Raw genomic sequence first — 144,179 nt, 5'->3', positions numbered from 1 at the left:
TTATTTTATACTGTTGCTGATAAAAGATACCAGTAAGAAATTTTTTTTAAAAAAGAAGAGAGTTATTTTTTTTAACTTATTCATACATATCCACTTTTTCAGTGATGTTAACAACAAAATTTCCTTAATAAAAGTAAAACAAAAATTTTAGAGATTCATCCCACTTACCAAAGTTACACTTTGTATACCTCCTTCATATCCCGGGTCCCTGTCATCATGTCTTAAACCTTAAAGAATGTGGTGTTATTCTTAAGATACAGATCAAATCTGTTGTTCAAGCTAACTTACACTAAGTTCAACTCGTCAGTCAACAAGGATATTTACTTAGGATATTTGATTTTTGGAAAATGTGAGATGAACTCTGGGTTCTTTCGTGACCTCCTGGATGAGTCACCAGCTTGTTGTAATGGATGTGGAGTAATTTTGGTTGGCTGGCCACTCCTGGGAAGGTTCACCACTTTTCCAAGTTTGCTTTATTTGTGGATAATGACTGTCACTGTGATTTGTTATAGTCCCAAAGCTTTAGAAATGGCCATAAAACTCTTCCCATACTGATAGATGTCAATGACTTTCTTAGCTGTTTTTTTTTTTATTGTGGTGTGCTGTTACTTTTTGAGATCTTTTAGATTTTAAATTCCATTAAATATAAAGTTTTGCATTAGACTTACGTAACAAAATTACATGAATATTTCACATTTAATTAGATTAAAGTTAACATTTTGGGCATAAATTTACTTTTAATGTATTTTTAGGTAAATAAGCAAGCTTGCTTTAAATTTATGTCAATCAAAAGAATTTCTGACAAAGTCAGACCGAGAAATATCCAGATATGGCCTTATTGTATTGGATATGTGTTTGGGGTTATTGTCATGCTGACAAATGAAGCTTTTGCCCATGAGACGGTTATTATATGGTGAATCAAAATCTGTTGGTACTTTCCTGTATTCATAACTCCATCACTTCTGACAGCATTGCTAACACCACTGGCTAATGTTGGCAATCTGGCACCAGTGGCTTAAAAACAGTCTCCAACCATGACACAGCCCTTACCGTGCTTTACAGGCTGCTGTAAACACTCTTTATTGAACCTCTCTCCTTTTAATACTGACACATTTTGGATTCATCTCTCCATTATGAGTCTGCTTCTAGTGTAATGTAGAATACCCCAGCCTTTTCTCCATGTTTACCTTCCTTAAAAATGGTTCCTTGACAGCCCATACTAACATATCAGGACATGCTGAGACTGAAAATGTTTTCATTTTTGCTTGTAGCACTACTGAAATCCTTTTTTTTTTCAAAGGTGACGTCCAAATTTGTGTTAGATTACTGTGAAGACTCATCATTCCTTCCCACTAATCATTGCAGCGCAGATCTATTACCTCAAAGCCTGCTGGGGAAAACATTCTGCTGAAGACGCACTGCTCATCTGCCAGCATATTTTACTCTCCCCCTCTAGAGATGTCTCATAAGGTGAAAATGAAATATGAGAGTAATCAATATCAAAGTGTTTTTTTCTGTCTCGTGAAGAGTAATTACCATAGCCACATCTAGATAAGAGTGTGATTTTTATTACTGGGGAAGCATGCTGTAGTTGTTAATGGCTCTATTCACTGTCACACTTACCTATAAAAATGGTTTTTATACCTCAGTAGTGAGGCTAATGAATCAGTACTCATATGAATATTTGATCTTAACTTGTTGTTGTTAACATGTCCGCATTAAGCAGACCCTTCAGGAGAATGTACAAAAATGCACATGCTGCCTGGATTTGTTGCATTATATAAAATTTTACATAAAATAGTGAATTTTCTTTGATCCCGAGTAACACAACAGAACTTGAACTTTAGTTGATTCTTATTTCTTCATCAAGTGAAGCAGAAACCATTTAAATTGCATTCTGCAGAACATCAGGGTTTCCTCAGATGTGTAAATATAAACACTTAAATGCTTATTAGCCAGCTGACAGCCATTTAACAATTTTAATTATTAAATGATCCTTTTAGAACTTATACTTAAAGCTGGATAGTTAATGAAAAGCTGATTTAAAATTAATCGTACAAGTTTGTTTTTTTAATATAATTATTTTATATCTATAATTTTTCTTAGACCCAGCATTTTACGTAATCATAAACTGAATTTGTTTAGGGTTTTTGGCTAGCTCTTTATGTATTGACTAAATGATTAATAGATTAATCAAGAGAATTTGTGGTCAATTTATGCATATTGAAAGGCTGTGAGCTGAAGCTCTAAATCATCAAGGAATAGTTTTACGTCTTGGGAAATTATCTGGTTTCAATTGAGTTTTGGACTGTTGCTCATATAAAACAAGCAATTTAGTGTCACACCATGCACAGTTTCTTGCACTGTGCTCTGGCATCGTTGGCCTTCCTCCCCACTCCACCACTGGGCTACACTGAACACTGTGCTTAACGATCTGTGAGCTTCATTTTATCTCAGCAACTCAACTTTTCTCTCTCCCTCTGTCTCTCGCTCACCGTTGCACACCCCCAACTTTTGCAAAGCAGTCATGCAGAGCACAATGAGAATCTTGAGTTTGTGCATTCTGTAGTTTAATTGGGTTTGTTTCTGGAAGCAGTGACACACTGTCCTCTAATATGCCCAATAGATTTATGAATTACTTAAGTTTCATGCTTGGAGCAGTTTTGTGTACCGTGACTGAAACTGATTTTTTCAAGTTGATCAGGGACTGGACACTTAACCCTTTTGTAACAACCCTTATTGGGATATAGCACCGCTAGGGGGTGTTGTCCTACTATTGTAGTAGTTGAGGAGACTCCTAGTGCGTGTGAGTGCAACGGAGGCCAATACATGCTGCTTATGTGTCTGGGGGGCGGGGGCAAACGTGCCTGGGTATAATATGTATAGTTAAGTGTGTGTGCATCTTAAATTTCAAGATCTGGGAAGTTGTGATGGAAATTCTTTTTAAATAACAAAGCTAGTAAGAAAGTTTAAAAAACAATAGAATGATAAATGATTAGTAGGGATGCACAATTCTGTGGAGACGTGAAAAAATATATATATATCTGGCTAAGTTGCAACACCAATAGCAATATTTTTGCTTTTGTTGTTATTTATAGTACTGTAAAAAAGTCTTTCCCCACCCCTCCTTTCTTTATCGTTTGCTAGGAAAATGGGAAATAGGTGCAGCGATCATTAAAACAAGAGAAAATATCAACCTAGTATCATGGCAAACGTGTCATAGACACCCCAATACACCATGTCCATTTCTTTGGAGTAGCAAAGCGTGAACTGGACACAGTGGCCCAGCATGTCTATTAGACGTTTTGCTGTGATATCAGGTTGAAAACTGGATTGGACGTCGGCTATGAAGATGATGCTTCTGTAATGTTGAGATCCAGGCTCTTGGGAGGTCAATCTATGACTCATAGTGTTCCACTTATATGCAGGTATGCTTTTATTTTTTTGTGTTCATAATTCCATCAGTTCTGACAAGATCTTTAACACCACTGGTTGAAATGCAAGCTCACACCATGACAGAGCCTCCACTGTGTTTTACAGATGACTGCAGACACTCACTGTTATCCGGTCTTTAAGCGATGACGTGATGAATCCTGCTTCCGGGTACAAAATACTATGCGTTTATCAAGGCTGTTGTGGTTTTAGCATATTTTAATGCTCTGTATCTTGTTCTATTTCATCTGTACAAGCCCCTAAAAAAGGAAGTGATCAATGCCAGCCTCTCTCGGTTTTTATTGCTGCTATTCATTTTAAAGCTCAGTTTTTAAAGCCTTACAATGTAAGGCTACAGCCCAGCCCATGCAGCAGTATATTAATGACTAACCTCATATTGTGTATAGATTATGTCAGTTGTTCTCCTGACTGAAGTTTGGTCCGTTTAGAGCATCCTGCCATGCGATTACATTTGTCCCTAACCATCAGGAACCCTCACGTTTTATCAAGTGGAAAACAGTTAGCGTTCATCCTCCATCTTCACTGTGCTAATGTGTTTATATTATGTGTTTATACCTGTGTAGCTGGCCACCATGTAGCACATCATAATGTACCAGCTAGCCAAACTTCACCAACCCTACAAACATCACTGCTGTTTAGTTTCCTGTCTTCACTTTTGTCAGAAGTGAAATCCCTCAGTCACAATATGGTATATTATGTGTAGGTGGAAACCAGCGAGCTAACTTTCTGCTAACTTCTAACTCTGTTAAATTTCATAAATCCTTTTTTCATGGATGCCTGGATGTTAAACTTAATTGTTACACCTGGTAGAGCAGCCACACTGGTAATTTTATTAAAGATGAAAGAATTTAGACATTTTTTAACTCTCAGTGATGCCGCAGTGTTCGTTTGACTTTGGGACCTGAAGCAGTGTTCGGACCTGGAAACGGCTGACTTGAAGACCGGATACCTCTCTCCTGACCTCCTCTGTACAGACTGACGATGATTTGAACCAAAAATTTTGAAATTTGGATTCATCAGTCCATTACACCTGGTGCCATTTATTTCCATTCAGTTTTTTCTGTAATTTCCAGACCTCAGCCTTTTCTCCTTGTTTCCGTTTCTCAAGAAAAGCTTCTTGACAGCCATCCTTCCACTGAGGCTATTTCTGACCATTTCATTTATGTGTAGACACAATAACAGACAACTGGTTCATCCCTTAGGTTACAGTAGTTGCCTGTTTCTTACTTAAATGATTCAGAGATCATTGTGAAGTACTACTGGAATGAAAATGAAGGGAAAAGCAGCCAATGTCCAAAGAACAGCTTTGAAAGGCATTCAGAAAGCCTGGGGAACTATTCCTCGAGACCCTTTTAAAAATGACAAGAAAGTCCAACTCCTTGGAAGCAAACTATAAAGAGTAATTTAAGACAGAACAGTATTACCCTTTTTATAGTAGGAAACTATTTTTTTTATTGTTTTCCAACATGTAAGTTAAAAGATAAATGTCATCTTATTTTAGATAATGCACCCCCCACCAACACACACACACACACACACACACACACACACACACACACACACACACACACACACACACACATATTCTTCCAAAAACAGGGTTGTGCAAATGGGTAAAAAAAAAAAAAAAAAAGATAAAAAAGAAATATGATAATAAGTATCCTCTTCAGTTTAACTGAATAAGAAGTAGCTATCTTCGAGGATATAAACCAATTTCTTTCTTGGATTTCTCTTCTTTCTGTGCAATAATACAATTCAAAAATCAAATAATAAAAACAAAACAATAATAAAATCTAGGGGTTTTTTTTGTTTTTTTTTTAACTTGAAATGCCAAGTTCAAATGTCTTCAGCAGTGCTTCAGTCTCACTCTCAGTCAGTACATTTCTGTCAGTGCTATGCCCAGAGCTTCATCGCAATAACATTGTTTTTGAGAATCTCTGAGAGTCCGTCTTTCATCTGGCCGTCTAGCCGTCTGGTGTCTACAGAAGCAATCCTTTTAAAAGCCTCTATAAGAACTACAGTACACACAGCCAATGTAGCAGAGATGATTAAACGCTGTCTGCCTGCCTGGGTTTGTGTGTTAATGTGTGTGTCCATGTTCCCCTTGTATCCCTCATCCTGAACATTAAACCCTTCCTCCTCACTCCTGCTTCTTACCCATTCTTTTTTCCCTTCATTTTCTCCACAGCGTGTAATAATATGAGCAATGTCAGATCCACCGAGAAATGCTTACCATTTGCAAAGTGATGAAGAGAAAGACAATGAGTGGTAGCAGAATAACGGGAGCGATGGTGAAAATAAACCAGGCTTCGGGCAACGTTAGGGGCGCTCAGTGTCATCAAAAGTGACGGAACAACAGCGGCATTGTGGATATTTAATCATGGCCGGAGATGCAATATGCAAGTATTCAAATCCACGCAGGCATTCATGCACGTCCACATTTCCACTGTTAACTTTTCTTCTGCGCACTTCAAAAAGTGTTGATTTACCATAAATTCTATTTCTGTGTATTCACCAGCAACCTCAAAAATATGAGATACAGAGAGAGAGAGGAAAAAAAGTGAGGGTTGGAAGGAAAACTCCAGGCACATTTTGAAAGATTTTGATTTGCATTTTTACACAGTGTCAGCAGTATTCCATCTCCCTCTAATCAAAATATGTCAAACTTAACTCCTCTCAATGCTCCGCTGTGGTGCAGAGAGCCTGTGTTTGTATTCTTCCTGCTGGAAAATAGCAACAAAAAAAAATCTTATGACATCTTCGCCTGCAAGCCATCAAGCCTTTGTTGCCCTAAAAATAACGCCTGGCTACGGAGAATTCACCGTCGGTAATGCACATTCCCACCCCACCCTTCGCCCTCCGTCTCGAGCACCAGGAAAAGAACCTGGAAACAAAATTCAATATGGTTGCTGGTGCTGGCGTCAAATCAGAGCAGGAGGTAATGCTGGCGATACATCATCATTACAGAATCTCTAGGGAAAAAAAAAAAGTTCAAATAATGAAACTTCTTTTTTGCACTTTGCACAGGAACACCTTATTATAAGTCACACCTAACTCATCATCGGATCATTCATTTCTCTCCCCCACTCTAATTCTCAGCTCCTCCCCGTGAGAGTGAGGGGAAGAGTAATATATATGGAATCCTGTAGATGCCAAAGGTGTTGTTTTGACAGCGCGGGGGGAACAAGAGCGAACAGGGCGGTGGGTGGGGGTACGGTGGATGTGGAGTGACGTGGAATGATAAATGCATGGCAGAGGTGGAAATGACTTCCACCTGATTTGATATGGAACACTCTGCCTGTCCCTCTTAATCTCACAGAGCAGGTAACATATTCATTGGTACTGTCAGACACACTGCGTTATAGGCTAAAGGTGGGGAGTGTTGCCACCTGCTCTTATCTGTATAAACCCACATGCAACTTTTGGCATCTCAATACAGCAAATGCAAACTGCAATATAGATCTTAGTGCAGGTGAATTTACCTTGTGCATAACCTGATATGTAAGTATTTTTTTAATTAAAAAGTTTTTTTATGTTTTTTTATTTAAGTAGACATTAAAGAGTATTAAAGCTGAGCCGCTCAGCTATCTATAAAGATAGCTATTCTCGTCAGAGAATCTCTATTTTTATACTTGTGTCTGTATCTCTCCCTGTGTCTATGTTTCTCTGAGACACACACATGCATGCTCAAATTCCCTGCCTCTGCATCGAGTAAGCTGCTGCCAGTGATATAGAGAGGCTGCAGAGGCCCCAGCTGACCCAGGCTCCGCTGCACTATGAATCTTTTATCACATCACCTCTGCAACAGTTGCTCTCTTCACTCCGCCCTCCCCGCCTTCTCTGCCTCTCTGCTTCCTCTTCATCATCAAACTGCAGAAACACCCATATAAACAGGTTGCGCACTTTTTAGAGAGCATTTTAAATAAATCATTACCATAGTAATCATCGGCCGTTTGTGTCATTTCCAGAAGATCGCCGCCCTCCATCAGCCTCGCGAGCACCTCCGTGTTACCTTGTTTCTGCCCGATTTATGATAGAATCTTAAAATGAAAATTCATTTTTGTAAATAGCTTCTTTTTTTCCCCCAGAAGATGGCAGCTATCAAGCTGCAGATGCTGCTTGTAGCAGGACTTCCTTTCATATTGTAAATGTAATCAGCTTGTGAAAGTATCAATGCCGGTGGTGCAAAGTGTGTGGAAAAGGTGCACAAAATGTAAGCACGAATTAAAAGTATAGAAACGATAGAAATCATTTGGTTTACTGTTTTGGTCTTTAAATGTGTAAAATCTGTTCTTAGTGTGTACCCAGTGTCTGCGTCTGTTCAGTCATTTCCTGTTTTATTTTGTCAGTCGCTTTCTTTGTGAGGTTCTGCTGGTTTTACTTCCTGTCTTTGTCTGTTTCCCTCCAATGAGACTGTCTGCCTTGGCCTAGTTACACCTACTGTTTGCTTCTTGTTGATATATAACCCTGTGCTCTCCTTGTTAGATGTCAGTCTAGCGGTTTACGAACTGCTAATCTGACCAGTTTGCCTCCCCCCATTCTTTTTTCTAATGAGTCACCGCACAATTCATACCTTTCTTTAGTTTTTTTTTTCCATATCATTCGGCTTTAATTTTGTTTGTCAGTCTTGGGTTTTTTTATTTGATCAACTTTCATTAGCATCAGCACATAGATTCCTTACTGTATACACTAAAATGACTACAGGTACTTCAGTTGTGCTAAACATGTAGCCCCCTATTTTGCAAGCATTACATTTTTCTTTCATCAATTTTAAATCTAACTTTGGTTTCTTTTGTTCTTAAGTCTAATTTTACAATATTAAGTAGATATAGGCAGATAAATCCAAACACTGATCGTATCTATCGTTGGTATCGGTCTATCAATACCAATCAATCAATCAATCAATCAATCAGTGCTGATATTGGTACTGGATCGATTCTATTGCAATAGGATTGATACTAGTTCAATATGTAGCCCATTTAATTGAGTTAATTTTTGGGAAAATGAAAACACACCTCAAACATACACTATAAAAAATGTCTGAACCTTTTTGGTGTTGACTGGCATGTCTATTTTCTTTATAGCCTATAGCACATTATAACAACACAAGTTAAGCCAAAGTGCTTTAGAGACAGGCACATTTATATTTCAGGTTTTCAAAATAACCCAGTTTCAAAATACACGAAAAGCTCAAAGGTGTATTTTGTTGTGTTAACTAATTACTGTGGAAAGTAAAAATCACAGTAATTTAGTGTTCATTAAAATGTGTTCAGAATCTGCAAACTGATGGTGATTCATTTCAGAAGTCATGACACGCTGCTCTGCCCTACATAAGCTGCCTTTATACGTTTAAAATATTGCTATCTGTATTGGTATCAACAAATACGGTCCCTTTATTTACTTAGTATTAGTTGATGCCAAAGTTTGCAGTATTACACAGCACTAGTATTTAGTTTGTATTTGTTACAGAACCTTAAATTCACAGGGGTAAAGACCCAGGCATGTTTTTGAGCTGCAGCTTTTTCAGTTCCTGTATTAATGCCTTTAATTCAAACTTTGATTTAACAGCAAGTGACAACCTCGAGAGCTGAAAAATGAAACAGGAATAGAAAAGCCAAAAACAAGTTCTCCTACAAGCCACTTGAGGCTTGTTCCAAGAGAAAGTCAAACCCTACAAATTCTACTGTTCCCACTCAGATTTTTAAGTCATCGGTGACAGCCCCAACCCTAAACCTGATTCTAACTCCAGGTGATCCGAATATGTAATTTTGTGTGTTTTACACTTGTTCTCCCGAGTCCTGGTTGTCAGGGAACAAAGACAATAATCACTGTAAGTGATAAACTTAAAAAAAACTGTTCCCATTTTGCCTTTCTTCAAAATATCGGTGTTAGGGTTAAAACCACAGAATAGCCAACTTTAGAGCAAAACAACAGCCTCGTACAAAAATAATAATTTCTGGTCTTTTATTGCCAATTTGTCCCTTAAAAAATGTACAAGGGGTAAATGTTTTTATGTCTCACCCTTTTAGACTGTATTAAGGCTTTGAGTTCTGCATTAATAGGGGTGTGGTACTTTGAATGGCTGCCAGCACAGGCAGGCTTAGCACCTTGCAGTTTGCTTAGTGTCACCTCAACTAACTCATGTCATTAAATTGGACCTCTCGATCACATTCATGGTGTTTGTGGATTTTCGGGCATTTTTAATGCAATTATCTGTCATGCAAATGCTAGCTGTGTGTTTAACTTTAAATGCCCATCAACGTAGTGTGTATTCCAGTTCTTTCAGAGTCACTGTCATGCTGAAAAATTAAGTACAACATCTCAGAAACCAAGATATACTATTGCTTAAAACCACTTTTAAAAAATATCAAGAAAGTCTGGCTATTGGAAGCAAAAATATAAAGAAATGAGTGTGGTTCTGGACCTTTGCACAGAACTGTAATATTTTAATACTAGCCAATAAGTTACTGTAGCACTCTGGTCACTTCTGGTTCCAAAAAACTCAAAATGTAGACAGCCACAGGCCTCAAACCAACAGGTGGCGTTACAGTGGCTATGTAAATCTTTTAAACACAACTTCTACCTAACAGCAGTATCACTGCAAAGTTGGAGCTGTTATGAGCATTGAACAAGTTCTGTTATGGGGGGGAACTTAATGATGACATTTTTCATGAGCACAGACTTTAATAAAACACATCTGCTTGAAACATCTATTAATGAATGGCTTGAAGGTATCATATATCAATGCAGGATATAAAATACACATATCCCTTAATGATTTCATTTTCATTCACTTAGTCTTGTAGCTGAAATAGGCACGTCGATCACATTTTGAATTACCGAGTAAAAAATTGCAGCTGTGAATTCACATACTGTGCACTGCATGCAATAACTGTTGGGCAAAACATCAAACCCCAACAATAGCTGCCTGTTATGAGCATTTTATGCTGCTTGGGCCAAGGCTTATCAAAAAAAAAAAAAAAATAGGCACTGCTTTAAAGAAGAAAAGGATGGCATTTCTCCTCTGTTTTCCTCCAGTGTTAGATGGTAGGAGGAGGAAGAGGAGGGACTGAGAACTAACGCTAGGGAAAATGACAAGCAGGATAAAGAGTCACCCTGAGCCCACGCACAACTATGTAAACACTCAAACACCACCAACACATCTTACATGCCGCATTCAAATTCAAATGCCTATCTTCTTAACCTCCACTCATTCTTGACTCTGCTGTCACTCCATCCCGTGGCAGTCCGGAGAGAAGGTGTGGTGTTCAATTATCCCTCTCTTTACAGGACAAGTGTGGCGACCTTGGCCACCCCGGCTTAACTTTAAATGAATAACAGAGACGACTTTTATGTGAAATGTGAAACAGTACGGCACATGACAGGCAATTACTCTTGGCGATGTAAGTCTGTCAAGAGGTCACTCCTGCCGCCATTGTTGTTGCGCGCGGCTCCACCCGTTTGCTTGACTTTTGATAGACATTTCTTTAGAGTTCGGGCCGAGCGTTGCTGGCAGTTTGTGGGTGTGTCTGGACAGAAACTCGATATGTGGCCAGTCCAAGTATGAATGAACTTGGAGATAAAGATGGAGGGAAGAGGAGAGAACGTGAGGAAGGTCGAGGGAGTGAGACACAGCTTTAGAAGTGGCAAAGAGGGAGAGATAGACTTAAAAAAAACATGACTCCCAAAGACTTGAATAGCCTTTGTTGTGGGGTTTTAGTGAAATAAAGCTGTAATTTATGCATGCCAGAGTCTTTTAATTTCTATTTACATGCATAACATATTATTCACAGTTGGCCACATCCAAGTCCTCGGAGACATCCTGGACTGTGTGATGAAATCTTGAGTGACAGCGAAACACCAACGGCTGATTACAAAAGCGCTGTGTCATTTTGGGAGAAACAGAAGACCCTGCAGTTTAAAAATATAAACACAAGCAGGCGTATTATGAAAGCACGTACTGTCCTTTTTTTTTTTTTAAGTCAGCGTAACTGCATCCCATTTCCCTATTGGGCATCAGATTGCTGCTCATCGCTTCCATAAAGAGCAGAGAGAATTTGCAAAAACGGGAGGAGCTCTTTTCCCATGGGCCCCAATTAAAACTTCCTTTGGCAAAGTGGCAGCTTTTTATCCCTCGCTTTCCCAATGTTTTTTTTTTCTTTCTTTCTTTCTTTTTTCGCCGCATTTCCGAACAAACTGCGGGAAAGAAGCTGTAAAATCAGGCTTTTAGAAACTGAGAGCCAAAGTGAGAGGGAAGATAGGCTATAAGACGGAAAGAGCAAGAAAGCTATTAGACACGCATTAGTCAGAAATTATTGAATAATTTCAAATGTTAAAACTCCATATCTGGTATTCAGAGGCATTATTATACAGTTTGCTTGAACCTTAGGGAATGAGTGGACTGCTTATGTAGAACAAGAACGGCAACTAGTGACTGGAGTGCAGTTTATAATGCCAAGAAGGGATTTTTCAAGTTAAACTACAATACAATTATGTGTTCCAGAGGCTGTGTGAAGCAAAAGGAAGTTTGCACATTGACAGTTTGTCATATTTCAAATGCCGTGAAGGATTTGGATCCAGTTGCGAGTTGCTGTGAGCTGTTCCTGACAGATAGCACATGCCCAGATGTTCGTATTCATAGCGAGATGATCCAGCTCAGGCAGAAAATTTTAGCTGATTGATTTTGTGCAGGTAAACGCAGCGATGGTCTATATTTGGGCACGCATACCGGTGCCTGTACGTCTCACACAGTTAAACTTCAAATACAGTGAAATCTTAAATTTAAAAAAAATCCCTCCGTGTTTCTGTTGCTTTGATAAAACGCAGTAAGCTTTGCAATGATTAGTCATGCTCGTGGGGTCTGGATGGCTAGATGGTTTTTTTTGTTTTTTTGTTTTTTTTTACTTCACTATCTCGGTAAGCCAACAGCTCAGCTTGCTGTTCCTCAGAACACAAAGTTTCCATCTGGACCCGAGCATCAGATTCAATTACTGAGCACAAAGCACACAACCACACAAAACCCACAGCTTTCATTGACTGATGGAAATTAACAATATGATTCAATATCTTAAAAAAAAGAATAGAGAATTCAAAGATAGTGGAATTGGTTCATGAGGTATTTTGATTAAAAATACCCACTGATTGTTTCCTGTCTATTATTTTTCCATCCCATTTCATTTTTCACATCATTTGCAGCAGTTTGAAAGGCCTGGAAAAACATCCCCCTTCTGACTAATCGGGTTTTATGTATATGGCTAGAGACTGGCCACATACATAGTACGCCAAATTGAAGGAGTAAAGAACTCGCAGTTGTCCGCTTGCCATGAAGGGACATTTAAATTCCTCTCTGCACCTTCAGACTGAAGATATGAAAGATCATACCCATGTTTCATCATCTGAGAAGGGGTCACCTTCACCAAAGAAGCGAAAACCCGAAGGAAAGAGACAACACCACCAGCATGTTAATAAAACGTTGTGCTCTTTCCGCTCACCTCAAACCTCCTAAACTGAAGTCAGGAGTCTAACACACAAAAATGTGCATAAATACTTATTTACTCATGATATTGGTGCAGTTGGAACTAACAGCAAGCCAGCTATTCGACAACAGCTAGGTTTAAGCTAACATCGTATCAGCTAACGTTAGGCTCAGTATCATAAAAATGCACTTTCCCTCTGATAAACAGATTGATAACATTCTCGCATTAAACAAGAGTTCACAGTCCAACTGTGTTAGGCTCACTTCAAAGAAAGTTTCACTAATGCCAGTGAACAGCGGCTAACCAGAAGCTAACAGCGGCAAAAACAGCCGTGCTTACCAACGGAAAAGTATCATTCAGTATCTTCAGTATCATTGTCATCAGACAGAGCTTCACTGACACATTGGCTTATGTCAGACTCCTTTCACAAAGTTTAAACAAACTCCTCCAAAGTAAATAGATGTGGATGATCCTCATCTGGCATATTGACAGCTGAGTTAAACAGTGGACTGAGAGCCTACCCAGGTATTGAAAGACTCTGGGTAAACTTGATGAGTACAGCTGAATATGAGGGTTTTGAGGTGGTTTGGGATAAAAAGATAAAAAAGCACAAAATATTTAATAGACACCCAATCGGTTTTTTTTCCTGATTTAAGTCACCATCCTTGTTTTCAGTTTAATGGAATAAGTATTAGAGCACCCATATCTGTGAAAACATTAAATGCATTCGGTGTGATTCAGAGCGTTCCTTTTATCACACTTCCAGTAACGTGCTTGACAAACTCATCAGTCAACACTGTAAAAAGGTCAAGTAGTAGATAGTGATAGAAGTAAATGGAACTCCACAAGTAATTATCCACAATTCATCTTCACATATGTGAAAATAATCACTCACAAAGCCCTTCCACAAATCTTGGCTTAAACACAAGAAAGTCACACCCAATAGTGGCAGCTTACTGGAGTGAAAATCAGATTCACGTCAGTGTAAAATGAAGGAATGCCTACATTTATGTGAACTTTCCTGAATTGCTATAGTTAACAAATGCTCCTCTGTAACTCCCTACAGCGTGTAAACACTCCATCAGTTCGAGACTGACATATTAACGGTACTGATCCACAGCTATTTCACTGCGGCACTGATAAGAGAGCCACCATTGCTCCACATAAATGAAATCAGGGACCATATCTCACACTGCTACATGACACATTATGAAATATAGAGGCAACCATGCAAACTGGGGTAGTTTTGTTGGCACCAAGATGTGTGTGTATATATATATGTGTGCGTATGTATGTGTGAGTGTGTGTAGGGAATGTGACAACATGGATCAGATAGCAGTGAATGCATCCCAGACTGGATTTAGAGTCTGACTGATATAAGGGTGAAAAAGGGGAGATTGTCTCAGATATTTATTGACTGCGGCGCTTGTGCAAGTAGTGTTTGGTGCTGCAAGCTGAAAAGGAAACTTCTGTGCTTTGTGTTTCCACGGTTCCAAACTTGGATTGGATTGGACTTCTTGCACACAATCTGATGGAACGACGATAACATGCATGAGATGCCCCGCAACACAATGGGCGCCGGTATCGAATTTCCTCGCAAAACATGTTGAGCCCATTTGAAGCTTGGATTGAACATTCCTGCTCAGAAGTCTGTTCCTTAAAGCCACTGATTTGCAACTTGTCAGCGGATAATTACAGTTGTCAGAGCCGCACTCGATCAAGTCAACATCCATGCGCCACCCGTTTGTGAGCGTTCGCCAAAGGATGTAAGGCCTCTGAATCCTGTCACTTGAGATTAACCCATGCCACTCTGGGTTCGCTGGTGATGGAGTAATGAATAAACTGCATGCCGTGGGGAGAACAACAGCTAAGGAGAATCGAGTCTTTTGCAGTGAGAATTCAGCATGCTATGAGGATAGGTAAGAAGAAAAATTTGCATGATTATGCTGTCGCCTTTCTCTGTGACTGAGTGTACTGCATGCAAGATATGCGCAAGCCCCCCTAGAGTAACAGCACAGTTTGTCACCAGGAGTTTACATCCTTAACAAGTCTTTGTCTGTAGTCTGACAGAGGCAAAGGCCTTGAATGGGCAAGCAGCCTGGAGAGAGACTTGATTAGATACAAGAGGCCAAAACCTTGGCAAACCTTTCTCAAGAATCTTCCTCCACGTGTCACTGAAGGAGAGAGCCTTAGGTGCGTGAATTGTAACCTACAAGTAAACACTGCACGACGGCATGAATTTATTTAGCAAAGACTTTGCATGATATTTTTCCATACATATATATTATGCAAACACACAGCCCTTCCTGCAATTCCTGATTTGCCCTCCCTCTTGAGTTTATTTCAACATCCTGCTGTTCATGAGCTAGGAAAATTGCCTCCAAGTCCCAGCATGGCCAGTTCATATTACCATCAAGTTGGTGCTCCACAAACACTTTCACAGAAGCACATACAGAATAGCGCACTGTTGCATTTGCATAAAGACAAGTTCATCAATTCCTCAACCTCTCCCGACCCCCTCTGATTTCCTGCCCAGCCACTCCTATTACCTGAAGAAACAGGAAAATGGTTATACATCCTCCATACATCTACAGTGGTGGGTGTTTGCCATGCAGTAAATGGCTGGAATATTAAATGAGTTTATTGGATGCTTCTATACAGGCGCCGCTGCAGAACTAGGACTGAATTATACATAGATTTAGAGATATGTGTGTGTGTGTGCGTGTGTGTGTGTGTGTGTGTGTGTGTGTGTGTGTGTGTGTGGAGTGGGAAAATAGGGGGAGAGAAAAACAAAGCGGCAAAGGTCTATGTAGAATCAGCTGTCAATTATGCTGGCCTCCTATTCAGCCACTCTTCTCCCTGTCTCTGGTGCCCTCTGGCAACAGCACTTGTTGAATTTGGATGTATTATTGTTTGTTCCCTCCCACCATCTCCCTCACTCAGACCCTCTGATTGCAATCGGAGTTCCAGCCTTCCGGCATTAAGTATGCAAGCCTTGCCTCATGCAGTGCGTTCACTATCAGCAATCAGCAAATGCCACCGTCTCTTACAAATTTTTTCCTATAGACAGAGTAAGAAAAAAAAGTAAAAGTAAAATGAACATGCGCAAACAGAGGAAAAAGTTCACACTGATGAGGGGGGGTAATGAAGGAATAAATACGTTAGGAACATTTAAGCCATCAGCAGCAGCTTCCTAAACCTTAAACTGTCACCTCTGAAGCTACAGGTTGTCTGAGTTTGATATTGCCAAAGGTGGCTTGCACATTTTAGCAACAGTGATTAATAATTTAACATTTAAGAGGCTTTTTGGACATTTCCTCAACATGCATCGCTTGACTACAAAGATGCACGTGTGGTACTTGACAGGTTCAGAAGGTTGATGTCTAAATCCCTTAAGGAGAAGGAAAGCAGCCTGAGAGCCTTTGGCAGTTTGCAAAGATTAAAGGCATTTTTTTTCCAGACTGATGCACAGTGTCTGTGACCTAATGAAAACATCAACGCCTGTACTTTCATCTGGAACACAGGCAGACATCACTTATGATCATAACTACAGGCTGAAAGAAGCCATGAGCTCCTACATGCAAAGTGATAAACTCAATGTGCACCTCCAACTGTGGTAGCTACAGTTGAGCCTTTTTTAAAAAAAAAAAAAAAAAACTTTGTTTCAAAGTTTCACAGTTTAGCAGATGAGAGCAGTTTGTTCTAACATGAATCATTCAGTCAATCATTCAGTGTTTCTCTAAAGCAGAACACACAGTATGAAAGGTCTCCAAGCAAAGGTGTGCCTTTAACTTCATGACTGATTACAAGTGAACATTGTAGATTTTTAAACTACTTTAAGAATAAAAGTATCTTGTTGTTGTCTTGTTCTCTTTGTTTGTGATGTAAAACAAAAAAAATTAAGCTTTCAAGTTAATTTCCAATTTACTTGGAAATTAGCTGGCTGCACTAGAGTTGCTTTTCATGAGTCACTCCTAAAAATAGCCCACATTTTTCTTATGCTGGGCTTTGGTGCAGCCCCTGATTTCATCCACTGGCTAAAATAAGCCCACTCCTAACACCCCAAAAGCCAGGTGTCATGTTTATAGCAGCCAAACTGGGAAACCTACCCAGCAAATCATGTTGTTACACTGGAGTAAGCCCATGTATAGTGGAATAAATAACTGCCTGAAATAACTGCCATAAGGGCATAGCCAAGATTACTGCTGGGCGGTGATGGGAAGTGCAGACCGAGCAGCATCTCCAACGACTGGACAAAACAAAGCAAATGTAAAAATGTTTTCAAAAAGTAACATTTTTAAAGTGCCAAATGTAGCAGTTCCTCTAGTGGCCTCTTGAAACTGGTTCCAACTGACTTTCATGTTAAATTGCTCATGGTTAAATCTTGGTACAAAATGTTTTCGTCCTCTGTAGATAGTTTCATAAAACCTATAAAACCTATACGTTGTCATCCATTAGGATATCTGCAAGGCTTTGATCAATATGCCAACAGAAGGAGCTGTAGCCCATAGTGGTCTAGTAGGCTTCACCTTAGCTAATTTAAGTCACCGAAGTGGAGCTCATGGCTGCGTTTGTGGTGTCGGTGCCCTTTTCTAAGCATTTTTAATCCAGATGTCTGACAAATAACGGACATTGCTGTGTGGTACAGCCCATTCAGTTTTGCTGAGTGAAATGTATTAGTCTGTTAGTTATGACTAATTATATTCATCCATCTGTGAATTGAATCTGTATAGTTTATGGATGGCACTCGCTACCATCAGCTTAGAACTCTTCGTCTTTTATGTGCAGTCTAAAGTGGAGACTCTGCACCCATAAATAGTAGTAGAAAATAGAAGATAGTAATAGAAATAGTAACAGACTGTGAGCTTAAGAGACCTGATTTTCTTAACTTTGGAAAGCCCCAAGCTAGCTGTTTTTCTAAGTTTCCAATCCTTTGTGCCCAGATAGCTGATAGATGCTATCAGGACCATCTAATCCTCAGCAAAAAAAAGAAAAAAAAAGTGAGTAATTTTATTTTTTGACTATTAAGAAAGGGGGCAGCCTTTTGCATGTTGCTGATGCTTTGGAATAGTAACACTGGATTGCTCGGGGCCTGATTAGCCCCAAGCAATCAAGCTTCCATCTGATGATTTAGGCCAACAACCTTTCATCCATTAATGGGGAGGCTTTCATATTGCATTTGAGTATCCTTCTGTACAGCAGTGTGGCATGCACATATCCAGAGGCCTAGCATAAATACCACTTTGATCTGCCCACAATAGAAGAGCATCTAGGGGATAATAGTGAGATCACCTCTCCAACCCCCTCTCATCTACTTTCTGGAATATCACTAGCAAGCGTCAATGAGCAAAGCGTTGTACCCAGAGTCAATAGTGGAAAAGGGCAGCACTGAAAAGAAAGCATTATTGAGTCAATGGTTTGACCATTACTGTGAGATTAGCATTGCTTGGATTGTGCGCTTCAATGCTGACTCTAAGCAAGGGTGTAAGACAGCAGGAAGAGCATTTTCTGTATGCTCCTAAAGAATAGCTAATGCCTTTGTTTTGATTAGCAGTTTGACCCCCGAGATGGACTTGGCTCACTTGTTGTAAGTGAGAGACTAGAGGGGAGCGTTGGCATTCAGACCAGATTCCTTGGCAGCCGCTTCACTCAGCAAGGATCAGCTGTCTGCCAGAACAGATTACACCGGGGATACTGACGCCGTCTCCAGAGAGTGTTTTGACAGCTGACTCTGAAAGGGTGATGTCTCATGGAAACACCAGTGTATCACAGGGAAGCAGAGTTAGTTCATATAAGTTTTAACACTGACTGAGGTATGAGGACTGCACATGGCTCTAAAGAGCATTCGCAAACAAGAACCACGACCTCCAACCATATGCACAGCTGTGTCTTGACAGGTGGGGGATAGATCAGGACCAATGTCATGGAGAAGAGGCAGGTATCTGTTCACTCAAAGGCTTGGGCAGTTCTTTTGGTGCCTACTAGGGTGGATGAGGATGGGGCATGGAAAACAAAACAAAGAGGCAGACAGGATGTTCATCCATCTTGCTCCACCTATCTAATTCAGGGTCACAGGAGGGCTGGAGCTTATTCCAGCTTTCCTAGGGTAAAAGATAGGCTACACCCTGGACAGGTCACTTCAGAGAGAAAGGATTCAAGCTTCTTGCATGTAAAGAAAAATTTGCATATAACCCAACTGATGCATTGGGGACAACTTGGGGTCCTGTGTCTTGCCAAAAGATACTTTGACATGCAGACTGGACCACTACCACTGGACCACCAACCTTCAAGGAGATATAGCCTACTGTATCACCTCATAAAACATGACTATATCAAAAAGCAATTTATGGCCATATAACACCAAGTGTATACTGCTTTAAAGACTTTTTGCCAATGGACTGACCCACACAACCATTGTGTATTTTACATTAACTAATCATATCGTTTTACCTCAGTATGATCTAAACTTCTTTAGTTTTAGAATATGAGTTGCAAGTTCTACAAATAAGGATGGATGGGTTGTGCTCACACTAGAACTCAATCCACTATGCATATGAAAGTTCTGATTGCTCAAGTAATCAAGCATTTGCTCGAAAGCCAATTGAACAGCAGTGATTCTCATAATCACCGAGTTATGTAAGTCATAACTTAAATACAGATGCCAAAGATTTGATGGTATTTGAGTAAATTTTGTATTTTCTACTGCTTGTACACACTGCATTTCAATGTATTACTTGTACAGTGTATGAAATCCTAAATTGCCTTTGACCTTCTTATATTTCTGAAAATCTGTCCAGTAGAGGGACAGCAGCTTTCCCAGTTCATGACCCCAAACTCTGAAACAGCCTACTCAAAATATTAAGGAAACAAACTCTACAGACAATTTCAAGAAAGTGACCCTTTGAATCTGGCTATTTAGCTTTTGCAGCCACTTTTTAACAATACTAATATAACTGCACAGTCATGCCTGCTGAGTTCAGCCACATTTGCTAATCTGGAAGATACAGACCATATGCATCATTGTCATATGGCCTTATACTTTAGTTACAGACAATTTTTGTATATGTCTGTGTGGATGTATGTGCTTTTATGCCTGTGAGGCCATTTGAAACGCCATATATGATACTGGGCTGTACAAATATAACAGAATTAAATTAAATTGTCAGGAAAACAAGAGATTTAAAAAGGTCTCCATGCACTCTATGACAGAGTCACTGATATTCTTTATCTTCTTCTCTTTTGTTTTTTGTTTTTTTACCAATAAAGAGGTTATTTGAGACATGTGATTTACATTAAAAAGACACATATTTAGTCTGTATACTACATGTGTGAATGTGACCATGTATCAATTTATTTATTTCATTTAAAAAGTTCAGGTGTAATTTCTCCATGTCTTCATGTCTTCCCGAGCTGTGAAGGAATGAAGGATGGCTGCTAATTAGAACGTGTAATGTGCAGCGTGCGCGTGCTGCATGACACTTTTTGCACACTGGTTTTTCAAAGCTAATCAGATCCGTGCTGAAGTGGAGGGCACGCTTACAAGACGCAGGACGCCTCCTGCGAATCACAGAGCACGGCAGAAATAAAGTTAGATAGGTAGAGAGAGAGAGAGAACGATACGACAAGGAGGTGGACACACCTGTCTGCTGGAATGGCGTGACCTCAACTACTAATGAATAGAGAGCTCAAACACAGCCAATTAGTTGCGGCGCTTGTTAAAACAGCCACTTTTACACTTGCTGTGTCAGGATAGATTGGCCTTTCATGGCTGCTTTGGGGATATTGATATGGCTGCTGACAAGTGCAATAAAAAGGGAAAATGCTTTGGGGCTAACCAGTCCCACTTCTTTTCTGTAGTACTTTTGTTTCAGGCGTCAAACGAACTAGGCTCCGCTGGTTAAACCGTAAGTAATCTAATGCTTCGGTGCTTCTTTTTTAGGTTTTTGGGGGGGGTTTTGTTTTGTTTTTTTGCTGTTGTCCCATTTTGTTTTGCTTTTTGTCTTTGACCAGCTTTTTTGAGAGAGGGTGAGAACAAAGAGGTGAAGGAGGGAGTGGCGATCATGCTTGAGAAAGAGAAATAAACCAGCGAATGAGAGATCAGCAGGGTTACAGGGTGTCGCTGTGAGGCACTGCAGAGCTGCAAATCCACAGGAATAGATGGGAAGATGGGAAGCAGCAGGTTGAGTTGATGAAGGATGGGCTGATAAGGAAACAGGAAGAGAAGAGAAGAGAGGTAGAATTGTGCAGACTAACATGCAGAAACAGAGTAAGCTGGAGAGGACTTGGCACAGTAAAGGGCGGATGGAGGCAGCGCCGTGGTGAGATGCCTCGTGGGAGAATGACACATATCTTATCCCCCAGAAAGTGAAGGAGAGGGGCCAGACAACCCTGCTGATTGACTGGCAGCGTCTCCGCCTGTCTTTCACCATCTTCTCATATTCATCAACACTGGCTTGGCTCCCTGCAATGGAGCCAAGGGCAGAAAGCTAGCAATGCACAATGAGATTCACCCACACGAAGCTTCTGTATGCCAAACCACTGCGCCACTTGAAAAAGAAGCCTTTTAAAACACAACATACCTGGCTCACAGTTCTGTTTCAATACGCATCTGCGTTCTTCTTGGCAAGACATCTGAGAGCTGCGTTAAGCACTTCTGATATAAAACAAACAGCATTAAAGTCACCGTCCCCTCAGTGAAGGGGTTAAAAAGCAACATAGTACATTTTTTATGTCATGGAGAAAAGAAGAAGAAAAAATGTTGCTGGTGCAGTCAGGGGGAAAAAAAAAGGTTTTCCTTGTTTCAGTTGCTGCTCACTGACGTAGCTGAGTCACAGAGGAGATAAACATGCTGCCCCCCACCCACCCCACATCTTGTTGTGTCCCAAATGTAAATATGCGGTTATTAATTACTGCATGGCCTCTGCTGCTGGATTCAAACATCCTGAATACAGTGGCAGAATGACTCACCAGATTGCCGCTGTCCAAGGTGCTGCCAGAGAGAATACATCACACTTCTCAACACTGCAGCCCAAAACTGGCAGATGAGAGGTTGGTGTGATGACATTGCACTCTCGTGGTCATTTCACGTATTACTGTGTCATTCATATAGGTCTACATCACCATCTGGTGGCCAAAGGACAGAATGCATTTACATTCTTTCACTTTTAGCCGTTCTGTACATTACTGTTAAAAAAAGAAGAGGTGGTGTGTATATGTGTGCCTTGAGATAATGCATTTAAGAAGACTTTGTTGATAAACACCTGGAGGAATGGATATCAGAGAGGTAGATTTATGCATATGCAGTTTTAGGCAAAGTCAAATCTACAGAGGACCAAAATTGTACCTTACTTTATTTATTTATATAGGACTCTTCACACAATAAGAACCACAAAGTGCTTCACAATAATATAAAACAGATATACATAAAACAGCACAATCGAACATACAGCACAAATCTAGTTAAAGGCCAGTCTAAATAAATGAGTCTTAAACTCCTTTAAAAGAATAAATGCAATCAAGACAACACAATGATGGAGGCAAGGCATTCCACCGCTCTACAAGATCTATCTCCTCTGGTCTTAAAATGTGTTCGTGGGACTACCAACAGCCTTCGATAAGATGATCTCAGGCCGCGAGAGGCAGCATGTCTGGTTGTACTGTATACTGGGTAGTACTGGGGGAGACCCCCTTTTGCTTTCAGAAGTGCCTTAATTCTACTTTGGTGTAGATTCAGCAAGGTGATGGAAATAATCCTCAGAGAATTTGGTCCATTTTGTGAGGATAGCATCACACAGTCACTGCACATTACAGAGGTGCTCTAATAGATTGAGATCTGGTGACTGTGGAGACTGTGGAGGAGGAGATTTGAGTACACTAAACTCATTTTATGCTCAGGAAACCAGTTTGAGGTGGTTGCACTGTGATCACAAAGGGGATGCACATGGTTAGCCACAATATTCAGGCAGGCTGTGGTGTATAAATGTACAAAGTCAGCATGGACCTCCACGTGTGTGAAGAAAATATCTCACACACCACTACACCGCCAGCAGCAGCCTGAACCATAGAAGCAAGGTGGGATGGATCTATGCTTTCTTGTTTTTTACACCAGATTCAACCCTACCATCTGTAGCTTCAGTTCTTAGCTGACAGGTGTGGCACTTGGTGTGGTCTTCTGACATAGAGGTGCTCTTCTGCATACCACTTGAATTTGAAAGCAAATTGTCATCTTGTGTCAGTAACACAAATTAGAATGGGTTATTTGTTTTACTGTTGCCTGACAATCAGCTGGAAGCCATCTAGCCATTCTCCTCTGACTTCTGTCATCAACAAGATGATTTTTCCCAGAAAACTGCTGCTCACTGGATATTTTCTCTCTTTCAGCTCTTTCTCTGTAAACCCTAGAGACGGCTCTGTGGGAAAATCCCAGAAGATCAGCAGTTTCTGAAATATTCAGACCAGCACATCTGGGACCAACAACTACGCCGCATTTAAAAGTCACTTAAATCACCTTTCTTCTCCACTGTGATTCTAACTTTGAATTTCAGCAGGTCGTATTGTCTATGTCTACGTGCTCATGTGCACTGAGCTGCTACTGTGCGATTGGCTAATTAGATATTTGAGCAAGCAGCACTACCTAACAAAGTGATGGGTGAGTGTGTGTGGTCACAGCCACAAGGCAGTATATTATAATATGGTGACATCATGAGTCCACGTCCCCTAAACACAGTCCCTGTTTGTTTTGAATGCTACTGTTTCATATTTTGATCCACCAGACGTTTATATTGTTATTTGTTGTTTGTAATTGTCGGCTTGGCCTAAAGTCCTCAAATGTATAAATATAGAGTTTCCAGTCATTAAAAAAATGTAACATATGAACTTGCCTTTGGCTGCCAAAACCTCAAATACAGGTTCAAACCTGATTGTAAGCCTTGAAGGCAAAATCAGTACACCATTATCATAGTCATTATCTGCGATGGCACATTAGTCATCTTTGTATTCCTGTTCTTTCATCCTTCAAAAAACACATTTCAAAGTGACAAACATCCATTTTGCAAACTGCCGAGTGAAAATGCATGACTTTTTTTTTTTTTTTTTTTTTTTTTGGATTGTGCATAGTCTTAAAAGATGCTAAATCCCACTTTGAAAATTAAATGGTTTCGCTCTGAAACACCAGAGAATGATATGCAGCCGAGTAGCCTGTGGGGAGTTACTGCGCGGAAACACACGTTCTGCATTCGACAGAGACAATTGATCAAAACAGACTAATTAATGTATGTGTTTTACATATATTCATTTCCGTATCAAATATTAATGAAAATAAACGTATTTGTTTTACAAATGAGCACAAGGCTATCAAATATTTCAGACACACTTCATTAAAGATACAGAGCCGAGAGCGAACATGCATTTTTAAAGGGCCGCGATTCACAATGGCGTACTCTCCAGAGCTGCCTGCTCAGTAGTGTGGCCTAGATTGGGCAGAGTGCTCCGAGACATCAAGGTCTTCTCATGGAAGGACCTAAACCTTTTGGCATTTTTCTCTTGCACTTTTTGAACCTATCATAAAAGTAGTGACTGGGCTTTTGATGTCCATTTTAAAGCAATTCAGTTCAGCTTCCATCAATGAGTTCGCTATAGGCTACTTTCTTCTACACGCGAGCATAGAGGATTGTGTATAATGTGGACTGTGAAGCAACAGTTGCTTCTTTATTAGATTCACTTTGGTCAAATTAATTGCAAAAGCCCTGCCTTTCGCCAAGGTTAGAATATTCTCCTTTTACTTTACGCCTTTACACACCTCTCAGATTAACCCGGCGCAATTCAGCAGCACAGCACTGAAATCCGCAATCCCCAAGATGACACTGACTTCACTCAGCACTCATTTAACAACTTCAACAAAAGTCCACTTACAAACTTCACGAAGGAACAGAAATGTTTGAAATATGGCAGCCAAGTATGAAACAGAGTGAATAAAGTAAACTTATACAGACAAGGCTGCTAGAGTTCCAACTCTCTCCCATTACTGTTCATAAAACAAGAAACAGATAACAAAAAAAAGAAAATATGGAGGCAATGGCAGATGATGTAGAAAAAACAGATGAATGTGCCTTATGCTTAACACAGACCTTAAAGTGACGGCCGTAACAACCCCCAGTCCAGATGTTGGCGCTCACACAAGCCCATTTGGCCAGCACATGATAAACAGAAGCAAACACAAGCAGAAATACAGATTTATTTATTTTTTAAATAAACCAAGACCAGACAACAGAAAGCTGCAAAGTTTTGTTTATTTAAATTTTCCTGAAAGACACGTCATTCATTGCAAGACATGAAACACTAAATGGACTCCTTACTCTGCTTTAAAAGCCCTTTAAACAGTGCTTTAAGAGCAATGCCCAAGGATACTTTGGCATGCACATTAGAGCAGCCAGGGATTGAACCTCCGATCCTACGTTGGTTGGAGGTTAAACCCCGAACGAAGTAGGGCACCCTACTTCGTTTGTGGTTTTCTGTGGTGGCTTTCAGACTATGTGTGTATGGGTTGGGGTCAACTGCCAATTCTAATGTGAATGTGAGTGCGAATGATTGTCTGTCTTTCTGTGTTAGTCCTACAACAGACTGGCGATCTATGACAGCCCTGCAAAAGCTATAGTAGGAAGTAGTAGTACAGTATTGTAGTTCAAGGGGGCAAAGAGGGAATTCACCTCTTCTGGTTCTATTTTCAGGCTTTGGACAGGCCAGGCTGTGATGGAGGACTTTGGTCAATAGCAGGTTTTTTTTTTTTTTGACCCGATCGGGTATGAGGTAGTATAAAAAGCACAAGAAGAAAAATAATCCATATGCGGCCTAAGACAGGGTGATGGAATGGAGGCTGTGAGACTGTGGTTTTAATCCCTCCCCTCAGTGTTTCAAGGATCTCATAGACACATGTAACATGCCCGATCTCCTTTGGTGGAAAGGGAACGCAGTAGAACAAAGAGGGGGGAAGGGGCTTTCTATTTTCAAATTCTGGCCTACTGCTTTAGCGTAACCAGTTCACATTTCCCCTGAATCATACAACAAGCAGAGAAATGTACATACCTGCTGGCGTGATTGTCGTTTTTTTTTTTAAAAAAAAAAGGTTAAAAATATTCCAAGTTGGAGAAATAATAAAATGAGGGGTTGGCAAAGGTGTTTTCCAACATCCTGCAGGGTTCATCAAAGTCATGCTGTTACAAACTAGTTGAAGGTAACAATCAACAAATTACATAAAACCAAGCAGCTAAATGAAATGCAATCGCTGCTGATAATTGCTATAACACCCGTTTTGTTTTGGCTTTTCTTTTCGCTCCTGAGCCATTTTCAAATGCGTGTGAAAATCAAGAGTGATTTTAATTTTAAGTCTCACATTTACCCAAACTAAATAATTTAATCAATCAATCGTCATCAGATTTACATAAAAACGCATCTCATTTGTTTGCCTCACAGCAGCTCGATCTTTGCCTCAGATCCAGAGGCACTGTGGGGTTTGGTATCTCTACGTGGCCACCTGTCAGCTTGATGCTTTTTAAAGCTTTCAGCGCTCCGTGTTATCCATAGCAACAAACACTGCGACGTCATTCGGTACTTCGTGTCAAAAGAGTGTGAAAGGGTGAGGTGTTTTTGAGCAGTGCTAAATAAAAAGTGAAGTGAGGGTGGCGTTTTGTATCTGTTACCTTCATACAGAGCGCACTTTGAGAAAATAACATCTGATCTAAACTTACCCAGATTTCAAGGAACAAGGCAAGTGGGTGTCACTCGAAGTATCATCATCTTCATTGGTGGATCTTTGGCTTTCTGATAATCATAATATTGATATCAGGCCTCTGGGTGGCCCATGCCAACTGTCCTCAGATTGTCTTTATGGCTGTTTGAGCACAAAGCGTTTGGGGCTTTATTGCACATTCTCACTGGTCCACTCCAGTTTCTGATCAGCCTGTGAAACTAACCTTTAGGGTATTTTAAGACAAGTGGCCCCAAATTGTGATGATGGTGTGATGATGTCAGACTCAGACAAAACTACATGAGTGTTTCTGGTGCTAAGGAAGAAGCACAGGGCAACAGGATTGTGCCTTTGTGCCCAGCAATGACGACATTCTGAGTCATTTATCAAGTGGTTGCAACCTTTTTCCTTGTGTGTAACAATCAGCCTCTTGCACGACACTTTCCTGTGCTCTTATCATAGATTTGGAAGTAAATGACGTCCATATTATTCAAAGCAAGCTATGCACGGAACAAGGAACTGGCAATACAGTCTAATTAGCTTGCTGTAGGCAGTCGCAATAACTGACATACTCCATTGATGTCAGTGTCAGCAGAACATCAATGTCAGATCACTTCATTATTCCAATTTCCTCACCGAGTACTCTTAATAAGTGTTTAAATATAAACAGAATCATGTTTGCAGAGAGAACTATTATGTATGTGGTGAGGAAAAACATATTATACAGGAAAAGATTATATAATATTAGCAAGTAAACCAGCTTCAGTGACTTATCATGGTGACAGATGAGTTTCCTCTTGGTAACTATCTTGGGTAACGTGTGATGTAGAGGAGATGGCGTGTGAAAACGTTGTTAATAACTTCTTTAATACATTAACAAGGAACGCTCTGAGGATGATGGAGAGGGGGGAAGCAGCTCTGACCATGTCCGGTCTAATAAAACAGGCAAGCTGAGCAGGTGCAGGCTCAGCAGCATTTTCATATTAGCATCGATGAGAATGTCTGAATGTAATATGTTTAATCAGCTGCTTTGCCAACACTAGATATTCATTTTTCATTCATATTTTTAAACCTCCCTGAAGATAGCTGTTGACAGTTAACCATGTCACACATTGCTGAAGCCTTTTAAATTCAGCTGATTTTTGTTATAATAAATATATATATATATATATAATGATTATATATTATTATTATTATTAGTAGTAGTAGTATTAATAATAATTATTATTTTTTTAATCAAGATGTAGGTCTGTGTTTCTGAGCTTATGTATAACCACTACAAACATGTGACTTAGAGAATATGATGATGGACAGTAAGTATGATATGAAGTATTCAAAAGGAGCTCAAGCTTCCACGTGTAATAGTTATATGAATCCATTTAACACTGATGGGGAACATTTTTCTCCAGAATAATCGTTTTTACTTTTGCTATCTTTTGCTTAGTTTTCCAGTAATACAGTTTTATGTGTACTGAGGTGTTTCCATTGTGTTTAGTGCTCCTTTTTCTAAGGAATGGAAACTTCCAGCACTTGCCATTTTTAGGTAATAGTAAATGATTTTTGGCAACATGCCCATGTAGAGTGCAGACAGGCACAAGTCTGTTTTAAGTCATGTTTTAATCTCATCCAGTTTGTGTTGTTGCAAAGGTAAAAAGTGGAGGAAGAGACGCATTGCAACTACCAATGAACTGTCGTCGCTCTCAGCGTGAGTGGAACGACTTCACTGCTCACGCCGTGACACCGTTTCAGCAGCAGAGGGGGCACTTTCAATTGTTTGAGGTATTGGCAGGAGTCGTGATTACCACTTGAGATTGTGAGTCATCGCTCGGTACCTCGGTGTCCTGTGCTTTCCACGTGGTGCTGACTCACTCTCAGATGGGGAAAGGACACGGAGGAGTTCCTTTGACAGACATGTCTAATGAGAACATACTGTCTAGGAAGCACTGATTGTGTTTATCACTAAGTGCGAGGTGACAGACGGCGCTGTTGTTCAGTTTAAAAAAAAAAAGGGGGGGGGGGGGGCGCAAAGATGACATTTTGCTTTAAAGATCTAAATGTACCAAATAAAATTTAATTTTTTTTTTTACCACATGACTAAACAGATACCCACATATGAAAGAATATGTAGAATGTGCGGGTAGGCAAAGTGTGTATCAAAGCCATTCTAAAAGCAAGTCTCACCTCAGCACCTATGTTTGTAACACCTCTGTGCACTTGTCATTTCAAGTAAAAACATAAAAATACATGTACAGAATCACCAATCAGATCACAGAAAAGACAAAGAAAAAAAGCTTTTAAAAAGCTTTCCGCAGCCCTGGGAGAACTTCCACCACCTCTACTGTTACAGAATTGTTCCATAGATTTCAATTCCAGATCCTTGGAGTGTGATGCGTCTCATGTATGCCTCTGGAAGTACTGACTCATCCTGGATGGCACTGTCTGACATTACATTTCAAACCCACTGACTGTTATGTGATGATTTTAAATGCACACCATCTTCATACCAGAACTTTTAACAATGACTGGCACAGGAAGTAGGAAGTTTTGGTTTAGATATCCTGTGATATCCTGCTGTATCCAAGTGTGTCATACTTTAGCATAATGAAGCAGGTATTTCACAAAGCACGGGTAAGGAATCAAGTATGGGTAAAGAGGGATCGGGGGTTTGTCGGGACTGCAGCTGGACCCTTCCCCTGATATCAGCCAGATACACAGGAAGACCAGAAACACTGGCCACTGCCCCCAGAGGGAGAAGGGTCAGGCTGCAGCCTTGCAAACCCAACGAGACAACCGCACAATCCAACAGGATGTACAACCCCCCCTGAACTTTATTCTAAGCCGTCAAACACAAGGCCTGGGGGCCAGAACTGGTGCAGCTAAGTCTCTAATTCAGTCACTGAATGGTTTTAAAAAAAAAAGTGTGGAATTTTTCACTTTTTCCTCATACATTTTCCAGCTTTTCCTACTTCTAAAGAACAAAGTAACTTACTAATAAAGAAATTAAGATTTCTTTTTAAATGCATATTATATAAAGATATCTCAGGGATTGTGTAGGTGAAACGTCTTCACACTGACTTCCCATTTAAGCTCAAAGTACGTTGCATGTGGCCCAAGAGATGAAATTAGTTAGACTTCACTGCTCCAAACAAAGGAAACCATGCATTCCCATGGTTTCCTTTTAGATGGATCTCTTACAAGCTCCTCTGGTTGAAGTGAACTTTTAGGACAGTGGCATTTAGGCAGGGACTTCTTATCTGCCCCAAGCACCATACGAAACACCCATTTCACTACACATCACGCCCGTGCCCACTCAGATTGTGACAACTGACAACCTTGGGGGGGGGAAAAAAGAGACAAGTTTGCTTTTTATTTGAATTTATTTATCTTTAAAGAACCAATATGAATTGGGGATGTTTTCAAAATGGGTACAATGATAAAAAACTGACCACTTTCATTCTTCTCCAGCTTGACTTTCAGATTGAATCTTAGGCTCTGTGTAAGAGTTTAAATATGCATACCTGTAAAAAGTCCTATTGTAGCCCCAGAAGGGAGAGAGAATGAAGTTACAAGTACCTGTTGTAGTTACATTTTTGTTTTTTGTTGTTGTATTTTTTTTTTTTTGTTTGTTTTTTGTTTTTTTAAACGGCCTGGATGATAATCTGAAGTTTGTGTGTATGTGTGTGTAGGACACTCAGCAGGGTTTGGCGGACATATCTGAGGTGGACTGATTATTGCACTCCAACAAGATTTAAAGAAAAAAGAAAAAAGAAAAAAAAAAAAAAAAGGAAGAAGAAAAAAAAGAGAAAAAGACATGGCTCTCAAATGGATAAAACTAAAACTATTGGATGACAAAGTGTCCTAGCCCCTGCCAAACTCTTAACTGCCACACATATATCTTGTGAATAAATATTACAGACATATTCAAACTCAGTGACCCCCTAAACTGAAAGTGACATTAAAGCAAGTGAAGGGTAAGAAGAAAAAACATTACTGCATTTTTCAGGTGAACCTTTGAGTTTTGTGCAAAAAAGACAGACAGTCACAATGTGTGTTTAAAAAAAAAAAAAGGAAAGAAAAAAAAAAAAAAAAAAAAAGTATGTCGTTCTGGCCCAATTATAAAATATCAATAATTAGTGGAAATCAAAATGAGAATATATAATTTCATCACCACATTTGTGTAAAAATAAACATTCACAAAAAATGGAAACTGTTATCCCATGATTAAAACTGGAACAAAAACAAAAGTAAAATAAAAACCCCATAAGAAACAGGATGGACTCAAGTTGAAAAATTCTGGCCCGTGGTTGAACAGTATAAACCGGGTGGCGGGCCTATCTGTGTGCTTTAACCTTCCATTCATTGGTTCGGCTGGTGGATCCCCAGATCTGGATTCATTCATTTGATCACTCGCTTCCTTCTCAATTAACCATGACTCAGTGTTAACAAATCATCACAATAATTACTGATAGCACTCTCCGTGTTTTGTTTTGTATTTTCTTTTTAAATCTCTCCCGTTATCGGAAGATTCCCCACTAGATGTGCATAAGAAAGACGCACTGACAGGCAGCCTACTGCACGCAGCAGTTGTGGCCATTGGTATCCTTGAACCGCAGACGCATTTTGGGTCTGTATTTCTCGAGGTAAAGAAGCTGTTTGGAGTTGAAGGCTCCACGTCTCTTCCTGTGAAAACCAGAAAAGAAGGAGAGGCCATTTAAATAACGTGACTACAAAGAATGCAGCACATTAAAACGTGACGGTGATTACAGGAGTCATAAAAGATTGACAAGCATTTTCAAGCGAGTCAGAACTAGTACTTCTGAATTCCTAGAACTCCATCTTCTACTTCGGCGTAAGGGCTAAAAGTGGGAATTTCTCAGTGACTCAAGTGTACTGTCATTGGTCTAGATGGGATCACATGATGTTTTGGTGCAGCACACGCAACTGGCATATTTAAAGCAAACACAACACACCTATGTAAACAGCAGACATTAAAGAAGGACTGTCATTTACACAGCTAATGTCAAATAGCTCTTAAAAAAAAAAAAAGGAAAAAAAAAAAAAAAAAAAAGGATAAAACAAAACATGTTAGCATTTCCTTTCAACTGCTTGGGCCATCCAAACACAAAAAAGTAATTAAGATTAAGCAAGATTACAGGAAATAACCACCAAGTGAATTGTTATAGTTTACTGGATCCTATCTTTGGGCACAGAGCAGCAAATGCTGGTAATGTGGGTGAAAAGCACATATTAATCAGGCATTTCAGTCCACCTCACTTGTCAGGTTATCTAAATTAAAACAGCATAAAAATAGGTCCCTTTTAACTCTGATTATCATGAGTCCATAGCTCTGTTCACAGCATCCTTCAACTTTTTGTTGATAGCCCAAATGTTGCTATGCTATCAACCAACTCACTAATACAGTGCATTAGCTTTCCAACCAGGAAAGGAAAAACAAAAAACAAAGTTCTGAAAGCACCTTCCTCCCAAAAGGACCTGTGATATCACCTAGCAGGAAAAAAAAAAACAAAAAAAAAAAAAAAAAAAAAAACACAACGTTCCATGACTCTAAATCCCTCCAACTTAAATGCATTTAATCATTTCTTATGTTTTTATGAGGTCTGAGTTTTCAGTATCAGCACACCTTGTGTCTGATTTACACTGCAAGTCTCTTAAAAGGGCAATAATCTTTGATAAGACTTGGCCTCCTTTTATGGTTCTAGTACAAAAGCAAAGCGTATACTTACTGTCTTATGAACTGCACAGCATCCTCATACTTCATCCCACACTCAATGAGGGCTAAGGCCACCAAGACTGGAGCTCTGTGAGGTGAAGAAATCCAGTGGACCGCCAGTTCAAGCAGACAGAGAGCATCCAAGGAAGAAAGAAGGAGAAGAGAAGATTAAATGCCAAGAGTCACATGGTTCCACAGTAATACGGCGGTGAAGGAATGAGAAAGGGGCGTTTAAACCTGAAAAAGAGGCCTGGGAACTCAACAGGGGTGCACAAGTTCACTGTTGCCCTGCTGGGGCACTGTGCTCACACCCTGAGCCTCAAACACAAAAATAACTGATGAGTTACAGTAAAAGGCTTCTCCTTTCTCACAACAGGAGATAGGGTGAGAAAAGACAAACATAAACACTTTCCAGACCACTCGGCAGGTTAGAGCTCAGTGCTGACAGCAGTTGTTTTAGTGGCTTTTTTCTCACATACAATTCAAGACAGACAGAATGTGAGAATGTTGTGTGGACTCTGTTAAAAGGCGGCACATAAGCCTTCAGTGTAGGAGGCAGCAGTTAAGTGTTAGCCTGTGTAAAGCAGATCACACTGCAAGGCAGAAAACTCATATGACTGCAGTAAACAAAGTACAGGAAAGAAGGAGAGGAGACGTAGTCAGAAAATGCCAGTCTAACCAATATTGGGAATTAGAAAGTCTCTGGAATGCCACAGCAATGCAAAACGCTAGAAGCCATTGAGAGCAGATTGGCTAACTCTGCACTTGTGGTCAGGAAAGACATTTTCACACAAACACCCCCCACGTCATGTGCTTCTGCCTTATTTGTTTTCACACTTTGTGTTGTTATTCAGCATAACTTGTTTGTAATTCACTGTCACACTGGTTTCTGACTAAGAAGTGTGCATATCTTCGCCTCTGGAACCTCATGACTAGACAGAATGTATTCGAAAGCTAGAGCTTTCCCCCAGAAGCTGTGCCCGGCTGTTGTAACTAACGATAGTGCTCTGTAAAAAGACAATCAGCTGCTTAAATGATCTCTAACAGGAGAAGAAAAAAGGAGACAATCGTTTGAGTTACTAAATGAATCACTAATGAGTATTGAGGATTCAATTCTGGAGGTGGGGGTGAGAGGAAAGACCAGCCAATGCTGTGTGATCAATAGTGAAGAAACAACAAGTGAATGCTTTCTCTGACCACATCTCTCTGGAGCTACTGTTAATACCGCAGCAATGAAATGGTCCCTGGTCACGCTAACCAGATTACTAACAGGGCGGGAAAAAACAAAAGGATGAGACACTGGGTCAAATGGGCTGCGTTACACAAGGGACAGGCTGTGTTGCTGCCTTGGAAATGGCACGTCTAACTTTGAGAACAGATGTCTCAGTTAGCTCTGCCGCCACTTTGATATGGACCCAAATAACCGCCTTCTAACCCTCTAACTTAAAACATACCACTACATTTCTCATTTATTGCACGCAGGACTAATTTTGGCACATAAGAAAAAAGGGTTTTGGTGAAAAGGAGGCCAACTGTACACCATACATACCGTCCGAGGCCTGCCACACAGTGTACGGCAATGCAGCAGCCGGGTTGCTCTCGAAATTTGGTGTTGAGCAACTTGAGCCAGTTATCCACGATCTGGGTGGGAGGAGGGGCACCATCATCAAAAGGCCAGTCCTAAAGCAGAAAACATCAATCATCATCAAATAACCTAGTTGAACAGCACAAACATCCAGTAAGAGACTGCCGCAAAAATGTATGTCAACACTTACCAAGACCTGTATCCCCTCTTTCTCTACTGGAGCCTTATCATAGGTGGCGTCACAAACTCTAACCAGAGTGTTCACCTCAAATTTTTTCAGTTCCTGGCAGAAAAAGTGAAAGGGAGCATTTGAGACAGAGCCCTGGCAATCTGATAAACAGCTATAACACAAACGCAAGCATACCTCGGTGAACTTGTTAAGTGTGGCATTGGTGGGGTTGTGGGTGATGAGGAACCTCATGCACTCGTAGACAATCTCAACTGCAGCGGGGCGGTTCATGTTGGCGAGACGGCTTTAAAAAACAATTACAATACAAAACTCTTACAAAACAAAAGCGACTTTTGGCTCAGAAGTCAGCAAAAAAAGAAAAGAAAAGAAAACCCCCCAAAAAACTGCTAGGAAACGTATGTTTTCATGTAGGGTAGAATAAATAAAAATGACAACACGTGGAGGGGGGTCGCTCAGGAGGACAACAGGTATTCACTATGGGATGATGTACACAGAAGGATAACACAAAAGAAAAGAAAAAAAAAAAACTAGTCCACAGTACTTTGGGATGTTTAAAAAAAAAAAAAAAAAAAAAAAATACAAAACCAAAAAAAGTTAATAACAAAAAAAATAAAATAATAACACAAGAAGATGAGGAGACTATCCAGGAGTCATCCAATCAGTTTACCCCATTCAGGAGAGCTGTTTGTGATTGGCTGTTCAAGAAGAAAGTAGAAAGCAAAGGTTTTTCGTATCGGTTGGGACAGGGCAGAGCAATCAGGCCAAGGGCTACGCAATATCCCAGAGGGCCTTTGGGAAAAGTCAGCAGTTCCTAGTGCGCTGGCAGTCAGGGGGGTTTCTGGGTAGCGTAGTCCCTCGGGGGGCGGCCGATTCACTTCTCCACAGAGGTGAGGTGCTGTGCCTGGCAGAACTCTCCGCTCACACACGCCATATAGGTACGGCTCAAGTCAACACAGAAACCCTGTGAAGAGAACACAGAAAGGGAGACTTAAATGTAACAAAATCGCACACAAACAGCACCCATTTATTTCAAACAGATAACCAGTGTCTGCACAAGCAGGAAGCCACTGATTCAGGTCGTTACAGAATATGATACTTGTTAAATTTGCACATCTGCAGCTGATTAATAGTAATAACCACAATACATTTTGCATATCATGATTATATTTGACTATTAGTCCGGAGATTAAGTATACCACATATGTTGACTTTTGAGCACTGGGTGGACAACAGTACAGATTAAAGGAGCCTTTAATAAACCAGATATAAATCTGCAATTTCAGTTTATACAAGATTATTTTTCCTCCCCATCAAAAAGGCTTTCTATAATAACTAGGGATATATGACTACATTAAACAAGTGATTTTAATTAACAACAAACTAAAAAGGTCAAAGTTAAACATCTTCAAACATTGTTGAATGTTTTACGGAAACCACCAAAACTGCTGATCACATTCTTCAGTGCCTCCAACAGCATTTTAAAAGCTGCTGAAATGTGTGGCACTTTGCAGCCTTGCACAACACTGTTCACACGCACAATGTCAGATTAGTTCACCAAGTGTGGTTAAGTGAACCGTGCTAGCATCAGCATGCCTCTTTCCTTGCAGGTTAGCTGCCACACACTTCTGCTGAAGTTAGGCTATGTCAGATTAAACTACATACAACAATTTAGATCAAAATAACAACGCCAGTGTACTAGTTTGCACGTCTGTTCTTCCACTCACTCCACTTACTCATTTACAAATCCCAATAGCAGAGTCACAGGTGGCAGGTGACTACCCAGGAGCCCAGACTCATACATACAAACCATTAGTTAATCCAACAAGTATTTCTGAATCTAACCAACAACACCACCACCACCATTACTGAAGTGTCTAGCCAACAAGCTCACTTCCCTAATAATTAAAGGCATACATTTCAGTCTTGATTAACTGAAACATGATCTGCGGTCTGCTTGTAGTTGTTGTCAGTGTTTTCACTTCTCAAATATCAGCTTCTGGAATTTGTAACATAAAAGTTGTTCCATGCTGTAGAGGTTTACACATTCACAGAAGCAAAAGATCCTATTTTTGATTCCAGGGGTAGACAAATCCCCTGGGGCTGCATCAGGAAGGTCACCTGGTGCTAAAAATTCAAACATGTGGTGCTACTTGCTGGAATGACCCCCTGTGAATAACAAAGCAGCTAAAAGTAGCTTTAAAAGAAACAAAGCACAACAACAGTGTATAGACACTCAAAAATCCCCATCATGACTGTTTCTACCTTCCAGCCAGTTAATCCTGCAGTGAAATGACAGCACCTTTGGATTACATCACTGTCAATTCACCACCTGTCACCGAAATGGAAAACTAATAATATTCACAGCATGGAGTGCAGACACTTCATAAGAGTGTCTTTCAGAACAGGTAATGTCTGGCCTGTAACTAGCCACGGAGCAGTCAGCTGAACTGTGCCAAGTCCTTGACAGTCTAAACCCAGCCGCCACAAACTGGCTGGAACCGTCTCAGAGCAATATGAGAGAGAGGTGGGGAGGTAGCATTTAAAAACAAAACAAAAAAAAAGGCAAGAGCTGACTATCTCTACACCTACCACACACCAGTGTGTGTGTGTGAGTGGGCGTTAGCTAAAGAAAAAAGGGCTCGGACTTTAGCACCATGTCACAGGCAGTAGTCACAAGGTGCGGATTAACGGGTGGGCAAAGCTTCAAACAGCCCCAGCATTTCAATCCCACGCTCCCCCTTTTATAAAAACTTCTTTTGAATGAAACAAGACTCTGTACTCTCAGCTGCTTTATATAATACATTCAAATATTAAATAAATTGAGTGACAGCTTTTTCCATCTTTAGCCAGTCTCAAGTCAACCAGTCTGATATGTACTATCAACCACACCGCCACTACACAAGAAGTGTGTCAACCCATGGAACAGCTGCAATGGCACTCAAAGCAGCCTTGACTTTGTTTGCGCCTGTGTGTTGGTGTGCGATGGCCAAGATCATCTGTGATGCCTTTAATTACCACCACTGAGCCCGACAGAAAAGAGTGTGTCATGGCTACAATCTGACAACTGAAGCCTGGACAAAAGTCGGGCAGGCTTCTAAGGTTTTTTTCCATCAGCTCCTAATCCTCCAGAAATGAAAAGGACAGATAAGTGGAGAGACGGGGCAGCTAGCATGTGCTTTTCACCTGTGAAACCTGACTGAAAAGGAGGAGAGCAGACTAAGAGACTGAAAAAAAAAAAAAGTAAAAAACCCCACCAAAGAACAAAAGAACCAGACATGCACGCAAATACACACCAAGGACACCACAATGACAGCTTATGCTAAAAAGATGAAAAGCAACTGGATTGTGGATAGCTGCCCAGATGGACCAAGTGACTTCATACAGTCTGTGCTCCAAATGCTGCCACAAGAAGGGTTACAAAGGGAGGGAGGAGGGGGGGGCAGATGGGAAACCCGATTTTAGAATTAACACAAGTGTATGTGAACTAAAGCACCTCAGGGCCAGGTGCAGAACATGAGGTGTGGCTAAGCAGCAAGTATTACGCTAAATGCAGTCTCAGTCGAGCTAAATTCTGGCACTTCATGTTTTTGTTGCAATCCCTTCTCACCGTACTCACTACCTAGAGCTGTAATGATTACATAATTCACTTGTTGATTGACAGAAATCTGCTATTCTGTTTGTACGTTTCTATTTGATTTAGATTCTATTTGTGCCGTACGGTCAATAGTACACACAGGCAGCTTTGTTTGTGCAAATAAGACCAGTGCATGTGCTTTTTAAATGAATTATTAAGTCATCATTCATAAGTTCTTCCTCTGAATATTTTATTAACAAAGCACTTTGTGATCAATAAACAACAACAATACAATGAGCAGCGTAAGGTGAATTCCAACGTCATCGTTATAGGGGATGTCGGCACAGGAAGCAATTCCAGGCCTGAGACCACAGAAAGTCTCTGACATAAGGTACATAAAGCAAAAAATAAATAAATAAATGAAAAAATGAAGGGGGGGGGGAAAAAAAAAAAAAAAGTGAAAAAGGCAAGGGTCCTGTATTGAATCTTCTAAACTTTGAGGTGAAAACAAATGACAGCAAACGCACAAACTTTCAACTCAAACCCAATAGCCATACCTGGCTATTTGTCACCTATTCATAAATTGCCTTACATAACAGAAGATAAACAGGAAAGTAGGAAAGATGAAGAAATGTTTTGGCCACCAGTTCTGACTAAGCCTTTCAGAGGAAGTAAGCAAACTGTGGTAACACTGGGCCTGCCCAGCTGCTCCCCAGTCTGCCATCACAACATTGTCGGGAATGCATGCAAATTACTGTTGAAATTTGCAAACTGGTTCTGCAGTTATGCACTGCTTAGATCAAGGAAGACAGAAGAAAAAAAAATGCACAGAGATACACACCAAATGTGTTTGTACAAGCAAAGTATGTTTAACCACACAGGAAATGAGCAGCAGTCGACAGAAAAACCTTCAAACTGTAGACCGAAAGCGTGTTAGCGATCTCTCTAGTCACTTCGACATGAATGGCTGGTATAACTTAATGGAAATGTTGTAAGAATGCTAGGACAAACTACTAATTAAAAAATAGGCTAAAAATGTTAGCCTGTATATAGCAAAATACAGGCTAAACATTTTCTGCAGCTGCACTGCCGCAAAACAGTGCAGCATTATACACATTTCACAAAATAGATATATGTAATAAAAATAGAAAAAGAAAGTTCTAGAAGGTGAAGACAGCCTGAAATCATCAGAGCTCATGATGCTAAGCTTTTCCTGTCTGGTTAACCCCAATTTTATTTACAAATACCAACTTAACCAATACCATTTTGTTTGTATAAATTGGCAGCAAATGAAGCAAATAAAATTTCATTGCCATTTTTAACCAGACCAAAACACCTACTAAATGTGAGAACCATATTCAAAATGATCAACAAACATTACTTTTTAAAAATTGTATTTAACTAAGATTGCAAAAATTACTAAATTATCTAAATGTTGGATTATTTTATGAATACTAGAAACAGTATTATAAAGAACTTGGGCTTACAGCTGGCATTTTGCACATGCGTGTCCATGTATAAACATATATTCTAAATTGGGAGAAAGGTCACTGAGTAAAGGCAGAGGCCCACACATTGGCTCAGAGAAAGCTCCCTTGGTGCCCTGTTCAACATCACGTGTTCACTGTTGGAGCAAGAAACAGGGGAAAAGGACTGAGGCTGGATGGGAAGAACTTCCCAAATTGGTTGGTCCTCACCAGAACCCTCTTAAGAGTAACTAAGGCAAAGCAATGGCAGACAGCGAGTAAGACTGTGAGGACGAGAGAGCGAGGAGTTCAAGTGTTAGCTGATAAGGACTGCAGTATCTCAGAACAGAAAAGGACACGCAAACCTAAACAGGTGATAAAAGTGGCAAAAGAATGGGAACCAGGGTGTGGGTATCCTGCAGCTGCTAACTCTTTTTTTTTTTTTTTTTTTTTTTGCTTGATTCATCAAACTGTCTGGTGAAATACGAAGTCAAGTCAGACATAAAACAAACTAAATGAATATGGCATTATCCTGTAGTGCAAGATAAGTGGTAACTAAGCTCAGAATATCAACAATAAAACGCTGCAGGTGGCAGCTGTGAAGTTATCACAGCTTAAGTGCATGAAGAGTATAGTGCTACAGTGGGAGTGCTAATTAAAAGGCTTTCGCCATGTTAAGGATTTTACTGCAACAAGACTCCATAACTGCAAAGCTAAAGCTGTGAGAAGCTCTTGTTGGCACTTGATAGCTATCAGGTGGCCCGTCTCCATGACTCTCCCACCAGGACTACTATACACACACACACACACACACACACACACACACACACACACACACGCTGTTCACATAGTGTAGATAGCCACAAGCTTAGGGAGTGGGTGAGGCGGGCTGCTCTAAAATTAGAAAGACAAATACATCAACACACAGAAGTGAGACATGGAATACACAGAGTGGAATACCAAATGACGAAACAGACTTTTTATACAAAATGTCTGAGTACATCCTCCCCCCATAGTGAAAAATATTAGTTTTACATGCATCCCAGTCTGGTGGTTTGAGGTTAGCTTAGGTTCTCCGTCTTTTACTGACGCTTTGTCTGGAGCCAGACTGGGCATGACCAGACTGTACTGCCTTGAAGCAGCTTGAGGCCTAATTTTTGCCATGAGATCCAAGTCGAAAAGCACAGGGGCACACCTGTCATGTGAGGAGGAAAGGGTGAGAGGGCAGGCTGGAGGAAACCATGTTCACTGACGTGACAGCAACATGCAATGATAACGAAAAAAAGCTCTGACACACTCACCTACGTCCTTGCTGCACCCACCTCATTCTTAGAATGCCTTCACAAATATAAATACAATACTGACACCTTGTATTGACAGCAAAGTAGTAAATTCTCCCTTTACCTCTCTGATATGACAGGCACTGATGTGAAACTCGAGAAGATTGAGAAGCATTGACAGCTGCAAACAAACGTAGAGAAACCACGAACCAGGAGAACCGGAGCCAAGTATCATAGAGACCTGCCTTCATTCCTGTGGCCTTCATGAGAACCAAATAAAAGATAACTAATATACTTGGAAATGTCAAAGAGGACAGAGACAAAGAAATAGTACCAAGAAGAAAGCCAGCAAGATGTCATTTGGAAGAGGCATCCTGTAAGGACATAACAAGAGATTAGCAAGATTAGAACAAGAGGGGAAAGAGCAAAAAGAGTACAGAAGAGAAACAAAAAGTCAATGGGTAAAAACTAGCTGAGATAAATCAGAGGATCACACCTGCCCAATGGTCCAGCTGGTTCCTAGTAGTGACGTCAATACAACCGATAGGTGACATACACCCACCCAGCCTAAAACTGGAGCAGCCCTAACAGTGTTCATACCAAAAACCCAAGAAGAAGAAGAAAGCACTACACTCACTACAGCACTACTGTTACTGTAAGTCAGTGCTAAGAAGAAAAAAAAAAAAAGAGATAAAGAATGTAAAAGCAAGAACTTAATGCTTTAGTAGGAGAGAAAAAAGTTGATACAAACAGCCGTACTAGCACCCCCCCCCCCCCCAACTTTTAGAACACACATATATACACACACACACACACACACACACATATACATATATATATATATACACACATACATATATATATATATATACACATATACACATACATATACATACACACATATATATATACACACACACACATACATATACACACATAAGCCAATTACAAATTGCCTGCAGACCTTTGGTTTGCTTGTGGGTGGGTGGATGTCAAACTCATATGTGGCGCAAGAGTAGGTAATGGTTATCCATAGCGAGCTTTGATGATTGCCCATTTTCCAAGATGAAAATGTTTACTGTATGGAACACTTATTTAACACTGTAACAAAATATGCTCCCTCAGTATTATATTATATCATAATCACCCCTCCAACGAGTTTGCCTTCGTTTACTTTACATGTCACATGCTGGGTAAAAACCAATCGTGAAAAACAAGCGTCCAGCCTTCAGGTGCAGCTGCATGACCACTGTTTTTTCCTGTTATTTTGTTTTTTTAAATAACCCTGCCAGCTGGACTGGGAGAGGGATTTAAAAAAAAAAAAAAAGAAAAAAAGGAAGAAGTAGTTAAAGATTTCTTTTTCCCCCCCATTTACACGAGACTAAAGCTTGTTCATCTTGTTACAATGAAACATTCTACCAGAAAACTTCAGGTCCTTTTCCTCTAGCACAGGGGTCGGCAACCTGCGGCTCCGGAGCCGCATGCGGCTCTTTAGTCCTTTTAGTGCGGCTCCGCGTGGTTTGGGAAAAATTAGTTTTTTTTAAGTAATTAGCTTTAGTGTATTTTCCTTATGTTAGTTCTTTTTTAACTTGTAGTTCTAAATTGGAAGATTATTGTGATATTGAAATATAAATATAAAATTATATTCTATTATTTTTTGATCGCTCAAAATAAGCGTCACACTTGCGAAAGCCGATATACCCACCGAAACGCCGTGCCTTTATCGAGACTTTCAACCCCAGGTAAGCCAATTATGGATATTCCGATCCACATTATGTCAGCAGCTATTCTCCACCGTGAACCATGTTAAAAACAAATACCGCTCACGCCTCACAGACGACAGCTTGCAGTCCTGCGTAAAGATGAAAGTCACTTCGTACAGCCCCGATTTGCAGATGCTGTGCGCAGAGGTTCAGGAGCAGAAGTCCCATTGTAAACATATCACGGCAGACTCGACGATGTTTCCATAAACATGTCTTTATTGACCACTTTTCACACACGGTTCCTGTACGCATACAGCCGGCTGTAGCTTTTCAGCTCACATACCAACACAACAGCATAGATAGCACAGACGTTAAGGCGGCGAGGCGTGATTGCGGGTGCCGCTCAGGTGCGTTCGCCTCCCCTGCAGCGGTGCTGCAGACCACGCCCCGCCACACACATTAACCAGGTAAAATACATATTTAGGCAGAATTTTGCAAATATCTATTTTTCATTTTTTAGCAGCATAGTGTTTTTTTTCCCCAATTATTATTATTTTTTTTTAAAAGTCAGGTCAAGGCTCCAAAAGTCCAAAGGCGATATAAGGGTGGCGGCTCACAAAAGTTTTTGTTTGCTACATGGATCATTTTAGTTCAGCTGGGTGTCTTTCCTTTTGTTATTTCTTTAAGAGTTCAAAATGTGTTAATTACATAAATAAAATGTAATTTTCTCTGTAGCACTTAATGGATTTAAGCAACACACCTTAGTTGTTTACACAAAGCATAAAGGTAAAAAAACAAAAAACACAATATATACAGTGTTATCTTCATTTTAGATGTCAAAAAGTATTTGCGGCTCCCAGTGTTTTCTTTTGCGTGGAAATTGCGTCCAAATGGCTCTTTGGGTGTTAAAGGTTGCTGACCCCTGCTCTAGCAGAACAATGTGCTCCACCACACTGCAAAAATTCCTCAGGTTCCCCCAGTCCCTCAAATCCCAATTCAATTGAAGGGCCACAGCAGGTGCCAGATAAAGCCCATTACACGAGAAGCCCCAGCATGCAGGACCCAAATGATATGCCGAAATTGTTCCATATGTACGTATGTGTTCAAAAGATACTTCACTGGCATCTCTTGATGGTTTAAAGTTACGCAATTAGAAGAAAAAAAAAACAAAGCTAAATGTCTATCAAACTAATTCAGTAGATTGAGATTGTGCTACAATGGGGGAGGAAAAAAAAAATAAAAAAAAACATTTTCTAATAATTCCAAGGACAATGCAATACCCATGTCAGTAAAGGTTATGGTGACAGGTCACCAAAGTATTCAACAAACAGTACAAACATTAAAAAGAAATGGGCAGCACAACACGCCTTTGTCATCAGTCATGCTTGAAAAAGCAAAGACATACAGGCAAGCAAGCATGCAAGCAAACATGTGTGCACAAAACTACAAAAAAAAAACCAAAACAAAAACACAAAACCCTACTCTAGTTCAGCTTCTACCCCCCTTTTTGCCTCACCATTCCCTTTTTTTTTTTCCTTCATAGTGTGACAAACAAACCAAAATCCCCAGACATGCTTGGACAAGACTATTAAGGGAGGGCGGCCCGTATGCAAAAACTCCACTGGGAACTCCAATAGTGATTCCAAACTGTTGTTGTGCCTCCCATGAGCTGCACACTCCTGGGGATTTACAAAGAGGAGGCTCAGGCTGGAAGTGGGAAGAACTGGTGCGCGCCCATTCAAAACGTTTCTGAGAACAGAAAAATATTTCTTCACCTGCCGTGCGGGTTGAGGTTGGAGTATCAAAGCTGGATTATACAGCAATGCGTAAGCCATTTTTCCTAGTACTACCAGCACTAAGTGCAGAGCAAAATATTGACAGGACAATACGTTTCATTACTTGAAAAACACTTAAGGATATTCTGGTGTTAAAGTTAACCAACTTGGTGAAATCAATGAGAAAGTGAATTAGAAATCTAATCAACTGAATTGACAAACTGAAAAGTAATAACAAACAATACAATGATGTAAATAAAACACTTTGAGTTATTATATGTCATCAGAATTGATAGAATAACAGGACAAAACATTTGATGCTTTCAGGCTGAATGAGACATTGCCGGCCCTTGAATATCATAACCTTGTTAAATCCTTATAATCAGGATGTGAACCACAGCCGGTCATGTCTGTGTTTACCTGTGTCAAGGTGGGACTGCACAGACATTGTGACAAAGACCTGTGGTGTGTCTAGTTTGAAAAAAAAAAAAAAAAAAAAAAGCAAAGACGGGTATTTTAAAAACCCAACTAAACCTCAGGGAAAGGCACCTGCTCTCCCTCTCTCCATCAAAAAGTAAAAGTGCTAACAGCAAGTGGAAAGAAAAACATTCCTGTTGTTAAAACCTGTGTGTGGATTGCCACGGTTTCATCAGGCTACAAATAGGTTGGGTTAAAGAATGACCCTCTATGAATCTGTCAACCAGCAGATATATCCTCAGGACTGCCCAGCAGCTGAACTCCTCAAGCCACAGCAGACCCTCTTTAAAGGGTTTATAGACTCACTGAAACATCTCATCTAAACTTGCTTACATGCTTTTAATTTTCAAACAGTATTGAAAATACATGAACTGCCAAAAGGTCTAGCACCTGTGTAGCAACTAACCCAGAAAAAAGGAAAAAAAAAAAAAAATGCAGCTCTCCAGTATAGATGATCTATCTATCTATCTATCTATCTATCTATCGATATCTCAAAAAAAAAAAAAAAAAAACACCTAGTTCTGTGCCCATTCAGGATGCACCCATTCTAACTGTTTCGCCTTTGATATGGCTGCTTTCATTGATCATCATAAGGGGTGTAACAAGACTCCAAAACCATGGTTAGGTTCAGGGCTCGCAAAATTGCTAGCCCGACGTCCCGGGGCTAGCGATTTTTCCAGTCGGGCTACCAAAATCCATCTAAGCCCTGCCCGTCGGGCTATTATAGGAAGGAAAAATATGTGTCAATGCTTTTGCATTCTTTCGCAAATGTAGCTGGGTAATTATGTCATTGGCATCGATGAGCCACTGTCAATATGTGACATATTGAAATTGCGTTTGAATTTGCGCTTGTTTTTTTGCTTTCACTTTGCGATCACGCAAACTGTGTAGAGAGAGCGGCAGTACTGATTGGTGAGTGACAGATTAATTGTACACCAATTCCTCTGGCATCGTCTTATGAATCGTTAGCTTACTATTCAAACATGACAAGTGAAATCTCCCTCAGCAAGCTTAAACATGTCATAGAGGTTGATAACGGTCAGCGATTCTTTGCGCTATGTAAGTACGTGTGTAAAAGCAGCAGGATTTACGCCGGTATTTTAGTTCTGCAGAGCCAAATAAGACAGGTCAGGGTGAAGAAGGGACAGCCAAAGAAAAGCCTACCACAAAACGGAAAAGTTATGGCAAATCAGACTATGAGGCAAAGAGAAAGCGCAGCTTTTTTGGTTTCATGGACAAAAGAATTTCTGTGGTTGGAATATGGTAAGCTAAATAACATAATGTTCTGCCGGGTGTGTCGTGAGTTTCCATCGATTTCTGAGTCGACAAGCGCCTTTGTTACTGGGACCAGTAATTTTAAGAAAGACCCCATCAGAACCCATGAGAAATGCAAGAAATGCATTGTTGCTCAGTCTGCAGTATCTTTCCCAGAACAAACACCAATTGCAAAAAACATACTAAAAATAAACAAAGCACAACAAGAAGTCCTGAAAAAGCTGTTTAGAACAGCGTACTATGTTGCAAAGAGTGAACTAGGGCTGCCACAAACGATTATTTTGATAGTCGACTAGTCACCGATTATTTTTGCGATTAGTCGACTAATCAGATCATGCATCCATTGGACGTAAAACGTACAGCTTATTGCACCAGCATGCATCTGCTCTTATATAACTATCATTAGCTTATAGCTTTAAGTGTTTAAAGTATGTGCTAACTAAAAATAAAGACAAGATGATAGTTTATTAAATTTTAATGAAATTTGCAGATTGTTTCGGTGAAGTTTAATAAACTCCTTGCCATCTAAAATATAACGGGACACCGGAGTATATTCTCGAGCATCTCACACTTCTGATAACCAGTTGTCTGCTTGACGTTTATTCAGCTGTGTAAAAACTATAACTTTAATCTCAGCCAAACCGATTTACTCAGGAACAAATAAAATACAAAAAAAAAGCCAAACAATAACATTTTTAAGTTATCTAAGTGACTTAGGTATGTTTAACCTGAGTAGCGAAAGACTGCGGTGGGTTTGAAAACGATTTGCCGGGAGTCCGGTGTTCTCACGGGCTCCAGTGAGCCTTTCCCCCGGCTAGCTATCGAGCTAGTGGTTAACAGACGTCTCCGAAAACGTCGGAGCGCTTTTGAAAATATGTGGTGTCTTGATAAACTGAGCAGATATTTGAGGTTTACACAGTTACATTCTCGCCTGAAAATATGTTAAACGTTTATTTTGTGACCCAGAAAGAATAATAACAGTAATATTAAAACTAACTAGCTGCCGCCATTGTTGGAAACTGAGCTGGGCTGCGCTATGAATTCTGGGACAGAGCTACTGGGGTTTAACGGCAGCTGGCATCCTTGTACATGCAGTGCTGCCATCTTCTGTTTCAGTCTGTTATTACACTCTTAAATCCTACTACTTATTCCTGCGTCTTTTGTGATACAAAGCTTCAAACGACGCGTCGACTATTAAATCAGTCGTCGACGATTTTGATAGTCGACGTAATCGTGACTAGTCGACTAATCGTGGCAGCCCTAGAGTGAACTACCATTGCAAAGACTGCTAAATTTTGCCAAACTTCAAAAAGCAAATGTCCTAGATCTTGGTTCCACTTACCTCTTACCCGTGATTTCAGTGGAAATTTCAAATTCAGGATCTGACACAGACTGATTCATGTTCTACACAGTTCTTACAAGTTCATAGAAATTTGTTCAATTAGAACCAAATATTTGAGTTGATGATTGTAATTTTTATACAGTTGTTGTAATTTTTATATAGTTGTAGTAATTTTTATACAGTTGTTGTAATTTGTGTTGTAACTATTTTTTGATTGGTGTTGTTTCCTTTACAATAGTATAATACTGTAAAGGAAACAAAACATCAATCAGAAAATTGTCCTCTTTTTTTAAATTCGGGTTACTTAAATTTATTTTGGGCTACCACAAACTGAAGAGTGCCTGCCCGAAGGGCTACCAGGGATTTTGAAATTTTGCAAGACCTGAGGTTCATACTTGAGTTTCGCCCCCCACCCCCTCTTTTTTTAAAATCAGAGGTCACTTGATCGCCATAAATATTTGAAGCTCAATTATTCTGATACATTTCCATTTCCTTATCTGAGCATGCTTCAAATATTACAGCTTTCGCCCCATTAGAACGTGCTAACTAGGCATTTAAGTTGTATAGCGGTTGATATGGCTCCACGTATAACTTGTATAACTCAAGTCTAGGATCGATTGCCTAATTATATTTTTAATTACTCAATAAAACCCATTTAGACAAAAAAAAAAAAAAATATCAGAGGTCTTAATATTTTAGTACTGTAGCTAATCATCATGCAATTGCTAAGGCACTGTTATAATATTAATAGATTCAATTCATCAAAAGCTGCCCATACTGGACCTCAAATTAAAAAAGATGACTGTGACACGCATTAATTTAATCGCTCTATAGCAATGCTTCTTAACTGTAGAATCAGTAGTTTTATTCAAGCATACATATAAAATGGTTATGACATGGATTCATTTCATCACTGGACTAATGCGTAGTTAATATAAATGCTGGCAAATACTCTCGGGAGATGAAAATGACTCCGGATTGGGATATTTTCCTCATTCACACACAGTCCTTACAGTAAAATAAAAACAGGGAAAAAAAAAAAATCATACAACATAACTGGGTGACATGATGATGGATTGGATTTCATATAGCGCTTTTCAAGGCACCCAAAGCGCTTGCTTTGATGCAACATTAGCATAATAGCAGTAGTGCAGCAGTACGTTTTTAAATGATTGTGACAAACATCTAGAAAATACATTTTAAAAGAGTGCATTTGCTTTGTTTGTAAATAATTATCATGCTATGGTGGTAAACAGGATGGTGTTTTCCTGTTACAGTTGGAGTGGTTAAAAGGGCTTTGATATGTTTCTTATTTATGCCTTTAGGGAAAGGTGATATACTGGTTAGACAAGGCATTTTCCAGTAAGTAATGTTTAAAGACAAATGCATTGTTGGGTCTTAATTATAGAAAACAACAAGAACAACAACACTGATGTAGGTAAGTCATGGGACTTCACATCATAATCACCTGTCACTACACATTTTCCAAGAACTGCCCATCTAACCTCATTCAAACTGTGGCAGCACTTTTCTATTTATCCCAACAATAACCACTGAAAGTAGACCAGACAGATGCTGTCCAACCATTTTCAGGCTTTATTGCATGCCCCCACCCCCTGCGACCCTGAACTGGTTAACTGAAAGATGGCTGGATGCAGGTTAACAGCTAGATCATTTCCATAAGCACAACTCACGATTCTGCTGGTCTGTCTGAACCATAAGCAATCCGTGATCCTGTAATATTTTCCAATCGTAGCGCAGTCTTCTTTAGAAACACCTGGTTAGATGTACATACTGTAGAACAGAAACTGCATTGTTTACTCACAGTACCAAGACATCAGCTAATTCCTCTTTGTAATTACATCACAAAAATCACTACTGATAAGCTATAAGAGATTAAACTGGCAAGCGACAAATTTGCTTAACTGGTCAAATGGACTGGTTTCCAAAGCAACTGTGATCTAATCCTCACAAATACTGACTAAAACATTTTTAATGGCTGGGAGTAACTTCAGCACATTTATTAAGTGTCTCTTGACAAACCATAGACCTTGGTAAACCTTGGTACTCTAGTATAGAGTAGCGCTAATACTGCTGACCTTTAAAAAGCGGACAAGCATTTTTACTTCTTAAAACTTGCAAATCATACAAAGAATACACTCGTGGTTTTTCAGAACAGTGACAGCAAAAGTTGGGGAAAAAAAAAGAAAAAAAAGGGGATGTCAAATGCAGCTGCCATGTCTACTTATTTTGCATCTTGATTAGATCTACTTACTGGCAGCCAAGTATGTTATGTTGTTGTGAGCGGGTGTAACTTTTAACAGAGCTTATTATAACTGCTGTGCAATAGCCCTTAGAGCCTGTGGTGTACAAGTCTATATGAATTGTTTTTACAAGAGCATTTCCTCATTTATATTTCTGAAAGTATATGTAGTATAAGAGTTTTAAGATAATTGAATAAAAATATAAGTGTAATTGTCAGTGTTGCTTTTTAAATGCCAAGCTTATTTTGCAGACATTGTGATAAATGGTCAGTCTCTTACCAATCCCTAGTCAGAACAGCAGGTTAGCTCTCTGTAGCCCTAAAGCACAAGAGGTAATCTTCCTGCAGGGAACTTGCTGTACTGCCTTTTTTTGTCTGTGTAAACTGGGTTCGAGAGAGGGAAGTATGGGAACATGTAACCCCCACCCTCCATTTCCATGAATAGACGAACACCCACAACACATGCACTTGCACATGGCAAAGCCCACTTATCACACTGCTTTGCTACCTCTGAGTGAGCACAGATAAACAGTGTAACGATCAAAGGCTTCTGATAGAGCTTAGAGGGGGAAGGCAAAGACTGATCCATCTCTGGAATACACTGAAAGAGACCAGGGCTCAGTACCTTAGAAATGGAAACAAAAAGGTGGAAAACATTTAAACAAAGGTCTGTTCTGCCCTCACATAATTGGCCTAGGTCCACTTTTAATCACAGTTTTCACAAAATAAGGAAAAAAGAAAAAAAAAAAAAAGAAAAGAAAAAAAAAAGGACTGCCCAATTATATGTTAAACAAAAAACACTTTTTCCCTGCGATTTCAATGAGAATCAAAAGTGCAAATACACAAAGGAAACTAATAAGAGAGACAAAAGGTGGTAATATAAAGTGTTTGTGCCAATCGCATGTGTCAACAAAGGCTGGGCAAGTTACCAAATGATACAAGATTGAGATACAAATGGCAGGAGCACCAAATCTACAACTGAGATTGTGGACCAGCTGAGATTGTGCAGCCATTTTAATGGCGTGCATACAGAGATGAACTAGCAAAAAACGTTACTGGGGAGTTCCAGTTACAGATCAGAAAACTTTAAACCGTTTGTACCCAAATTCGTTACACATTTTCCCGAAGTTTTAAATGATCACTGGAAGACTTAAAACTCATCCATTCAGAACAACTCAGATGCTGATTACAAAGTTCAGCATTCATCAGGCTGACGTCACCATCTGCACTTTGACTCCTGCATTTTAAAGTTAAATTGTGGAGTCTTGGTTGCAGAAAACTTGAGGAGCAATAACCAATTCCAAATACAAAAATCACATTTGTTTACAAGAAAACTCTAAACCTTCAGTACCTTTACGGTTCTATTTACATAGTATATAATAATGTGTGTCATAGTTGCCATTACCAAATATGACTGCAGGCTTGATCTGGAATATGGGTCGCCGGACTATATTGAGCCATCTGAGCGCCTTTGATAAGTTATAATCTCATCTCACAATCCTAAATCTGCTCCAGGATGACATTTCTCAACACAGACAGAACACAAAGCAGCAACGAGACACACCTTGACCTGCAAGCTAACATGTGAATTACGCACTGAAAGTCAGCATTAAAGACGCATTTTAACAAGAAATCTAAAGTGCTGTAGCCAAAGAGTCAACTATTCATGGAATTATTTTTTAAGTATTTGTTCGGTTTTCAATTCTGGAATTCAATTTTTCACCTTTTTCTTTCCTCTTTCTTTTAAACAAATAGAAACCTAATCTCATATTCCTTTAATTTTGAATCGTGATGCAGTAAACAGTCTCATTTACCTCACTGTTCCTAATTGAGCAACACTGTCACTCGATTTGGCAAATTTTTTTTGCTGTCTATCAGAAGCATAATGTTGACTCATTTTCTCTGAGGGATCACCCGAGCGTGCCCAAAAATCACAGCAATTACAACAATCAATAATAAATTATTTCTATAGCGACTTTTTTAATGATTAAAAACTTCTACTGTTTCTTGCTGGACAAAGTTCTGAACATTTGCTGTGGTCACATCTTCTGCATACTGGCCACACAGCTAGTATGCAGAACATGTAGCTATTGATAAGTATAAGCCGCCACTGGCCTCGCTAATTGTTGGTCCACAAATAGTGAGGCTATTTTGTGCTGACCATTTCTAAATCTACAAATATATATGCACACTTTTTACTTCCTTTTCTGGAAATGGGGAAGGTCTTAAATATTCACAACAATGCATTTCTTATTAATTTTATTGCTTAATGTGACAGTAACCAAAGACTGATTAAAAACATTTGCTAGAATAACCAACAGTAAGTATAACTCTAAGACTGCCAAGAACAGTGAAAGCTTCTAGTTTCAGTTAATTCATTACACAGAGTTCCTAAATAAGAGCTAATACAGACACGGAAAAATACAGATTAAAAAAAAAAATCTTCATTTCATTTTGATTGTGATGATTTTTACCCCTCTAGCATATATGGGTAAACAAATAACAGACTTTCACAATTGGTGCATCCTTAAGAACAGGCAAGTTAAAATACAAGGTGTTCCTTCAACATTCCAGCTAACAATTACTCCCACTCTAGCAAATAACTGACAGCTGCTCCTGTAGAAGTTAACTGCCTTGTTGTTTAAAGGCACAATGGTTCTTGTTTACAAGTGTGCCAGGCTTATGGGTTCATTTAGCTATAATTGATATGTGCAAGAGTCAATTCATGACAGATTGACAATTTAAAAAAAATAAAAATAGAAAATAACCCAACATTAAGAAAAGTAAACTTCCAGGACTGTCTAGAAGTCAGTTTCTGTGCCGAGACCAACGCTCAGCAACAGACCGAGCCAGTAAAGAGAATGTCTGCTCGCATTTTTGCCGGGAGGTGCAGGTCCCACCACAACATCAATTCTTCTGACATTTGGAGACCAACTGCCTTCTGACAGCAGCATCAGGGGATGCCTGTTACCATATCAACAATTATCCCTGTGGTAGCAACAAGTGCTCCTGCGGGGAATATGGTGTCTCTTGATAAGAAATCAAAAAGGAGCAATGGTGCTTAGTAAACGCTCACAAAGTAAAGCTAAAGAAGAACTAAGAGTGCAGCAATAATGAGAATTAACGCTTGTTTATATGCTGTCATCGAGGAACTTTTTTTAAACCTAAAAACCAACAGCCCTTAACAGAACCATAAAACACCCTGTGATCTCAGTTTAGCTCATGGTAGCAAATCCATCTTTTTGAGATTATGGCCACAATGAACACACTAGTTTGCGAGAGGCACTCACGGGGTGGGGGGTGCAAGTAACACACACACAAAAACAAAACAAAAAAACACCTAGGTAATGGGCAAACACAGAGGGTTTGTTGTCTAGACCACCACTGCTTCAAAAATAGCACCGTTTCTAAAATCTGAGAAAGCAAGCACCTACACACAGCTGCTCAAACAACAATAACACATATTACTATTGCATGTTCTGGCACAGAACTCCGTGTTCCCGTATTAACTGCAGCTCTGACAGCTGTAGCTAAACAAGGCAGGTGTAAACACAAAAAACAAAGGAGGATCCTATTCCTACCTGTTGCTATAGTTTCAGCGGGAACCCCTGCAACAGCAATCTAGGAGAGGTGTCAATCTGTGAAACGCTGCCAGTGCCACTGAGCCTGCGCCTTTGCTTTATCCCAACACTGTGGCAACAACAGTAAACACTGTGCCGATCACTGCATGATTCATTAATCCACACACTTTGCAATAAACGAGCTACTCACAAAAAGGTGCCCACTAATGCGTAACTACATATGGGCTTCAGTTAATCGCTTTAAAAAGAGGTAGCACAAACAGTGGCCAACTAATCTTAGCTTGCCACTTTATACCAATTTCAAAACAACTTCTACTGCAGCCAAATATAGGCGCGAGCCCATTGTAAAACCAAAAACGTTGTGTTCCATTCCCACCACAGATAGGGAGAGTAGCTAAATTTTAAAATCTGTTAAAGCAGTCAGTATGGAATGGCCTCCTCTGCTCTACCTTTCAACACTCAGTCACCCCCCCGTGGCTTGATGGGCTGAAAGCCAGCAGGCTACAACATAGGTGTTCTTCTCCCCCAGTAACACTCCTTTGTAGGCTGATATCAAGTTACTGCACACTGGGTTCACCTTTCACAGTTACAGTAACCAAGGCTGAGAACTTCCCATCTTGTCACAGGGCATTTTCTTTGCTCCTAGTAGGCATAAATTAGCAACCAACCAGCATATTCAGTCTTTAAACAACAAGTTTGATTTAGCTGAGAAAATAGCAAAACTCAAATAAGGATAATTCAAGTTTGGGTTACAAAAGTTACAGGTAATAGAAGTTTGCCTTGCAGAGTCGGATCACAAAAATGAGTGCCCACCCCAGCAGTATAGGGCTGACTTTAGCTGAGGGATGTGCTATATAAGCAGATTGAGTGAGAGTTGCTATTTCTAGATTGGCCAGAGCATCATGTGTCAATTAGCTACAAAATAAAGCGGGTCATCTGTTCAAATGACCTACTTCCACAAAGAATAAAATGCCAGTGGAGTCTAAAGACTGCAAAGCATTACAATACTGAAGTTGTGAAAGTCTAACCTTTTATGAAGCAAGAGTATAGACCTTATTGATTACCTCAATTTGATAGTACGATTACATTACTCACTGCAACTTTCTATTATTTCTGTTGTAGTGTGCCAACATTCCCTTAGCTTGTTTTCCTGAATGCAATCACTCACCTCATCCTCTCAACAGGCAAACCAGGTCACCTTGCAGTGACTCATAATCGGGAATATATAATTAGCTTACCTGTTACACCAGTTACTGATTGACTCATCCGCCCTGTTGGTAGGATGGCTATTCGCTTGTATTAGCCGCCCACTAGAATTTACTACCAGAGGGGAGCCTCAAATCAGTGGAAGGTCATAAATTGAAAACTGAGAGGCATGGGAATGTGCCGCGGCCTTTAGTGTCACAGCTGCTCTAGTCAACTTCCTCCCGAAGTGCATTTCCTCATTTCACTTCAACCCACATGGCTAAATGGTTGGGCGCTTTCTGTTTTAGGAAACCAGACGAGGCTAAATTATAGACCCACCTAACTCCAGTGTTGGCCATTTTTTTCTCTCCTTTTTTCGTTGAAGCCGAGCAAATTTTCCGACTCCAACCAGACAGCCAGCAATAAAGACAAGGAGCACGACAGTCCAGTCCAAAAGGGAACCGCGACGACAAACATAAACAGACATGACATATCGTTTGTCGGTTTAAGAAAAAAAAAATCAACCCGTCAGCCTGGCAACTGGCCTTTAGCATATAGGTCAACTATACTGCAGGTCAAGATTTTGTCACAAAGGGCGGAAGGCAATTGGCTAGCTTAGTCGCCATCTAGTTACCACGCAGCTTTTCACAACTACAAATAACTTAACGCATCTTATACACATAACAGTAGCACTACTAGCCAGGACAATTGTTAACGTTAACACAAGTATTCATTGCCAATATGATACACGTTGTTCGGAAGAAATTCTACGGTAACCTGTACACCCTTGCACCGTGTAGCGCTAAGGTAGCGCTAGCACTTGTGGTATTCCGAACGACGGTCAGTTTAGAAAACACCACGTTATGAATACAACTAAACGTATCCTGTTCTAAAAAAAACACAAGCCATGACATAGTCGTGTTAGTAGTCCTAATGCTAGTCAGAGATTTTCTTCTTTTGGGAAATAGCCATAGCCGCGATAGCAAGCTAGCGCAGCTATGTTAGCTAGCGGGATAGCTAACGCACTTTGCTTTTAGCAGCAATCTTTTAGACCAGCAGCACTGCAACACTCAAGACAAAGGTAATTAACTCAAGTGTGGATCTCACGGATATCTGAGGCAGTGAGAATGAACATTCATACCTTTAACGGGATTTTCAACACCGATTGTAGCACACGATTAAACCGTCTTAAGCTTTGCTCTGCGAGCTACCATTAACGTGGCTATACACTGGACACTTCTCGGACGACCCCTCATGCAACTTACTTTGGCTGCCCGGCAGTGTGCCGATCACCTAACATATGGAACTCAACTTTTAAGTGGGCTCTAGCGGATCTATAGCACTAGAATTACATTCAATCGAGGCAGAAAGAAGTTCCCAGAGGTTTGCTTAGATCCTTTAGTCATTGAGTACTTACAAAGAGCAAGCTGAACATTGAAATCCCGTGACTACCCCGGAGAAAGTGGAGGGAGTGCAGAAAGCGCTGTCAGATCGCCTTTTTGTTCCTCTTTAGTGTGGCAGCCTGAGATCTCGTCGGAGGTCGGGAACTGTTGTCGGGGAGGAGCCTCCTCCTCAGTTTGTACAAGACCTTCAGGGACCGTCGGAAATATGTAGACCAGGCAGTGCGAGTTAATAGTCAACAAAATGAGGGCCACCTGATAAATCTGCAAACCTCGGAAAACTTTAAACGACAGCCGCGTGTATCCCAGATCATCCTAGCATTTTTTTCTTGTTTGTTTGAGTGTTTCCTCGTCACCAATTTAACTATCAGGAAGCGGAAACTGGAATAAATTTTAAGTGACATGCATGGCAACATCTGAAGGGATTAGCTTCAAGATCGTTCCTCACTTTGCTTTAGTGTAGGTAACTTTTCATATCTTCTATCACTTCTCTCTATAACAGCACAAGTATGTGCATCAGGTCGTATCTGCGGTCACTGAGCCAGAATTGCCGGGATCTCTCGAAGGCAGCATGGATGGTCTGACGTCAGTAAGACGTAAGAAGAATCCGGTTGACTGATGACAGCTCACCATGGTGACGACAGTTCCAGCAAGTAATAGCACCATATTATCCCCGTACTCATGGGCTGTTTTTTAAAAATAGATTTTACTTTCTTATCTAAGCACATTTTGGATTGGCTACAAGAACCGTTTTGTTTCGAAAAGTTTAGACTGTTGAATCGCCTCCAGTCACGCATCAGAGTTAGTTTAGTTGTTTTAATTAAAAGCCAGCTCATTCATATGTTTGTTTATCCACACTTAATGTAGTTATCTATCCATCCATTTATACTCTTCTGCTTACGTGATAACCCATCTATTCAACATGCAAAATATTTATGCAAAGATATATGTTGCTTCCATCTACATCCAGCGAGCTGACCTGAAAAGGAAAAGTCTACCTGTTCCTCTTTTCAGTCCTAAACTTACTATGCAATCACCCATCTGTCTGAGGCCTGAAACGCTGTTTATAATTGTATATCTCCCTCTAGTGTCAGTTCTTTTGCGTGCAACAGATTGCTCCGCACACGAGCTACTGAATTTTTACTAAGTGTTACTGATTTTTTTTTTTAAAGATTTAGTGGTAGCCTCTGTATTCCAGTTAATATATATTTTCTTTGTTACATAACCATACAACAGAAAGCCAATGAAGTTTCACGCCAGCATCCAAGGCATTTTTTTTCTTTGTTTTTATTGACGTGGTATCAATACAATCAAGTACTGTAGATTTTGTATAAGCAGACAAACATTTTCAATCAAAAAGGAGTGCATTTTATACCCAAATTCTATTGCATAGTGCACACAATAGCCTTGTAAGACAAAAAAAAAAACCCTATACGTTGATACATTGTACATTACACAAATAGAAAATAATACAAATAATCCTTCACAAACAACTCTAGAATGCTAACTACAAGTTGTAAATGCTCTTAACTCATCGATGCTGTTAAATACCATTTATATGTCCCAGGCTTCGGTGGTCAGTTTTGGCATCCCTATTAAATTATCATAAATGTATAAATACATCTTCATTAATTTCATGTGCAAATGGGAATGGCCGTTTGTATACTGAAACTAAAACAAACATATATCCCTTAAGAACCGAAGCAAGGCTTTTGTGATTTTTTTTCTTTTTTTTTTTCTAATAAAGTAAAACAAAACATTTGATGCGGTACATGGATCTCAGTGACACTTGTTAAATGATTTGCACACAGAGCAAACTCAGCAAGCAAGTGACATTGTCTAAGAAAATATGAGGACAGAGCGTAACAGCCGCATGTAACTCTCATCACCGTTTCACCGTGTGTCGAAAAAGAGGAGGTGATTCAAAAAAATAAAAGGCAACATACAGTACATAACGAGACTGCTTTGTAGACTCACATAGCAACAATGATACATAGCAGTTGTCGATGTGTTCATGTTATGAGACAGAAAGGGCTAAGAGTAAGTGCATTACATAGATGTAGAAATACTGATTAAGCCTTATCCTCACGCTAATTTTCCAAAGCGACGTGAAGAGTTACTGTTTATGTACTGTGACCCACCATAAAACAGTCAAACATTATACATTCATTCTAATGGGAAGGCTAAATGTTTGGCACCATGCTCGTGTACATTGACATTCTTCCATCATGATGTAAGGTAGTCATAATTCAGTGTTTACGAGCGTCAGGGCGGCACAAGTTAGATAGAAGCACCAACCTTTGTTTTGTTTTGCCTAGATCTCGTTATCTTTTGTGATTCGTAACTGCAACTAGTGAATAAACATTTTGTACATTTCATAGTATGTCTTTTTTTTATGTCTTTTTTAAATTTTTTTTTGTTGGTTCGTGACTTGGCACAAAGTAGTTATTGCACGCCTTTACACCTTTCATCTTTAGAGTGTTGTAAAGTAAATCTTCTACAAGATTTTCTTTAAAACTAAAAAAAACCTCAAAACCTTCTGGTAGAACATTGATGGGACTGCTACAGTTTTGTAACTTAATTTTAGTTTATTATTATCCTCGCTAAAGTTTTCGTGACCTGAACGCCAAGGGAACATTGTGACAAATCCGCACACACAAACGCACGCAGTGACACAGTGACGGGCTGAAGGGTATACCTACTAAGCATGCAAGGGCACGCATGCACAGAGTGGATCTTTAATACTTCATCCAATAGAAATGAATAAACACACCTCTGACCTACCACCTCTCCCAGAAATCTGGCGTGGTTTTGTTAAAATGTTACACAACCTGCATTTCACAATCTTCAGGCCCCAGTCAGACCCTTTCACTTATTTATGGACTAAAGGCAAATTGATTCTCATTTCCAGCCGTGCACTTTGACATTATCCGGTTCTGAAACATCCTGGCCACAGATGTTACACTAAGCTCAGCAGTTAAGCAATTTTTGACATATTTGATTTAGAAATAACTAGAAAGTCCTGTCATTCAGAGCTACAAATGATTAAACATTGCTCTTATTTGCCTGACATCTATCACAAACAACACAGGAACTGGCAGTGAAGGAAGTAATTGAATTGTTGTTGTTGTTTACTTATCCTATTGCCTCCTCGTTTTCTCAGCAGAGTCAGGTTTTCAAAATCTTTGTGGATTTTGCATCATGTTGTTAAAGGATTATATTTTTTTTCTAATGTGGCACTGCAGATGGCTCCCTTGGAATCAGGGAAAGGGTTTTTAATGACATTAGAAATCAGTGATGTCATGGTTAGAATATGTGAACAGGATGCCTGGGATAGTGATGGGAAAAAAAATTAGATTAATAGAAGGAAACAGGCCATTGAATCAGCAGTATATGTGTCCTTACTGTCCATTTGTCCATGGACAGTAAGGACACTATCTATTTTCTGACCTGTGAACACTGACTGTGTACATTGTTAACAATGTCCTAAAGAATGATGGTGGGGGGTGATGCGGGGGTCTTGCTTGATGATGCTAATCTCTTTAAAGGGAAATTTAAAGGTGTCTACCTTGTTTAATGTGAGGTCATGTTTATTTGTAGAATTAATTGTTCTGACCTGTACGTAAACTAAATTACAAGAAAGAGGAAGACCTATTATTTGAAATTTGTAGGTTACTAAATGCATAATGAAGCAGAGAAACTCCCTGAACAGGTGCTTATGTTCACTATCATTAAATATATTTCACTCTAAAACCAACTGTTGCTGAGTTCAATCCCAACTTTTCTTTATGTAACAACAATTTACAATCCCAAAAATTTCAGTAAAAGTAAATAGTAACACAGCACACCAAATACTTAGTTTTGGTATTGTACTGTATGCCTATATTTATTGTGTTGTATTTTGGCTCTTCAATATAATTATAGCAATTCATGATTTAAATAACACACCAGGGCAACATGACTGCAGCGATGACCTCCCCCCCACATCAGAGTTTGGTGATGTCGTCCTTGTGTCAGAGCATGTGGGCAGGTTGTGCAGTCACACGGGAAGGATTCTAGCACATTACAAAGTAAGGCACTAAATAGTCTGAATCCAATAAACAACAGCAACAATGATGACATGGACCAAATAATAACAATAAAATTATGACAATATAATAATTAAAATAAGCTAAAAGCTTAAAAAAACACAAACATAAAACACAACTAAAACACACATTTGAAGGACACTGAAATAAAGAACACAGTATGAAATTCCTTCCCCTGCCTTTAAAAACTCACTTCATTCACAAAGTTTTTGTTTCACTTGTGCTGTTGAGGGCGAGACAGATAAAGACTATGGCAATAATATTGAGTATTTTATGGGTTTTGTGTTTCTATAATGGCTGCAGGTATTTTAGGTTAAGGGCTGCACTGAGGTGCCAATGTAGCAACATCTTTTAAGGAAAAGATAGGGTTATGTGGGACAGAGCAAGAATCCTGAGAAGGAAGAATGGATGTACTCTGTAGAATATAGGCCATTTGCCTGATCTGACGGCATCTGGACCCATACCTGGTCACCCTCCTTCAGCTCTAAGACTGCACTACCAGATGCCTGGTCCATGTAGCCTTTCTTGTATTCATCATATGTGTAAGTGGCTGGTACATTGTTCTTATACAATGCTACCCACAGGCTAGTTCCCTTTACATGCATGTGGTATGCAAAGTAGTATATACCAGATAAAGGAGCAGTGAATATGCCAGTAGAAGAGCTGTAGGCATTTTGCCCATTGTAGAGGGTCCTGTCAAATTTGATTGGCATGCCTGAAGGAGGGAATGGTGTGGTAAGGACAGCTGTGAAGGCTGGTGCCACAGAGGCGGACAATGGAACTTGACTATATGCAGGGCCTTTTCTGTCATCTGGAATTTCTCCCCCATCTAACTTTGAACTCTCTGGCCCTGCGACAACTGTATGGCCATTTCCTGGAGGCCCAGGGGGTCCTGGAGGGCCAGGAGGCCCAGGTATGCCATTAAGTCCAGGGGGGCCTTGTTTCCCTGGAGGACCCTGGGGACCTATAGGACCTTTCTCACCCAACTTGCCCAGCCCTGGAGGCCCTGGAAGTCCTTGTTCACCCTTTAGGCCAGGGGGACCCTGTGGACCCATGGGACCCATGGGCCCCTGAAGACCAGGAATGCCCGACTGGCCCCTGGGGCCTGGAATTCCCATAAACCCTGACTCCCCTTTAGGCCCCGGGGCACCTGTTATACCAGGATTCCCAGGGGGGCCAATATGCCCTGCCTCACCTTTAGGTCCAGGTTTTCCGATAGGACCATTGGGCCCAGGGATGCCCTTTTCCCCAGGGATACCAGGTTTTCCAGAGGGTCCATTGGGGCCTTGGTCACCTCGAAGGCCAGGCAGTCCAGGAGGACCCCGGGGCCCGAGCTCTCCCTTCTGTCCTGGTATTCCATATTTTCCTGGCAATCCCATTGGACCTTGAAGTCCTGGTGGTCCTGGTTGTCCATCAAGTCCTGGCTTCCCAACTGGTCCAGTTAGTCCTTGTTCTCCTTTATCCCCCGGGAGACCTGGAAATCCACCATGTCCCTTTTCTCCTTTTAGTCCATTTGGACCAGGTTTTCCATAGCCATTAGTTCCAGGCATTCCAGGAGTACCCCTGGCCCCAGATTCACCTTTTGGACCTTGTGGACCTGGTGCTCCAGGAAGTCCATCTAGCCCAGGCTTCCCCAACCCAACTGGCCCTGGCAAACCTTGTAGTCCCGGGGGCCCTGCCTCTCCTGGGAGTCCTTGATCACCTGGGAGTCCTTGATCACCTTTAGAACCAGGTACTCCAGGCAAACCTTTTAGTCCTGGTGTGCCAATACCTGAAGGACCTGGTGGTCCAATACTCCCTTTTGGGCCAGGAGAACCCCTTAGACCTGGAAGCCCTGGATTCCCATTTCCATTCTCGCCCTTAGGCCCACGATCACCTGGTGGGCCAACTATACCCTTTATTCCTGGCTCGCCACGGACCCCAGGGGGGCCTCTCATACCTGGAAGCCCAGGTTTCCCATTCAAGGACAGTCCAGCTGGGCCAGGAAGCCCAGGATGCCCGGGAGGACCACGGGGACCTGGTTCACCACGAGGGCCTAACTCACCATTAACCCCAGGCATCCCCTTTGGCCCAATCTTTCCTGGGAGTCCCGGAAGTCCAGGCTTTCCAATTCCGGTAAAGCCTGAAGGTCCCTGAGGCCCTGGTGGACCTTGGGAACCAGGCTTTCCCAGTCCAGGTTTCCCTGGAAGGCCTGGTGGTCCAGGGGGGCCTCTTGGTCCTGGTTTCCCTTGGGGGCCAGGTTCCCCCTTCACTTCCATCATGGGTGGCATATCTAGAAAAAATATGTACAGGTTGTTAGGACTACTGTTACGGGTATTATTATTATTATTATTATCATCATCATCATCATCTTTATTATTAAGTACTTTAAGTAAGTACTTTTTTAAATTGCTGATGTCCGAGAGAAAAGGTGTCATCTCAATCCACACTACTATGGTGACTGGATTTTAATAACTATCTCTAATTTTTCACAATTAGTTGAATTCTTTGAGAAGAACAGTTAAGATTCTCTAGACTACTTTATACTACTTTGTACTTAGCTGTTGAGGAAACCGACAGACTATCCATCTTTTCAATCAACAAGTGTCTGTGAGTTTATCATTAAAGAACTGTTTGAATCAAAAAATATTTTTTATTGAAGACATTTTTCATTTGTAAAAATACAGGGTAATTTTTTAAATAAGAGTTTAACTAGTACTACAAAGAGAAGGCATAAAACCAGGCTGGTTGTGTTTTTCTGTTGTGAAATCAAAGAATTAATTATCTACATACAAGAAACACTGAAAATTCGAGAAATAGACAAAATATATTACATGATTATTATCTAAGAAATTAATACTTTGCATACTTCAGGATGAGTTTAGAGACTGAAAAGTCATATCTTAATCAGTGGCATAATTCATTTCCATTTCATTTTTTTTTTTTTTACTTTATCAGTGCTGTGAGTGGCTGGATATTATCCAGTCTGAAGGTACTCTATTAGACTAAATTCTGGAAAGGTCACCAGTCCATCACTTGTTATGTAATCACAAGTGACGAACACTTGTCACTGAGTTACCTTTGATGTTGTCCTAACTGACTCAGTTGGAGTTCCTGTTAAGGTTATTGGAGTTTACGTTTGATTTTGAAACATAGAGGAAAACAGCATGAAAAGTGTGCCACAGGTTGTAAACTCTGTCATTAATCTTTCCTATAACAGTGGAGTGCAACACAGCCAGGCTTAAACAGGAAAAAAACAAAAAAAAAACAAATAACACAGTTACTTAGCAACACAGTTCCTGTCTATTGCACTCCAAGTCTGATTAAATGGTGAATGTTAGCTCATAACAAGGAGATCTTTGTCAAATAGAACTGAGGTTGATTGCAAAACTTCTATTACTTGACAAGCCTGCCCTATCTGATCCATTTAGTCCTTTAGTCATGTGAATTGTTATTCTTAAACCTTGGTTTAAGGTTGATGTGGCTTCCTGTTTGCTGCATCCTGTTCATCCCTAGAATGTCACCCTTGCCAGGCCTTTGAACACTTTCTAGAAATCGTTCATGGCATTCCTAATGGAACCATGGACCAATATCGCCACCTACAGACAGCTGAAATTTTCAAGCAGTTTGCTATTGAGCACACCAGAAAGATCATTGCTAGTGTTTGCAAATGCACAATTGCTGACATTTTGAACAAGCATTGCTTTGTGAGCAATACAGATGACTATACAACATCTGTTGAATACTTCAGACTTCCAAAATATAATACCAATATTTTCTTGTTTATGTCTTCACATGCAGAACAGTTCATCCAGTCGTCAAAATCAGCCAAGCCCACAGGTCCAAGTCACTTATATGAAAATTAGAAAACATATTCATAGAAACTCAGAGCAAAAGAGTTACAGCATTTTCTAAAGATATAGGAACCTGCTTAGATACACATTTTACAGGGCTACAACCTGGCCAGGAGGACGAGGATGTGTGAGGGTGTAAAACTAGGCAAGAGGATGGCAGAAGACTGCCAAAGACACTGCTTCTTCTTCTGTTATACTGCAAGGGATAGCATAATATGTGAGGTCTGTGAAAATATGAGGCCAAAGAAAAAGGACTGACAGGCTGCATAGTGATCCACAGAGCTGTTTTCTTCCTGCACATAGCAGGCTAATATTTTCTTTTTTTTGCTATTGTTATGCTACATATTTTGTTCTGTAGAGTGTTGTTTTTTTTTTGTTTTTGTTTTTTTGCTGTTACTGTAGTTTAGTGTATTGTGTGACCATAGGAGGAAATGGTTTGGTGTAGTAAGAATTTGCTGTGACAGCTTGCATGAAAAGACTTTTAGGAAATTAGAAGATGAGGATTTCAACATTTCAGAATCTGACAAAGTGTATAAACATTTTGACCACTTTAATTTACATAGTGGCTAAAACTTACTTACTGACAGCTCCCTCATTTTGACACATAATTTAATGGTTTGGGATGAGATGGCGCTGTTTGTGGGGTTTTTTTGCTACATGTATGAGCTGTTATGTGAAATGAAAATTTCAAAAATGTTAAGACAAATATGCCAAAATAATTCAGAAAAACTTCACCGTACCAGACTATTATTTTTCTGGGATAACTGACTTCTGTTGTGTATCAAAGTGAATGCTATACTACACTGATATAAAGAGCACAAGAGGCTTTACATGCTGCTTTGTAATGCACAAGAGCACTTACATTTGCATGTACTTTCAGAGAGCGATTTTATTTTTCCTGCAGTGGTCACACGACAAAATAAACAGAAAAAAGCACAGACAATTTATAGAGCAGTGCACAGAACAGAACTAGTCCACAGTGCCACAGCTTCTCACTAACCTCACGCAGGGGCTTAACCCTCCTTATGTCTTATCTATGGGCATCCTCTTTCCTCTAAAAAATGTTTACCTGAGTACCTGGTCCTTCATGTTGACAAATTTTCATAACTCTGATGTGCTCAAGTTACTTCTCACTAATCAACTGTGGGATCGCAGATTTAAAAAAAAAAACAACTAAATTTGTTACACAACATCAGAAGACTCACAGAAATAATTCTGGAGAATAAAGCAGTTCAACTGAGAAGACACGACCTACTTCAAAAAGTGATAAACAGCCAAAAACTGTTCACACTGTAGGGAGCTGTTCTGAGAATGCTAAATGCTCTCACTGTTTCTCTATTTTTGCTAACTTCAACTCTTGTTTGTTTGAGAAGTGAGCCAACAAAACTGAGAAAAGCTATAAAATCTAAATCAAAGTAGTAAAAGCATGCTATGCACTGTGCACACGGTAGTATTGTACATTTATGAATGTTTACATTTAAATAAATGCAGTCCCTCTGACAGGATGGGGAGCACAAGCAGTCAGAAGATTAGGTTGTTAGGAAAAACGTGAACATATAACATTTTACAGCACCTTTAATATATCACACACAGAAGAAAAATTAGGTGCCTCAAACCAGAGATAATGATATGGCATTATTTTTTGAGATGCTAAGCCAACCCAAAAAGTCAGGCTGTCTTAGCCGACTGTGGGTAAGACGCAGTCAGTTGCTCCATTAGAGGACTTAAGACTGAATAATTTCATTAGCAATGCAGTGTGGACACATTACCACAGAGTGGCAGCAAACTCATATTCAATGTACCACATATATCAGAAATCCAACTTCTGCCACATTCTTTTCAATTCTATTTATACAAAGCATGCCTTTACACTCCTTGTATAGGAGTCTGCCATGACTGGGACAGTTGTCATCTTATTAGCCTGTCTGTATGTCTGTCAGACTAAGTGCAAAATGTGGTTCTGGTGACACCTACTGAAAGGTGAATTCCAGCAAAGACCAATGACATATTCCCATTTTATGCTCTATTATGCCCTATATCTTTTAATTATGATGCCACTGGCCTTGCGAATGGTGTAGTTAGAGTTAGATTTGAATTTATTTAATCTTTTCTAGATTTTTTTTTACATTCTCTCCTGGGGGATATGTAATAAATGGTGATATCCAGTTGGTAAGAGGAGCAATTTCAGCACACAATGTGCAGTCAGAGCTTCATGTGATTTGGTGCTTTAGACATAAGGTTACATTTTATGGAGGTAGTTTATAACCCCAGTTTCAAAAATGGGTGGGATGCTGTGTAAAATGTAAAATGTGTGTTTTATAAAACACTGAATGCAATCATATGCAAATCTCAAAACCCCATATTTTATTCCAATTTAAAAAAAAAACTTTAAGAAAACATCAAATGTATAAACCGAGAAAATGTACCATTTTAAGAAAATACTATGGTCATATTTTGAATTTGATGTCAGCAAAACGTCTCATAAATGTTGGGACAGCGCAATGTTTCTCATTGTTAGCATCCTTTCTTCTTTAAACAACCTTCTATAAATGAGTTAGAACTAAGGAGACCAGCCGCTGGACTTTTGGGAAAGGAATGTTGTCCCATTCTTGCCTGATAGAGGATTCTAGCTGTTTAACAGTCCTGGGTCTTTGTTGTGTTTTTTGTTAAGGTGGTCTGGACAGAAGGCAGGCCAGTTCAGAATCCATACTCTTCTACTACAAAGCCCCGCTGTTGTAACAGATGCAGTATGCAGTTCAACATTGTCTTTCTCAAATATTCAAGGCCTTCCCTGAAAAAGACGTCATCAAGACAAGATGTGAGCATACTGTGTGTTTCTCTAAAACCTGTATTTTACTTTCAGCACTGATCGTGCCTTTCCAGGTGTGCAAGCTGCTAGTTCCATAGGTGTTAATGCACCCCCATAACAACAGAGATGCAGGCCATTAAATTGATCACTGATAACAAGCAGGATAGTCCCTCTCCTCTTTAGTCCAGAGGATGCATGTTTTCTAAAAACACATTAATTTTTTGATTTGTTTTAACAAAAAACAGTTTCCCACTTTGCCTCAGTCCCTTTTAATTGAGCTTTGGTCCAGAGAAGTCGGCAGCATTTCTGGACCATGTTGAGTTCTTTGCACGATGAGCATTAATCTGCATTTGAAGATGGCATAGTGAATTGTGTTCATAATTTATATATAATTTCTGGAAGTGTTAATGAAGTGTTCCCCATACAGTTATTTTTCAAAACAAGCCAGCATTGCTCTTAAACTTTTCTCAATACAAGCATTTCATATGTTTTCTATGTTCTATTGTGAATAAAATGTGGGTTTATGAGTTTTACAAATCTCTACAATCTATTTGTTTGATTTACATTTTATACAGTGTTGCAACTTTTTTGGAACTGAGGTTGTAAAATGACAGTTATCAGTGTTTTCCAATTACCTAAATGACCAATAAGTAAAGTGTGAGGGGACCTATTAGACTGCTTTTACAGGACCAAATGAGACATAAAAGGGCTACATATGCCACACTCACAGGAACTACTCACCGACATAATGTCCTTTGCCCTCGCGAAACGGAGGTCCAATAGGCCCCTTCATCATGGGCTGAATGTACTTCATGTGGGGTATGGGGGCGTACCCTCCGGCAAAAGCAGGCACCACAAGCATCAGTAGCACAGAGACAGGAGCCAGCAGCATGGTCAACAGCATCCCAGGCTTTAGGTGTCACACGCAAAGAACTGAAGGGAACAGAGAGAGGACACAGAAAAATAAAACTCACTTTCACTCTTTGGTCCATCTTACTGAACATTTTACAATGCCAGACATTCAGAAAATCACTCAAGTGATGCAAGAACTTAGCTCCGTGAGTGTGCATTTATTGGTAATGGCTGTTAAATGAATTTACTTCAGGTTTCTGAAGTAATGCAGTGGCATCTTTTTCCTTATGTCCTCTATGAGAAATTGAAGTGTATAAGTGTCTTGCTTTTGCAGATATGTTAAAGACAGGCACTGGGTATTTATAAAAAACAAACAAACGATACTTTAAAATTTATATGAGCAAACACATTATTTAGACACAAAATAACATACAGTTATTACAGTATAGTATTTGTTCAGCATAGTCTAAGGCTCTGTTTGGTTTAGATGGCACTTGGCAACTGTGTAACTTTCATTTTTTTCATTTTCACAACCACAATCAGACAGCTGACCAGCAGCGACTGTAGGTGTGCTGGCTTCAAGCAGCGTGTTAAAGACTCCTGTTTCTACTGCATCTCTCCCGTGAACTCTTTTAGTCAGCTGTCTTTGAACAGATGACTGTCAGGAGTTATTTTGTGATGGTGTGAGATGCAAAATGTCATTTCAGGCTCATGTTGCTTATTTTTAAATGCCAACCATGTCGCGCTTAAAAACTCAGAAAGAACAAGACAATGCACCGCACAGCCATGAAAAACTATGTGCCTTAAATTGCTTTCTTTAAACTGGCTCATCATCCATTTAGGGAACAGAATAATAATAGGGCTTGGTGGCAGTACTGGAGGCTGGTTTCATTTCTGACAGTTACTTTGATAACTTTGGGTCATTATTATAAGCACAAGCAGAATTCAGAACCACTGTAGCCATGCTATAGCAGGTCTCAGTCATTATGAATCATATAAGGCTCCCGGTCAGTGTGTTATAGCAGCATCCTGTGTAGTTACATGAAAAAATAAATAATAGCATCCACAAATCTCTTCTTTTATTACTGACACCTGTCTTGTCATGTTCATTTTGTGAGTTTGAAGCTTGTTAGTCTCTGCATTCAACAGCAAGAAGAGCGATCACTCTGAAAGCACACGCCAACACTAACTGACATTTGCTAATCTGAAAATTGCACATTGCTGTTAATTGGCAGCATCATTAGGAGTAATTGGGGGTATTCACAGTGGTTTTTAAATCACAGATGCTCAGAAAAAAAGGTGTGTTTATTGCCACCATATGTGCTGACTCCAGGTCTCCTTTACAGCTTTTCTCCTGCTGTGTTTTTTTTTTTTTTTTTTTTGTGACTGTTTAATAATTGCATAGCTAGATTGTTCAATTCCTGTTTTAGAGCAATTTATCAAAGTGTTTGGGGATTTTTGGGGTTCCTTTTACAAATTATGATTAGTCTGTGGTTTATGCTTGCTTATGCTGTAAGGAAGAATCAATGATCTCTCGATAAGTGTTCAAATCAAAATGTAATCTATGGGAAATCACGAAAGCGCAGAAAAAGATATTAAGAGAAATAAACAGGAGAAAAAGAGAGCCGCGTTGGTAAGACGCCGTTTGGTCGTTGGCCGACTTTCTGGCTGGCTGGCAGGGGAGCTCGTCTGGTATGGGGGTCTGCGGTTTTTGGTGCAGATGCAATTTAACAGGCAGCTCTGGATGCCCACCATTCTGCAAGGCATCACAGAAACTGTGCACGAACAGGGACAAGTCACAGACAGGCACTTGGGAGACCTTTGCAATCTGTTTATCAAGTATTTAATTTGTAGAAAAGCTCTGCAGTGGATGTTAAAAAATGCAATCCCGTTTGTCTGGCCACCGTGAGCCACCGCTGGACTCATACGAGCTCTCTCTCACACAAGAACACCCACGTAACAGAACACACACTCTTGGTATGCATGAGAAAGCAGAAGACTTCTAGAAAGCAGTTATACAGGGTGGCTTAAAAATACTTGAAAACCTGTTAAGTTTCACCCACTTTCACATGAAATCATTCCATTCAAAACACATCATAACAAACCCCAAGTCTGAACGTGGAGTGGAGGGGGCTCATGATGAATTAAAGCCTCTTTCGACCATTAAACAACGAGCGGGATCCAAAGTTACAGCGCGAAAGCTTCGTCTGGCAGGACGAGTGACGCATTATACAAAACAGATCTGACCGAAAAAAGACAGAATACAGCAACAGAGCCAAAAACACACAAGGACAGAGCACAAAAGGAACATTAACGAAGAAATAAAAGAGAGTGTCGCAATGAAAGGTGAAAGGGCACCACTCATTCATTTTGTTACAGAAGTGATCATCATTTCTGCTTTATATCTATCTTTTGCAGCTTTGCACCTCCCTGTGGCCGTTTTAAGCCATGCTCTGATGGTTTTCTATGGAAGGGCACTTCATCTCTCATCATCATATCATTTCTGAGAAAAGCCAAGAGTACCTGTGGGGCGTACTCGCATTCTCCACATAACTGTATGAACGAGAGGATTATTAGCTGTGTTAATATTATCAGATGATTATGATGATAGCATATGGAGTCATAATTACAAGATCATTTTGTTTGCATCTCTTTCACCGCAGCTTTGCAAATGGAGCATAGATTTCCCTTAGGTAATCACCTTTCTTGAACATGCATTGGACATCACTTAAAACGAGCCAAAAACCTTAATCCACGCAGGCTCTGAGCCGCCAAAGCAGACTCGGCATCTTCCAAACCCAAATTCAGAAGCATCTCAAGTGGCTTGCTCAGACAGGCGAGGAGACACAATTCCCTTACTGCTGCGTCTGCCTTCTAATATAATCAGCGCTGAGGAGGTGAGCTCCAAGGTACTCTGCTTCCATTTCCCCTAAGCTGTGCATGTGCAGGACCAGACCGCCAGACATTTCCTAAACCATGCGGCACAGACAGATTACAGTAGGTACACTGAGTGTGAGGGTTCTGTGTCATGGGGGGAAGAGGAGGTGATTGTTTTTGTGGTGAACATTTGAGCCGCTCCCTGAGTGGAGAACTCATCACCTTAACATCATGTAGGGCATTATGCCGGCTTTCATAAAAAAGAAAGAAAGAAAGAAAGAAAAAACACCAAATGGTTCAAGAACAACCAAGGCCTATAGCGGTTAAATAGTTTGGTTAAAACCACAAGCCTCGCAGGGAGAACGGCACTTAAAACCTGACCAAATATTTTAGCTGATTCATCCCATTCTGACAAACCGTAGCCACAGCCATTACCATAACCGTTCCTAACTCCAACCATGAACCCACAAGTCTTACCCAGCTCCTATTCCCAAGCTCTCTTCCATTATCAGCCCAGTTTTTTTGTGAATTTAACAAGCAAATGTTGGAAAGAGAAGACATTCTGATACTATCAAGGGCGCTTCTTTACACTTTTGGCTCTGTCTGATGTCAGTTAAGAGTGGATATCCTTAAAATAGTCATCTCAGGCACACAGCTAGAGCCCAAATCATGTTCAAGTCCTCTGCTTGTGAGGGGAAGTCAATGAGATGAAAATTTGGCTCCCTTAGAGTGAGAAAGGAGCTGAAAATGGGCACAACAGCCATTGCAACCCTAGAATAGAGAGAAAAAGGAGAAGATTTTTCAAATTCAGTTTATACATTTGTGGTTTATTAATCAATCTGCAGTCTAGACAAGTGAGTGTTAATGCCCTTAGCAGATTTGTAGTTGAAATACATGCACCTGGAGATGTCAAGACAACAAATGGACAAAGTGCTAAAAATGTGCCACTTTATTTTCTTCAAAGACAGAAGAGAAGGTCTGCACAGCAGTTACGAAACACAGTTTGTAGTGAGTCTAAGGGCTTGTGTATGAAGGGGCGAGAAAAGTGAGCATGTTTTTCTTCGAGAATCACCTTCTTTAGTATGAGGTAATCCCTCCAACAGCCTCGGTGGCACGTTAAGGTGTCAGCTCCGAGCGTAATATTTGAGCTGCGGTCACACTTTCTGCTGGCTTTGAATAACTCAATATTGTGCAAATAAGCAGCAGGGAAACAGCACGAATGCTCACATAACATGGCTGTGTGTGTACAAAAGTGGCCACTAAGCTAATGCATATATAATGAGACATTAACATCTGTTATTTTAGTTACCAGCAGCTGGAAAAATGTATGAAAAGTTTTGTTTGGTTGTTTCTCAGGAGAAAAAAAGAAAAGAAAAGAAAAGAAAAGAAAGTCCCCTTTGACCCGCCACAATAAAAGCCCCAATGTCCTCTTATTTGTGTTTCCACTGAATCATAAGTTAAGTATAAAGCAGCCATAGGAAACACAGTAAATAGTTCTTTCTAATGTCGAGACATGAGGTAGACTATTTATACTGATCCACATGATTTGTACATGACCACACATTTACAAATACGCAGGCACACCAAATCAAACAGCTCTCAGGAAGGCGCTCACTCACAGACATCATCCAATGATATACACCTTACGGGATGAAATACCCTTTATATCCCTTTACATTTACAAGAGCCGTGAGATGTTCAAAGGGGAACGAGTTTATGTTGACGCCGTTGTTAAAGAGGGAGAACATGTGAGAATAAAAGGAAATGAAGGCCGAGTAAATTGTGGGGAGCTGAGGGGAGAGTGAAGAGGTCACACAGAGGGTTTTCTTTTCTTGATGACTTCACTCAGAGGAACACGTCTAATATCCTAGGGCACTTAATCTGAGTGCAGAAGCAGACATGCTAATCATAAAACTGCAGGTCGATGTATTGTACTCACGAACAGGTCTCTGTGTGAGGGACAAAGGGTTAAAGCAGTGAAAGTGAGGCTAATTAGTCTCAGAATTATAAAGCTCCAGGACCTCACACATGTCCAATTGCATGGGAGTTTTACAAGGGACCATTATATGCTCTTCAGTTCCTAGCAGGAACAGCTTTAGGCCCATGAAAAGTAATCCATTCCAGCATATTAGCCAGACTAACCCCCATGCTGCTTTAGCAATTCATGCTCTATCACCTCATCTTTATATGTAGCATTTGGAATCAGGATAAAGCAGAGAGAAAGAGGGATTTTGAAAGTCTGCAAAACACCCAGAGTTACCCCAGACCTGCCAAGAAGTGGATTACAGTATGCGGAGGAATTGGTGGGGGGCAGACACCGACAGCTACACCTTTCCGTCTGCCCCGCCAATGCACCTCAACTCAATATGAGTACCTGATTAGGTTATCAAAAGGAAATAGTAAAACTAATAATCTTATAAAAAGCAATCTGCTTCCCTCTCTCCAGACCAGTAAATGCTCAATGAAATTGCACCTCAAAACTCTCCAAAATTGACGTTACATTATAATCCTCTCATCATGTGAATAAAAATTCGACGTTGATATAAAGTTAGAGATTTGCACATTTGGAATGCAACAACTGTAAAGGGTTTGGTGTTATAAGAGCACTGTGCAGGTGACCTCACCTCAAAAGTAAAACATTGAGGATGCTCAGTAATGTAGCTAATCTTTAAACTAAAATGATGATTCTGGCTCTCCCTGCCATGCAGCTCTCAATTGAATAAACTCGGCTTCCTCCAGCCTCTCGTCTGTGCTGCTCATTGCTAGTGTGAATATTGTTTGCTGCCAGAAGCAAGCACGGCGGAACTTTTCCTGCTGTTTATTTGAACGTAAAAGTAAAAAGTAGGGGGAGTCCACAATGAAAGAGCAGCAGTTTTATCAATTAAGTGTTATTGTGATTTTTTTACAATGTCTTTTAAATATAAACCAAACTTAAACAGCAGTTTCTCCCTTTTTAGTCGAGGACCATGGTGTGTGTTGGCTGAACACACAGACTAGCTGTGGCTTTGGAGAAATGAGTAATTTCAAAGTTAGTGCAAGAACTTCTCCAACAAAACAATCGTATCGGTTGAACGGTCTTACCACAAACACCCAAACTAATTGTTTCTATAAAAGTGATTCCACTTTAAAGGCTGAAAGAAGGCAATATGAGAAGGCTGGAGACTGATCATGTGTTAGTTTCATGTATAACATTCTACTAAAAGGTTGATGTTTGAGTCTCATCTGAGACTGCAGTTTACCGGAAGTACTTTGGTTAGTAGTAATAATGGTTTTAAGAGATGATTTTTTTTTTTACACAACTTAGGTAACAAAAAACTTTTTTACAAGGTAAGAAAAATTTAAATGACCTCCCCCATACCCTGAATGAATTCTGTCAGCCCAGTATATAGCAGTAAAGGGGTGGTTTCCGGACCATTTGAATAGGTACTGGATTTTTCCAAGGGTAGCCCTGGCAAAGTGTATAAGGAGAGATTGTATTCACCAACTTCTGATGCACAGCCAGTCATTTTGTTCTGGAAACAGGCCTGAAATATGACAAAAACTCAGTTCAGAAAAGAAAAACAAGGGTTACCCCGAGTAGCCATCTAAGGGGGTAAGAGTTGTGCTACAAGGCTCAATTTTCCACCCCATCTAAGGTAGGTTTGTGGTTTTGCATTAGCGCCCACTTGCATTTCTCGTTCTATGCAAAGAAAGGGAAGTCCACCAATGCAGAGGTTACCAAAAGTCAAGAGTTGTGAATGATCATTTACAGCTGGTTAGGGAATACTCATTCTTCCCTAGCAACCGGTGGTTTCCATATAGTCACCAATAGGCCTCTAGGACTGTGTGACTGAGACTTTAATGACAGCATGTACAAACAAACTATGTTTTTTTCTCCTGCAGGAGGAAAACTCATATTCCATCTAACCTGTTGAAAGTGAGAGTTTTGTCACAGGGTTGTATAAAGTAAAATGACTGATGTACTTTTGCATGTACTGGCTTTAGTGAAGTGGATTATCTAGTCCTAGGTTGATTTTTTCCCCTCCAACCTAACATAACCTAACTTGACAAAATAATAAATAAATAATCAAAACAAGGTAATTTCTTACAGTACAGCAGATAAAGATATGTTTAATCCTTGTTTTAGGATCTCTTACACAATGTGTGGTTTGGGTTTTCTAGAAGCTGTAAAAATGCTGTAAAAAGCATCCTCCAAAATGTTTTAATCTTAGTCTTATTAGAGGCCCACACAGTACATTTTAAAAGGTGAATAAAAGCTAACTCCGATAGTCTTATCACTCTGAAGGGGAAGGGCTTAGTGAACACGTATTTGTTCAGACAGGATGGTGTAGTTCAGGATCAAGGATTGGACACAGTAATCTGTATGTCTTTAATGTAATGGGCTGGGTTTGGTCTGTGTTATGTCTCCTGCTTCTGTGCCAGTGTCTCCAAGTAGCTGTTACCTTGTTCCCTTCACTGGGTGGGTGGCTTTGCTTCTGCCAGAATGGCGCCTTTGAAATGTTCAGCAGACAGAGGTCAGGGAAGGCACAGAAAACTGACAAAGCCGGGACCAATAAAAGAACTCAAAACAAGCCACCTTTCAAATGATTTATAATTGCAGATGATTCATAATTTCCCTTTAATGAGTTTCTCAGTGAGGTTTTTGCTATACAGCTTTGTTATTGCTATGTGAGAAAATATTCACGGTGGCAGTTCATCCAGAGTCAAAGCTGGCGGTGGCAAGGGCTCAAAGCCCATGTGGAGAAGAAGCACATGGGTCTATTTAAGACTCGGGGCTCTGAAGGTGAGAAATGTTCTGGGGCCCTGAAATAAGGGGCCTAAACCCGTAACAATCACAAACCATCAATTGTTCCATTCTTTTTTGCCAAGACTGGAAAAAATCCCAAGCTGCACGTAGCTGGGGCTAACTTCCAGGAAGGAAAAGCCCAGAAAAATCCTCTGGTAGTCTGTCTCTATCAAAGGATTCCACAGTTTGACACTCCACGAAAACGGAGAGCAATAACAGATCACACTGTCAAAGACTACCACTTGTGGTTGTGTCGAGGGACGAGGAAAAAGAGTAATATGTCTTTCGACTGTAAACAAGATAGAAGCAACAGACGGGGAGAAGAAAACAAGAAGCTGCGAAGGAGATGTGAAGTCATTAAGAAACGAGGGGCAGACTGAAAAACAGGGAGCTGCAGAAGAGAAATAAAAAAGAAGAGGAAAGCAACAGCTTTGGCTCTTGAGCTCCCTGTTGAGCGACTTCAGATGCACACTGCTTCTGCTTGCATCTGAAACAGATTCACACGTACGCGCACGTGTCAAGCGCACACAAATACACAAATCAGTTGGCAGTGAAACAAAGAGGGAGACCTATTTTTCTGTCCAAAATGGAGGAAAATGGAGCAAGGGAGAGAAAGAAGCGGAGGCAGAAGGGAGATTATAATTTAATAAGGGGCAGGAAATCTTGGTCAAATCCCCCTGAAGGAGTTGAAATGCCTCTAAGCTGGAGGCTACTGCTCTACAGACTGACTGAGCTCCATCTGAATGGGCTTCTCTGCAGGCAGGCGGACAGACAGCCGAAAAGCAGACAATAGACAGGGAGAAAGAAATTCTGCTGTTTGGCGTCACACAGAAATAGAAGAATGAATCTGCAATTTGTAAATACACATGCCCACACGAGCTTCATCATTTCTTATTTATTTAGGGCCTGAATATATGTAAAATATATGTAAATGCATGTAAACAAGACCAAAGTAGTTGATTGTAACTACTGGAATTTTTCAGTGTTGGTTGGTACTCAAATTTAACTTTTCCCTTTCTGCTAATCTAAGCCAATACTACATAGCACCATAACCTAACTAACTAACTAAATAAATGCAGCCCGGGACCCTAAATTAAATGAAACAAGAAAACGACTACAGTGCATTTGAGTAACTGCAGGCTCCCTGGACGTTCCTGGACTAAACTGAAGACTGAAGCCTAGATTACAATGACATAAACTCCTCTTGATAGTCAACAAAAAAAACAGGAAATAACCTTTAAAGTAAACTGTTGCATTTTCCTGAAGGTCTAACACACTGTGAGGAGGTGTTAGATGATGGGAATATGTGATCTCTCGGTGAACTCTTAAAGGAATTCTTGTTCACCGTAGCATTGCTGCTGTTAGCATGATAGTGGTGTTATGGTGTTTTATTTAGAGGTGAGAATCTTGAAGTAACTTATTATAAGTGAAACTATCACGATACAACACAAAGTACATTGTAAATTCTTGTCTATAATATGACAGAATGTACATGTAACCCAAACTGCATTATTGAGTCATTGTGGGTTTAGATCCCTGACTGACAGTTTCTCTTGTGACTTTTTATCTTTCTTTACTTGTTTTCACACTCGGGCTGTTTATGCACCACTTTGCATTATTAAACTCTTCCTCCTGTCTCTCCTGTGCCTGAAGTTTCATCCTGTTAAAAGGGAGTTTTTGCTTTCTGGTGTCGTAAAGGTTTTGTGATTTGGCGATATCAATTTAAATGAATTGAATTGAACTGAATTTTGAGGGTGTCTGGAAGTTTGCCCAACAAATCTACATGTGACAACAATCTGACCTGTTGCTACAAGTCATTTAATCCCTGTATAACCATTGCAGGAGCCTGGTAAGCATAGCCAGCAATAAGTCGGACTCATTCCCAGTGGGTGTGGACACGCTGGAGAGATTGCATCTCATCTGAAACACCTTGGTTTTCCCCTCACCCTTCCCCTAAGTTGGAGGAGGTAGCTAGGGAGAGGGAGGTCTGGAGATCCTTGCCTAGCCTGCTGCCCCCACAAACAAGCGGCAGATAAGCGGAAAAAAATGGATCGATGGATGAATTTGGATGTTCTCCCCATGCCTGAGTGGGTTTTCTCTTGGTACTCCAGTTTCCTCCCACAGTCCAGAGATCTAAACACATCTAAACACATTAGGTTAACTAGTAAATTGGCTGTAGGTGTGAATGTGAGTATGAATGGCTCTCTGGCTGGCTGTGTTAGAGACTTGTCCAGCATGTACTTTGCCAGCTGGAATAGGCTCCAGCTCAACCACAGCACTAAATAGATAAGTAGAAATGGATGGATGGATGCTAAAGATGAAAGTTTTGCTGCCTGGAACCAAATTGGTTCTTTTTTTTCCTCCATTTTTTTCTCTAAACATTTAAGGGCAGAGAGAAATCTGTTAAATCCCCCTCTGTGCAGAATCACTTGTTCATTCAGCCACCCACATGTTTTAAATCGATATTCATTAGACGGTTTGAATCCCAGTTGAGGACCATTAACAATTCACTGGCCCTCGTTTGATTGATCACTCACTTTAAACACCGCTGACTCCAGCTGGTTCTTTCAGGCTTCAGACATAACCAGCTAAAAAGAGCCCACAAAGCACACCAGACACACACATGCATATGAACCAGACCACCAGCATACAGCACAGAGCCCCCTCTGACTGTGGTCCTTGCTGAAGCCCACCCCACCCATCAGGATCAATGCAAGTCTTTATTAGCTGCTGGCTATGACTGTTGGCTATGTAAGAAGATCCTGCCAGTTCTGGCCTCACACCTCCCCGAATCTACTGCTGGATTGTATAAACAAAGCTTTGTGTGCTCAAGCATTTGTGTTTGTGTGGGTGGAGTATGTATGTCGTTGTAAAGATGACATTAAAGTTCAGTTGAAAGAAATTTAAAAGGGTGGGATGCAAGAAGGACTTTAGAATCCTGCCATAATTCCCATTTCACTCTAGAATTTAGACTTTCCAGCCAGTCTCTAACTCGAGTGATCAGTGTCAGCGGAGCAAGCATGTGATAAGTGGGATTTTTAGTGTGGCTACATCTGTGCAGTCATAATCAGTCTGCTTCTTGAGTATGAAAGACATAAAATGAGTTATTTGGTGGCTGAAACTCACACACTGGGCCGTGTAAAAATTGTAAGAAAACCAAGTGATATGTCCCGTTGGAGTAATTGTACAGTGGGCCCACACCAGCTTCTATGAAGGCTATAAGAGCCACAGGAGAAGCCCGGGTCAGACTAGACGGCTTTAGGAGCTCTGGGATGTGTCAGACGATGACAAGTAGAGTGCAGAGCTGGGTTTGTGCCCAGTCCTGTTTCACACCACTGCGTATTACTAGATGTCTGATTTAGTTTGTGATTTCACACTGAGATAAAGCCTCGAGGTGCCTACAAACTGTACATTGTGTACTCGACACATACATAAAGCTGTGTTTAGTTTGAACAATGGGGGTCCACATTAAACCGAGTCTGTGTTGGTCGTCCCACAAAAAGCATCAAATACGTTCTGGCATTCTGGTGAATTTACAGTGAAAGCCACTTATAATGCACGAGAAAACACATACTTCAGGCACGACAGCAAAATTCAATGTGCTAGAATAAAATTCAGTAAGGCTCAAAGGTATATGCAATACATACTTTACTATAGATCAGCTTTTATTGTCATCTATTCCAGGGGTTTCAAACATAAGGCCTGGGGGTCAGAATTGGCCCAGCAAAGAGTCCGATCAGTCCCACTGGATGCCTTTGGAAAAAAAGAAGGCAATACACTTTGGACTTTAAATTGTGTTTTAATATGTTTTGCAGCTTTTCCCCCATGGCCATTCATGTGACACCAAAGTATTCAAGTAATATATAAACAATTAAAGGACAGAAAAAATCCTGTTTTTTTACAATCTCCTACAGAAATTTCTGTTTTATTTAGATTTTTTATGATGGGTAAGTTAAAAAAAAAATAATAATTTCTGTCAGTTAACTGAAACTTTCTCTTTTTCTATACTTTTACACATTTATTTCTTAGACTTTAAGTCATGCTGACACATCTTTTTTTCATTTACCATACTGGCATTTCTTTATCATGTATAAAAGAAATAAGAAGGAGAATGGGAAAAGAAAGGGGAGTTCCACTGGTCCAGCCCACCTAAGACCAAAGTGGGCTATATGTATCCCACAATGTAAAGTAAATGTTACATCCTTGATCTTTTCTCTCCTGTTTTATGTAATTTATTTGGGAAAATAGCCTTTAATATTCGTGTGCCACCTTTTAAATGTCAGTAATACATTTATTTAAATAAAGAAATAATACAGCATTTTGAGATGTGTAGCTCGGATTCAATCATACTTGAACACTAAAGACGTTTCCCTGAGAACATGTGCACTGCTCTCCAGTTCAGTCAATCCAAAATATCCCGACATGTAAACCTGGCAATGTTGTGGCAACAAACTTCCAAAAGAAAAGAAAAAGCCAACGCCTTTATTTATCTCAAATCATTTTTGGATTATATGCAGCTGACATATAGTGGATTTCACACTGAAGATAGCTCAGACGAGCTGCTTGCTAATTTCCTCGTGATCAAGTGCAGCTCTGCAGATGCGTTTGTTAAATGTCAAGGACCTGAGAACAGACGGAGATACGCCAGTTTGGCAGCGGAACCGCATCTTGCTTCAATAATCATGTGGCGCAGATCCGCAGCCAGGCCAAGACAAAAAACAAACAAAAAAAAAATACAAGGCAGCATTTCAGCTCCCCCTGGCAAACATTTTGGGGAAAATGAACTTCCTCTGAAAATGGCAGCTGCTCGCTTGCCTTTACTGCACCAGATTACTCCGGTTGCGTTCAACAAACGTTGCAGTTAAACTCTCCTGGCGTGCTCTCTAACATCTGTCATGTCTTGTGCATTTTCCTGTCTGTTGAGCTGAACTGAGGTGAACAAGGGACAGAATAAAATGTGGAGATGCTGGACGATGGAGTGTGGGAGGTGAGACCGAGGGGATGAGGTGAAATAAATCAACTCAAGCTTGAAGGAGGACAGGGGGAAACATGTCTCAAGTATACAGGGGTTAACTCAATATTTCCTCCCTAAAAAGAGAAAAAGATGGCGGGCTCTCTCTTTATCACTCAGCCTCACTCTGGTACTCTGCTTCTCCTTGCTCTGTCAACAACCCTCCACTCTCTTGGCAGATAACTCAATGAGGGTGACTCCCTGTTTAGTTCCCTTTCCTGCAATTGATTACATCGGGGCTTCTTTTTATATTAAAACCAAGCCTTCCTCATTCTTTCTCTCTTATCTCATAGTCTTAGTCATCAGGAGGTGATCAGACACATGGAGAGAGGAATGTTCCAGATGAGACAAGATATAATGAGCAGATCAAAGACGGCGTTGTCAGTCAGGGCCAGTTCAGGGGAATGGATAAAAAAAAAATCTGCAAACTTTTATATATCTCTGTTAAAGCATTTTATAATGTTTGCCTGCTATGTGAGGCCTGTATGTGCAAACTTTGATTTAATTTAGGGATCTGTTACTGCTGCAAGCACAAAAAATGTATGGTTACATGGACTATAAAGTGCCTGGTCTGAGCCCAAGAATCAAGCTCGAGCACTGCCCATCAGGAAGAAAGGGGGGAAAAGCATTTGACAACAAACATTCAGATAATTGCGTGGTGTTGAATGAGCTCCATTTCCTTGTTCACCTGCCTCATAGAATTCCTGCAGCGCTGCCAAGACTCAATAAAACAGCACATTCAACCACCGTGAGGCTAGACGCAATAATAACCGTCTCGTTTTGCATTGTGTAGCAAATGGTTGGAAATTAGGAGGAAATAAAGCAACACTCGGCACATGTTTTCTCTGGTTTTGAATAGTAGGATCTGTGCTTGCTGCTTTTAATCAGATTGTATCAGTGCATCGAGCAATAATGGAGCTCCGTTTTGGAAGGTTATGATAAGGCAGGCGAAGGCTACATCAGTCCGCATGCATTAATGGTTCATTAAGGGCTGATTCTCAAGATCAGATATGTGTTTATCTCAGACCTGGCAGCAAGAAGAAGGGGACATTCTTTCGAGTCTGGAGTTGGTTTAGATTGATGGGCCCTCAGTTAGATAATCACCAGACCAAAAGAGGGCTGAAGCAGCTTCTTTGTCTGCACTTGGCAGCTGGAGGGGACGGGAGGATTGGTGGGAGGAATATGAGAATTAGAGAGGAATAAAACTTACACCACAGACATGAGAATGAGACACATCCTTGGATACTAGAGTAGCAGCGGGGGAGGACAGCCCGATGCAGAGAGGCGGCGGAGGCCAGGCTCCTAAAACAGACCCTGTCCAGACCAAATAAATCAAAACAGACAGAGATTGGGGCTGTGGGCTTTACAGGCAGCGCAAGGTGCACATGTCTTGAGAAAATACCTTTGAAGTATTTGGATGATGAACATGTTGTTCTGTCAGCAGATCATTGCAGAAAATAGCTCTAAAAATGCTACCTGCATACTGTCATGCCAGCGCCGAACAGCAGTCACATAAAGTTATCGACTAAACTGAAAAATCAGAGACTTCCTTTGGGGAAGAAAGGTTCAAATAATGCATGAATAGGCAGAAATTTTGCTAAACAGAGGCTGATGTTCAAATCTGACTCTGGTACTGCGTGTCTTCCGCTACGATGTTTCCTAGACTTCCTGTTCAGACTCCATCGTTATGCTACTATAAAGGCTAAAACCCCCCAAAAATCTTTAAAAAAAGGAATTTTATAAACTATAAGCTATACATAAGAGGCAATTATGTGTCAGCATTGTGTTTACAACTTTGATTGCTGACCTCAAGTGGATGAAAATAGTTAAAGAAGTTCCAGAAGGGTTCATTACCACACATTCATTCCAACACAATGAGTCTTCTGTTCAGTATGACACATTCTACGCAATGTGGAACATTAATAAAGCAAGGAGAGTGAAAGGTATACCTTCATGAAGTCATGTTCAGTGCTTCCAGTGGACCAAACCTCTCAATGCTATGTTTTCACTCCAAACAAACCTAAATGACCGACCTGCCAAAATAAGGAACAGGCAGGACAAGAAGAGGATTTGAGGGAAGAAGTGGATGTTGAGCACCCTCTTAAACCCAGTTTGTTTACAAGTTGTCGGTTTGCAAACACACGCAAAGTGAAGTAGGGTCCAAGTGGCCAAGCGTTGTCCTGTGAGTCAGATTAGGGTGATCTTGCGCTGCCTGGGCAGATGCCTCCAATCTCATGTGCGCAAGTGTGTGAGTGAGATCATAGATGAGAAAATGTGTCATTTCCTCTGGGATACACCCGTGTTAATGATCTGTCAAATTTTACACACAGCAGAAGTTATGTTCTGTTAAACACCTGACACTTAAACAGCCACAGAAAGAGAGCAAGTCAGTTCTTCCGTGATTTATTTGAAGCTTTTCTCAAGACGGTCTTGTTATTCTTTCTCATGTGGAAATAAAAGATAGTAGTGCAGGTCTGCAGGGCTGACAGGTTTAACAGTGTACCATTTTAACTGTCAGAACAGAAGATATCATCTACATGCTGATTAGGGGACTTTAACTGCTTTCTGCCACGCCAAGAAACCACTTCCAGCAACTGACACAGCAGCTTAAACGCGAGGACTGAACAGACAGTGGAGAAAGAAGAGAGGCAGACGGGGAAAAGCTGCTCTAGTTCTTTGGATGACAGAGAGCAGGCCGCTGCGGGAAACCTCAGCTCCTTCGTTCACTGTGGTCTGAGAACATAAAAAGCTTCACATCCTTTGATCTGCAGACTTGAATACGTTTCTCAGCTTCGTGAAAAAATAATACAGCTTTGGAAACCATATTACTCAATTATTCCCCCATTACTGCCCCTTCCCCCTCTCTTTCCACCTCCTTCCCTTTCCTCTTCCATTCCTCCCACATTAGCGATTCTGTCTTTGGTATCAAAGTGAAATAAAGATTAAAGTCTGGGTGAGGGGAAGAGTTATGTGGTATGGGGCAGCCCGGCACTTTGCCACAATTTTAGACGGGGGTTTGATCCACTGAGTTATTCGCCCTCTTTCTGCCCACTGGTGGCTCCGTGCTTGCGACTGAAGACGGCAGGAAAATAAAGAGGGGCTTTTGTTACTTCTAATCCAAGCCTGACATGTTAAACATGAATTGACAGCTCAGCATTAGCGTTGTACTCGAGATGTAGCCGTTTTCTGTTCATACCTTCTGCTCTAACTTCTCTGGAAGACTTTAAAAGTCTACGTCAGAGAGGAGTCTGTCATCCTTTAGCATTCTAAAGGGAGGCAACGTCTAAGCTTCTCTTTGAACCATCAGACCATTCTCCATCTTGACATTTATCAGCCGCCATCTGCCCACCAGCTAAGCACCTGTCAGTCAAAAGCCACCAGACCATCACTGCCTCCTCACTTCCAACTGTGCGTACCCTGTGACCCACCATGACCTGGGAAATGTAACCAATTATGAAGCACTTCAGAAGGTCAAATCTCATGCCACTGCCAGCAACTTTTACAGATCACGTTTGTTACCCTTGTCACTTAGCTAATCTTTGTAGACACCCCCCCTTTAGACAGAATGGTATTTCTCTTTGCACACACACAAATCTGTAGGATGTGTAAGTGACTGATGTAATGTAATTGTGGATAAAATTCCCATTTTCATGTATGTTGTGCTTTCAATTTTTGAAGGCATAGCATCACTCCTTAAAATCTCCTTAAACATTAGTGGTTGACTGTTATATTTCTGTCTTATTTACTGATACACTGAATAAATCTTCAGTTTTTATAGCAGTCCAACAAGTATGACTCATTCCAGCTAAGACAGAAAAAATAATCAGTCTTTGTGGATCCACATACAAGTTTTCAGAAGAAATAAAAGCCCCAGGTAGGCTGAATGAATGCAGTGTGAAATGACGAGTTGCAAGCCACAAGACAAATAGATATGCCTCACACCTCTGGCTGGCATTTTACACTTTTTTAGGCACAGTGTTACTCTAATTAGCTTTGTGTGAATAATATTATCTATTAGCAGCATTTAGCCATAAAGCACAGAACTAACCCCCTTCCCACAACCCTGTTGTAAATCAATAAAATGTTGATCACAAAAAAAGCACAGTACTAAACAAATGTAAATCAGATCATGTGGTGATATCACCAAAGCTGAGCCATTTGTCACGAACAAAAACATCAACCTCAGGTGGATGATCGACAGAAAGTCTGAGGATCAACCATTTCAGGACACACTGTCTGGGAAACATGAGTGTCTGCATACAGTTGCAAGAAAAAGGCTTGTTTACAGGACCTTGAGCAAACTGTAGACGCCCGTCAACAGTGTTGATTCTGGAGAGCAGTAGCTGTTGTCCTGCCATGCACACCCATTTTTGTTTTACTGCTGATGACGGATTCATGACCCTTAACATTAGCCAACTTGAGAGAGGAATTTCACTGCTTAGAAGTTACCCTGGATTCCTTTGTGACCAGGAATCCAGGCTAGCCTCTTTGTTGGTTGACCACTCCTGGGGAGGGTAACACTGGTCTTGGATTTTCTTCTTTATATGTACAGTACAGTCTCACAGTGGATTAGTGCAGAACAAACACTTTAGAGATTGTTTTGTAACCTTTTCCAGTCTGATGAGCGTCAACAACCCTTTTCCTGAAGTCAGTCAGAATTTTGCTTGTGGCATGATGAAATTCCTTAGTGTGTTGTAAACAAGGCACTGATAAACCGCCAGTGCTTTAAATAACAAAGCCTGCACACTCACATCTGTCATCTCATTGATGAAAAGCACTGGATTCTAATTTACCTTTAAATTACATGTTAATACTTAAGGTTCAAATACTTTTATCTCTGACAGAAATAAAGTCTTGGTAAAAAGAAAGTTCAACCCTACTGGGTTCTAAGGCTTTCAAGGCATAACAAGAAATGATCTGTTCCTTGACAAGTCTTAAAGTAAGATAAATGCAACTTCGATGAACAACAACAAAACATGCCACACTGTGTCATTATTTATTTAATGAAAACTAAGCAGAAGATGTAGAAGAGGTGTAGAAGAAGAAAAAATCCATACATTCCAAGATTCAATAGCTTGAAGAATCAAGTTTAGCTGTAAGTTGAGGTCTGAACTTTGACTGGGCCATCGCAACACCTTGATTCTTTTATTTTTCTGCCACCCTACTGTGCTTGGGATTTTTGTCCTGTTTCACAAGCCACTTTCAGCCAAGCTTTAGCTGTCAGACAAACGCCCTCACATTTGACTAGAATACTTTGGTATACAGAGGATTTCATGATGGACTCAATGGCTTCAAAACAAGCCAAAATCATCACACCTCCACCACCGTGCTTCACAGTTGGCATAAGGTGTTTGTGCTGATATTCTGTCTTGTGGTGCTGTGAGTCATGCATTGTGCATTATGGCCAAACATGTCCACAAAGAACATTGTTCTTGTTTTTTGTTCAGAAGTAGCTTTGCAAACCTAAGCTGTGCTGCCATGTTCTTTTAGAGAGAAGCACTTTTTCCTTGCAATCTTTCCAAACAACCACACTTTTTCAGTCTTTCAATGTTTTCCACTTGTGAATCATCTTTCTCATAGTAGAATGACTTAAAATTTGACTTTAAATAGATGACAAAGTATCTTTGTTTTGGTTGTTTGTTTTGGTTCTCTTTATCTAGTTTCAGGACTAGTGTAAAAATCTGATGATGTTTATATGTATGCAAAAATATACAGGAAAATCTCAACGGCTCCGTTTCTTTTATTGTGCAACTGTAGATGAGGGCATCTTTCAAGCATAAATGAAAACTTTGACCAAAATTCAATGCAACCCATCCAACTGTTGCTGAAATATTTGACTTTAATGGCTTACGTGCAAACTTAGCACTGCAAAAGACCTTCACAGCCTTAACATTACAATTCACTCCATACTTGCAAAGGCAAAGGGGACATCATCATTTGTGTTAACTGTTACCATCACTGACTTCAAAGAAAGAAGTGGGGAGCAACTGAGAGAGTGTTTTCATCAGTGGAAAGCCTCAACCAATCCCCTAATGCTACCAGGCCCATTTCCATACCACATTCTGGCTGCTTATCCTCTCTGACCTTATAAAACCTTTAAGCATATCACAGTTGTCGGGTAAAAGCAAAAAGTAGAAAAAAAGTTGCTTTTAGCGAGAAAGCCAAGCATTTTTTAAGCAATTCAATTTGCCACAAAAAACAGGTTTCATAAGCAATGAAGACATGTGTTTCTCAATCCACAAAGAGATTTATACTTTTCATTTAGTTTAAAATATGCAGATGGCCACGGCTCTCAATAGCGAGTGACGCAGTTTCCACAAACATACATCCTGCAAGAATGACCGTATGCTTTTTCTTTTTCCTTCTGATAGATTTGCCAGCACACAGTTCAGAGTGTGTCTATGAGTAACAGGGACAGAAGTGAAGATGGGCTTCTAGAGACTCTGGAGAAGATATTATCTTGTTCCTCAAACCTGACGTTTAATGGAAATCCTACGCCTTAGCCAAAGTACACGCCTGTCTTTAGGTATGAACCTCCAAACAGATCCCCCACCCCCCACCCCTCACTTATTCCACCAAATATTTTCACAGGACATCTGACTTCAGTAGCTCACTATTGGTTCCACAGGTGTGGAGAGGCAAACTCCGTTAAACACTTAGGGACATTCTACCACTGAGCTTGCCATGGGCTTGGTACATATTATACTTTCTATCCCTCATACTCATCCTGTCACATCACACAATTCTTAATTTTATTGCCATCGGAATAGCTGTTTATTTTGAGATTCTCCAGAATGTAATAATTCAGCAGACTTCCGAATTATATCAATTTAAGAGTTGAACCCATGGATTTCTGTGCTTGAACATGTGTCTGTGCGCATCTGAGAGAGAGTATGTTTATTGCTCCAGTAGCTAGAAATATGCAACCAGTCCCCTTGACTGTGAGCTGTTGTTGTTTTAAGCCTCTTGGAGGTCTCTGTATCACTCCTACTCAAACTGGCACAGGATCCAAACTGCAACCAGATGGAGAACGTCTGCTATTGTTTTTCGGTTGAGCAATACTGTACTAGCAGGCAACAAAGAGGCAAGGGAGGTGGATATGCGCATCATCAACCAAATCTGAAAATCTTCCCTCTGTCTGCCCATTTACTGTAACCCCCCCCCCCCCCCCCCCCCCACACACACACACACCCCTTTTCCCCCCCTTTCATCCCAAATCTCACTCTCCATCATGACGAGAGCTTTTTGGGAGCAAAATAGTGAAAAAAAATGAGATCAAACAGAGATATGATAGCCAATCCAGAGGTAGAGAAATGGCTGCTTGCGCCTCGCAATCGACCCCAAAGTGACTCAAAGTCTCGTATATGTAAATTGCCCACAAATCCCCTTTCTTCCTTTCAATCACTCATCTGTTGCTGAGAAAGCATAACCCCAGGCCCCATCTGACGCGTCTCTTTAGCGCAACTGTGTATGGTTTGGAAACCAGCATGTTTACTTAGGTTTGGAGTGTTATGAGTGAAAACCCCAACACTTTGTGTGTGTGTGTGTGTGTGTGTGTGTGTGTGTGTGTGTGTGTGTGCGTGTGTGTGTGCGTGTGCGTGTGTGTGTGTGCGTGTGCGTGTGTGTGTGTTTTTATTTCTATCAATAACAACATGAGATAGGGACAAGAGACACTGACTATGTTCAAGTTTGTGAAAACATCAGGTGGGCTGAAGGTGACAGGTGATGTATCTCCAGGGTGCGGTTTGTCTTGGTTGGTAGAACAAGCTCTGTACAGTAGATCTTGGTAATTGTTTTTGAACAGTCTGTAAAAATATTATGAGGAATGAGCTTTAGAAAATGTTTTATGTTGGTGTGCATGGATGCAGTTTTATGTGTATGTTTATATGTATAGCGATACACATGCCACACGCCATTATTTCCATTATAACGTCGATGTGACGTTGTAATAGAAGTAATGGGAGAGAAGACCAGAATTAGGACGTGGGCAAAGCTGGAATGTGTCAGTTTAGCAAAATTACACACAAACATATTTCCTCAATTACATATAGTGGTTTGTACATAGCTAGATGGCTTTGGTTTTATGTGTATTAGATTTTAATTATTTTGTCTTGGAATTTTTCAGCAATAGAAACCAGAATTTGGTAAACAGTGGACCATGACAATTCCTATGATGTATGCCTGTACTCTCAGATAGCAGTGTAACTCAGATTCTATTAGTGCAAACCAACTGCCAATCACAGGTGTTACCTAATATTGGTTGGCTAGCCTTGGCTGAAAATCAGTGTTTACTTAGTATACGGATAGAGTCTGAATGATGTATCAGTCTATCCGAGGGGTTGATTTATAGCTATTTGTCAATATATTGGTATAATGGTTGATAAATTAAAATGTAAAGAGTGTAAAGGAGAGATGGGAGAAGTACCCTTCAACCTTTTCATGACCATGATAATGCATAGTTTGTCCACCAGAGGGCACTCTGAAGATGACAACCAGCTGTGGGTCAGGTGGTTGTCGTGACAATCCAGAAATGAGTAATCCAAGGTTTGTTGTGATAAATAAAAAAAACAAATAAAAATAAATAAATTTAAAAAATGAAACTTTTTCAATGGAAACAAAATATAATCTTAATAAGGAGTCAAAAATACAAATAACAGCTGGTAAAGAAATCTATTTATATGTCATGTTTTTGAAAGAAAAAAAAATATAGGCCAATATGTCAGAATTTTAAGTCACTAAATATTCGTAATGGTATTGGTCTTAAAAATCTTATACTGATCAAGTTCTAACTATGGAGTCAGCTAGCTGGAATTATCAATCAAGCATGTATTGCTTCCCACTTTGAGCTCTAAAAATTCATTTCGTAATTCTGCAGCTGTTTGATTAGGTGGCTTAAGTGTCTGTTATTAATTAAGCAAATTGGAAGCAGTGGGCAGGCAAAGCACAACCATGTTAGCATAAGGCTAGGCATGCTAGGAGTTTTCCTGCATTGATAATTGGTTCTTTATATAATATACTATACAGTGTTGAGGTGATTGCATTACAATTACAAAGTCATTCATCAGAGTACTCAGTACTTTTTGTAATGTCCCGTAAATTTGAGTTGGATTTGTTTTTGATTCTTACCTTCTGCTGTCAGCAAGCTAAGGCGCTGTTGAGGAGGAGGAGTGTCTATGCACATGTCTTGCTCAGCTACCAAAATGGCAGCAAGGATGTATGTTATTTTTAATTCGTGGTAGAAAAGTACAAAAACATAGTCAAAGTGAAATGCTAATGCTAATTTTAAGAAGCACGTGGTAACTAAACATGCACCGTAACACCTGGTGGCCCACAGAGGAGCGTGACAACGGAGCTACAGGTGCAATAAGAATATCAGCCAGCTATTAATTTCGACAAAGCGGTCACTCTGAAGGAAACTAATGACCTTGTTGTTTGTTGGAGGACATGCTAGCAATATTGCCATTAAAATGAGCCTGAGTCAGTATGTTTAGAGGTAACTACACAACAGGAAACATACATTCTGTACAATATAATCAACGTATCAATGGTAACTCAAAGTTACTTCAAACAATGAGCATTCATTGGTTGAAATAACTTCAACCAATGAATACATGCAATGAAAGCTATGTACCCTGGGGAATGCCAGGGTACATGGCATTCCCCATGTACCCTGGCCTCCTTCAGTCCAAAGACATGTTGTTGGGTTCAGTGGTGATTGGTGGAATATGAGCATGAATGGTTGTCTGTCCTTCTACGTTAGCCATGCAATTGATTGTACAAAGTGTACCTCTTGCCCCATTACAGCTAGGATAGGCTCCAGCACCCGCCAAAAGCCCTGAATTGGATAATCATAAGAAAATGAAGGATGCTTTCCAGGTGTGGTGGTAATCTTCTTAAGTATTGGGGTATTATAAAAAGTAACATAACTAACTGTGTAAGTTAAAATTATTACTTCAAAGCACTAAAAACTGTCTGTAGTTTGGAAAGTTTGGCTAGAGTTCAAATTGCACATCCTTTGTAATGAAGTTGTTTATCTGCTTTTTTAAACACTATTTCTGAAATTTCATTTACTTTGATTCAGAAAACCCAGACAAACATTATGGACAAGTAAAAAAAAAAAAAATCTGCCTAGTTATCCAATGCAAAGGGTAACTGAGAAAATATGTTTTCGTAGTTTGGGTTAAACGAGCTTTTACAGATTTCACAGAGATATACATGCCTCAGAATGTGACTGGGATAGAGTGAAAAAGTAGAGCAAAAAAAAAAAGCTCAAGACACCCAAGAGCTAAAGAAGGATATAAGGCATGAAGTTGCAGAGCATTGCTTAGCCAACATCTCCATTTCCCTGGACCATATTTGCACTCACGCGGCTTTCCTAACGCTGGCCAGACTTGCATGGTATGAGAGAGCTGTGTTTAGACGGCTTTTCACAGCTCCTCAGTTGAGAACAGTGCAAATAGACGTAATGCCAAAATAACAGTCGTCGGAATGCAATGATGCATATGTGGTTGTTGGCCTTGGATGGAGATTTAAGGTCATGAAGCAGACAGATAAACTCCCCCTACTTTCCTGTTACATGCTGATCTGGTCTCACATTTTCAGAGGCGGTTGTTGTCAGAGAGTACTCTTGGGTCTCAGTGAGAGAGATGGGGATGACTCAGTCATAAAGAACAACAGTAGCACACGGGTGACACATGGGTCACACATTAGGGGATATAAGAAAGGTAGCAAATGGAAGCAAAACGCAACAGGGTCAAATGTTTCCCAGCAACAAGTTGTCAACATGGGATCAGTACTTGAAATTGCCTACAAGAACACAAAGAAAACCAGGTGGGAAAAATCACACTGTTGTCTAAGGGAGGTATTAAAATGATTGCTGATAAGCGTGGCGGTTATACCAAAACTTTGCACCTTATTGCTATCTCCAAATTATTTTTCCAGACTGCCAAACTTTCCTCGTGCTTGCAGAGAAAAGCAGAGAGTAAGAATGTCGTGGAAAAAAAAGGATTCAAAGCGCAGACTTGAAAACAAACATTGTCTGACTTACTTTCCCTGCATTTTCTTTCTACCACCTCTCACCCCCTACCCCTGCCCATGCCATAACTTAGTCTCTTTCTGTCTCCCATGGACAAGGTATTATAACGGCTGCGGTTTTTATTGGAATTACTTAAATGGCTCTTAAAAAGCCGTTTGAATGATGAGTGCCGGTGTCTGGACTGTCTTGGTGTGCGTATGTGCGCACGTGTTTATGTGCGAGTGTGTGCCGGCTCCAGGCCTTCGTTTCCATCCGAGATGCCAAATTTCTTTCACCCAACCACCCACCCTCCCATCCCAACCCCACTCCCCCCATCTTGATGTTCACCACATCTCCCACAGTGGTCACACTCATTTTTGTTTGTGCACGTTTTTTACTTTTCCTTTTTTCTGACCCACATCCCCCACCCCACACCCGTTCTGCCTCTGCTTATTTATCCCCACTGTGAGGCGAAAAAAAAGAAACACAATTGCCTTCTCACACTCATACGGTAATGGCTACAATTTGCTTATCGTACAAGCACAGATGTGTAAATAAATGGAGTCTAGACTGATAGCGGAGACAAAACCTTAACATGTGCGTTTAAAACTGGGTTTCCCAGAGAATAATAAGAAAGCAAAGCAAAGATGTTTCTTTGTTCTAACACACTTTTCAAACAGTTAAGCTCTAGACAGTCTCAATTTCAATATCTGGGGATCAGACCATTTTCTCAGCTAACAAACAACGCGATCCATTACTTTGTATCCTCTGTATCTATGCTCCCACCCACCAGAGATGCTTTGTGTTACTGTCTGAATTCTCTTCTTGAATCTGAAAAATGCAACGAAAGTGGTTGCAGACGCATTCCAGACGCCCTCTATGGAGTGAGTGATGCACCAGTGGGAAAACACAGACAAGCTGCAGGGAGTACATAGGATGCAGCAGATCTAAGGTTACAGATCAGCCATATATCGTCTCTGACGTTTACCTGAACGTGTTCAGAAGCACCCGAAACTTGCTCACATGCACTTTGCAGAAAATGGACAAGGACAACGGTGCCACCGTGGCGTCTCTTGACAATAGACAAGCAAGATATGTAGGAAGTGTCAAAAAATGCAAAGCAAAGCAAAATGCCAATTTTGCTAAAAGACTCAACAAATGCAGCATCAAAATGTGCCAGACTGAATAAAATCCACAGGCAAGCAGAAACTGTGAATATGCTGTTGTGTCTGGCAGGCCTAAGAACTATTTGGACAATTTTGAACACTGGCAGCATTACAGCTACCCCCCCCCCCCCCCCCAACCACCCCTCTTCTGAATAACTGTATTGCGAGCAGCGTAATGTGTAGGGATAAAGACAGGAGAATTTTGTCACATGGAGTAGATTAGCAGATTAACAGACGCAGACTCAGTGGAGTCTTCTACCATTTGTTTGATATTTGTCACTGGTCAAGAAGTATAGCAGCAGTAAGAAAACCACTGATGCCAACCTCTGCTTGGTGGAGCGCTAACTACCTTAGCTTTCACGCCAGTTTGTGAATAAACAAGCAAAATTAGCCTGTAGTGGTATGTGTAGGAGTTTGAGTTCAGTACAGACGTAGTGTGAGTACAGAGTCTGTATTTGAGTGGCCTGAGTGATGAGGGTTACTCAGACCATGGCTCAGATTGGTGAGGTGAGTGGACAGGGGTGGGGTGTGGGGCAGCTGCTCAAACTGGTGGTGGGCGGGGTGCACACCTGTGATGGCACGGGTTTTCCTGAGACAGGAGGATCTGGCGATGGCCTTCAGGGGTGGCAGAGGGCGGCCAATGAATTTTTTTGACAACAGAAGAATATTAACAGAGGTCAGATTCTGTACAGTAACAATGTTATTGTTACATAAAAACCTGCAAATGCACTCATTAGTATAAGTTTAATTAAATTCAAATTTAAATGCTACACACCCATCTTCCACCTCAGCCTCCATGATGTTACCCTCCACCTCAGTACGTCGAACCCACACCTCTTCCTTAGGAGTTACATACAAAGTCTATGCAATGCACCAAGTGATGGGAAGACAGGGGAATCTGCATTTGCACAACTAAAAATGTTGAAACTTATGCAGAAAGTTGCTTTACACTGGATTGCAAAGACACATCAGCTCTTCTCACCTGATGCTCCTGATGATCAGACACTGATAACATCCTTACTCATGCCATTTGAAGGCAGCTAGGTGTTTGCGTGTACTTTTAATGCCACTGCATTCACACAAGTAACGTGAGATGAAATTTTGCTTTGTATTTGGTTTGAGTGCTGCTCCAAAGTGATAGACTCAATAACAAAACATGATGTAACACCCTAGTATTGGTGCAAATCATAGCTTATGCATTTTTTACATGTTCTTATCACAATGTACTAATACATTTTGAATTTCACAAGTCAAAAGTTTTAAATGCCAGCAAACAATCACCATCTGAATCGTGGAAAAAAACCTGTGAAATTAGTGTGACTAACAGCAGCAAGAGGATAGCAGCAAGAATGTGTTCTGCAACAGAAGCATTATTTGCCTTAGGAAAGAAGTCTGGAATAATTTGAATCTCATCATCACTTTGTGCACACTGGGAGATCGCCTTTCAACAACCAAAACTCTGGGGAAAACAGCAAGACATTTGCAATCAACAGAATTATACACAGAAACAAAACGAGACACAAGACAGAGAGAAATGTCAGAGAAGCTGTTTTTTGGATCACATGCACGCATATAAAGACCCCCCAAGGAAACCCCCACAATTCATTAGGGCACTATAAGAGTGTACTGTCCTGCCTTTGACAGGGCATCTGCATATTTCCAACAAGTGTTGACATGGTCTGGATTTATCATTGTCTCCACGTGAGAGGTAATGGCCTGGTCTGTCATAGCTAAGCTTCCTAAGCATACCTCAAGACAAGACATCAGACTGCAAACAAAAAAGACAAAGCTAAAACACAGATTCCGGCAGAAATATGTATATTTTGTAACAAGTGAAAATGTTTGCAGCCTGGGCATGGTTTCAGCATGAAGAACTAATGATAGAAAAACCAACCAATATAGTGGACTATACATTCTCCTTATTTCAGATTCTTATATTGTATTCAAAATTAACAAAATTGTTATCCTGTGGCAATGTCTAAAATACTTTTTTAAAAAGTCTTGAGTTTTGTCACTCGTGTAGAAGCCTGGAATTGAAAGACAAACGAGTAAGTGCAAATCTATTAGTCTAGAATGTCTCAGAGGCAATTTGATAGACCTGCAGAGGTATGAAAATCAAGAATGAATTAGCAATCAGAGCAAGGAAATGTGTAACATACCATTAAGGCCTCGGTCACACTAGCCTAGAGACTTGTCTGTGACTACTTGACTACCACTCAAAGAATACGCAGGCTGCTGAAGATTGCTGGCAGTTGGTGTGAACTCCATTGCTAAAAATCCATTCATGGAGGAAAAGAGACCAGTCAGTGGTCACTAGCAGTGAGTAGTGAAAACTGTGTATTCAGGGATTGGTTGGCAAGTGGTTGCTCGATGTTGTCAGCAGTCACTGCCAGTGTTGGTCAAGTTACTTGAAAAAAGTAATCAGTAACTAATTACTGATTACTTCCCCAAAAAGTAATCCCATTACTTTACTGATTACTTATTTTCAAAACTAATTAGTTACTTAGTTACTTTTAAAAGAAAATGATTTACAACCTGAATAGGTAATAAAGCAATAGATCTTTCAGCCCAATTCTATTTTTTCTGCATAATCCATCATAGAAAATGTAATCAAATGAAAAAGTCTCTTTTTGAAACTTGTTTTATTAGTTTTAATCTTTTAACTTTATGCATCAAGCAAACATTAAATTATATGCAACATTCTCTGACTGGAAGAAATTTGTTTAACATTTAAACCTATTTTCTGCACATTCCAGCACACAAAATAAAATAGTTTTTTGTGTTTGCACTCACTCTTTCAAATAAATGCACGTAATACACAACAGAAAATAAATAAAATCAAAGAATCAGTGGTCCTGTTGCTCTATTTTCACCTGTATAGCAGGAGTGGGGCAGGCGGAGGTTTGCCCTGGTGCAGGTGTGCCGCAGCGGTCAGTGGAAGGATCTGGGAGTTTCACATTCCCGTGGCAGCGTACTGTCGGTGCTTGCTCGGAAGTTTAGGGGTTTTTTTCGATGTAAAAAGAAGTTTTCTTCCCACGCAGTGAGCAGCGGACGCTAATGTTTTTGTCACTTTTTACGGAATCAAACTCAAAGTAAGGTCAGTACTTCCACTCTTTAAACGCTGCATGCTCATACTCTCTCCCGCACTCGTTATATTATCCATTGTTGATCTGCACACAGCTGTTGCCAAGAACGTCGCACTCGCTTATATCATTGTCATGAGACACTCTTGCAAAAAAAAATCACGGTTTTAGTAACGCAGCGTGCTTATGGGAAAGTAACAGTAATCTAATTACCTTTTTTTGCAATAGTAATCCCTTACTTTACTCGTTACTTGAAAAAAGTAATCGGATTACAGTAATCTCTGTTTCTCTGTGATCTCTGTTTTCCTTAGCAGTGACCAGAGATGGTCAAAATGTGTATTCCCTAACTGGTTTGCGAGTCGTCTGTTGTCGCTGCATGTAACTGGTCGCAGAAAAGTATACGATGCTGCCCCAAGAACCTCCTTGCGAGTCCTTTGGTCACCTGTTGATGTAGTCACCAGTGGTTTGCACTGACTTATCCATGAACAATACTCACCAAGCTGTAGTGAAACTGTGAAAAATGTAACACAAACTGGGAACACGAAACATTCACTTTAAAATTAAAAGCTGTGGCTTATGAAAAGTCAAACTTTTACTTTGAAAGCAAACATTCTCTGTTTCCTGTTTGCGTCACATTTTTCAAGTGTCACAACATCTCAAAGAGTAAATAGTGAGTGGCTGCAGACAAGTCTTCTGTAGTTTGTGTCCACCATGCAAACTATGAGCAACTGCAGCAATCTGCTAGTGAACTAGTGAACAAAGCAATCACAAGAAGAATTTTTGTGCAGCATCTGCTTTCTCCTGGTGACCAGTTTCACCCGTCTGCAACCAGTCTGGGAATACAGATTTTTCCCTCACAACCAGAGGTTGCCAGGTGTTGCTGTTCAGTCTCTAGACCAAAAGAAACCAAAAAATATTTGCGTCAAACCTACATCATTGCAGCAGCTCGGTGACCCCGGCAAGAGGCAACACCAATTAGAAACTGGTTTTAATAAAAGGAAATGGGGGGAAGATGCTTTCTGCCAGGTTAAATTAACCATGCACTTCTAGATTTGTGTGGTTTCCGTGCTACTTTATACTTCTATTTCTGGTGTGTCAGATAATGCAGTTCTTGTCAAAACTGCTAGTGTGTCAGTTACCCACAAAGTGTTCTTTAGCAGTATTGCGTGACGCACTGGGTTATGGCATTAGGAAAAAGAGCTGGCTCTTTCACTTTTTACCTTCTCTTTCAAACCATTTGTCTTCTCCTGACTCTATGAACCAACTGTAAGGTGCTGGACTAAATATGCGTGATTAGTTTAGCTGATTTTTTGCTTGAATCTTCTGCAACACCTAAAAACACCACTGATAAGAGTTAGCATTGTTGTTAAAACCAACAATGCTTAAAAGAAAAGTCCACAATGCCAGGGATATCTGCAATAATTCACTGTAACACCGTCCCTATATGTAAGTGGCCCTTTGCAATTTCCAGACTGTAACATCGAAAAGTTCAGAAAAACAAGGCTTCAGTACAAGCGAAAGCCCTCCTCAAATTTTTCTTTGCAATTTAACCGTGAACAAGCCTCTAACACTGGAGTCTGCTCATTGTCTCTCTGCTTCCAGCATAAGGTTTGAATCAGCGGGCTGTCATATGGCAGGGACGCAGCATTCAGGACACGTTGTCTCACTATATTGATCTGGCAGACATGTCTGCATCCTCGTCTTCCTCCTCCACCTCCTTGTTATCCCTGCCTCTTCCTTCCAGACAATGACAGATACAGAATATCCAGTTACAGTGATTGGAGTAGAACAAATTAATCCTGTATGACAGGACACAATGAGACCATGTTGCTAAATTAAATACTAATACAATACAAAGGCCGCACTGTGATTCATCAATTGTGGCTTTTAAATCTTAAAAGAAATACTCAGACTGATAGAGATTGATGACATGTTGATTGTAAATTTGAAGAATGGGCATAGTGGGTGAACACATATTGGAATAGAAAAAAGGTAACTTCATATTTAGTAATTCAAAGGAAATGATGTGCATCTGGGAGTAAACAGGTGACCCTGCATGTTTCTGCTGACCCTCATTCAAAACCTCAACCAGATCAAAGACGGCACATGGTTGCTACAAAGTGACGTGCCCTCGTACCGAGCTTATTTTCTCAGTATTATGTTCTTTACCTTCATCTGTCCATGTGCTTTCATCTCTTCCTACCTCCTCCTTCCAAAAGCAGGCCCTTCAACTTTTCTCCTTCCCCAGTTTTACTCTGTCCAACTTCAGTCTTCCAAATGGATGTGTTTCCATCTCTCTTTCCTAACTCGTGCTGATGTTTCCCATATCCCTATCACACTTTCACCACATGTCAGGAAGACTAGGGTTTGTGTGGTTTCTGCCCAGTTTTGGGAGCAATCCAGCTGAGGCTCCATTGGGCTGGTTGTCGGTTCGGCCGGGGCCCACTGTTAGGAAATGACCACTCCTCTGGTTCAAATTAGCAATGAGGCAACGTCTTTTTTTTTTTTTGCCTTTTTTTTGGGTGCTTTTTTTTTAACTAAGGGCCTGCAGATGAAATAGATGGAAAAATGTAGAGAGAGAGTGCATAGCCATCTGTAAACCACATGAAGGTGAGTGGTAATTGATTCAATGCCCTCCCTAATTAAGTATTATGTTGGTTGGCCAAAGAACATCTTCCCAGAAGTGGTTGTACTTCTGTAGCATTCACTGTCCAAACAATCACAGACTTGCATGGTTAATGTCTGGTTAGGCATGTTTTATTTCCGTTCGCTTATTCTGTAATATATCACCTGCAAAATATCCAGATTTTAATCAGATCATGTAAATCTTTGACCTTCCTCAGTTTTTAATAAAATAGTTCATGTCTGCGTTGCTTTAGAGCCAACAGCAGCTCCATATTGTAAATGTATGCAAAGTGGAAAGGCAGCCGATAAGGCTGTCGTGCAGTCAGTCTGGTGTTTATCTTGGTTTTCACTGCGGAGCATCGCAAATGTTTTCCATGAAATGCAACTCCACATGTATCCATCCTAAATTGTTTTCTATAGGCAGAACCTTTCCTGTGAGCATGAAACACAATAATTCTTCCACAACAGCTTCTTTAGGGACTTAGAAGCGCTGCCAAACAGCATCGCCTCTGCTGTCTGACTCCAGAAAGTATTACATATATTGTTGGGATAAACACAAAAGAACTGCAGTTACGACCATGCGCACACACACACACACACACACACACACACACACACACACACACACACGCACGCACGCACACACACACACACACACACACAAGAACAGTAGAGCAAAGCTTGCACTGCATGCACCTCAGACAAGCTGGAATGAGCACAAAGCTTTTTTTTTCCATTTTGTCGTTTCACTACTTTGCTGCTGATTACAGGAAATGATCAAGACAAAAGCCTTGAAGGACTGGTTGTGTTGTATGCTGCCTAAAGCCTTTGAGCATTTGCATTATGAAACACATGTTGCTCAATGGCCTCAAAGTCTTTACAGAAAGGATTAGGTCTCTAAGCCAAAGCCATTTAAACATAAAGTCTGAGAGAAAAAGCACCCTGCACTGAACAATCAGGGAATAATGTAAGAGCTTAGTTTTTCTTCTTTTTCTTCCATTTTTTTTTTACTTCATATGGGAATGGAGCCATGGTAAATATAAATAAGTGTACACAAAGACAGTATGAACCATCAGAGGTGTATTTCGTGCTACTGAGATGCCAATATAGTATGGTATAAGAGCATTTTCAAAAGACACAGCTCAAAAGCGAGGGGGTGGTCCGCTGCAGGGATAAGTTGTTTTAAACCCACTTCCTTGAGAAACACTGCGAGCCAAGTTAAATTTCAGGTGTTTATCTGGGCAGAAACTGGCAAACCCTGCTAGTTTTTTTAAGGTTGGATAAAAGATGGGTTACATATGTTTGTGGCCATGTGGTGAGTACCTGCGGTCACCTGCAAGTGAAAGGACATAAGGAACACTGACAGTCTAATGTGTTTTCATTTTATATCATGCTGAGAAGCATTTATATGATCATCATTGCAAATCTCCCCCATCTTATGAGCATAAAAAATAGAATATTTTGATCGCAACCACTGCCATCTAGACACTGACTTAAAGTTCTTAAGATTTCTTTGTTTGTATGAACAGAGTAATAAAGCAACAATATTTCAGCTTTAGCTCTTGAGTCCTAACAGACAGGTAAGAAATGAAATGAAAAACCAACATAAATGTCTTAGTGAGGTGTTTTGTCATCAGAGACTCCAATATGTCTCCAATATGCCCTGATTTTAATTTTCCAAGGTTGTTGAGATCTTCTGGAGAGACAAAGCACCATTCCTCTAAGAAGTATTGACGTTTTTGTGAAGACTGAGAACACTTTCAAACGCGAGTTCAGTTGAGTTTAAAACTGGTCCATGTGAAAGGCAATGGTTTTTATACTCATCACACCACTCAGTGACATCTCAAACCATATGGACTGGGGCATTGTCATCCTGGAGGATCCCGCTCCCATGAGGATAGAAATCTGAAAACAACTTTATACCGACTTGCGGCAACCCTTCCCTCACAGTGGACAAGCGCAGCTTAATCATGCCAGCAATCACTCTCAGTAGCACAAAGGTGACTTTTTGATATTGCATTCTTGTCTGCATTTGCTCACATACAGCTTTGCAGACTGTCATCTACATGTTGTAGCTGTTTAATGGCACCAGGGGGCAGTGTCACAAACAACCAGTCTGTGAAGTACTCTTTCTTGTGCTGTTGTTGGTCCTTCAGCATGCTGCAGAAAAGTAAGCAAAGCTAATGTAACAATACAAAGAGCTAAAATAAACTGAGAGTTAAGAACAATGAAACGTGTTTCTTGCAGGCACAGCTCGTGCTTTTGTGTATTTTTTTTTTAATTCTTCTGAACATTTTTTCGCACTTCTCCCAGTGAACTTATGTACATGCACAGGTAGGCTCTTTATATACAAAAACCTACACGAAGAGAGACAAACATAAAATTTTGAGATCTTCCTTTTCTTCCTTATTACCTCTAAGTTCTATGTATGTTAGTCCTGATAGTTTAAATGCACTGCAACTTAAGAAAACACTAGCAAGTACAAATATGGTAATATATTGGAACTTGAATGGAACACAATGAAAGTACAGAAAAGCAAAATCTCAGAAAACATAACAGAAGTGTTTATGCAGAGACATTACTGTGACCGACCAGTTTTGGAAGTGACAGAAACCAAAACATGTGAAGGGTCGCTCTGAGACAAAAGACATGGAGGATTCTTCGTGTTGTGAGGGAGGAAAAGATGCAGGTAATGTGTGTTTTAATCACATGACTCGTATAATACTGCACATACATGTTTGCTGCTAGCCATTTACTGTTAGCTTGTCACTTCCGTCACGTTATTGCCTTCCCAAAAATACTTCTGTTGTGTTTTGTGAGGGGTTTTGGTGAGCTTTTGGTGCTTTTTTTCCCTGTTGTGTTTTGTGTGCTGTTGCACCATTTTTCTATTTTCTGGTGTTTTCTTAAGTTGCGGTGTGTTTGAGGCCACTATACCTGTGACCACTAGATGGCGTAGGTCAAATGGATGACACTTTTGTTGCTCCAGGGGTCTAGTTAATACACATTTCTGTGGTATAAAGAAATTAGAAGCTCCAAATTTAGCAGTGTGGTTGTTTGTTGATAGCAGACGTTGTTGTTGTCTACAAGTGGTCACTGGGAAAACTCTACTCTGTGTTAGCATGTGATACATGTGTCACTTAGTAAGCATCCCCTTTCTACTCCAGAAAATCTGGCTTTCTGAAATACTTTTTATTATCCGGCTCCAAGGGGATCATAACACCACAATAACCCTAGTCTCTTTGCTCCTTTTTTTTTTTTTTTTTTTACAAACACCTACGCACAAATCTAAATCAAGCACAGACTGAACAAAAACAAAGTCTGGAGCTTTTCAAATAGTCTCAGAAGAGCTGTTTCCAAACCCTTACTCACTATTGACCCGTCAGAGAGAGATATATCCATCCCGCATCTGAAGTGAAATAATAAAAATAAACTGTTGGCCTGGGAAGTACGTCTGCAACAAGATGAAAAGAGGGATAATGTAAGTTTTATACTGAGGAGCTGACCCCTGTTAAGAGTTGGCCAAAAGTCCTGCTTTTGGAAGCCCCAAACAAAACTCTCGCCAGACGTTAAAGGTGGGGGGGCGAGAGGGGGGCAATGAATGAGAGGTAAGACAAATAGACTTGCCCACATGCACTACACGCACATGTTCATTTGCACTAACTATCTGGACATACAAACACGTGGGCTACGCGGCCGCCCAAACATCAAACAGTCTTCTTTTGGCTTCTCTCGGTGTTATGAGACTTTTGAGCAGTGACATCGCTCCACACATCCCCTGGAGATGCTGGGAATCTTTTGCATCCTTGCATCCAGAGTTAAAACCAAGGAAAACTCAGCCTCATCAGCAGAACAGCAGATGTCACATCTCATTAACTAGAAACAGCTCTGTTGCTGGATGAGCACCGACGCTCTCATTCCTATTTGTTCCTGTTGGGTTCCCTTTGGAAACACAAGCTGTCATCCCACAACACTCAGAGGCACCGCTGGAAAAACATAGATGTGACTCCGGGAAGCTGTTGCTCAATACGTATTCCGTCCGCGGCTTGCTTCCTTACTGCGCCTTGTTCAGGCCTCACTGACTAAAAGCAATGTTTGGCATTGGGGAAGAACACTGCTTTACCACAGGGGTTTTAGTTTGAGCCCAGTAAAGAGTTGGGGTTCAGTCCAAAAGGATTTGTAGACTAAACCAGTAAAATAAGACGGAAAGAAATGGGGAAAACGGAGAGATGCTAAAACACCTGGATAAAAGTCAAGGAGAAAGGGGGCTGTTGGGGGGTGGGGTAGTAATGCCACCGCCAGTTTCCTCCTGCTGCTGTATGACTGATAAGTTTCTTCTGATAGCCGAAAAGGGTATGTTGTCAAGCTACTTTGAGCTTGCACGCTTTCTTTTTTTAAAAGATTGAACCACTGCTGACAGAGTCAATGGGAGGCGGAGGGAAAATAACACGTCTGCCAAGCCTCCCCACTGCTTGCTCTCCCCCCGTCTCTCTTTCTCCATCCCCTTGTTGCTGCCAGCACAGTGGAAAAACTTCCTCTGGTCCAGACACAGTTATGAGGGAATAGGAGTGGGAGATCGGTAAACACAGATAAAGGGAAACAGGTAAATGAATCAGAGAATAATTCAAGTAGAAAACTAAATAAGCAAAGCTGTCAAAATTCTAATCCACATGAAACAGAGCTCAAATGAGAGAAAACTGCATTTTTTCCCCCTCTGCTCGTCTTTCTGTCCTCTAGCTCTGAGCTGAGAGCCAAAACAATGTCCTTCAAAACAAGGGCCTGATTAATAACATGCTGTTCCATCCACTCTGGAGGGCCGTATGTTTGCGCAGATTCACTATCTGCCATTTAGCTAACTGACTTCCACATATATCAGCTCGCATGTGCGGGCCAAGATGGCTACTGTTGATGTTCAAATAAGCTTAGACAGTATAAACACACGAGGTCAAAGGAAGCAAAAGGAGGCAGGATGCAAATCTCCACGCGTCGGCACGGGGAAACAAGTTCATGCCTTTCACTGTGTCTTTTTCTAATTCCCCTTTTAGCCGAAAAACAAATCCAGCCCATTAATCTTTAATGTTATGGGCCAGGCTCTGATTAAGACCAGGACCTGTATAGTGTTTCCCCCATCCTTCACTGCAATTCTTCATTCAGTATATCAGCAGCACCAGTTAGCATTCCCCATAATGGGTGCCGAACAATTGCACGCACAGTATTAGTGTCTGTTTGTGTACCACAGAGTCATGTTAGGAAAATCATGGAGGAAAGTTCTTAAGGCTGACCTAACAGCTGGCATACTGAACAAAAGAACTTTAATCCAGGCTCACAAGGGGGCAGGGAAATCTTTAAACTTTACGAGACGACAAAATAATAGAAGGGGAGCAAGGAAGCAGACAACCTAACAAATACACACATCTGGTAGAAAAGCATAATATGGGGTAGGTGAACCCAAACAACACAGTAACAAGGGCAGAAACAGGAAGATAGGAGGCAGGTAGAGGTGGGCAGATGGATCCAAATATCTAAGTATTGATATCAGTGCTGGTATTGGTATAGAGTTGATAGTAGCCTAATATCCTCTGAGATCAGTATGCAGCCTGCTGATTTGTGTTAAATAATTTATTTTTCTTTTGGAAATGAAAAAATATATCTCAAACTTTGAAAAATGTCTGAACCTTTTTGTGTTGACTGTCACGTCTGTTTTATTTATAGCCTATAGCACGTTTAAACAACAGAAGCTGACTCGAAGTGCTTTAGAGACCTTACATTCCAGGTCTCTTGATGATTATCTCTTAATTTATTACACATTGCTCTACCCTGCATCAGCTGCCTATATAAGATAAAAGTATCGGCATCGGTATTGGTATCTGCAGTACCGGAATTTGCAGTATTCCACAGTAAAAATAAGGATTATGTAATAAAACCACAGACAAACAAAAAGACCACGACTCAAAAGGCTCAGGGAGAACTTGTATGTGTGTCCATTCATGTGATTTTGTGTATGTGTGTGTGTAGGAATAAGGTGGGCGTTTACTTTTGCTGGAAAATGAGTGGCATTCTCCTTCATTTCCTGCTAGCACTGAAAGTAATAGAGCCACAAGTGCTTGCCCACTCTCAAACACAAACACACATGCAAAAGCTTACACAGCCACGGCTACAAAGGGACTGCGAGGAAGCACAATCTAGCGCATGAAACTGATACAGTCTGTTAAAAGTGGTTTGGCATCATTTAACAGCACGAGAGGGGAGGCTGAAAACTGAGTACAGTTGGTAAGTGATGTGATGGTCTGCAGATATCCCCTCCTCTAAGTCAGGGAAAATGAAAATGAATTATGATCAGTTGTACTGTAACAGAGAATTAGGACACCTCTTTGAATGTTATCAGAGTTGTGAGGCAATTTATAAAAAGAATCATATTTTTAAGATTACTTAAAAATGTTTCAATAAATATTCATCTGAAAATTAGCAAAGAGAACAATAGGTATGCTTTCAACTGCACAGTGCCAGGTGTCTTTGAAACTGCCTGCTATTCTGCCCCCTTGTGGTCACACACTTTGGACTGTTTTACAAGAGGGTGACACAGGTCATCAGCACAGCAACATTTCTATTTTTATTATCCTTCTGTTTTGCTCTTCGATCACACAAATACAGGACATTAGCAAAACAGATGGGTATTTGTAACGAGGGAGATATCCAAGTACAGGTTTTCTGCTGGCCGTCTCTGGTCTGTGCCGCTGTAATGGCTATGAAAGCTCACCCAAGAGTTTGCAGATCCACAAAGATGTCCTTTATTTTTTTACTGCAACATTTAGGGAAGAAAATAAATAAATTCCCTTTAAACTACTGAGGGGAAAAAATTCAAGAGCTGGTGCTGAGTTTGGAGTGTAAAAACTTCACATGTTACAGCCTATAAACTGAATGCAGTGGGGGATGAGAAGCTCAGCAGTATATGAGCAGGCAGTCTGGCAGCAGCGCTGACAGTCGAGTATGTTCATCTGTTGGAAACGTGTGTGTGTGAGGTGTAAATCCACATGGAGGTGTTTGCTTTACACTGGGCATAAAGTGTGCCGTGTGTGCCGCTGTGTATCCAGCGTGACTGTTGCTTGTGTATGCTTGGTCACACTTTTGGCACTCTGTATCAAAGGCCTGCATGGGCAGCTGGTTGGAGTCTGGTAACTGTGGTTATATAATGCACTACACACAAAACACACACTTGAGCTGCTTGTAACCACAAGTCAGCCACTAACTGACCAGTCGCCGCCCACTGGAGGGTGCAAATCGGTGAAAGTCATTTAGCCCAGGTTTTGTCAAGCGCTGAACACAAAACAGACCGTTAATTCTTGAAGAAGTTGAGAGGAATGTAAATCTTTTAATCTATCAATTCTTTAATCGAAACAAAGCCGTGCACGTGTGGAAAGCTGACTGGAAGCTGGCTCACTGCTGCACACCAGCAGCTCTGCACACTCCTGTTGTTGCTCACCAACAAAGAAGAGCGCTCACACTCCAGTGTGTGTCCCATACGATTGTTTACACACTCTAGTGGAGATCCAGTCACATAAGGGCAAGCATGTGTGCACACATACCAGCACACACACTCACACATACACACAGGTACAAGAAAGTAAAGTAGAAAAGTAGACTTTTCTTGCCGTAGGCCAGCGAAGTAGAGGGATGCTGCCAAATGTTTTTGGATTTCAGATCTCCAGACCGCTGTCTATTCCAGACTCCCCCCCTCCACTTTTTTGTCTCTTACTCTCTCTCTACACCTCTCTTACTCTGTATATTTTTCTACCTCCCCTCCTTCCTTTGCAAAGAAACTCTACTGCTGCCACCACAAGCCACTGCCGCCACTGCTGTTGCTGCTGCTGGTGCACTAAAACACATGTGATCAAAAATGTATCTCCTCAGCAGAGCTTGCATTTTTCTATCTATCCCTGCTAGTTTGTCGTGCAGTACACCCAAGGGCTTGGAGTCACAACTGTCTGTCCTCTCTCTGTTTGCGATGGAAGGATGCCGTTACAAAGGAATGCAGTGTCGCCTGCCAGAGGTATCACAGTGGATGGACAGAGCAGAGAAGAGAAGAGCATGTGTGCATTTTGTGTGCGTTTGCAATCTTCCTTTGCACTTGCACATACCAATCATTATATGATTAAGAGCAGCTATTGCATTACACAGAAAACACAGATCCATCCACATGGAGGACACCCTTGTTACATCTGTAACCTTGAACATATCCTGCTGCACAGCCGAGCCCCCGATACACACTTGCAATGCACACCACGCCCCCTTCAACATCATCAACTAAAGTCCCAGATGTATGGGCATGGATGCATCAACAGTGTCTTAGCCCAGATCTCAAACTCGCATACACAAAGCAACAGTCTAGATAATCGCTCTCACGGGACACTCAAAGATCAACAGACGGTGCGCAGCTACAAATTTTATATAAAAATCAGCGTCCACACAGTGTGAGTGGAACACTTGAGTGTGCTTTTGGTGTACTCAGTTCTTTTTAGTCTGCAAGTTGTTACTCTGTGCGCTGGCTTAGGACTGAGGAGAATTATGCAAGTCCCATGACTAACAAATGGAATCTGTTTTTCCTCCTTTCCCGCTCTCTCTCTTAATTGCTTTTAGCCACCTCAGGCACAAAAAAGAAAAGAGATGACAGGCCACGAGGATGCTAATGGATTCAGAGGAAACCTGCTTACCTTTCTTTCCTCAGAGACTCGGTGGAGGAGAGCAGGGGTGGGGGGAGGATCGCTGGGCAAGGGCAGCGTTAGGTGTGTGCGTCAGGTGGTTCAGGGTCTCTTCTACCTCCCTCCTTCAGCCACTCGTGTCTCCCATGGGATGTGATGGCATCAGGTTTTCAGTGAACAAGTAGGGTCCTCCTGGGCAAAGATCTGGCACTCGGAATTGGTCCAGCGCTGCTCGCAGGTGCAAGAATAACAAGCAAACAAAAAAAGGAAAAGAAAAGAAAAAAAAAAACCCAAAATGCAAAAGTTAAAAACTGAAAATCTTCAACTGCAGGTTGAGATAACTGTCTGCAAAACTTTTAATTTTCTGCTTCCAGCAAAAACAAAAACAAACAAAAAGGAAGGAAGGGAGAAAGAAAAAAAGTTCTATCCATGTACTTTTTGGGGGGGCAGAGGTGGCAAAAGTGACAGAGGTGATGAAAGGGTGAGAATGGGGAAACGTCCTCTCTGTGTCGTCTTCGAGCTGTCCAGACGCAGGTCTGAGGAACACCTTCCCAATCTGTGCGCTCTTGCTCTCCAGGGTGGAAAGTAGGAGGGAAGGAGCAAGGGAGCAGGACACAGAGGGAGAGAGAGTGAGTAGCAGTGAAGTGGAACTCAGTCAGTTAGTCACTCAGGTCAGTCAGGCAGGCAGGCAGCGAGGCAGTGTATCTGGGTCCAAGCAGGTTGTGCTCCCACTCCAAGGACTTATAACCCGAGGTGGGGCGGGGGGGGCTGTGCACCTCTCTGCTCCAATCTCTCTGGCTTACTACGCGATCCCTCTCCCACCAGCTTATTTTGGGAAAGACAGACAGGATTGTTCATTGGGTTAGCCCCCTTGATACAAAAAGCAAGTGTCTGTGGCTGGCTGCAGTGAAGAAGGAGGGGAGTGAGCAGGATGGGGTGGGGTAGCAGCCGCACAGAGAGGGGTGGGGTAGGATGAAGAGGAGGGAAGGGGAACGAAAAAAGACGAGAAGAGGGGAATTCGGAGGCGTCTCATGTTCTGCTTCTCACTGTTCTCCTCGCCTTCCCAAACTCACCTCCAGGAAATCACGCTGCCTTTTTAGCCTGTTTACTGTTTTGAAACATGCTCACAAATCAGTCCTGCAAATGAGATCCAGCTTATGCTTTATTTCTTTTGCAGCTTTATTGATAAAGTCTGTGGATGACATGACAGTGGACAACGGTAAGGCTCAAAGGGGCATTGCACCGTCACCTAAACCCTGCTGTAGATCGTGTGCAGTTGTCACATGGTGCCACTTTCTTCGTTTTGATCACCATAGTGCGGTTAATCACATCTTTTTACATTTCTTTAGTCCGCCTCATCTATTCGTGGCACGTATTACAAGTATCAACTATTCCTCGTCTTTGAAGCGTGCCAGGTGATTGCCGGGAAAATAAGCAAATTCTCATGAAAACTGGTAATGTTTTGGATGTTTGCTGACAACCTGGACGAGCCACAGTCATCCCTTATCATATAGTACAGGTTACTTCCCACACAGCAGCAACTTAGTAGGATCAAAACAGACTTAGCATTCAGTGTTTAACTGGCAGCGTGCTAGCTGGCTCTTTGCTATGGTAGTGGACCTTGACGAGCATGCTGTTCCACGCTTCTGATTGGATGCACTGGGAGGAAAGCTGGCCTAGCCTTTTCCTGAAAGACCTACTGGGACAGAGCCATTGGCTGATTTAAAGATCAGATAGAGACTGGGATTCCAAACAGATCCACAGCAAGAGGAAAGAAAGAGAGAGAGAGAGAGAGAGGGAGAAACAATAAAGAGGATTTTAGAGTTGCCCAAGTTCTTCCCCTCATTATGACGTTGTGCCAGTTACTGGTTTATTTAAGGCTCTGTCATTTCGGCAGCATCCACTGATTCATTGCTTCAGTCACTCTGCAAGTAACAGAGAGTTGTCAAAAGTTGGCAGCCCCGCGGCACTTTCTCTCATTCATGTTTTGCACATGAGGAGTAATAAACGTCCCCAGACTGTGTAATCTACCAACTTTTAGAAGCAAAGTCGGGCTGAAGTCAGCTTTTCCTTGCATGAGAGCGTCTCAAAAGGGCATATTTGGATCATTATTATAATATTTAATGGGGATCTGCTTTTTGAAGGGTGCCATTATGGCAAAATTTATAGTGCAGATGGGGTTTTATGCGTTTTATTTGCACTCTTTTCAGCAAATATCAAGATAGCAAAGTGATTAGACGTGCACGAGAGGGCTAAAAATGGGACATCTGTAGTGATGGATGGTCATAAATGTGACTGCTGATAATTGCCATAAGTGCCATCGTGATCAGCTAAAATAAGTATCCTGTTCACGACTGGAGCCGACCAAATTGAATAATTAAAAAAAAAATAAGCAACAGGCGTCATTCCTGTGAAAGAGCCATGGTGCAAGTTGAATGGTCCTCTGAACATCTAAAGGGTGGAGTAACCATATGCCCAGTAATGATGTCATCAATAGGAACCCTGTGTAGTAGTTAGGCCTGCCATTCATCCCCCGCCCCAGGTGTGTGTGTTTCTGCGTGCATGCGTGCCTCTTGTTGATGACGCCCCACCGCACAAGCGATCGCTGTTTGTAGCTCAATGAGGCAAAAAAAAAATCAGTCGGCAGAGGCTCGCACACAACCACAAGAAAGCCTCCGCCTCTTCCAATTATGGCCATGCTACAGTTGCACTGAAGAATTCCACCTCGGGCTCATCAACAAATCTCAGCTCACCCTCTAATACTCTCACACACACACAAAACACACGCTTATGTTCACTCATTTGGTCAGCCTACACTCACCCCCTGAAAAGTCCCCACACCACTCACCACTATAGCGTGGTACGAAAGCCCCCTCCCACTCGCTTTGCTTTTACAAGGTGAAACATTCCCGAGGAGAGGGAAAAAACACCTGGTCGTCATAAGTTTGCCTTTTTTCACTCCACTTTTTCCCCTCCGCTCCATTCCATTAGTAAGAACAAAAACAAACAGTGGCTGGAAAATCGTTGCATTGCATCACACGGACCCGCTTTGCTCTTGATGTTGGTCAGAAACCCCCAAAATAAGACATCAGGGACAGGTTGGCGTCACAGATAAACTACGCCCTACACCACACCTAGTGTGCCCAAACATAGACTCCCTATGTGCTAACGTATGGGGGTCTGTTCTCAAAGGTGGTGTGTTAAGGGTGGAGGGAGTTTGTTTGGGGGTGCACTGAGCATGTGTGTTCCTTGTGTGGGTCCTGTGAATGGCTGGAGTGTGTTATAGGGTGGAGTTGCTTGTGAGCTTGATTGAAATTAAGTTTGGGGTTGTAATATGACCTTGTTTATTCGATTCAGTGGTCACTCTCTGAGTGAAGTATTGTATGGCAGTGACTGCGTTGATAGCATAAGCTAACATGGGTAACGGTTAAGAGTGTTTGGAGACATTATTCTGATTCACAGCGTTCATTCACTTTTCATAGCAGGATTAGGAGCACCTACACCTAATGCACTTTCCTTCAGCTAAGCCCCTTTTATTCAAACAAGCCATTGATATCCATTAGCGAAGGTCAGAGTTGAAGGTTCACACAAGGACAGCAGAGGACAGGTGTTCCTCTCTTCCATCCTGCTCTTTTCTCCTGTGCTTCTATAGTCCCTCTTTTATTCACTATCAGCCTCTCTTTCCCTTGTGCGACAATTCAAAAGGGCCGTTTTCTCTCAGGTGATGTGGTCCACCTTTGTCTGTTCTAACCTTACAAAGGAATGCCTGGCATTCACCAGGCTGTGCCTGCACAAGGCAGTTTAAGATGAGTGAAAAAAGCTGGTGAGGGAGGAAGGGAAGGGATAAGGCATAAGAAAAGGAAATTTCAAGAAGGGAATAATAAAGCAGCACAACAGAGATGCAAAAAACATTAAAAAGCTGATGTGAAGAAGATAACCAAAAAGGAAAAGACGGAAACTTTTAAAGAAGGTGCCATACAGAAGCAAGGGAGGAATGGAAAGTGAATGCTAGAGTGAGATTGGAGGTTCAGTAGTTTCACACACTGTGGATAAAACTTGAAGCCTCTGAAATTTATGTGAATTTCAACAAGGAAATTCCTCTGAGATGGGCTTGGGGCTCTGCCCTTAGTTGGCATGAGGGTGGAGAGTGTGGGTGGGGTTATGGGAGGGCACAAGAGAGTAGAGAAGCGAGAAGAATGGATAGGTGGATGGATAGATTAGGTAGAGGAGGAGAATTTTTTTTTTTGTGGCTAGACTCCTCTTGGCTCACCTGATGCATATTGTTGCTGAGCTCAGTTTCCCCCTGGGGTAATCATTTGACACTGATAAAAAGGGGGAAGGGGAGAGAGTGGAGAGAAAAAGGATGACAGTGTTTCCACCCTGGGAAAAAGCTCTCTATGGAGATTAGAGGACAGCTGGGGTAATTCTTCCGTCTGTTGGACTGGGGAAAGGGAAGACCGGGGGAAAAGAAGAGAAGAGAGTGAACAAAAAAATTCAAGAAGAGTTTCAGGAGAGAATAGCAGGAATTGTTCTGCATTTTGGAAGGTGTTGTTGGAGTAATTCCCCTCACTTTCTTCACACGCGCCACACATGCACTAAAATGACTGGAGACAGAAAGAGGAGAGGCAGGGGGTGTTTGGAGGTAGGGAGGTGTGTGCACATTTTTAAGTGTTTCCACAGTCACAAGTCCAGATTTCTAGCTTTGGCACACCTATGTGCACATGCACACGTATACACACACAAACACACACACACACGATGCTGCAGCATGTGCAAATAGAAGAGTGGCGACTGAATGGTATTTTACTGCTTCTGTATTTATGGCAGGTTATTTTGACCCTGGGTGGTCCCCGCTGAAAGACTTCTGGGGTCATTAATCATCAGTGAGGAATCAGATGTCAGGTGTGTGAGTGTGTGCGGGAGAAAGGAAAGAGAGTTGGTCAGTAACCAAAGAAGAGCGAGCCCATTTACTGTACTGTACTGTATTGTGCTGTATGAGCAGGAAGGGTAGGAAAAAAAAAACAGCAAGTGTGTACGTGCATGTTTGAGGTTTGCCTCGCAGACCAGTGGATATCCTAATCAGCTGAGCTGGTGGTGAGATGAAAGAATGTGAAGATTATTGCCTGGTAATTGTTTCCAGAGTGCAACAGTGCTGCTATATCTCAAAAAACTCTCACTGAGCCGTTGTACACATCCACCATCCACCACACATTAGGGTCATGGGATACGTGCATGCCCCAAAAGAAGCAGCCCTTTGAGTTAAAGCCAGCCCGCCAGATCATCGGGCTATTGTACGTCCAAGATTTCAACTTTATTATTATTCTTTGTCTTTTACTGACTGATCTCAAAGGTTCATCCAAAGACAAACACACTCTGAAACGGCAATTTCCCTACCCACTAACTTTTTTGTCAACATGCTTGCACACAAACAGCAAAAACAAGACTCCCAGAGATCTGCGTTTGACTGATAAGCTCATCACTCTATCAGCTAGTCGGCTGTTCGAATGCCATTTTCTTTCTACCGCTTGTTGACAGCCCCCCGTCTCGGCTAGCCGGCCCTGAGAGGGCAAAGGGAACTGAGATCAAACAGAGACAGAACTGTTTAGCTTTTGTTTTATTACATTTTTTTAAACCCGTGTTCCGTTTCCGAACCATCGGGCAAGACAGCTATTTCCTTTTTACAGCGGGAGCAACAGAATCACGAAACCCAAACAATCAGGTTACAATATATACATTTGACTGCCGGAGTTTGGAGATTTCAGCAGAACATCCGAAGACTCCACCCGAGTTAGATATGTGGCGCTAATGCTGTGGGTCAAGGATGAGCATCCAAGTTCACTGAAGGGTATCCTAACTATGATTGAAAATCAAATGTCTTCTGTGTAAACAGGATTTCCACTGGAGGAAGCGACAGCTGAATCTGAATGTGTTATCCCTCTTCCTCCTAGAATAACAGAATTATCTGAATCGGTCTCTGATTAACCTGTTTCGCAGCTGTGACTTAATTATCTTATTATGTAGTTATATAAGATTTCACTTGTGTGGCGCCAGTTGTTGCATCTCTTAATCGCATTCGTTTGCACACATGATTTTAATCACAGTATCAAACACACTGACTAGACGTATTCTCATGATCACTTAAATAATTCAATCTGACTCGAGCATGTTTTTGTTTTGACTCTATTGAAAACACTTCAAAACAATGAACGTACCGTCTGGTTATTTTCTGCTCAGCAGCCCTGGTAGTTACTGAGTAATCACGGCTGCTCTTCTTCCGCTGTCCATATCCAATGGGTCAGGTCCACAGAGCACATTTATTGGTGCGATAAACGGTTTATTTTGACATAATGATACACTCAGACTGTAATTACAAGAAAAAATGTGTTTAATATGTCAAGATAGCAACCTAAACTGTTTTCTCAGGATAACTGGCAAGACACAATGCATATTTGTTATCTCTAGATAATTAGATAAGTAATTTGCCAGAAAAATAGGCTCATATGGAAGAAAAAAAGCTAATTAAGCCGTGATCTTGCGATAACAGGCTAAACAAATATGATAAGTAACTACTACAGAATTCCTGCTCTGAAAACTAAAACAGGATTGGCCCAGTGAGACGGGTTAGTGTTTAACCCGGATGAAGTGTTGTTCTTGGTCTGTCACACAATATACAGTTCAGTGAAAACTGCTGTAATACTGGTCTATGTAACACTTCTCGGTTTATGAGCCTACTTGTCTGAGCAGCAATGCAAAGATATTGAACTAACTTATTCAGTTATCAAAATTACTCATCAATTCACATACTCATTTCACCTCACCTAAATGTGTAGTCATGCGAAAAAGAAAATGTCTCTATGCAGTCCTATGAAGAACTAAGCCTATCCTCACTGTTTCCATAGGAATTGAGAAGATAAGTAGTAGCGAAGTTGGCTTGTTAAATGTTAAACTTCATAACAGTGGAGTTGGAAAAGGACTGAACTAGCATGGCTGGTTTGAAAGTGTTGCCACAAGAAAGCCTCTTCTATATAAAATGACCATGATAGCGCGACGAAGCTTTAGAGAGTTGCTTCTGAACAAACCACTGAACAAAGATTGGAACAAGAAAGATGTTTGAACATAATGTGCAGAACCACAATTATCAGACAGTGATGAGCAAGTTCAGCAAGAAAATTTACAACAAAATGGCTAAAAAGAAAACAATCAAAATGTCGCATTGGCCTGATCAAAGTTCAGACCTCAACCTAACTCAAACCTGTGGTGGATCTTTAAGAGAACTGTGCATAAGTGAATGAAAATAAACCTCAAGGGACTGATGCAAAGCCTTTTGACCAAGTCGTAAAGACACGTGGGTCAAAGGTCATCCACAATGATGTGAAAGTCTGATAAGGTGTTTGATGTACTTATTTTTTCACACGACAGTATATTAAAAACTGGGATTCACTGGTACACTGTACCTGTAGGGTGAAAATTGAGCTGAAATCTTTATCTCTCCCTTCTTAGCCATACTGGATATTAGTGATGGGAATCGAGAACCAGTTCTTGTAGAGAACCAGTTCCTGGTAGTTCAATTCCTTTGAATTGTTCATCTGCCTGCCTATCAATTGTGTTTATTGGTTCCGCCTACTCTTGCGCAACAATTAGCTGATTTCAGTTTGTGTGCTGGAAGAGGAAAATAGTGGTGCAGCCTACAGGGTGGATATTGACATTACTTTTATTTTTACTGAGCAAAGGGACAAGGGTGTAATGGTAAAGTTCATCCAGAACAGAAGCAACTTCAGCTCTTTACAAGCACCTGCATAGACAACATGCTAATGCTAAGCTAGCCAAGAAACCAGAATGATGATAAAACTGAGTTTTATCATCTACCCACAGCCTGAACCTTAACAGGTAACAAAAGCAGTGAGGAGCAGTCATGCTGTGCACGTTCATGTATCTGAAGTAGAATCACTGTGGTGATCGCTTTGTGCTAGTTTCCATCTTTGCTTTGCGTTGCTGGCTTTGTGTTTGTACCCAAGTACTTTGAGAAAAATCATGCATGTGTCCTTATTAGGATAAGGATTTGTGTTGGTGCGTGCGACTGTAGACTATCAGTGTATATTGTTACTTTTTTTGAGTAATGACTCCAACAAGCACAGACATGTGGAGCCAGTGAGAACCCAATGAAAATCAATAAGAGAATCGATAAGGAATCAAACCGATAAGTGATATTGATAATGGACTCAGAATTGCTAGCTTCTTATCAATTCCCATCCCTACTGGATTAGCAGAATTGTTTAAAGAGAAGCTAATAGAAACCTAGAAACATTAACTTTATACAGCGATAAGACAACAATGCTGACAGTCAGTACTGTGTTTGCAAGTATTGCTTTCCCAAGCATTACAACAGCCTGGGTTGTGACCTCTTGAGTGGCAGCAATCCTTTTCCCTGACCTTTGGCCTCTGTACTCACACTAAGCAGATTCTGTGCTCCTGCTGCAAATGCCTTAGGTCTCCTCAGCCCCCTCAAACAAGCTGTTGTAAGTTTAGTCCTATTATAACAAACTAATTTATTCACTTGACCACTTGCTGACCCTGGATGAGCTTCTAGTGTTGTTTGTTTTGTGTTTCAGTGCCTGAGAAGCCAAATAAGCTTTGGTCTGCACATGCACACTTGCTCACACTCATGGGCTGTATACTGGTGCCCCGTCTCACCTGGCATCCTGTCTGGCTTTGTGAGTGCGTCCTGACCTTGGCGCTTACAGGAACCTCCTCCCTAAACAGCTGTTTCCACGTGTCCCAACACCCAATGTCGTATATACACAAGGAAACAGAGAAATTGCACTACAGCCTCACGGGTCAATTCCCGCACAGTCTGTGGATATCACATCATGAATTTCACATTCGGAGTGGGTGATATGTCCTAAGAAATGCATCTGGGAAAGCGGTTTGAATAACACAAAATTGGTTCTCAGTGGGACATTAAGAAATATTAACTGTCGGAAGGGATTGTTTTTCAACTTTGATCATTGTGGGAGAATAAACAGCGAACAATATGACCTTGTTCAGATCAGGGTGAATTAGCTATAAAGCACCAGTGACTGAGTGACTGTTTCATGCATAATGCACTCTTTGGGGAGACCCTTTTTTTCACGCAAAATTCATAATGTTGACTTATTCCTGAGAAACAGAGAAGACAGGGCGGAGCAAGGATGGAAATATGTGTGTGTATATTACACAAAACAAGCAGTCAAAATGAAGGATAAATAATGAAGCTGTCAACATTAGTGCCAGGCCTTTGCCTGCAAACCACAGTTTATGTCAGAAGAACAGGGCTTACACTAACTCTCACATACACACCTACTGGAGAATGTGGCAAGTTAGGTTTAAATGCAAAGCATTTCTGTTATTCTGCCTTGCTGATCCTCCGCCCTACTTTTGTTCTCCACTCTTTTGCCCACTTTCTCCTCGAAAGCCTGCAGATGTGTAGATACGCAAAAGAAAACAGGCAGCGGGCCTCCGGCTTTGGTTAGCATGGTAAGACACGCCAGAAAAACAAAAGACCCGTGAACTGCACAAACACCACAGTAGAAAAACTGCAGCAGGGACCACCATGAAGGTGGCAAGTGAGCCACTAAGACCTAAATCAGTTTCTTGGATGTGGGTGCTACTAGATAAAGAGTATGACATGCATGGATGGGTAAAGAGGCAGACACAGATGTGCCACAAAACAGTTGCAGTAATAAAGAGGAACACAGAGAGGGGAGTAAATGGACATGTGGCTTTGCCATAATGCAGTTCAGCATCTCCAGGAATTATGTTAACCTTGGGTATTTTCCAACGCACAATTTATAGTCAATGTTCAGTGCAACTACGGAAAGTAGTGTGCCACTATGTACCGATGCATAAAATAAGGGTGTGAGGGTGTCCAGCAATTATACTGTATCCAGTATAATTGCATACAGTATAACTGCATACTGTCAGAGACACTGAAGAAGTTTAGTTTAGTCCAGTGTATTCTTAAAACTCATCAAGAAGAATCTTTATTGAAGGAGATACTTCTTCACACAGACCCCCACATGTCCTGGTTATCCAATATAAGCAGGACATTATTGATTGATTGATAATACTTTATTCATCCCGAGGGAAATTATGGATAAAAGAGTTCAAAGTCATTGACTGGATATAAAAGATCTGATGTAAGGCCAATGTGGAAATGGCTTATACCTGTATTTTCCCTAATGCCTAATGGCCAGCAGTGGGCGACTCCTCTGGTTTCAAAACAAGGACCATCTGGTTCTCTTGAGCCATGATGTCAGTAAACATTCTCAAACACTCAGAGTTTATGATCTCCATCACTAGCTTCAAGTCTTGTCCATGTCTTGAATTAGGTTCCTTTTTCATGCTTGAAAGATTTGCAGATCAGTTTTAAGTGGCTTGACAAACAAAATTTCTCTAAAAATGGTCCGGTACAAGGACTGGACTAAGTGAAAAAGCAGTCAGTCACCAAAGAAAACCTTGAAAGGTCTTCAGAAAGTTTGTTTCTCAAGAGCACGTTAAAAAACATACATGATACAATACAAATCTGGTTCTTTTGAAGCAGATCAGGAGTGGCTCAAGACTTTTGCATGTAATGTGTATTCTTTTTGATATGTATGCTTTACCACAAAAGTAGACAATGTGTTACTAGGTACATGCTGTAGCCTTAGGAAATGTTGGGATTTCAGTAGTAATGTGGTGTTACGGGACTAAACAATAACAGGATGGCATTGGGTAGTATAATATTACATTACCACTCAATTATATACATATAATGTTTATAAGAAATACCTCATGCACGTGAAGGCAGTCTGAATCTAGCCACCTAGCAACCACCAGTAATATGTACACACTGGAAAGATGACAGTCTAAAGAGGTCAGTTTTATTTGCCTCTTAAGGAGAACCAGAGGTTACCTGCCAGGAACACAATCATGTCCTAAATTTCTCCATGTTTTCTACGTCCTGATCTTGCAGAGGAAGAAAGAATCTGTAAAACAATGGCACCGAGTGCTGAAAAACAAAACACTAAGATTGTAGCAGAATGTAGTTTGTCTAATAACATGCTTTCATATTCTCAGGGCCAAGAATGTCACAGAAAATCTTCTCTAGTTACTGCTGCTCATTGCAGACTCAGGGATATAGCTTATCTCTCCTCAGGCTTGTGTCTTGTCTGTCTGCACATCTAGAAGTGTTTATGGGTGACAGCTGTTGGATTGAAAATGTGCAGGATATCTACATTTTCTCTCATAGATTTCCTGCTTTGACTAGCTGCTACCGGCAGGCGTGTCTTTTCTTTCCTGAGACAGATGAATAAACATTATTGTTGGAGCTAAGGCCAGCAGCTTGTATAATAACTAGGTTGTGACTTTTGTCAGCTGTGCATGTGTGTGCTCAGGAAAGAACAGAAAATAGAAGAATGAAAATAAGCAACAGGGGATAAACATTACAAAAACAGGCATTAAACATAGTCATTTAAGCACCTGCGAGGCTGTGAAGCTGTGAATTAGGAGTTATTCGAACGGTAGATAATTGTTTATTCAATCAATAATCTTGACAACAGTTTGAATGGGCTTCTAATTGCAACCTTTTAATGCACAGCATGAGTAGAGACTGCAGCCATTTTCAACAAAACCATAGTTATCGTGTTGTTAATGTGGCTAAAATCCAGCACAATCAAGTCCAGAAGAAATTCCAGGGAGGAAAAAAAAGTTTACACTCAGCATCCAATATCGTGCTATTCTTGAATGGTAAAATACAAATAACTTGCGGAAGGACGGAGCTGAGCCTGCGCACGCTCCAGGCCAATTTCTCGTGGGAAGAGAAGCCGAATAGAATAAGAACATTTTGAACAAAAGCATATTAATGATTGTTAGCGTTGCAATTACAGTTAAATTGCGTGAAATTGCTGCTAACACAGTTGGTGTAATTCATGAAGTCTCAAATTTTAACACAGCATGCAAGGCTTTTATGATGTTGTTTAATGTCTAGTGTTTGTACTAGATTTGGGGGCATGATAAAAAGCTGTATAAAATATATATATCTACATGGCAATGATATTTCCATATGTACCTCATGAACTCTGGATCTGATTTATATACATCTCAACCAATATTATGCTAACACACATATATATAGATAATTTCATCCACATAAAGCCAACCTACATCTTATGTCTTACATAAATATTTGTTTTCTTGCATGAGGTTGATCTTTCTTCCTCTCTTATTGCCTTATCGAGATTAAGTCATGCTATCCTGGAAAAGATATTTGTCTGTGTTTTATATGAAACCTAAAGCCACTAACTGTATTTGAATAACCACTTCAACATAATATTCTGCAATTCAACATTCATTTCACTAAGAGCTGGCATGGGTTGTAGTAGGGAAAACAAATGATAGGTTCAAAGTGGATTAAACCCTATACATACAGCACTGTACTTGAAAAGTCTTTGGCTTACTTCTGATCTTTTGTTCTTCATCTTTCTCCTTCTAATGCTCTTGTTCTCTCTGCTGCAGCCTCTTGCCCTCCATCCTTTACATATTTCTTCCTTTGGTGTGTGTATTATAAAGCCTTCAACCCAACCAGTGGGTTGCGGTTCCCTCCTAAACCATTCACATGGAACTGGTTAAGAAGACATTCCTTCCATGGAGAGAATGTCTGGCACCAAGCGCCTGTAATACAGAAATCATAAACGGGAGGTCCAGCCTAATCACATCCCGTGGCACTCTCACCCTCTCTGAGCTCCCTTTTCCTCCTTCATCTTCCTCTCGTCGTCTCTGAGGGGTTATTAAGAACGGGATTGGGAGACCAGGAGCGTTAGCTGAGTCTATCTTTTCCTTTCCCTGGCAATCTAAGAGTGTAAATCAATTGTGGATACTGATCTGAATCTGGTGGTTGGCAAATGTTCCTGCTTATCTGATGCTCTGTATCCAGTCATGAAAGATGAGTTTTGTATTTGGGTAAATAAAGCAATACAAAGAAAAAAAGGATAGAAGGAAAAAACTATTTGTGGTGGATCGTTTAGTTATTGGCCAATGCTAGCTAGCTTTGCTAGCAAGATGGATTCAAAGATCATGTGGGTGATCTGCACAGATATAAATATTTGCTAATTACTGCTAACATTAAATAAAACTATACTAGAATTTCACAGACAAAGAAAAAAAACACAGTACAAACCTCTTGGATGGGCTGTTGGTACAATTAGCTAGTCATGCAAGTTACTGTTTCTCATCATCTGGAATAAAATGGTCAAAAAGGCTCCAAAGCAGTTGGGAGGTCTTACTTTAGGTCTTACCCAACTTCAGAGCGTAATGAGTAGTGAGTTACGAAAACATAAAAAGAAAAAGAAAAATCACCTGGTAAAGTTGTCATGCAGAGAGAAATTTCCCATACAAACCAAAACCGCTTTTGCACCAGGCTGTAAACATGTTTATTTCTACTATAAAGTTGGGCATTTTAACACGAAGGTCTGTGGGGACTGACTCACTTTGGAAGCCAGACTCAAGTGATCAACGAGCCTTAGTTTTTGGCACTGATCTGTCAGATGCAGCTGACAGGATAATAACCCAGTGCAGTGGCGCATTCCCAACAATGTCTAGCACCATAACAACCAGTTACAGCAGAGTGTCACACCAGCTGATCAAATTTACCACCATCACTAATCTCCTGGTTGCTAATTTCTTGTTCCCTGTTTATTTTCTACATCATTCAGCTTTGTTTGTTGCTCATTCCCTGAACCTGTACCACTCATCCTCTCCATCATCATGAATTCTTCCTTTAAAGTTTCTTTGTTCCATGGCATATTTAACCTGTTTCTGAGGTTTCTTTTTGTGTAATGCAATGAAACCTCATTCGAAACTGGAGACTAATTACACTGTGGCATGCAAGGATCAAGCCGGGAGCAAAGGTATCAGAACATGAAATAGGGAGTCTGTAATTTTGGTCTCATCTACACCATTTATAGAATAATGGCTCATAAAGATAATGTGGGTAGTGGGATCAGGTTTGGTGAGCTCCAAGTAAGTGCTCGTGAAACATTGTTAAACTCAATATAAAGCATCTTACAAGTACAAACCCAGTGAAAATAGAGTGCTGTGCAGAAGTCTTGAGCCAACCCTCATTTCTTTGTATTTCACTTCCAAGGAATGAGACTTTCCTGTTATTGTGAAAGCGGTCTTGAGAAATAGTTCTCCGTGTTTTCTGAAGGTCTTTCAATGTTTTACTTTGTGGTGGTGTATGTGGTGCTTTTTCACAAAGTTCAAGTCCACCTCTTGGCCTGTCCAAACATGAAAAAGATACCAGGAGTAAGCTTTGTTACCAGTAGCCTGTAACACAAACATTTTTCCCCATTTCTTTAGTTCAAATTAGTTAAAAAAAAATACACCAAAAATAACACAGTTTCGCAGGTATAAGATAGTGTTTTGGCATGAAAAATGTGATTCCCAAAGAGCTATTAGACAAAAACTGAAGAAATTAAAGAGACATGCCCTAAAAAAAACTATATACAGCAGATGGATAGTATCTGAAAGTCATGTTCTAAAGAAATAGGGAAAAATTAAAAGACCTGAAAGACACAGGACCTGAGAGATGTGCATGGCTCTATTTACTGATGCCTCATCAAATGGTCTCAATGGCTTAAGAAGTCATTCTTTACATATGAGGAGAAAGGGCTGAGAAAGGCTGGACTGAAAATTGGTACCAACAGGTCTCATGGAGTGACTGATCCAAATGTAAAATCTTTGTTTGAAATCATTAGCGAGGAAGAGATTAGGAGAGAGATACAATAGAGAGCGTCTACAGCTGTCTGTAAAACACCGTGGAGGCTCTGTCATAGTTTAGGATTGCATTTCAGCCAGTGGTGCTGGACATCTTGTTAAAATTGTTGGAATTAAGAGCACAGAAAAGTGATCTGTGTTGATCTCCCATGTAATACCAACTAGAAAGAAACTGATGGGTAATATCTCCACACACTTCCATTCCATAAAAGCATGGCTTGATAGAAATACACATACTGGAATAATATTAGTCATGGATTGGCTTCCCCATTGCCCAGACTTCAAACATTACTGAAGCAGTGAAGGATCATCTTGGGAGAGAGAAGAACAAAAGGCAGTTAAAATCCAAAAACAAGCTTTGAATGCCATTCAAGACGCTTGGAGAACTATTCCCGAAGACTACTTGAAGATTTTACCAAACATTTCAGGCTATGTTGATGAACTCTTTTTTTGCCTGCTGTACTGTAATTCTGTGTCTGTTTACACATTTTTCAATAAACTGCTGCACCTCTTTCGCATTTTAGCAAAATCTAAAAAACTGAATGGTGGCTTGGGACTTTTGCACAGTGCTCTATGTGCATTGGGGCGATCGTGGCAGAGCTGGCAGTTTGACTTGCAATCGGAAGGTTGCCGGTTCGAGCCCTGGCTCCGACAGTCTTGGTCGTTGTGTCCTTGGGCAAGACACTTCACCCGTTGCCTACTGGTGGTGGTCAGAGGGCCCGGTGGCACCAGTGTCTGGCAGCCTCGCCTCTGTCAGTGCGCCCCAGGGCAGCTGTGGCTACAATGTAGCTTGCCATCACCAGTGTGTGAATGGGTGGATGACTGAATGTAGTGTAAAGCACTTTGGGGTCTATAGGGACTAAGTAAAGCGCTATACAAATACAGGCCATTTTAACATGGGGTATTGTTAGCATTGGCATTACAGTATCATTTTGGGTATTACCACTGGGGGTCTCCAAAGCCAGATATTTTCCAAATATAAACAAAGTCAGTAAAGAAAAAAACTACTTTAGAAAGAAAATGTTCTTGATGAGTTCCAACTCAGTTAAGCCTTTTTAACATAGCCACATTCACCAATGCATGACTGATGATGAAATAAAGATGTGGCTGTAAATACTGCTTTTTATTGTTTACTGTAACAAATCAATTCTGTCCTCACAAGTCCAGTTTGTATAACTAATAAGCACAAATCTATATTTCTTCCAAAAAGGATAAATGAGTAGTTGATCTCTGCCCTGCTCTTCTCACTCTTCCTCTGTCTTCTTGGAACTGTGTGCCCTCCCTAATAAGCTCCAACAAGTCTTCGTCAGTCTTTCTGGCTCAGTTTGGGGAACCTACAGATGTCCCTGCCTGTGTTTCCTCCTCCTGTTTCTCCACTGCTGCACTTGGCCCTAGTTCTTCCTCTTGGAGAGAGGCAATGAGAAACGGGGCGGCAGAGGATTGCCTCTGTCCCAGTGCCTCATCCGAACGCCAAGTAGAAGTGGGTTTCCACTTGATGTTCCCACTCCTGACCTTTGGCAATTGAAATCCCAAAATAGAGAAAAATCAAGCTCAGTCTAATTTTTTAGCTGACAGCTTTAGAATTTGCTGGCTGAAATTTAATCTTCAGATTTTATTAGCTTTTGGTAATTAGCATTAATTACACAAGTTTGTCAAACTATAGTAATGACTATAGTATGTTTTAACATGTTGTAATTTTGCATGGATATTTAAAACAGGTCTCTCTTGAAAATGAGACTTTGTGTCCCAATGAGATTTACCTGTTTAAATAAAGGTAAAATTAAATTTTAAAAAAACTTTCAACATAATGTTTGTAATATTCTGTCCATTTTCTTTGAGAAACACACACAATTCTGTACAATTTCAGCAAGCAAAAAATCATCATTACCCAATGACACTGAAGCCAATTGACCTGTTGATTCAACATCAGTGGTTCTGACATTTGTTTTGCAGAGAAGGGGGGCAAAAAAAGCAAAGACTGAAATCACTGTGATGCATTTCCAAGTAGGTTACAAGATCAGGTGCCAGATAATTCATGCTGTCATCGAACACAAATAGTGTATTTACTAAATGTATGAAGAAAACAAGCAGAAGGTAACCAGTGATTGTCCTAATTTCTTTCCTGTCTCAACCTTTACCATCTGTCTCAGTGATTTTAGGTCTTTCTCATCATTTTGTCTAAACACTGTGGCACCTCCACATCTCTCTGGGTTTGGGTTTCTAAAGGAAACACCCCATCATTGAACCCTTGAAAAACTGACCGAGGGAAACAATGGTGCCCTTGAATTTCTCCTGCTCATTTTGCATGTAATGATATCTAGATTAAACACAATATTATTGTTGGCCCATGCAAGCCAATCGCGATTTTCTCTCACCCGTGTATCAGTGCATGGCGAATGTGGAAATAGTCCTTATTTCAAAACATCAGCTTTACTTACAGCTTCCTGACAGTAGTTTTGGGGAGAGGGGCAGGAAAAAGAGAGGGTAATTACAGTGTAGAAAGGAAAAGAATACTGAAGCAGCAAAGGAACAAAAATGCATCTCCAAGATCAACTGTTTCACTGAAGATGGAAAAAGAATGAATTTATGCATGTTCACTCGGACATCAATGGACTTTTTTAAGGTTTATCATGATCCATGATTATTAGTAGCACAATTTGTGGTTGAAAGAAAAATACTCATTTACTTTCTTGCCAAGAGCGAGATATGAAGACTGAGATCTCTGTCTGCCCTATAATTATCTTGACTAAGACTGAAAACACAGCAACAGAACTGTGCTCTCACCTATAAATGCACCTACCAACATTTTAGTAATCTGATTCATGTGCATTGAGGTTTGCAGTCCAGCATTCTATCCAGCTGAATAATGGCTCATGCTTTCCATATGTATCTGTAAATGTGACTGGCAGCATATTTTGTGCTATATACGACCTCTAAGCACTTCCAAAATGAGAGCGACCCCAACACACTGTGCTGAGAAGCAAGTGAACATCAACTGGGCTGGAAAAACCCAGCTGGAGAACAACTGAACTATGTATGAAACAGCACAAGAAGAGGACCTGAATGAATGGCAAATATCAAATGATGGAAGTGTTTGTTTCTCAAATAGAGATAGACTGCATCCTAAAGTGTTTGCAAAAAATGCATTCTTCATTTTCCTCATTTAGAAAAACCTGAAATACTCAAATGATCTGATGTAGATCTGTGATGGACAATTCATCTCACCAAGATGAACTTGGTGACGCTCAGGATGCTGCCAAAGCAGTAACAGCAGTAACAATGGGAAATAACCTATTTTAAATTATATGTTTAAAAACTGTGTTACTGGCAGCATGTTACAAAAATACAATTTGTTCCCATTTCTTTAATTCAATTCAGTTCAGTTACATTTTATTTATATACCACTAAATCAGATCAACAGTTGCCTCAAGGTTACCTGATTTTGTAAGGTAAAAACACTGCAATATGAGTAGTTCATTGTTTAGTTGATTCTAATAAAAATGCCAAAAATAACACAGTTTGGCAGGCATAAAATAGTGTTTCTGCACCAACAAGGTAATTCCCAAAGAGCTATTACAGTAAAACTTGGCATAGTTTGGTATGGTGTGAAATGTATCCTTAAATAAATTCAGGAAACTGGACAAAAGAAGAAGCGGTAGGCCTAAGCATGTATGTTGCGCTTAAGCCTATCATCACTATGGTAAATGCTGGAGGTCTTATGAACACACAAAAGTATTGTTAGATTAGATCCACTATCCAATACCATCTGGAAAGTGTCTGATTGTCAGTGGCATCATTTTTCAGCATGACAATGATCCCAAACACGCTGCTAATGCAGCAAAGACCATAACTAGATATGTAGCAGGATGAATATTATATGTTCTGGTTGATCCCACTATTAGTCAGGCGCATTAGGGGGCGCTAGTATAAATAGTAGTGGCCATCTGAGCATCCCCAAATTGCGTACCTGTTGTCATTTCCTTTCGGTCACCTGACTTCCCCCGGTGTTGCAGGTAGGAGCTGACGGCAATTTGGAGTAATACGGTGACTCCGTCTGCTCCAGATTTAAGGTTTTATTTAGTTTGTATGTCTGTCTCTCTGTTGTTTTGATTTGTAATTTGGTTTTTGTTACACCACTGGTAGGAGGCCCTTTTTCTAGCTGCTGATCACCAGTGTGTTCCTGCAGTTGGGCTAACCCCAGCGTGTGCATATTAGTTTGTTTGTTGTTGGGTTTTTTTGTTTGTTTGTTTGCTTTTGAATATATTATAATTTTCTTTGTTTGTTTTATTCAGATGCGGAGGGCCTGACGTGGAGGAGACTGGCGTGCCTTGGTGGTGGGATCCTTTGAGTATTACACACCTGCATTTTTAGTTCATTAGTATGAGCGTGTGACAGTGTGCTGCACTTGTGTATTGGTGAGTTTTCCTCTATTTTTTTTTTTTTTTAAATTCAATTTAATTGTTTCTGTGTGTGGCATCCCTGTCCCCCACTGGTAAGCCTCGGCTCTGAATACTTTTTAGAATATTTGGTATGTATGCTTGTGCTTTTATATGCTGTTTTAAATAATTAGTAATAAATTCTCATTGCACCACGTCTCTGTATTGAGTATAACGAACCTAATGTGCCTTCTTGGTGATTAGAATCATCTTGATCCAGTATTCTCTGGGTGAAATTCCCGGGGTGGCGTTGTTTGCTAAATTGTGAAGAGTATTTATTCCATCCCCACCTCCTGCTACCACAGATAGAAAAACACACAATGGAACACTGACAGTCAAGGATTGGCCTCCCCAGAGCGCAGCAGAAATGAGGGCTGGCTCATGTCCTTTGCACTGTACTGTATATTTATCAAGAAACATTATACATCCTGGTAGGCAGTAAACTACGTATTTGACTAGTCAACTAGACATATTAACACTGCTGCCCTTACTAGCTGGCCTCCAATGAGAGTGACATGACTAACACGGTATGTTAGATTTAGAACTAAGACAAGGTATACACATGAATAATTGTGCTATGTAGGGATGGGTACCGGTATCCGGTGCCATGATGGCACCAGTTCTGACATAAACGGTAGTAACCAGACCGAAAAGCAGGGCACATTTCGGTGCTTTATTTCGGTGCTTTTTTTTTTTTTTTTCCTGAGATGTGATACACTTTAGATTCTAGCCAATCATTTTACGTTTCCGAGGATAGTAGGCGGGTCCAGGTACGTACGTGCTTTTAGAGCAGAGCTACAGATTAAAAATGCCCAAGGCCAAGCGGTCAAAAGTCTGGCTGTACTTCACAGCAAAAGATGCAAACCCAGCAGCCTGCAACAAGTGCTTTAAGCTGATACTGTGATACTGTGCAAAGGAGGTAACACCTCGAATCTGATGAAACACCTGGCGACGCATAGCGTTTTTTTAAAAGCCGAGAAATGCACTGTATTTGATAGCTTGCTGCGAGACCTCACACCGAGCACATCTACTGCGGGTGTGGTGCCTGTTATCGGACCCGGAGTTAGCAACATCCCCCAAAAACCCGAAGAGTAGAGTCCTGGCCCCTAGCCCTGCCAGTGTAGCAGAAATGATGACGGCAGCAGCAGCCGTTCTTCTCTGCGTGAGTAGCTTCATGTTGTTCGTGTGTAATTTACGTTGAGTAGGCTAACCACGTTATTAAATTAATGCATGTAAGGTGAACTAGCAAACACCGTCGTAGTTACATGCGGCTGTCTTCTTGTTTGATGGCAGATACTCCCTTCACTCTGGCCAAAAAGGCTAAAATGACCAAAGAAAAAGTGGAAAACATTTAAACATGAGAGGTTTTTGGACAAAGTTTGTGTTTTTTCTATTGTTTAAGCACTGCTTCCAGCCAAGAGTGATACCATATATGCCCTATAGCTGCAGAAAAGGCTAACATTGTTATCTTTTTACAAAAAAACAGCTGAACATGAGAGGTTTTTGGACCAATTTTGTGTTCTCCATTCTTTAAGCACCGGTTTGAGCACCGTTTAAGCACCGACACCGTTTCAAAAGTACCGGTTTGGTACTGGTATTGGATGAAACCTAAACGATACCCATCCCTAGTGCTATGTTGACTTCATTGTAAATAATTGTCCATTTTAATTTTCTAAATATCTTTTATAAGCCTTAATTTGTGCTGAACTAAACACATTTTGTAAAACGGCCACAAGCTGAATCCAAATTTGAACTTGAGGACCAGCAACTGCCACACAGAAGCAACAGCTTATTGGTGATTGGAGTGATAATGCAAAAGTGAATAAAGCTACAATATAACTGATATAAATGTTAAAAAAAAAAAAAAAACTCCACTGCCTGTGGGAGTTTTTTTTTTTTTTATGGTCTACCAGGCTGTGCTACAATCATGCACCATTGCCACAGGCTTCTACAGAAAGAGATCTGCTGCTTTAGAATTAGTGCTATGACATCATGAAACAAAGCTTTAGTAAAGAGGACTCCATATGACCTATTTCTATCTTTAAACAAAAAGCCATGACAACCACCTTATTTAATGAACGACATGTACAGTTTTCCTCACCACTGAACCAACAGCCAGCTGTTGGTGGGTGTTGGTAAGGTTTTGTCCAATGTGAAATGGGAGAAGACACATGAAGAAAACAGCATCCAATCATTTCAACACAACAATAAAGTGAATTCCCTTCCCTTTTATTACAATGTGCCCTCTACCACTACCAAGATACCCACATTCTTTCCTTAATTGTTCCCCTCTTATCTTATGTCTCTTCTCTGTGGACCCCTGACTAACAGGAGCGCAGAGAAACAGAGTAATCTGTCTGGGTCAATGTGCTGGGCTATGCTGGGGCTCATGTTGAGGTCAGCCTAATCACCTTTCAGATCAGCTTGGAGAACAGAGGCGACTGCACCTTTTATCCCAAACCAAAGTCAACAAGGCAGGATTCTTGGGAAGCATTGCAGACATTCTTGAAAGCAAAGTGGAGGGGTGAATTAAAGAGCAAATGACCTTTCTCTCGTAATTTTTAAGGGCAGTAGACAGTGAGGAAGGAGAGAAATAAACGTTTTTTTGCCTGATGTGAAGGACGCTCTAAATGTTCCAGCAATTTTTCTTTTATCACATGTCATGAGTTAAAAATTTGTAGCTGATACTTCCTTTGGAAATATCTTTCAAAAAATGCACAAACATTTTGACCTACGTCACTGCTTTCACCCCTGGTTTCCCCGAGGGATAGTTAATAACTCCAGTATAGGTGCTGTTTGCACAGATGGACCTCCTCCTTCAGAATTGGCCAACCTTTTGACCGATGCTATTTCCTCTCTACTGTCAACCTGATCTATCACATGCTGAGTAAAAACTGACATTCACTAAAGACGCCAAGCACAGCAGCACTCCTGTAGAAGTATGAAAGTGATAGTTCACCTTGTGGTTGTCCATGTAGTAGTTGTGCCTTAGGATTTCCTATTTGTGCATCTTACACTTAACAGATTACAGAGTTCAAAATGAATCAAAATGTACATACATGTTTTAAACAGAACGAAAAAAAGAGAGAGATGGCTAAGATCTCTCATAAGTTTTGAAAATGTACACCCCATGATTTAGAACAGGGGTGTCCAACTCCAGTTCTCGAGAGCTACTGTTGCAGCTTTTCGATGCATCCCTACTCCAACACAGCTGAATCAAATGATTGGATTACCTCTTCATCATGCCATCAAGTTTGGCAAAGGCCTGGTAACAAGCCGTTCATTTGATTCAGGTATGTCGGAACAAGCATGCATCTAAAAGCTGCAGGACAGTAGCTCTCGAGGACTGGAGTTGGACACCCCTGATTTAGAAGCTTGTGGAACCACCATTGGCTGCAATAATTGGAAGTAATCATTTTCTGTATGGATTTATAAGTCTCTCACATCACTGTAGAAAAATTGTCAAACTATTTATTCAGCATTGCTAGATCTTGTTTCTCTTTTCATTTCATTGAAGTTTCCAGGCAATTGTACATGCACAGCTCTCTTAAGGTCCCTGACTTGGATTGGGTCATTGCATGTTGATTCTTTTTCAGCCACCCTGTTGTAGATTTGCTGCTGTCCTTGGAATTATTGTCCTATTGTACGATCCAGTCTCAGTCAAGCTTCAGCTGCTGTACAGGTGGCCTCACATTTGATTCTAGAATACTTTGGTATACAGAGAAGTTCATGGTTGACTCAATTGCTGGAAGATGCCCAGGTCCTGTGGCTGCAAAACAAGCCCAAATTATCATCCCTCCACCACTGTGTTTGACAGCTGATATGAGGTGTTTGTGCTGTCTACCAAATGTGTTGCTGTGCATTACTCAGATCCAAGATTGCAAATCAAAGCCATTCTTCCATGTTCTTTTTAGAAAGAAGTGGCTTTCTCTTGTCAACCCTTTCAAAATTGTACTGACATGATCTTTAACCTTTAATATACTAACTGAGGCTGAAAATTGCGCTTGGGCTTTGTTTGCACTTTGTTTGAGTATTATATTATCTGACCTGAGGTAGAGCTGGGCGATATAAGATTTTTTCATATCACGATATGTTTTTTTCATTTCAGGCGATAACGATATATATCACGATATAAGCCAAATAACTATATTTGTAAGATTTAAATGTGCCGTTGCTCACAAGTAAAATGTGAAATAATCAGCAGCTTGTTTTGATTTAAATATTTATTTCCCATAATAAGTTCAACAGGGTAAATGTACTTAAGGAACATGAGACTTTTTCAGATAAATAGGCAAATATTGCAAACTACACAAAAGGCAGCGTTTAAGTTTCAAAATAGAACAAACAAAACAGACTACTAAATTGTCAATTCCACTTAGAAACAAAATATTAATTCTAAAAATAAATCTTAGTTTGTTTTACAGAAGAACAGACAAAATTGACTAACTTTTGTCAATATCAAATAAACTGAGAACTAAAAGGAAATTCTCAATCTCTCCTTGTTCTATAGCTTAGCTTTTCAAACAGTTTTAAAATAAAGATGCTAACAGAACATTCTTAACAATAAACTTTAGTCTGACAAAAGCCGAATGACGAATTAGCGCTTTCAGTCAGAGATTGAGCATGCACTGGTTTATTGTATTTCCAGACTTGCTTTTGGCACAATTTACAGTGCGCGCTACTCTGTTTTTTGTCAGACTTGAAATAGCCGAAATACCTTCACACTACGGAACTTCTATGGCCCTTCCGTTCGACAATCTCTCTGGCATTGGAACCATCATCTGTTTTTTCTTCGGTAACCTTCGGTCACGCTCTCGGTTGATTTTTCTCTAGTCGGCACACTCATTTCCTCCATTACCTGGGCGGCACGGCGGCTGGCTGCTTCCCAAACAAATACACATGTGCGGCTTGGCACTTGTGCTGTACGTAACAAGTCACATGACGTGACGCTGCGGCTGTGATTGGTTCGGCTCTGCGCTACTTAATTTGGATTGGCTGATTTCTTCTTTTTTTTTTTAAGAGAGCAAGCGAGATGAGGTCTATCGCAATAGTTTAATTTTTCTATCGAGAAAAAGTTATTTCGCAATACATATCGTTATCGTTCTATCGCCCAGCTCTAACCCGAGGGACACTTTGTGATGTCAACTCCTGGAAAGACTGGGCCATGGCATTGACACATGTCTGAGTTTTCCAGTTTGTAAGCCATCTGAGGTTGTATGTACCTAATTGGATGAGGATAAGGTTATTTTTTATTATGTTTTGATATGTAAAACCTTAGAATTCTTTTTACCATGACTCTAAGCAACACGAGGCTCAGCTCTGCTTCATGTTTGGTCTGAACACAGCATTATGTTACTGAGTGCAGTGTGCATTGATTTGACTGGTGAACAAGAGCTGGTCCATATTCAAATAAGACACCTAATCAAAAACATGTCAGCATAAATGTATTCCCTCTAGACACAGATACGGCTCCCTGTACGCAATCCTATTCTTGATGATCATCCATGCTAGTTTATCCCAAGGCTTTGCTGACTACACTTTACTGCAGTGCAGTCTGGAAATATGCCAAAGGAACATATTTCTGTACAGCAAAAGGATGCAAAGGAATTCCAAAAACATAAGAATCCAACACATTAACCAACATTTTGATTCGAAACAGTAATGTAATTACATGCATGTAACTAGTTATATGGAGAAAGTTAATTCCCAGTACTGCTCATACCTTTGTTAATTGAAGCGTCTGCATTCTCTGAGTCATAATAACAACTCTGACCACATTCAAGAAGAAAAAAATGAGTGAAATTTAAAGAAAATTAACAGAAAGCAAAAGGATAAGTGGTAGAGAGAAAGTGAATAGCGGTGGCCGTAGGACGATGGGATTGGAGACATTTTGGCCAGGGATGTCAGAAAGGAATCAGTGAATAACTTGGCTCGTTTCTTTGTGGTGAGAACAGCATGGGCTGGAAGCTGGAGCCAGAGCCCACAATGTCTAGCCTGGAAGGTTCTCTCATTAGAAAGATTGGAGCGAGCAGCCTCCTGGGAACTGCAGCGCCAGAGTCCTGGGAACGCTTACTCTCAAGGCCAGCTCAGGTATAATGTAGTGGAGATTGCTGTTTTCTTGATTTTTTTATTTTTTTTTAAATTGGTTGTCACTCGGCTCTTTTGTCTCTGTCCACCATGTGTCTTATGTTTGTGGTGATGCTTGGATTTGCCCAACCCTCTGAGTTTGACAATTGAGAATGTGTCTGAGAGTATACAATGAGACATGAGCCCAGTCTCTGTACTGCCTCCAATGCCAGAAAAGTCCACTTTGAAGGAGTGCAAAAGCATGCCAGTGTTTTTTGTTTAAACACTCATTTTATAGCTTTCAGGGAGCAGAGCAGAGCTGGTTGGCAGGAGCAATGACAAAATGCAGAGAAGGAGCACAAGAGGGAAGGGGGGAAGAAAAGCAAAGGGTACAAATATTCCAGTGTGGGGTCCTCGGGCCTACAGATCATTGGGACCATCTGCGGCAAAGCCTCAGAGGCGATCTTTACCGCTTCCCCATAAATTGGGAGAAAAAAATATTTGAACCTGTGTACTCAGCCAGAAACTACAAACGGTCAGAAGCCTTAACAAGAGCAACGCACATGTAATTGCAACAATCAAAAAGTCACAGGGGTGCACATGTAGAAGTCCGTTCTTTCCTAAATGATTCCTGACATGTGGCTCCAATAGCAGGCCATAAAACACCAGTATCTTTAACTTTACAGAACCTCACTTAGCCTCTTTGGAGGGATGCCCGTTTGTTTTAAAGATGATGAGGATGCTTTTTGTAGGTTATCGCTGACTTAGCTGGTGAGTTTAACTCGTGGAATGGCATGCGTGCGTGGGTGTATATCCGCCTAAATATCTGACTGTCAAACGGTGTGATTTCTGTGAGACGCTCTGTCTGAGATTTTCCTGAACTTGTGCTTAAGCATGTGTGTGGCTTGTCAGTGGTCACATTCAAAAATGTGTTCAGAAATACTTTTATATGCTTAGTGCATGAATATGATCTCAATTTAAGATTAGCTTCACCAGATAGCTATATTAACATTTGGAAAATGTCTGAGAAATGCTTAACAGAAACAGAAACATTTCCAACTAAAGGATTTTAACTGATGAAGACATGTGACTAAAATGTACTCCAGATTGAAATCAAGGAACTCAGTCAGTCACTGTTGTTTTAAACGTTTTCCACTTTGGGTGGGAGTATAGAACATATTCCTTTAAATTAATTATGGCTGTCTCCCAGGTCAGTACTATAAACTTACAGTACCAGGTACGGGTGGTGAGTTATGTGATTTTTGTGAACGATTTTTTCTAGCTGCATAAGTCTCCGAAGGTAACTATGTATAGTGTTCTCTTACCTGACCAGATAGATTCTTTACAGTTTTTCGGCTCAGGTTGCTGTTTAGCTTGCACTCAGTGTGAAAAGCTTTAAGGAACAAATTTACTGTCAAATCTCCAAACCAAGCCTTGAGACATGGCAGAGCCAAAGAAAGGACTGAGCAGTCTCACTGAGTCTCACTCAGTTGTGACTCAAATATGGCATCTTCTGTGCAAACAGGACGTGCCACTGCATGACTCACCACACAAATCAGAACAAATGTTTTTTTTTCCCAGTGAAATGAGTGAAATGAACTGCATCCTGAAGAAAAAAAGATTTCTTTTACCCGTCCTTAATCTACAAGACTGATATTGTTTGCATGACTAAAAAGTAGAGGAAGCTTAACCTCTGCTACACTGTTTAGTAAAAGTGGGAATCACCAGACACCCCACCATACAATATCATGACAATACTTACCTCATGATAGGATATGATTAAGGTGATTTTTTTTTTTTTTTTTTTTTTTTTTTGCAATAACAAATACTGTGATTTATCACCCTTTGCCAACTGCAAATTATGTCCTCAAAGTCAAACTTTCTGTTTTACCAGTAAGATAAAGTTACCATACATTAGTTATTAAAATGAGATTGTCAGGCACACCAACACTGTCACTAAAACCTGCCATAAATGTCACTCTGCTGCCCAGATTCAAGTTGGCAACTGCATGTAGTCTGTTTCAGACAACAAACCAATTAACTGTGAGAAATCGTCAAACATCATATATGTGTTGCTTTCTATATAGACAGAAATTCACATTTAACTATTACATTTGCACTCAGCAACCTTCCTGTTCTACAGGAATATACCCAGAGCACAATCAGCTGGCAGCAATTTCTGTTGAGTTCCCTCGAACTGGGCTCATTGACAAAGACTCATTCAGACTGATGGCAACATGCTGGCAATCAGTAAATCAGATCGCATTCATTTGCAAATCTTCAGCAATCCCTCTGAGAGTGGTAATAGTCAGTCAATTTGCAGAAAGGCTGCCTCCTATCAGGTGAAATGAGTCTTATTCACAGTATTCCCACGGGAAGGGTGTGCTTAATATGGAACTATTATGCTTTCCTTTATTTTCCTGTTGTACCTATGCTCATATTCAAAACAATTTCGACTAAAGAGGTCAGCACATAGTTTATTATAGCTACTAGGGCTACTAGGGCTACCCCCACCCACCTGCTGCAAAAGACTTTGCAGCCAATCAGAAGAAAGTTGGCTCAAAGAGGGTGGTGTCAAACAGTAGTTGAACTGAGGGACTGCAGTACAGCCCCTGTATAGAATAAATAAAGAACATTTTAATTATGAGTAATTGAAAGCTGGTCTAGTAGAGTCTAGTAGCAAAAATAAATAAATCAATAAACTGTGATCTGTGATGTACGCTGCCTCCATGTAGCCTTGGGAAGGTACACGGTGCAAAATAGTCACTGAGTCATTTAGACTACCTCAGCACTGGCGAATTTAAAGCATCTACAAGGCCTCGATGTGACTGTTGTGCATCCAGGTATGTCATGCTTTCATGATCTTGTTACCACTCACACTAATTCTCTAGGGACAAGCTAAATTGGAACTGAAAATTAAAAGGGTTTAAATTTAACCTCCTAGGACCTGGCGTCCACATATGTGGACATCACATTTTGGGTTATTTAGACCAAAATACTCAATTTCGCTCTCCAAGGGCCTGATATCCACTTACGAGGACATTATACTGCTACCATTCTATCAAAATTTTAAACGAATATCCTCATATGTGGCTCTTATTTTTCTTGAAAACAAAAATAAGGTAAAAAAAAAAATCTGGTAATTCTTTGTTTTTACATTCATCGGGCCCCAATATGCCCAAATATCAAAGAGAAATTAAAAATGCATGCCGTGGAAGAGTTCGGGTCTTAGGGGGTTAAGTTGAAGTTAATGAAATGCTGTCCTGATGGTCTAAGGGGCTTAGAAAAAAAAGCATCTGGACTTCTTTAAGTTGCTTGATGACGTTTCACCTCTCATCCGAGAATCTTCTTCAGTTCTAGGGTCAAATGGTGGAGAGTCCCAGATTTAAACCCTGTGGGAGTTTCCCCCCAAAGAGGGAACAAAGGACCCCCTAATGATCCTCTACCTAATCACATGAGCCAAGGTGTGAAAACAGGTGTGGGTCACAATCAGCCAAGGTTTCGGGTGAGCTCATTGTGAAACCTAGCCCCACCCTATCATGTGATTTCCTGAGGTCAGATGGCCCAGGGTGTGAGTGGGCATTAAGGCGTCTGGGAAGGGATCTCAAAACTGGATTATAGATGGCAGACAGTTGGTGTCGTAAATCACCGCCTCTGTTCAAAGATGGTCGCTCACAGTGGACATAAATGGCTTCTTTTACTCCTCCTATCTTCTCTGTCCAAAATGTGAACATTGGCCTTTAGATACAGATGGACAGCTGAGTCTTGTCCCATGGAGGTCTTGATGGTGACCTGTGCTCCCGATCACACCAATTTATTCTGCATTAGGGCTGATTGTTATTACTATTACTGAATATTTAAGGCAAGTAGCAAACTTTTTAATTTTGCTTAAAGACACCAAAATGTTCAAAAAAGCCTCAGGTTACCACTGTGGTGTTCGAGGTGTCTACAGCACAGCAGGTTGTTTTACATATATGGCTTTTAATGCAAGTTCATTCTTTATTTTAAAAACGTTTTGAGGCCTGATGTGAGTTTTCAGAGATCCTGGTTGTGACTGAGTAAAAGTGCTGGGTTTGAGACCTGTGTGCCAGGTGAGCAAGTGATTTTGTGTGTGTGTGTGTGTGTGTGTGTGTGTGTGTGTGTGTGTGTGTGTGTGTGTGTGTGTGTGTGTGTGTGTGTGTGTGTGTGTGTGTGTGTGTGTGTGTGTGTTGGAGAGTCTGAGACACTTCAGAGCCATGACTCAGCACTCACACATGAATTTAACTCGAGAGGCTGAAAATGAAATGAAACCATCGCAGAGTGCATGTATTAAACAGTCAAAAACTGTCAGTGCCATTAAGTGCAAGTACAAGCAGCTTCTGCAGGGCACTCATGACTCCACTCCAGACGCTTCTCCCTAGTGTTACTGTTTTTCAAAATAACAGCTCGGCACAGTTGCTACCTTCATCATTTTCTTCTACGTCAATCCTCAAAGGTTAGTAGGTTGTTCTTTCCCAAAATACCCAGCCAGAACCTTCCTTCAACATTTACTTCATGAGATGCACGAATGAAAGGCTTCTTGTATGGAAAACCTGGTGATTAATTTTGCCCCCAGCATCATAACTGTGTTGATTGTATTCCCTCTGTGGGACACGTGTCTAAGCTGGCCCGGTCTAAAACGAATGGCATTTGACATTCTCGCTGCAAGAAGAGCTTTTTGAGTAACTGACGTAGCCTCTTCCAAGACAATATTAAAATCCTTTTTCACTAACTTGTTTTGACACAGAGCGGTTCGGCACTTTACTCCGGACATGCTCATTAGTTTATAAAAAATAGTTTGTGCAATGGAAATCTAACCTTTTGGTCTTCTCCTTTAACAATCTTTCAGTTGTGTTCATCAGATTTCTCTCTCAGGGCATCATTTCCAGACCCTTCTTTTACTGATTTTACTGGTCTTCATATGGACATTGTAAATTGAGTTATCATGGCACCATATGTGGCACTATAGACGAGTCTTTAAATATACAAAATAAAACAAAGCTAGTAAGCTTATGGAAGCATTTAGCTCAAATTAACTACATCTGGCAAAACTAATTACAAGAAATAATCAGCTAAAATCACATGTCATTACCCTGCATATATATATATAGAGAGAGAGAGAGACAAAGAGTACATTTATGAAACAACCTATAGTGGAGAATAATATGGCCAGTCAAAGGCCTTAAGTTGTGATTTTGTGTGTGTGTAACATATTGGGTAATTCGCCTTCCTGTAGATTAAGTGTGCAAACCACACTGAATGGCTCATGTACAGCATGTTTGGGTGGGCCAGCACTTAGGCCGCAACTAAATCCTAGTGTAAATCCACCCAGGGTGCAGTGTCCTATGAAGAAAAACACTTAAAGGTCATCAGAGAACAAGGCAGGAAAAACTGCTCAAATGTTAATTTACTGCAATGGAACGATGTATTATATGGCAGGAGACTATGAGAGACGCATCCAAGTACATATTACTGGCATGTTCATGTCTTTCCAATCGCCATGTATTAGGCTGCAAGTGGCTTTGCAGCGAAAACACGAGATGCAACTCAAAAGCTACAGTTTAAGTAATCGATCCATATGTTTGAAACAATATTAGCTGCCAAAACACTGCATACTGGTTGAGAAAAGTAAACCATAACACACCCACTAAGAATGCATGAAAATGCATGATTCCTCTTAATCCGACACTAAGCCCATCCCATGGGTGTCCCTAGCACAGAGTGCACATTCAGACATAAATACCAAAAGTATAAAGGCACTTTTTCTCAAGAGCTTGACAAATCTTGTTACATTCTACCCAAACACCGACACAACAACCCTCAATTTTGACACTTCCTGAGTCAGTGGCAGGGTCTCTGGTTCACACTTGTGTGTAATCAGGTGTGTGTATCCAAGGTTCCCAGGCTATGCACACACCTTAAAAAGAGTACATCCTGATAAATCAAGGCTTCTGATCTTGCAGCCAGAAATTCCAAGCTGCCTGGGCCACACCATTCAGATCCGTGAAATACGGAAACAGCAGCTCCACACACCAAGAATTCAAAGAATGCCATTAGAGTTCATTTGTTTTCCGTGAAGGAAACTAGAATAGGAAGGGTATGGAAGGCAATGAAGGAATGAGGGAATGAAGACATTGTCTGATTTAAAAGAAGCAAAAATAATCCGCTTTTAACCATGGCCACATGTTGTGCTTTTGGGTAGACCACACATGAACATGTGCAGAAATCTGTGCTCTTGCCACACGCAACAAAAATGCAAAACATAAAGCGCGGAGCTACAAAGTGAAAAAAGATGAATGAGCCTAAAAAGGCACACAGCCACAGGTGCACATACATTCCAGTGTATATCATGTGATCCAAAATAGGAATGCCCCGATTCTATAGTTATAGCTGTGTCAGAACTGATTTTTCTCAAGCATCTTCCATCACATCATGCTGCTCTCAACCAGCTCATTAGTGAGACTGGAGTACTATTACATGAGGAAAGGAAAGGTGGGTGGAACGCACGAAGAACTGCACAGTATCTCAGCATGAGAAACAGCCTCCAGCTGCAGCCTAAACTGTTCCCTGCGTACCGTCTTCTGTGTATTCATAGTTTCTGAGGAATGTTCCTGATGTTTCAGTGCTTAGATTTAAAGGGAAATCACAAAGGAGATGTCAAGTGTTAAAGACAATGTGCTGAAAAGATGCTGTAAAAGTGCCTTGTATGCTTGAGTTTATGTGGATGTGGCCTCGAAAGTTCCATATATGACAGTGAACCAGTGTTTCACATGGAAAAGTGTTCAAACTGTTTCACTTTATCACTTTTCCCCATTTTGTAGAATTCATTTTCATTCATCTACACTCAACATTGTATAATGACAAGAAATAATGGTTTTAAAATGTTGTCAAAAACTGAAATCTAAGGAATTCTGTACTTTTTGTGGTGCTTTTCAATGTTAACTATTTCGGACTAAAAACCTGGTACAAGCTTTTCATACCAGGATTTGGAATTTTTATCTCAATCTTCCTTAAACATCCTATCAGGCTCTGTGAGATTGTTGTCTTTGGGTTTCTCCACAGCGAATTGCAGTGGGATTAGTCTCAGGTCATACATATGCTCAACCAGGTTTTCTTTCCAAGGATCTGTTTCTATCTTGTTGGTTTCATCCTTTCATCACCTCTGATCAGTAATTCTGTCCCTCCTGATGAGAGGCACCCACTGCATGATGCTACCACCACCCTGCTCAGTCTGTAAGGTTGGTTTATAAGGTAAACAGCTATGCCTGGTTCTCTCAAGATATAGTACTTGAAGTTCTGCCCAGTGTGCAGGTTTTGTTTCGTCTGACCAGAGAAAGTTTTCTTCTTTCTTACTAGCCATCTAGCAAATTGCAAGCGGGCTGCTGTGCCTTGCACACAAAAAATGTTTCAGTCTATTTCCTGTGCCAAATTTCTCCCATCTCTGCAAAAGGCTTCTGAAACTCTATTAGACTGACTTTTTGTCATCAACAATGGTTTTAATGTGTCATTATTCCAATTTCAGATTTATTTGTAAAACAAGTTGTAGAGATGTCCAATTTTGCATTATTTTGTAATGGTAGGGAATCCTTCCAAAGATTTTTGCATCCCTTTAAGGAGCTGCATCAACTGCACAAATTTATAATTTCGAAGATGAGGTAAGACCTACTTCTGGTGTATTTTTAATGCAAAACAGACAGATTGATAGAATATAAAGTCAATTTTATTCATTTAAAATTAAATCTACAACATAATAAACTTTGTGAAAGGGTCTGAATATGTTGTGAAGTAAATATATGGCAAATGATAATGATCCAAATCCAAACAAAATACTTTCTACTTTATCTGTAATAAGTGTGTTCAACAAAATGGGTGTGTATGCCTGTGCAGTTGGAAATATTAAAGGAGACACCCGAGCTAGAGTCACACAACTGGAATTTGCAGAAAATGGAGGTAGAAGCGTGATCTAGTGATTAAAAGCTATAAAGAGAACATTTGACATCATAATTTAAGTTTGAAGCCAGCAGCTAAGCCTAGCTCTTTGTTGTGGTATCAGCCTTCTGCTCACATCTCTTTCAGGGAATCAAAAAAACCCACAATTTTCACATGACAAACTGACTTTCCACTGTCAGGCTCTGCAAGGTGAGACAAAGCCTTATAATTTATTTTAAATGTAATAGAGAGAATGTGAGTGCCAAAGGTGCATTGGTTTAGGTGTTATTCTGTTGCTTTAAGTCTTCTTTTTTCAGAAGAAAATAAAAGTCATATGTGTGGCTTCCAAGACTGACAGTTAAGTCTATCCTGATCAGAGAGCAACTGACTTGACCTCAGTAATGCAAAAGAAAACACGCTCGTTGATCTTTTAGAAGCCAAATCCCATTGAAGGAAAATGGGATTGTCATCATGCATCCTTCTCTCTCTTTCCATACATGTCTTTTATTACAAAAATGGAACAACCAAAAAAAATCTTCAGATTGTATTTTAAAGTTGGAGTCCAAAGTAAAACTCCAATCCTCTCTTCATTTCCATGCTTGTCAGGTCACTGCAAAAGGCCAATGCTGAATGAAAACATCCGCCATTGGAGTACATCATTACCTCACAACAGAGATGGAGCTGGATGCTCATCAAACAGCAGCTCTTGGAAAAGCAAGAGAAAACACTTCCAAGCATGTCAGATTTTAATGACACACACATCACCACCTCAAACTCAGAAACAGGTAAAAGACAAGCAATGAGTATCTGACATAGGAAAAAGTTTAGTTGGAAGTGATGGCTTTGGGAGTAAAATGTTGGAAGTTCATTTCGAGGGCTGTTCTCCTGAGCTAAAGTCAAATTCTTCCTATATCTGCTAATCTAGTTTTATGTCTTACCAATTTCTTAAAAATTCAATATAATTTCAGACAGACTAAATGTTCTATGGCATTTTGAGAATCAACAAACAAGGTTTAACTTTACCTCAAGTCAATGTATCAATTACTTTAGAGCAGAAAAAATATACTTTGGAAATTGCAGTCATGGATCATAGTGGTATATCGCATGTCATAGACTTTGCTATACTTTGCTCCGGTTATATTTGCTCTCTTACTGCTAAATTTGTCTGATTTTCTCGCTTGTGGTCATCCACAGTTTAATTAATTGTACTTCTTCCAATACTTATATTGGAAGGCCTAAACAATAAAACCGACATTTCCCCATTTCCTAAACCACCGGGTTTCTAAATACACTGTTGATCATATAAGTCATGACCAACTTCATCTTTTGGTCTGTGTCTGATAATACTATACTTCTTGCATAAGACAAATAGAGGGTTTTTTTAGTGTTTTTCACTTATTTAAAGGTGACCAAGAAGCCAGATTGTGGTTAGGGATACCCTAATGTTCTGTGTATGTTTTGATTTCACCTGTTCCATAAAGGCAAGCAAGGCATGCAGTGCTTGACCAGTGAAATCTAAAACTAGACAACAATGAAAATCTAACAAAATGAAAGGAATCATCCTATTTGCATCTCAAGCAGCATTCTGTCATAAACCTCACTTTTTATATCTGTCTTCTAAATTACTGCTGTATTATAGCTGCAGTTGATTATTGTGTCTGGAAGAAGGCTTAACTCTGCTTGGTTACGAGTCACTGGAATCTATACAGTCCGTTGGTTTAATGGCATGTCTCTGACAAAAGAAAAGTCTCATGAGTGGGTGATCAATCAAGGATTTGTCACATTGATTTTTTTTGTTGTTGTTGTTTTTAATTTCTTTTGTGATAATTGTGTGCAAAAGGGGGGATTGCAAAAAGTTATTCTCAACAAAATGTTATTTTGGACAAATAACCTCAAAAGTTTTAATGCTTTCAGGGTCCACTAAGCAGATTTTACTCTTAATATAATTGAATCTGTCAGTTTCATGCACTTTTAAAATTTGCAGCGGCTTACTTGGTAATATTTATTTCAGTATTGCATGATTCTGAATGTATCACATTAAAAAGTAGGCACAGAAAAGAATATGACAGGGCACAGGTCATTAAGACGCCGTCTTGCAATCTCTGTGTCACTGAGTCTGAATTCACTTCATGTAAGCCTTAAAGCTTTTTCTATTTGAGAAAAAAAAATTCTCCACACAGTAACATTAAAATGAAAAACCAGTTTGGCTTTTATCACCTTTGGCTGATATACACAGAGACCTCTCCAAAACTGCCAAATACCTTTCACTTATATAGTTTTGTTTTGCTGTACAATTTCACATATATTTAAGAATGAAATATCTTTAATATACAACTTTACAGTTCACAGCAGACTCACTGGTAATGAATCATATCGGAGTTTTGACACAACGGTCATTTGTAGCTATTTATTACGTACCAGCAGCAACACACAGCAGCAGAAAAATCAATGACTTAGCCACATGTACACATGTGACATGTGACACAACAGCTGTAACTTCAAGCTTACTTACACTACATCAGTGGTTTCCAAATAGTGTGCCAAGGGATTCTGTGACAACTAGACATCATTACTGCAATATAAAGTCAGAGAAAACCATCTGTCAGGATAAGTTGGCTAAAGCTAGAATGGCGCCAAACAAGCTAAAGAGGCACTTGAAAACCAAACATCCACTCTCAGAGAAAATTACTGCTGGAAGAGTACTTCAAGAAGGGAACTGGCTCAGATGATTTGCTGGATTGTATGACATATCATGCTTGGTCCAGATGCAGTAAACGAGCTCTCCAAGGTGCATTTCTCTGACAATACAATCAAAAGAAGAACTGATGACATGTCACAAAAAGCTTGAAAACCTCTGTACTAAATTATACTCTTCATCCCTTCTGAGTATTCAATAGTAACAGCTGCTCCACTGAAAAGATGAAATTTAAACCATAGGTATATAATGGCTATATCCTGTGAACTTCAGTAAAGTTTTACTAGCTTTTGCTTTAATGCTCTTTTAATGAAGTGTGGCTTGGAGCCTGGTCTCAGTAAGAGGTGATTAGTTTTAATGTCAAAATGTCAAAACTGAGACTAAACTGACAACACTTCTCGACTTAGCCGTGCAAGCAGCCCCTCGAATACAGGCAAAGTCAACAAAAATACAGCACTATGCATGCGTACTGCCAGAGTTACATGCAAATGCCCAGCCAGGTGTATCCACGCAGGCACTCAGGAGGTAAAATACACTGAAGGCCACATTTTATAGGCCCTTAAAGCTAATATAAGCTGTTAACCTTTCTGTGGCAAATACCTTCCTGCTCAGAGGCGGAAAAATACATGCAAGGCATTAGATCATTTTGAAACAATGTCCATATTTTTATACCTTTTATTTGAGGTAAGTGACTTATAAGTCTGAGTCTGCACATCAGGAGTCTTGTATAACCTGTGTTTCAACATGCTATCATGTAGTAATATCCAGAGGTTCCACTTCTGTTAAACATTATGCTCATAGTTCCCTACTCTGGATGACCACTCCTTGGCTTTTCCCCTTGCAGTCTGTGTCAAAGTTTCATGAGGTATGCCGGTGTGAAAGAATGCTGAAAATGTGGAGGAATTGCTAAGATTATATCGGCGTGTTGGGGGCAAGACTGGAATTTGTTACCAATGGCAGCATGTTACTACAAGCACAGGACAGGAATGTAGTTGATGTAGTCAGAAAATAAAGTACCATACTTTACCTTCATTTTACCTTTATGTTGCAGATGCTGCCTTTGTATTCTTGACAGGGTATATTCCCTTCTGTACTTTTGGTTGAACCTTGGAAAGACAAGTCTTGGACCAGTCTTTGGACTGGGATACTAGAGGTGGGTAGATCAAGCCAAAGCCAGTATTGGTATAAAGTCGATACTGCCTTGGCTGGATCGATACTTTGTTTCTATCCATTAAAATATGATTCTGTCCTTTTTTGGGGTCTTTTTGTTTATTAAAAAAAAACATACTTCAGTCATGACTATAAAAAATGTCTGAACCTTTTTGTGTTGAGTGTCTCATCTATTTTACTTAGAGCCTATAACACATTTAAACAATAGATGTTGGCCCAAGGTCCTTTAGAGACAGGTACATTTACATCCAAGGTCTCCAAGAAACCCAAGTTCATAGTACATGAAAACCTGAAAGGTGTATTTTGTAGTATTAACTAATTATTTTAGAGAGTAAAAATCGGAGTGATTTTGTGGTCATTAGAATGTGTTGAGTTTGCCAATTGATTAATATCCATCTCATAAATCATGACACATTGCCACCCACTCCATAAGCTGCCTTTATAGGTTAAAAAAAGTATTGGTATTGGCAATACTGGCCCTGTAATTACTTGGTATAAGATCAATACCAAATTGGCACTATTGCACTGTGTTACTGGATACCTTGCCATCACTGAGTCAATCATGAACTCCTCTGAATACCAAAGTATCCCAGAGTCAAATGTGAGGCCATGTGTCTGAAAGCAAAAGCTTTGCCTAAATTGGGTCACGAAGCAGGGCAGTGATCCCGAGCACAGCAACAAATCTACAACAGAATGGCTGAAAAAGAAAAGAACCAAAGTGTTGCAATGATGCAGTCAAAG

At 40.5% G+C, this 144,179-nt stretch overlaps 2 protein-coding genes across 5 annotated transcripts; both read right to left on the bottom strand.

The window, feature by feature from the left end:
- Positions 1 to 30,257: 30,257 nt before the first annotated feature.
- Positions 30,258 to 55,660, bottom strand: ptp4a2b (protein tyrosine phosphatase 4A2b). 3 transcript variants are annotated; one of them, XM_065471121.1, is made up of 7 exons: positions 55,515 to 55,659; positions 34,844 to 35,137; positions 34,351 to 34,459; positions 34,177 to 34,269; positions 33,951 to 34,081; positions 32,415 to 32,489; positions 30,258 to 31,350 (listed from the first exon to the last, which is right to left on the bottom strand). In XM_065471121.1, the coding sequence occupies exons 2-7, from the start codon at positions 34,846 to 34,848 to the stop codon at positions 31,239 to 31,241; spliced, it is 525 nt and encodes a 174-aa protein (XP_065327193.1). In that variant the 5' UTR covers positions 34,849 to 35,137; positions 55,515 to 55,659; the 3' UTR covers positions 30,258 to 31,238. The 3 variants fall into 3 exon arrangements, with proteins under 3 accessions (XP_065327193.1, XP_065327191.1, XP_065327192.1); XM_065471119.1 differs by having other exon boundaries at positions 34,177 to 34,459; positions 55,515 to 55,660; XM_065471120.1 differs by lacking the exon at positions 55,515 to 55,659 and adding an exon at positions 52,913 to 53,021 and having other exon boundaries at positions 34,177 to 34,459.
- A 1,113-nt stretch (positions 55,661 to 56,773) lies between these two features.
- Positions 56,774 to 107,163, bottom strand: col8a2 (collagen, type VIII, alpha 2). 2 transcript variants are annotated; one of them, XM_065471118.1, is made up of 4 exons: positions 106,770 to 107,163; positions 106,347 to 106,562; positions 66,969 to 67,160; positions 56,774 to 61,857 (listed from the first exon to the last, which is right to left on the bottom strand). In XM_065471118.1, the coding sequence occupies exons 3-4, from the start codon at positions 67,129 to 67,131 to the stop codon at positions 59,954 to 59,956; spliced, it is 2,067 nt and encodes a 688-aa protein (XP_065327190.1). In that variant the 5' UTR covers positions 67,132 to 67,160; positions 106,347 to 106,562; positions 106,770 to 107,163; the 3' UTR covers positions 56,774 to 59,953. The 2 variants fall into 2 exon arrangements, with proteins under 2 accessions (XP_065327190.1, XP_065327189.1); XM_065471117.1 differs by having other exon boundaries at positions 106,347 to 107,163.
- Between the last annotated feature and the right edge of the window lie 37,016 nt (positions 107,164 to 144,179).

The sequence above is a fragment of the Pelmatolapia mariae genome, linkage group LG22 (genome assembly GCF_036321145.2).
Source record: "Pelmatolapia mariae isolate MD_Pm_ZW linkage group LG22, Pm_UMD_F_2, whole genome shotgun sequence".
NCBI classification, from domain to species: domain Eukaryota; kingdom Metazoa; phylum Chordata; class Actinopteri; order Cichliformes; family Cichlidae; genus Pelmatolapia; species Pelmatolapia mariae.
Note: the sequence above shows the minus strand (reverse complement) of the source record. Positions and strands in the feature narration are given on the sequence as shown.

What these genes read in the sequence shown, in the direction of transcription:
- col8a2 (XM_065471117.1), bottom strand. Translation starts at nt 67,131, where the DNA reads ATGCTGTTGACCATGCTGCTGGCTCCTGTCTCTGTGCTACTGATGCTT. An exon ending in GGGCAAAGGACATTATGTCG is followed by an intron (nt 61,858 to 66,968) that starts GTGAGTAGTTCC and finishes TATTTTTTCTAG; the next exon opens with ATATGCCACCCATGATGGAA.
- ptp4a2b (XM_065471119.1), bottom strand. An exon ending in AAGAGGGGATACAGGTCTTG is followed by an intron (nt 34,082 to 34,176) that starts GTAAGTGTTGAC and finishes TTTCTGCTTTAG; the next exon opens with GACTGGCCTTTTGATGATGG. An exon ending in GCTGTGCAGTTCATAAGACA is followed by an intron (nt 31,351 to 32,414) that starts GTAAGTATACGC and finishes TGGTTTTCACAG; the next exon opens with GAAGAGACGTGGAGCCTTCA.